The 144,179-nt window shown below is 34.9% G+C and overlaps 5 protein-coding genes, 1 long non-coding RNA gene and 1 pseudogene across 7 annotated transcripts in view; 5 read left to right on the top strand and 2 right to left on the bottom strand.

The window, feature by feature from the left end:
- Positions 1 to 46,800: 46,800 nt before the first annotated feature.
- LOC130230807 (uncharacterized) lies at positions 46,801 to 56,491 on the bottom strand. The gene is made up of 4 exons (XR_008837982.1): positions 55,554 to 56,491; positions 53,015 to 53,083; positions 49,482 to 49,524; positions 46,801 to 47,576 (listed from the first exon to the last, which is right to left on the bottom strand). It is a non-coding gene; the product is annotated as an uncharacterized LOC130230807 (long non-coding RNA).
- A 4,879-nt stretch (positions 56,492 to 61,370) lies between these two features.
- Positions 61,371 to 63,176, top strand: foxd3 (forkhead box D3). The gene has a single exon (XM_056460045.1). The coding sequence runs from the start codon at positions 61,603 to 61,605 to the stop codon at positions 62,716 to 62,718; it is 1,116 nt and encodes a 371-aa protein (XP_056316020.1). The 5' UTR covers positions 61,371 to 61,602; the 3' UTR covers positions 62,719 to 63,176.
- Positions 63,177 to 68,555: 5,379 nt separating this feature from the next.
- Positions 68,556 to 91,613, top strand: alg6 (ALG6 alpha-1,3-glucosyltransferase). The gene is made up of 14 exons (XM_056460044.1): positions 68,556 to 68,730; positions 68,999 to 69,083; positions 69,248 to 69,337; positions 69,421 to 69,509; positions 70,028 to 70,110; positions 70,211 to 70,275; positions 70,381 to 70,566; positions 73,801 to 73,936; positions 80,462 to 80,547; positions 82,258 to 82,342; positions 82,433 to 82,503; positions 84,512 to 84,580; positions 87,347 to 87,542; positions 91,086 to 91,613. The coding sequence occupies exons 1-14, from the start codon at positions 68,649 to 68,651 to the stop codon at positions 91,281 to 91,283; spliced, it is 1,521 nt and encodes a 506-aa protein (XP_056316019.1). The 5' UTR covers positions 68,556 to 68,648; the 3' UTR covers positions 91,284 to 91,613.
- Positions 91,614 to 96,695: 5,082 nt separating this feature from the next.
- On the bottom strand, positions 96,696 to 112,077 carry itgb3bp (integrin subunit beta 3 binding protein). 2 transcript variants are annotated; one of them, XM_056460046.1, is made up of 9 exons: positions 112,001 to 112,077; positions 111,649 to 111,685; positions 110,133 to 110,199; positions 109,751 to 109,823; positions 106,126 to 106,204; positions 105,829 to 105,916; positions 105,618 to 105,674; positions 100,415 to 100,463; positions 96,696 to 97,306 (listed from the first exon to the last, which is right to left on the bottom strand). In XM_056460046.1, the coding sequence occupies exons 1-9, from the start codon at positions 112,003 to 112,005 to the stop codon at positions 97,300 to 97,302; spliced, it is 462 nt and encodes a 153-aa protein (XP_056316021.1). In that variant the 5' UTR covers positions 112,006 to 112,077; the 3' UTR covers positions 96,696 to 97,299. The 2 variants fall into 2 exon arrangements, with proteins under 2 accessions (XP_056316021.1, XP_056316022.1); XM_056460047.1 differs by having other exon boundaries at positions 109,751 to 109,820.
- Positions 112,078 to 112,320: 243 nt separating this feature from the next.
- On the top strand, positions 112,321 to 127,745 carry LOC130230803 (EF-hand calcium-binding domain-containing protein 7-like). Its single transcript, XM_056460043.1, has 13 exons — positions 112,321 to 112,574; positions 113,459 to 113,670; positions 113,762 to 113,848; positions 114,513 to 114,705; positions 115,870 to 115,988; positions 118,855 to 118,996; positions 119,128 to 119,237; positions 120,816 to 120,973; positions 121,096 to 121,229; positions 122,440 to 122,588; positions 124,826 to 125,035; positions 127,149 to 127,256; positions 127,473 to 127,745. Exons 1-13 carry the CDS (start codon positions 112,466 to 112,468, stop codon positions 127,551 to 127,553), a joined length of 1,812 nt encoding a protein of 603 aa, XP_056316018.1. The 5' UTR covers positions 112,321 to 112,465; the 3' UTR covers positions 127,554 to 127,745.
- Positions 127,746 to 130,555: 2,810 nt separating this feature from the next.
- Positions 130,556 to 141,368, top strand: LOC130231241 (phosphoglucomutase-1-like; annotated as a pseudogene).
- Positions 141,369 to 142,665: 1,297 nt separating this feature from the next.
- Positions 142,666 to 144,179, top strand: part of LOC130231240 (EF-hand calcium-binding domain-containing protein 7-like) — a 9,029-nt gene continuing 7,515 nt past the window's right edge. The window contains exons 1-3 of the mRNA XM_056460730.1: positions 142,666 to 142,686; positions 142,935 to 143,076; positions 143,206 to 143,315. Of these exons, the coding sequence (XP_056316705.1) occupies positions 142,666 to 142,686; positions 142,935 to 143,076; positions 143,206 to 143,315 (273 nt within the window). The remainder of the gene's footprint in view (positions 142,687 to 142,934; positions 143,077 to 143,205; positions 143,316 to 144,179) is intronic.

The following is a 144,179-nucleotide window of genomic DNA, read 5'->3' as shown; positions in this document are numbered from 1 at the left end:
TAATACTTATGTTTAACATTTATCGAAGTGTTTTAATAAAGCTAGAAGGCCCTGTAAAATTGAAAGAATTAAGAGCTTTATTTGTTTTCTCGATCCTTTGAGATTCTCAGTGAGTCATTAAAGTAATTTCAGACAAAGTAATTAGAAAGTAATTGCGATTGCGAAATTATGTAATTAGTAATCCAATACTTTTATTGAAGTAACTAAGCCAAAACTGCTTATACTGTTATTATTATCACAAGCAGTGTTGCCCATGCAGGCTGCTGGAGAACACTCCCTGTCATTTACCGGAACTACAAATCCCATCATGTCCTGCAGTCACACACCAGTTTCAGTTCACCTGTCTTGTTTCAGAGTCTTGGTTCTCTGCTATTTCATTGTCTTGCCATGCTGTGTTTTTTGACCCTTTGTTTATTCACTGTTTATGATTGTTTTGCCACCTGTCTAGACCCTTTCACCTGTTGCACCGATTTTTCTCTGGATTATCTTCATGCTACTATCTGCTATTGAACCTTGCCTGTCTGACTACTCTAATAAAAGCTGCATTTGGATCCGCCCCCTGTTGTTAACCCCATCATTACATATATGGTATACACTGCTGGATTAGATATTTTAAAGGATAGTTTGTCGAAAAATTTAATTTTGCTGTGAGTTTGCTCAACCTAAGACCATTTCTTTTTTCAGCAGAACATTGAAGTTCCTTTTTTAGCTAAATCGGTAGTCCCTTGTGATTCATAAAATGCAAGTTAACAGCTAGATACACTTTTATAATGTGGAAAAAAAATAAAAGCACCTGTGGCTTCTAAAGCTACATTGAGGTCATATGAAGTAAAATATTTTGGTCAGTGCACAAAACTAACAATGTAATCCACAGCCCCGGCAAATGGACTTAAGGACCAATCTAAAAAAATGTTTTGCGTCACATGAACAGACTTGTTTCCCAAACATGATAATTAGTTTAGGTATGATGCCCATCGGTTTTGAAACCACTTCACGCCAGAACTGTGTGCTCTCTGATCACATTAACATAATACAGTAATGTTTCAACAAAAGTCCTTCTGTGAAGTGTATCTGCTGTGTACAACCACAGCTGCATCATGACACATACTGACCTGTTTAATCTCTCTTCAAAAGAACATTGTTTCTCTTTGTGCTTTTTTGGATACACTGACTGAAATAACTGAATTTTAACATTTATAAATTGAAATCACACGTTTTAGTGTGACCGGTCGTAAAAGAAATCAGCAATACTTTATATTTTGCTCAACAAATTTAATCAATTAAAAAAAAAACTTAAAACTGCATACTTTGCATGCTTTGAATGTTTGCTTTGGATGCTTGTGAAGCTAAAGAAACTTGACTAAAAATAAATGCATTTAATTAAATACAACACAAATAAACAAAATATATAAACATAAAAAATAAATATGCACTATGCAAATTACATTTTAATTCTGGGTTCTTTAAAAAGTATCCAGTTTTACATTTATAAACAGCCTAAAACATTCGTAATTCGTTCTTTTTGTGACTTTGTTTTCATCCCAACATGCTATCTACAGGCCTACATTGTATGTTTGTGTTTTTAAATTAATTGACTAATCTCAGCAACGCAATTGGCAGATTATGTTTCATGCTTGCACACTTCTGGTCAATCAGTAGCTTCAGCAAGATATAATGTTAGATTAGGTGTCAGGAATTAGAGTGTCATGAATAAGCAATATGTATTTTACAAATTTCTTAAGAACTTAACATTAGCAAAATAATTTTGTATCATTTTAAAGTTGCCTAAAGTAGTATTTTTATACCAAGATTAATAGTTCTTAAGGTTTTAAATACCCCATTAACTAATCTTAACAACATTTTTTATTTAAAAAATAACCTTCAGAAGATATTATAGACCCCCCACAACATACTTATGAAGCACTCTAGTATATTTCTTCTGCAATCCATAATAAATCAAAGACATGGTTTAAGCTGGACAATGTTAAACAGGGTCTGAAATCTTTTGAGCTTTCCCACTTTCAACCACTTTAGAAGGTGTTGTTAAAGATGGGATTTTAAACTTGGTTTGAGGGTGAAACTATGCAAAAAGTACAGTAATCACTTACTAGTCCTTATTAAACAACCCTAATAAGCATTTGATAAAAACGGTTGCTCTCCATATCATTTTCCATTGCCTCCTTTAATTCATTTAATTCTCTCCATCATCTGCTTGTGAAACAATCAACCAAAACGCATCTTAGTTCCAGGTATAAACAGGGCCATAGTCTTGTAGCAACAGAGTTCAGATCTCTTCCAAATTAAGTTCCACACATAACTTTAAAACAGGCTTGTTTTTTGTTTCATATTGCCGGCAGCTGCTGACAACCAATTAGAGACGAGACAAGGACACCACAGAAATTTTGTGAAACAATTTACACAACATGCCATGCTAAGAAAAGACCCGTGAAGAACACTATGTTTCAGGATTCAGGATTTCATACTTGTGACAAATACAGTTAACGTTGTTTATTGCCGGTCTGAGTCCGAGATAATTGCAAGAATTGATTGGATTGTGTGATTTCTTTTTATTATTATTAGTGGTAGTAGTAGTAGTAGTAGTAGTAGTAATATTATTACTATTAACCACATCATTTATTGGTCAAAAAAAATAATAATTCACAAAATTTAGGCCATACAAGGTACACATTTATGCTAACGTTCAGGTAATTTATTTATTTATTTGTTATTTACAGTTGTGGTTCTACACCACCCATAAAACACATTCATAAAATAGAGTTTCTTCAAAAGCACAGAAAACTTCCTTTACTAAAAATTAAATTATTTTTTCAGTCAAATACCTTTCGAGCACAAAGTGGTACTTGGACTAAAAGATCAGACGCATATATGTAGTCATATGAGTAGTTAATCAAATTGCTTGCCTATTTTCATAATCAACGTCAACACGCATCTGTGTGAATCCCCACATGACCGATATTCAATACTAATTCAGCTGAAATATTGCTCACAGATGTATGACACATGTGACACTGCGAGGTTCTTTCCTCTGGTATGTGACTGCTTTAAATGTGATCACAAACTTTGGCTCAATGAAGGCGACTCACTTAAGAGCAAATGTGCGATTGGCAGACAGTCGATAGACCAAACTATTTTTCACATCTTGATGGAGAGTGATTGAGGCTTTGCACTTTTGAGTTAAAGCATTTGCTTTATTGAATCAGAGGGTTGTTGCTCTTGATCTCTTTCTTATTACACTGCATTTCAACTAATAAACTGCCAGACATGGAGGGCAGCTGTTTTTGCAAAAAAACAAAACAAAAAAAACATTCTTTTATGGTTGACTTCAGTGGTCAACCATAGAGAGAAAGCAATTCTGATAAAGATGAAGAGAGTGGAATTAAAATACCAAAATTATTGCTAATTCTTTCCCAAAACTGTATAACTCCCAATTCTGACTTTTTTCTTAGATCTGTGAGCTTGTCTTGCAAATCTGAAAAAAATATGTAATAATTTTGACCTTGTATCTCATAACTCTGACTTCGTAACAAGTATTGGCAAGTTTTTTTCTCAATTAAAAAAAATTCAAAATTATGAAATGTTAACTTAAAACTGTTGGAAAGTAATTTATAATTGTGTCACAATTAGAGAATATTATTTATCATATACTCTTTATTATTTTTTTTTTTTTTCATTTGCTGGTAGAAACAAGCTTTCAAGCAGGCACAGGACGTCAACATGATGTCTGACTGACATTTAGCCTAATGTTGTGGGATGTTGGATTTGTTTGTAAATGAAAATTGGTTTGACGTCAGACACATGTCAAGTCGACGTCAATGTCCAACGTGGAACAGATGTTGCATTTTGGTTGCTTTCCAACACAACCTAAAAACAACAAAATATCAACGTCTAATAATGTTACAGCTTGACGTAGTGTGAACATTACCAATATGACATAGGGCAGGCCGATTTGGCCTTAAATCTAAATCTTGATTAATTGAAAATTTTAACTCAATTACGATTAATGAATGATTATTTTATTTAACACGTTTTGTAAAGTAAATGCGCTCATATTGCAAGTGAGAGATTTTTGAATGATTTTAAAATAATTGAAGGAAATTACTATTTACTATTTCTGTCTATCAGTATCACTATCAGTATCTCTTCTGAATAACTCTTGTATATCCTATAAATAATATTTTAACAGTACATTTCTTGAATCTTCTGTAAATATATATTTTAATGTAAATAATAATTTTATTTTAATAGAAAATATGCTATCTCTGGCGCAGCTTCCAATCATCATCAATGTAGTGCAAACTTGCGACGTGTAGTTAAATTTTTTGAGAGGTGCACAGGTCTGTGACCACATGAAGGCCTCACTAGACCATACTCGTGTGTTTGAGGCAGAAGTGCAAAGTAGCCTTAACTGAGCAGGGTCACGTCACTCCACACACGGTAGAGAGAGTAATAGAAAAAATTGACCAGGAAAAATAAGATTGATTACAGGTTCTGAATGATGATTTCGATTACTTTTTGATTAATTGCCCAGTCTTAATATGACGTCTATTAGACGTTGGATTTTGATTGCCATAACTGACGAATAAATGCCAGTATTTTATGCCAATATGACGTTGGTTTAAGATGCTGCTTCGACATTGGATTTTGGTCACTTTCCAACGTCATTTCACGTCATTATTGTATGTCAAAATAACATTGTCCTTTAACGCTGACGACCTAAATAAAATAAAAAAAATGTCTTATGACATTGTGTGTGGGCGACGCAGTGGCATAGTAGGTAGTGCTGTCGCCTCACAGCAAGAAGTTTGCTGGTCCGAGATTCGGCTGGGTCAGTTGGCGTTTCTGTGTGGAGTTTGCATGTTCTCCCTGCGTTCGCGTGGGTTTCCTCCGGGTGCTCCGGTTTCCCCCACAGTCCAAAGACATGCGGTACAGGTGAATTGGGTAGGCTAAATTGTTCGTAGTGTATGAGTGTGAATGAGTGTGTATGGATGTTTCCCAGTGATGGGTTGCAGCTGGAAGAGCATCCACTGCGTTAAACATATGCTGGATAAGCTGGTGGTTCATTCCGCTGTGGCGACCCCAGATTAATATAGGGACTAATACGAAAAAGAAAAATGAATGAAAGAATGATTGACATTGTGTGTCTGCTAAGATAACTGCAAGTTTTTTTTTTTTCAAATAATATAAGATGTGCTTTATTTGAACACCGCACGTAAAACAAGCCACAGAAAACCAAATTAACCAAATAAAATAATCCCAATTTAAGATGCATAGAAACGAAAACGTTTAAGCTGAATATTTCAAATGAAATGTGCAATTGCATTAGTATCCTTACAAAAATACTACTTCCAGAAAATAAAATCAAGGCAAAGAACACATCAATTACCCCCACAGAGGTTAAGACTGTGCATACAGAGCTTCTCATTAAACCAGCATTCACCTTTCTGGCCTGTCAGAACAAAGTCTCTATTTGCAGCCCACTGATTAAACCATTAGTGGGCTGCACATTTGCAATAACTCTGCTAATCTATTCAAACTTTCTTTAGCCTGTTGCTACTCCAAATGTCTGACAGCTCGTGCAAAGGCGTATGGTAAAACACACTTCACAAACTCCACAAAGAATAAATTCTCCTCCATAGCCTACAAAGCATTCCAAGTTTCTCCGTTCGAGCCCAGCTGCTGCGATTAGAAAACACTGGATCTTTTGTGAGGTGACTCAAAGTGCGTGGGTACAAATATATCAGTCGACAGAATTATCCTTCTTTTCCCTCCTTTTTTAAGGTACACGCTAACCATCTTATTTGTTAGAACATCCTTTCCCCAGAGTTGCCATAACAAGAGTATAATGGGCATCATTGTGACATGAATTATGCTTGGACCTGTGAGTGGGTGGGTTGAACTCACCATCAGGGTGTTTTTCTGTCCGCGACAAAGAGCTTCTTAATTGTGACCGAATACGTTTGAGTTCTGAGTCATGCCATTTAGTCTCTAGTGTGCACTGCAGACCTTTGGCCATTGTGTTTGTCCATTTTAATCAAATTCTAGGCGCGCTTATGGTTAGAGCCAATGTGAAGGATAAAAGAGTCCAGGCTTGAGATGAGGATGTGTGTTGTGAAGTCATGTTTTCCAGCACATAGAAGGCTGCTGTCTGATTTAGACCATCCTTTTGTCCCCTGTTATTCAAATGGGGTTTCGTTTTAAAACGCGAGCCTGTTGTACATAAAAGGCCAATAGAAATCTAAAAGGACAGAATATGTGACTGGTCAATAAATGTCTTGTCCTAAAACCCATGCAAAGAATGTGGGAAATGGCCCAAGAGGCAAAAGTCTGCCACACATATAGATAGAGTTCAAATGTCTGAGGAAATGGAGATTATTGTTATGAAGCGGACAGGAGACAGAGGTAAGGAAACGTTAGGGTGTTTATTGAATGACAACAAGGAGCACATGAAGGATAGCCAGGAGGATCAGGAATGATGTTGGGGTCTTTTCCTCCGTGGCTGGGTAACAGGAATACACGAGGATGGACAGCACACACCAGATACAGCTGACAGAGGATGACACAGACTTGGAAGGACTGGAAGACAGGACGATTCGGGAGGACCAGGAAGACTAGGAGGAATACAAAGAGAACAGGTAAGTAAATCGTTTGTTTAGCTGAGGATGACTACGCTGAGTGGTCGCTCAGTTGTCCGCTTTCGTCGAGACGAGCCCGGACAATGAGCGACTGGAGTGCTGTGCTTTTATCTGGTGCTCGTGAATGTGATGCAGCTGTGTGCTCATTAGAAGTCAGGTGATGGTGATCTTCGTGAGTGGGGGTCGTGAGAGCCTGACCAATCCATGACAGTACCCCCCTCCCCAGGGCCCGCTCCTGAGGGCCGACACCTCCGACGCCGTGGTGGTCTCCCTCTGCCTCTAGGCGCTGGGAACTCAGGGTGGCTCTCATGAAACTCCACCATGAGACTAGGATCGAGAATATCAGCTCTGGGAACCCATGTCCTTTCTTCGGGGCCGTACCCTTCCCAGTCCACCAGGTACTCCAACTGGCCACCACGACGTCGGGAACGCAAGATCTCCTTCACTGCGTAGACGGCTCCTTCTTCTAGGAGCAGTGGAGGAGGGGGTTCCTCTTCGTGGTCAGGCTCTGTGGAGGGAAGAACAGGATCGTGATAGGGTTTCAGGAGTGATACGTGGAATGTAGGGTGAATACGGTAGTGAGAGGGTAATTGTAGTTTGTAGGTGACGGGGTTAACCTGTTCCACGATGGTGAAGGGACCAACAAATCGGGGACTTAACTTGCGAGAGGGCAGTCGCATGCGTATGTCCCGGGTGGATAGCCACACCTTTTGTCCGGGTGTGTATCTGGGTTCTTCAGACCTTCTTCTATCGGCGGTTACCTTGCTTCGACGGACTGCCCTCTGCAGATGTTGATGAGCCTCGTCCCAGACTCTCTCGCTCTCCCGGAACCAGTGATCCACTGCGGGGACATCAGATGGTTCGCCATCCCAGGGAAAGAGCGGTGGTTGGAAGCCCAGGACGCACTGGAATGGCGTGAGTCCGGTGGAGGGTTGCCGCAGTGAATTTTGGGCATATTCTGCCCAGCCCAAATACTGGCTCCAGGAGCTCTGGTGACCACTGCAGAAGGTCCTCAGGAACCGTCCCACCTCCTGAATCTTCCTCTCTGTCTGCCCGTTGGTTTGGGGATGATATCCAGAAGAGAGGCTGACGGCCACACCTAGGAGCTTGAAGAAGGCTTTCCATAGACGTGAGATGAACTGTGGACCTCTGTCCGACACAATATCTTCTGGAATACCAAATGACCTGAAGACTTGATTAAAGATATTGTCGGCTGTTTCAAAGGCTGTGGGAAGACCTTTCAGAGGGATTAGTTTGACAAACTTTGAGAATCTATCTACTATGACTAGAATACAGGTATTACCTTCTGACGAAGGGAGATCAGTGATAAAGTCCACTCCTAGGTGTGACCAGGGACGGTTCGGAATCGGCAAGGGATGGAGCTTTCCAGCGGGTAGATGACGTGGGCTCTTGGATTGGGCACAGTCCTTACAGCCCTGAACATATTGCCTCACATCCCTTGCCATGTTTGGCCACCAGAATCGTTGGGATACTAGCGAGAGAGTATTGTTGATCCCTGGATGTCCAGTGCCTAGCGAGGTATGTAAGGAGTGGATCAGATCTACCCGGTGTTCAGGTGGTATGAACTGCCGATGAGGAGGGCATCCCGGCGGAGCAGGGGCTTCCGGAGTGGCAACGACTGGAGGAGCGTTCCAGGTGATCGGACAAATGGAGATGTGTTCGGGAAGAATCTTCGTTGGGAGTTCTTCATGATCGTGATGCTCGTGTAAACGAGAGAGAGCGTCTGCTCTTAGATTCTTGGGTCCTGGACGATAGGAAATGGAGAAATCAAAACGTGAGAAGAAAAGTGACCATCTGGCTTGACGTGGACATAGTCTCTTGGCCTCTTTGATATATTGGAGGTTTTTGTGATCTGTGATCACCTGGAACGGATGTTTGGCTCCCTCCAACCAGTGACGCCACTCCTCCAAGGCTAGCTTGATTGCTAGCAGCTCCCTGTCTCCTATGCTGTAATTCTGCTCCGCCGGGCTCAACTTCCGAGAGAAATAGGCACAGGGATGCAGTCGGGGCGGTGTATCATGATGTTGAGATAATACTGCCCCGACGCCGGTGGTGGATGCGTCCACTTCCACCACGAAAGGAAGATTTGGGTCAGGATGAGTCAGGAGTGGGGCCCTTGTGAACTCCTTCTTAAGAAGGCGGAAGGCTGCGGCTGCTTCTTTGGTCCACTCCAGTCCTTTGGGTTTACCCTTGAGGAGATTAGTGAGAGGTGATGTAATCCTGCTGTAGTCCTTGATAAACCGTCTATAAAAGTTAGCAAACCCAAGAAACCTCTGGAGCTCCTTAATGGAAGTGGGTTCTGACCAGGATAGAACAGCCTCAATTTTCTTCCCATCCATACGTATACCGGTTTGATCAATGATGTATCCCAAGAAATGAATCGACTTCTGGTGGAATGAGCATTTCTCCGCTTTGAGGTAGAGGTGATGTTCTCTCAATGTGTGTAGGACCTCCGCAACGTGTTGGCGATGTTCGGCCTCACTCCGGGAGTAAATGAGGATGTCATCTATGTACACTATTACAAAGTGGTGAAGAAACTCCCGGAGGACTTCATGAATGAAGTTTTGGAATACGGAGGGGGGCGTTGACCAGACCGTAAGGCATGACCTCATATTCATAGTGGCCAGTAGGGGTCACGAATGCTGTCTTCCATTGGTCCCCCTCACGTATTCTTATCAGATTATACGCGCTGCGGAGGTCCAATTTAGTGAAGACTTTAGCTTCTCGGAGCTGTTCCAAAGCGGCTGGTACCAGAGGAAGGGGATATCGGTATTTTACTGTACCGTTATTTAGGACCCTGTAGTCGATGCATGGACGCAGCCCTCCGTCCTTCTTGGCCACAAAGAAGAAGCTTGAGGCGGCTGGTGATTTTGAGTGACGTATGTACCCCTGACTCAGAGCCTCCCTTATGTAATCTTCCATTGCCTGATTCTCTGGAAGCGAGAGCGGGTAGATCCTACCTCTTGGCAACTGGGCATCTGGAACTAGGTCGATCGCGCAGTCCCATGGCCGATGCGGCGGTAGCTGGGAAGCTCTCTTGGGGCAGAAGACATCATGAAAGGAGCTGTACTCCTTAGGAATGTGGATAGACTGCTTCTCAGGAGGGCTCTCGACCGATGTTGCAAACAAAGAAATGGGGTTCCGACCTTGAAGAGGGAGATTTGGAAAACAGGTAGGTGGACATCCAGATCCCCATTTCTTTATCTCTCCTGTGCCCCAAGAGATGATGGGATCGTGCTTCACCAGCCACGGGCGCCCTAGAATGATGTCCATATTTGCACCCTCCAGAACCAGAAATTGAATCCTCTCTTGATGTAACAGCCCCACTTGAAGAAGGATGTCTTCGCATTGTCGATGGATACGGGTCGAAGATCGAGTGCACTGGGTTATCGGTTGTATCTGGTATATATGCGAGGACGCCTCAGTACGGAGGTGGAGTTGACGACAGAGGGATTGGGAGATGAAGTTCCCTGCTGACCCGGAGTCGATGAGGGCTGTGACAAGGAGAGAAATAGAGGCAGTAGTTATTTGTACGGTGGTAGTAAGTGGTTTACATTGTTCAATATTCGTACTGAATACACTCACTGAAGTCCGAATGGGACGAAGGGGACACTCCATACGGGTGTGTCCACTGACACCGCAGTATAGACACAGACCCCGGGTCAGCCTCCTCTGTCGTTCCGCTGATGTCAGTCTTCCAGACTCTATTATCATGGGTTCTGGTTCTGGAGAGGCTGTTGACTCAGGCGATTGGAGGAGTGCAGACGAGGGGGTGATGGTGTCCTGTTGATAGGAACGGAGACGATCGGAACATCGGAGAGAATGTTGGATGAATCTCTCCAGACCCATTGTATCATCTAATGTGGCCAGCTGGATTCGGAGAGTGGGTTCCAAGCCGAGCCGGTACGTGGTCAACAACGATCTCTCATTCCATCCACTTGCAGCTGCTAGAGTGCGAAACCGGAGAGCATATTCCTGTGTAGATAGAGTACCTTGCTTTAGATGATACAGCTGCTCTCCAGCGGCTACTTCCCCATCAGAACGTCCAAACACCTCTTTGAAATACTCCGTGAAGGTAGTGATGGAATTCATGACCGGCCCGGCTTGGTTCCAGATCGTCTCAGCCCATTTAAGTGCAGGTCCAGAGAGTAGTGATACGATGTAGGCGATCTTTGACTTATCTGTGGGATATAGAGAAGGTTGCATTTCGAATATGAGGGAACATTGTAACAGAAAACCATTGCACTCCCCCGCTCCGCCTGAGTAGGGCGCTGGTCGGGCCATGGGACTGGAAGGAAGGGCCGAAGAAGAAACTGTGGAGGCGGAAGTGCTCGGTGCTGGTGGTGCGTTGGAAAGTGGAGCTGGTGGCTGTAGAATCCGCTTCAACTGGTCCACCAGCTCTTGAAAGTGATCGAGGGTGCTCATGTTGTCGTCGTTATGGGTCCGGGCTTCTGTTATGAAGCGGACAGGAGACAGAGGTAAGGAAACGTTAGGGTGTTTATTGAATGACAACAAGGAGCACATGAAGGATAGCCAGGAGGATCAGGAATGATGTTGGGGTCTTTTCCTCCGTGGCTGGGTAACAGGAATACACGAGGATGGACAGCACACACCAGATACAGCTGACAGAGGATGACACAGACTTGGAAGGACTGGAAGACAGGACGATTCGGGAGGACCAGGAAGACTAGGAGGAATACAAAGAGAACAGGTAAGTAAATCGTTTGTTTAGCTGAGGATGACTACGCTGAGTGGTCGCTCAGTTGTCCGCTTTCGTCGAGACGAGCCCGGACAATGAGCGACTGGAGTGCTGTGCTTTTATCTGGTGCTCGTGAATGTGATGCAGCTGTGTGCTCATTAGAAGTCAGGTGATGGTGATCTTCGTGAGTGGGGGTCGTGAGAGCCTGACCAATCCATGACAATTATATTGCATTCAACACATTTTTCTAAAGGCAGAACGGCCTGGAATGAATGTCTTTATGTATTTTTTCAGACACAGCAGTCAAAATTAACCGTTTTCACAGTTTTACCTTGCACTACCCAGCCCAGCACACATGCAATTGCATCTTTAGACACACACAAGCACACACAGCTCCACTATCTTATTAACACTGACATCTGATGCCACGACTGGGCAAACGAAGCTCAACAATTGATGTCAGAGCCTTACAAATTAAATAAATGGGGAAACGCTATGGTGTATTACACACACTAAGTCTCCTTAATGAACAGTCACACGTTGGTGCACAAAGCATCCTGTGCCAGACAAATCAAACATGTGCTGGCTTGAAAACAGCCACTGAGCTGCACTGCGTAGTGAGAGAGACAGATCAATGAATACATTACCTCTTATAGATTACGCGCAGGCTAAAAAAGTGACAATTAAATAAATGACACTTCTTGAAAACAAGCTAGATAAAAATACACAGACATCTATTATAAAAATGTTTTATAGTAGCATTATTTTACCAGATGTAATGTATTTATTTTATTTTAATAAATCATTACAAAACAATGCATTGCAATTTTTAAAAATGGATATGTATTAAAAATGGATATGTAATAGCAAAGTGATTTTTAATAATACATATAAATAAGAAATGTATTATTATTATAATTATATTTCATTAGGGTCATTTTGGTGTCCTAGTCATATTGTTCAGCAAATAAAATGCCAAAATATGGGTGAAATCATCCATATTCAGCGGAAAACAGGAACCTTATAATGTTTAAGGGGATAGCATATATAATTAAAACTGGTTTACGCTTTAAATATATTTATGTCTTAACAAAGATAAAATATTCTAGCATATAAAAAAATGATGATTCACATTAATAAGAAATATTTTTCATGGTTAGATAATGATACCTATTGCATAAAATAATATTAACAACTTGTAAAATGGAGCAAATGCAGAGACACAGATGAATGTCATCTGCGGTTTGAGGTGTTTATAGCTTCCTCCTTTTGAATGCTTAAAATCATTTAGATACAATACAATACACTAGGCTGCCATTTTTGTTTTCACCTCTTGCAGCCCTTTGGTCTGAAGCCAAGCACCTTAAAGGTGTTCAGCGTGCTGGGACATTATTTTCAGATCACTTTACGATCACTTATTTTGCTGTCGGAAAATGTGGCATAATAGGTGTGGATACTACGGGCTGGCTGAATGCATAACTGTAGCCAGACATCTCTTATTCTCCAAGGTGGGCTGAGCTCAGCTCTGAAAGACAGGAGAGGAGAGAGATGGAATATCTAAAAGGGGTTAAGTGCCGAGGTTACCCATCCACGGAGCATAAAATGAAGGCTCTCACTTTGATGGACACCAGAACCCGGATCCCTGATGTCCCAAAATATTAGGTTTCTCTTCTAATAATGTTGGAAATATTGCCTACTGTCATGATTAATCTGGCCGGGTGCTGGCGCTGATTGCAGGTGACACGGTCACAGCGCAGTGCCCGTGTTAGTTTCCACACACCGTCAGCTTCACTCCCAGTTCCGGGAGAACCAGCCTGCGCAGTGATAGCAGCTCCTCGCCGCCTCTAATGGATTGTGACAGCCAAGAAGGAAACCTTTATTTTAATTCAAACAACAAAAGCCAAATAGCAAAACTTATGTACGTGCCCAACTTTTTCTACCGCACCTTTTCCATTCTTCGTTTCCATTTCTTTTCTTTTTTTTTTATTTTCTCTTCGGCGCATATGCAAGGGGGTGAGAAAACCTCCGAGCCACATTATTCTCAGACACAAAATGCGGAGGTATTTGCAGATGTGGAGGACGGCACAAAAACATTTGTCGAATCAAAGGCTTGAATTATTGCACAAAGTTCAGCAAGTTTCACATGGCACTTAGAAACGCCATTGTCCCAGACAGGAACAAGGAAGCCTATTCTTTAGAGGGGGTGAAAGACAACCTTGGCCATTCTCATAATCGAATCTGTAAGTCCCAGTGGACCATCGGGACAAGGCCTCGGGAATTCTTTGCATTGGCTATGGTCAGAATGCACTGTTTGGCCTAACAATGGCAACATTGATTTTAATGCTCAGAGAATTTTGGTTGAGCTGAGCAAACTGAGCAGGACCGAGGGGGAATACCGCTCCCCTGTCATTCCCATGAGGGCCAAAGAGGGTCATATCTGTCTCCGTCGCACCCACCCACCCCTTTTCCGTCCATCCGGCTATGATCTCATGCTGAAAGCCGTTCTCTCAAACAAACATATGTAGATGCCCAGAAAATAGCGCCACTTCCTCCTTTTGCCCATTGCCCCCTTGCTATATCGCTATCAGGGCTGATATTATTTGCACAATTGCTCCTTGTTGACAGTGTATCAAGTCTGTTTTGAGAACTGATGTTACATTGATGTCCGGTTGCCATGGGGTCTCGGTTGCGGCATGAAGTCATGACCTTCCTGTTTGGCCACATAGTAACTTATTGAGTCGATACAAATTACCCTGATTCTTTATCTACCAATTTAGCTGCTGGTAGTGGGCAGGGGTCACATAGCCCCATTCATGGGACAGCTTTTGAAGTTACTGCTACCACTGTGAGACTTTAACGCTTACCCCCATGCGGTGGGATGGGAGTTGGGAGGTGTGGGGGGGGAGATGTTCCCAGACAATGAACACCATTGCTTCCCGCCTTCAAAACACTTACTTCAAAAGGACCTCCCTCTGCCAATCCTGAGTTTGCTCTGGTCGCCAACACTGGACATGCTTTTCCCTGTGGATATAAATGTTTTATTAGAGGTGACACCTCGGGCTTCTTTTTCCATGCTTCAGTGCGAACCCTCAGACGGAGACACGACAGGACACACTCAAGCACAAAATATCAATTAGAAAAACACCAAAGCGTTCATTGACACACTGCGAATGCGTTGCTCCTTGACTGAACAACAAATATGTGAGGAAAGAGCATCTGGGCACCTAATCAAATCAGACCTCACATCAACATGACTCCACAGCGATGACAAAAATTTTATCGGGATATCCGCTCCAAATGTCATGCCAACCCTTTATTTTCATCTTTTGCCAAATGGTAACTTGATTCATGTGGTATGTAATATTCAAGCACTCCGAAAAATAAAATGATTTACAATAGGTATACATAATTGATTGCCTTTCAGTCTCTAATCAGCCTTCAATGAGACCACTGTGTTTCCCCAAGAAGACGGATGCTGAAAAAGCCATTGAAAAGCAGATGGTGGATCCCTAACAATAAGGTTTTTGCTTCCTTTGAAAAATGATCAACTTCCTGTGCAACACTGACAGATCATTATCAAACCTAATAATGCTCCCTAATAAAATAACTATAGACACATGAATCTATTCAAGTATAATAAGACGTTTCCTTCCTTTTAAGTAATCATAATAATAAATAATAACAACATTTCAATAAAAACGGCACACACAGAATTAGTTTTATTTTTCTCTAAATAATAGAAGTACTGTTTTAATTCTCCTAATATTATTTTCTGTCCAACAAAACAAAATTTCTTGAAACTACTGTGTCCATACTACAATAACGAGCAAATTAAACCACTTAATTAGCATGATTGTTGTTGGTGTGGAAAGCCAGCATTAAAACACTAATGAAATTTATATTGCAAAGCAGCAGATAAAAAAAAGGAATGGTCCTAATCATTCATGAGACCTTCCACAAAAGATGAATGTGTTTCCTTACATTTAGCCACCTTAACTGCATGGATTTAATTTGTTGACAATTGATACTGATCACCTTCAAATGGCTTTTAATTGATATTGGAGCGGAAGCAGTGAACTTTAAATAGACATTTCTAATTATTGGATTTAAAAAGTGGGGGCTTTTCGGGAAATGTTATGGCATTTGGAAAAGGATTCATGAGGCAATAAGGAGATGGCCACCCTGCAGCTAAATGACATTAAAGCCTGTTACTGCTTTTACCTGAAGGGAGCAATGCCACCAGTCTCAGGAGGCGAGAGTGGGGTGCAACCTCGGGGCTGGTACTTATCTGGAGAATACATTACTTTATCCTGATAGCAAGATATTTCTGTGTCACTCATCTTGCAATTGAAATGTAGCTCATGTCTTTGCAGGAGTCAAAAGGAGGTTGAGCTGTTGCTGAAGACAAATGGCGTCTGAATAAAAGGATTTACAGATTGAGTTGTATGCCAATGTTTGCCGTTTGCTCTTATCTTCTGTCTGAAGCCTTCTATTTTATCACTGAAAAAATTCATGAAGTCATCACTACTAATTTGTGGTGGGACATTTTGTTCCAAGGACGACTGATTATTTGTCAATTTAGCAATGGTGTTAAATAAAAATCTAGGATTGTTATGTTTTTTTTCTATGAGTTAGCGGAGGTTCTCAGCCCTGGCAGATTTTCTTTATATGCTTTTCTAAAGACCTCCAATTAATTTTTTTTCCACTTATGTTCAAGGGTATGAGGTGCTGTTTTTAGAACGTGAGTATGATTGTTATAACATGGTGTAGTTTTATTCTCTCTAGCCTTTTTTAATTTGATGGGTGCCAGAGTATTTAGTGTGTTAGTTAAGATAGCATCCATTCTGCTAGTTACTATTATCAAGGTCATTTGCATTTGTGGATGCATTTAAAAATTGAGAAAGATCAGGTAAGTTATTCGTAAATTTGTCTTTAGTGGACGGGACGATAGTTCCACCAGGTCAGTGCAGATCTGCTAATTTCAGGTAAACACAACTTATATAGTAAGAGGTAGTGATTTGTTATATCATCACTTTGTGGTTTAATGTCTACATTAATAACCCCAATTCCATGAGACAAAATTAGATCTAATGTATGCTTTAAGCAACGTGTTGGACCTACGACATTTTGCTTTATCCCATGTGATTATAATAAATCTCTGCACTGAGAAAATCTCTTAGACACGAGCGAAAGGGACAAAACAATCACACACGTATGTCTTGCTTTTTTTTACATTTTAACAAAGAAAAATTGCCTATTTTATTTACTATTTTTAATTCAAAGTGAAGATACTGTTTTAATACTTTATTTTATTGACCCTACAAGTTTAATTAAACAATCAAAACATTGGGAACATGCAATATTGAAAAGATGAAAACTTGATTAAACTATTTGGGGAAAAGGGCAAACTACAACTCACTAAAAATATTCTGCAATATAATAATTTCCCTGTGCATTCTTTAGTATGCATGTTTTATTTCATTACCACAAATGAAACCTTGGACCACATTAAAAACATGCACACACCACTTACACAATACATCGAAAATACATCACGTTTGAATAAGTGGTGATTTAATCAATTTTACTGATCCAGTCATCACTTCATCCCACTAATGTTAAAACATAATTACTCAAACAGTAAAACCTAAAAGCGTTCTAGATGTGCTATAAGAAATATCAAAGGACAAGAATGAACTTTTTTGGACTGAAGACTTTTAGCCCATGCACAAGTTGCAGCTATCTATGCTTGTCCAAAAACACTGATGGAATGAGATTGATGAGTGCATTGCAATTGGTTAGTTACTGTCATCATTAACTTCTGCTTAGTGTAATCCAGACACTGCTCTCCAAGCCCTCCCACGCCAATGATCTTCCATTAGAGAGCTTAAATCTCATTACCTCATTCATCCAAGCACCAACGTGCCTGCAGGGAGATAGCAAACAGCCGTGACAGTGCTCAGACGGTTCCAGACGGTGTCCCGCAAGGCTCTATCCTCAGTCCTGTGGCATTTCCAGCATGGAGCCCTGTAGGAGGAGAGGTAAACTGAATGGAAAGGGACATGGGTGGTTATGTATGGTTAAAAGGTTTGGAAGAAGTTTGGGGCACTCCTGGGGTCAGGCAGACATGGTGGGAGAAGGGTCAGAGTAGGCAATAAGCTCAGAGGTGCAAACACTGAGACCACTGTGTCTTTGGTCTTGTTCCCTCAGGTGAGGTTAGGGGCTCTGCATTTTGCCAGTGCAGCACAGGACTAAGGCTCCATGGAGAATGACTAGAGGAATGAACCTGGAGAGTTCAGAAGAGTGATAGGCACCCATGGGGATACCAGTTCTCTAATCTTGTCAGCTCTGATGAGACTTAAAGCATCACCAGCCTTTAGGCAAGAAAGACATGCTCACTGCTAGTGTACTGACAGTTCAAAAAGGCATGTTTTCACATTAACTTTAAATAATGAAAGCGAATAAAAGTTTGGGTTATTCATTTTCTTTTACTTGAGAAACATCGTTCAGTATGGCCTTCATTTTTACCTCTGACAGCAGTGAGAACAGTCCCCATGTAATGTCTGTCCAGCATGCTTCATTGGCTTATAATGGAGGATCAGTGTCAAAGCAGCCAACAAGATGATTACATGCCATCGAGGCACAGCCATTCTTTAGTATCGATCCACTTCAGCTGGGAAGACAGAGGATGTAAAAATTGAGCCAGGTGCAAGCGAGAGCCAGTGAGAAAAAGATCCCATATGTGTTAATTTCTACAATGGAGGTCACTGTGTAACATATATTGGATTAGAAAATGAAATGGTAAGTTCTCCTCAAAATAAAAATTCTGTCATGATTTACTGACACTCATGTCATTTCAAGGCATATGAGTTCTTTGGAACATATATTAAGATATTTGAATAAAATCAGATCTGTTCCTCCACTGAAAATACTGTATATTCACCCAAAACTGCTTATTCAAAACATACATTCACGCATTACAAAGCAGACTAACTTTACAGTGTATTGATGATGCTTTAAGCTATGAACAATATCAGTTCTTAAATCAGTAAAACTGCATGAAATAATTTATTTAGTGATTAGGAATGGATAAAATGTGTAAGGACAATATTAATTGAACATCAGCATTAATATGTGACTGTTTTTGTAGTTGACATTTATAAGTTATTTCTTTAGCAGCAAGATCCCATTCACCAATATTAGTCAAGAGCAACTGTGTGACATTAAGTCAATACAGGAAATGATTGAATTGATTCATACGGTCTGAGAACCAAAGATTAAGCACATTTAAAGTTCTTCCTCATTGTAGGTAAACACAAACCAGAGAACCGATCGTCTTTTAACCAGAACCAGCCTTAGAAGTAAACTGCATGTTTCCTATGTTAATTGCATCCCCGCCAGCATAAACATTATTATACACACTGCTGAATTGTACAATGTCTCAAAACAAAAAGCTGAGTGTCCATGTGAACCGACTGAATAGCCTATGTTGTTTACCATAAATCAATTATTTATGCCTATAGAGCTTCACAATATTTATCTTTGTGTAGCAGAAAGCTGGTGGAAAATAAATGATGTTTTTATCAAAGGCAACAAATGTTTAAACAGGGCTTTTGAATGATAGACTCCACTTTCCAAGGGAGGTGTTGGTACACACTGATTACTGTATGAAACATCAAACACAGACACTCACACACTAATGTCTTACAGCTGACAGGAAAGTTTGAAATATATTCCATATAGGCATGGTCGTGATTTTTTTCTGCCTTATGTCATCAAGAAATGAGACAATGAAAAATGTTTTGTTGGTTTTTTTTAATGAAAGTTTTTTTTCCCTCAAAGTTTTTCCTCAAATTCTTCAAAGAATTTATTCTGCTCCCAAGGATGCGTCGATATGGCCATCTCTTGAAATAAAGCACATAAGAACTACTAATCATCATCATTATCCTCTGCTCCTTGAACATTAAGTCCTCAAGGGGTGTTGTGTTATCCTCATCTGTTCAAGAGTGCAAGTTGGACAAAAGAAATTAGACTCGGAAGGCCTCTCAAAAGCAGTTGTCATGATAATGAAGTGCTTGAGATGCTGCCATCAATCGAAATCCAGCACTAGGGATCACACACAGCATAAGAAAAGCTGCAAAAAATCTGCACTTGTGGACTGAAAAGACCTACGATTCTTAAAAAAATGGCAGTACTGCCATGTTTATACAATGTTAAAAATACACATTAAACTCTCCCCCCTGTTAAAATGAATATTTTTAACCATTTACAAACTTTCAACTAAATTGTATATTTTTTATGTTTCTCTTGATTTTTTTATATATAATATTTTATTTTATATTTTACCCAAAATATTAATTTCGACATACTGATTTTGGATTGTGATCTTTTTTTTTTTTATTAGTTCCAGTTTTGGCTTTGGTACTAATCTAATGTATATGCACAAACATATTATTGTAAAGCATCCTTGAGAAAATATTAATTTAAAGGAGAGATCTGTGAGGACTGAAACAAAAAAATCCACAAAATAAAACAACTTTCAAAAATGACAGTTATAAAAAATAATACATTAATTATTAATAATACATAATATATATGGAGTGATGCATGATGTATTTGGGTTCAGTAATTTCATTTTAATGGCATAAAAAGGAACTTCAATAATTGACTAATAACTCTTTCATTTCATTAATGTAAAATTACTGAACATAAACATCCATAAGAGCCTGACAAAATGATAAAACTTCAGATATACAGTTGAAGTCAGAATCATTAGCCCCCCTTAGATTTTTTTTTCTTTTAAATTATTTCCCAAATGATGCTTAACAGAGCAAGGACATTTTCACAGTATGTCTGATAATATTTTTTCTTCTGGAGAAAGTTAGTTTTATTTCGGCTAGAATAAATGATAAAAAAAAATTCAAAAGAGGGCTAATAATTCTGATTTCGACTGTATATATATATATATATATATATATATATATATATATATATATATATATATATATGTATATATATACTGAATAATAAAGCCTGAATATTAACTAAATGTTGTTTTACCACCCAAACGAGGATTTTGCTTCACTATTCAAAAGCACTTGGAGAACAAAGATAATGAAAAAAAAAGCCTACAAAAATCTGATTGTGGAATGAAACCTCATCCCTGTCCACCAGTATATCAGTTTTTAGCACTCACACCACATGCCTCTCTCAGCCTAATGCTTAAAATGAGCATGTCTCCTCTTTTTTCCCGAGCATTTAAAAATGTCCATCCCCGACACAGCGTCTCGCCGGCTGACTGTTGCTCTGCGTGACACATGTCCTTATGCTGGTTCACATGTCGCCCATTAATAAACAAATGAGGGCTCGCCCAGGAGGTCGAGAAGCTCAGCTGGCCCATTTGTGACGGGACCAGGGGACAAGAGGACGAATCTGGGGAGGGGAGCATGTCTGTCATCCTCTCCTAACCTTGTCTTTGTCAGAAGCGGGACAGTCAGAACACGCTCTCATCCCTCACTCCAAACCCTCAGCGGCTGATTAGTGTGAGTGACAAAGTGGAGCAGCAAGTCCACTCAGCTCTTCATAATAAATCTATCAGCGGGGTAATAGAATTCCATCAATCCCCCCTTCCACTCGTCCGCCCCGCGGGGTCAGTCTCTCGAGCCTCTCCCTTGGGACTGTACAACTGTTATTATTCAATTACACTCTTTTCTTCCCAGTTAAAAGACCATGATATCATTATCACTTAATGAATATATATAATTGGATCTAGGGACGCTTGCCTTTCCAACTGATGAATAATGTCCACGATTCATTTTGTCCTGCTATGAGGCTCTTGTGAGCATCTATTACTTGACTTCTCGCTGAAAATGATGATGACAAAGGGAATTTGGAATTAGCTCCAGTGTTCATTCAATGCTTAGTTAAACACAAAGGATAATAAAAGTGGAATCTGAGGGCGAAAGCTCCGGGCTCACTGCCATCACACAGATTCACTCAAACGCTACTTTAGTGTGACGGTGATGTCACTGGAAATTGAAAACGGTGGGATGTTTTTGGGAATAAACTGGAAATGAGGTCTTTGGCTACGGAGAAATGCTATTTGAAAAACCTTAAATCTTGTTTTATTAACATATCATTGTAATGATTGCTCATTTAAGTATGTTTACATATAGCGTGTATTTATATATCTTATTCTACATTGATATAACTGATATATGATGCAACATTGACTAACATTATCTAATGATATTTTTCAAATTCCCAATTTATTTTAGTTAAAAGTTTAGCAAAAAAATTGTGTTTTTGTCATTTTTATTTATTTATTTATTTATTTATTTGTTTATCTGGTTGTTGATATTTAGCAACATTTATATATTTATTTAGTTATTTAGTTATTAAGTTAGTTTATTTGAGTTATATTAATTTAAATTCAATGAAAATAAGTTACATACATACATACATATATACATACATACATACATACATACATACATACATATATAATATACATACATACATACATATATACATACATACATACATACATACATACATACATACATACATACATACATACATACATACATACATACATACATACATACATACATACATACAGTGCTCAGCATATATGAGTACACCCCTCACAAACCTCTCTTTTAAATTCATATTTTAATAGGAAGCTATACAATATTATATTTGTGCATTTACTTTAGATTAGTCAGTACTGAAGCCAAATCAGGAGCTTAAGGAAAATCAAAGGAAAAAACAAGAGAAGCAAAAAACTGAAAAATTTTGTTGACATTTTGTAGGTTGCACTTTTTTTCTTTTGCAATATTTAGCTTGAATTTATTTGTATAATCTTTCAATTTCTAAATATGTTCTGTGACTAAAGTATTATTTTAATAAATATATCAGTTTATTAAATCTGTTTTGTTTCAATGCACCAAAATACATAGCCTATATTCACTGAGAAATGGATACAAATATTTATTTTCAAAATGGGGTGTACTCAATTATGCTGAGCACTGTACGTACACACATACACACATCCATAAACATTTATTTCAAGAAACAAAAATTATTTTTAGTTTTATGTTTTAAAACACAATATCTCTAATAAAATATGTTTTTTTCATCAATTCTCATGCAATCTTTTGACCCATGAAAAAATCTCACTAAATTGTTTTTTTTTTTTAAAAAGACAACATTAATAATTAGACTAGTTAAACAGTAAAAATGAATAATATATTTGTAAAAGTATATTGTAATTCTACAATTTCATAACTAATAAAACAATCATATAATAAATACACTGACTATATTCAGTTTGTTTTAGACATTTGAAGACATTTTTAATTCACATCCTTGATACATACATGAAATTGTGCTTACATAATGTAGATAAATTTTTAATTCAGATAATTTAGCATTTACATGATATTATGATGTTTCCTGAAACCTAAAGTTTTAAAATCACATATATATATTTTTATAGCCCATTAGTGTTTGTGACCTTAAAACACAAGTTGACCAGATTGCGTTCAAATTTCAATCAATGTAGTCCAAATGAGTCCACATTCATCTTCTGAACAAATAAAGGCAAACAATCTGGACAATCAGAGTCCAGCGGATACAACAAAGGCCTGTAATAGGAATAATGATGATGGCAATAAGCCGTACTGAAACATTGACTTAGCATTCACTCAGTTAATTTGTGAAGAAAAGGAGGAGGAAGAGTGACAGAGGAGAGCGAGGGACCTGGGAACAGAATAAAAGGGTGCGATTTGCCTCATAGCAGTAAAACATTGCTCTCCCATTGGTAACCAAATGCAACAGTCCCTCCCCTCCACATTGTGCGGGGTAAACGTTGCGTAGAAAGGGTTTGTGCGGATTAGCAAGCTGACCAACGTTATCAATCCTGGTTAAGGAGGCTCTGTTGACAGGCCAGGGAAACAAGGATCCAGCTGCTCCCAAAAGAGTCCATTGGGCCTCACTGAACCTTTTCTTCGCACATACACAACGCACGCCCATCCATACTGCCGGGACAAGGCCATCTCGCACCCCCCTCCCCCCATACATCACTCCAAATTAAATTTACATTAGGCCCTCCTCAATCAGGGGCCCGGCGGAAAAACCTGACATCATTAGACAGAGCGCGTGGCCGCCATCCATTACGGCCCTATTATACACATGTCTTTGGATTTTAGCAAAGTTCATGCATACCTAAGTGCAAGTTTGTGTTAAAAATTAAAGACTCTTTTAGGAGGACAAAGGAGTTTCTGAACTGTTGACTTTGAGAGAGTCTTCATTACCCCACCGCCGACGGGTCAGCACCAAAAGATCCCGTCTCATTACAATCTTTTTTTTGCCTCTGACTTTCTTCTAATTCAAAATACATACTCAATAAAAAGAAAGAAACATTTGAACTGTAGCAATAATGAAGCAGAAATGTACTTCAATTAATACTTCTACTTTGTTACTTATTTAATTATTTTTTACAATCTGTGCTGAAGTCATTTGTCTAATGTTCATGCATATAAAACTTTTTAAAAGTTTCTTCTTACACAGGTTGTGCACAATAAAACCACTAATAATTTGAAATGTTTTTTTTTCTATGTTAAAATATTTGATGATTTATTGATTGTTCTGGTCTTTAGTGTCACACAGTCTTTCAATAATCATGTGATGATTTCAAATAGTTATTAATGTTGAAAATATATATTAGCACTGTTGCCTTAAGAAGGTTGCTGGATCGAGTCCCAGCTGGGCCCGGTGGCATTTCTATGTGGAGTTTGCATGTTCAGTCCAAATGCATGCTGTATATGTGGATATATAGGGCTCTATTTTAAAGATCTAGGCGCAAAGTTTAAAGTGCATGGCGCAAAAAACATTAAGTCCATGTCCGAATCCACTTTTGCTATATTAAGGACGGAAAAATATGGTTTGAGCCATGGCGCATGGTCTAACAGGGTTTTGCTTATTCTCTTAATGAGTTATGGGTGTGTTTTGAACATACCGTGCATTAAACCAATCAGAGTCTCATCTCACATTCCCCTTAAGAGTAAATTGTGTTGTGACATGATGTATTTACTATTTACATGACAGAATTTGTAAGTGGAAAAACTGTATACTTTACTAGCGAGAAACAGTTAAACAGACTATCTGCAGCGCGAGGATAAAGAACAAGCCTCCTCCATTTGGCCTCTTTACTTTCTCTTTAGTGTAATTTTACTCTTCACTTTACTCCTTCAATTTCGTGTATAAGGAAATGGTGTTGTACGGTCTCAACTGAAGAAATTTATAAACCTACATTAGAGCTGCACGATTCTGGCTAAAATGCTTAAAATGGCTTGAAATAAAGATCACGATTTTCTCACGATTCTGTAGGTGTAAAGTAAAGGTTAATATGAGTCAGCAATTGTTATAGTTTTTTTCTCAAACATATTGTAAAACAACAATAATTATATTATGTGTAGGTCTACTTGTTTTTTTAATAAATAATTCTATTCTACTTATAATAATTCTGATGTTGAATTATGTTTGAGATATGCTTGCAATCTGTCATTGACAACATTATTAGACCATTTTATTCACTGGTAAAATCAACATTGTATATGTTACAGTAGTTATACTGACACTAATTTATTTTCATGCACAACTGTGTGTTCGAAAGAAAAACATATCAAATGCTTGTCACACTCATAACTCTAAAATGCGATATGATTATTTAAATGAAGAGCATGCTTTCGGTTTCAATTTCACTGCTAAGTGCTGTTCATACTTCGCGCGTGGCTCTCAAACGATCACTCTGTGCCACAAACTGAATATTATTTACAACTTTATTATCTGTTATTTACAGCTTATGCAGGTTCTGTTCACTAAAGTAGATGTGCGCGCGTCTATCATTAAGTAGGGCGAAAGCTATAGGTGACCTAATTTTTAAAAGCAGAATTTGTTACGTCTCCAAAGCTTGTGAAAACAAAAAGCATACGTTAATCCTTTTATTTTATAGTGGGTTATTTATTAAGTATCTGTACTGTATATGACATGGGCCTGTTGGTTAGAACTTTCTGCTGTGGTTTGCATGTGTCCAATTGTAGAAGTAGACTTTTCAAAAAAATTAAATATAAATAAACAATATCCTACTTAATAATAATCATCATCATCATCATCATTAATATTATTATTAAAGTATGATTTTTTTCATTTCTAATAAATATTAAATAATACATTTCATTTTATAATAAATAGCCTCATTATTTATTTATATGATTTATATATGACATTAGAATACTTAGTTTTTGTAAGTGATTTTATGTTTTAGAATAGAATATGTAATGTTCGACTTCTCAATAATATTAGTAAACAAACATAGGTCCTATATGTGCCATTTACATATATTTCTGTTAATATGGAAAGTGAGTGCATGTTTTTTCAAATCTAACATTGGATTTTATTTTAAATGCGTGTTTGTGTAAAACAATATAATTCGCACAAAGAAATTATGGGGTTCTTCTGTAAAGAAGTAGTTACTTCCACCCCTTTTAGAGCATAATTATGGGCGTTTTACGTTATAACTAAAGTGGTTTAAGCGATGGCTCTGCGACAGAGAAACTACACGTTTTGGTAAACACTCTGCCACTACATTGTTCTTTTACCAAACGATGCATCATACTATGATAGTTCAGCCGCGAGTTACGTCGTTGTTTGGGAAACACAGCCCAGAACTCGAACCAGCGATCTTCTCGCTGTGAGGTGACAGTGCTAACCACTGAGCCACCCATAAAGCATATTATTGATTATCACCTTTGAAATTGTAACAATTAATTATTTCTTAAAATAAGGCATATTCAAATGTTATTTATTGGGAGAAAGTCATATTCTGGCTACACAGACCAAACACGGGTACATGGCGTTGATTTCAATTTACCTCCAAATTAATGTTAATTTAAATGTACTTTTAATTTAAATACCGACATTGTAACAAATGAAACTGTTCATACAATAAAATGAATCTCTTACTTGCATTAAATCTGCACATTGCTGTTTTTGAAGAGAGAATTTTCGAGAGACTTCCGTCATTGAGGGGCACGCTTCATCATGACGCCAGTGTTTTCGGTGGTGACTCATCTAAAAATCTCTGATTGGCGGTGACGTTCATAAACACAACAGAAATGTTTCTGATTGGTTGTAAGGCCCGGCGCTGCAAGAAAAATGTGTCTGAGCAAGAAAACGTCAAATAATGCGAATTAATTTAATGATTAATAAATTACATTTAGATTTAATTTTAATAGCAATAGTCGTATTTTTTTTTTTTTGCTTAATTGCGCAAGAGCTATTTTTATCAATGTACCTTGCGTTTTTGTTCATTCTGACGGCATTATTGCCTTAAGACAATGCTGTAAAATCCGTGACTTTTTTACTCGGTGGACTGAGAAGGTGAAAAGTGGCTTCCTAATAGACACATTTAAACACATTTGTTTCCCCTAATTTCTCCATTAAAGCATATCTGTGAAGCAGGATCTGATATCAGGTGGTGAGAAAGACGGTGAGTGAATTGCTTTACTCTTTAATTGCTTCATTAGCATCAACACTAATCCTCCTCTAATTTCCACCCTCATTTCTCACACTCAATTCTTCCAGCTCCCTCTTCTTCACCCCCCCCCCCCCCCCCCCCACCCCTTCTCCATCGCGCAGCAGCCTATTTGCTTTCCTATGGAATAAAATCACTGTCATTAATATTTCGTGCGTAAATAAAATTCACGCATCCGTAATTATAAAATCGTAAAGGAAAACGGAGCGTACTCGTAATTTTACGAGGGTACAATTTCAAAATCTGCGATTAGAACAGACACAGATACGACATTTTGTTTTTCTGTTTGTTTATGACTGATAAATGTACGATGGGTGTACTTTACACACACGAATTACAGTTTCACCACGGACACGAAGTCCTGATTACGAGTACGAATCAAACAGCGAGACTTCACTGTCAAAATTACGTCACCGCTTCCACAGGCATTAATAAACAAGCGAGATTCATCGATCACAACGGCGCGCCTGCTGGACGTTCGAGCTTACACACACCGTTTCAGATAAGATTTCTGTTATTCCCTCTTTGAGAAATGTCCGTCATGAGCTGTAATAAAGGTTGAGGCTTAATGAGGTCCTATTTCGCTGTGTTTCTTGGACATTTTACTGAATCAAAATGAAGAACGGGCCGAGGATAGAGAGCTAGCATAATGTCAGTTACATTACAGGCAGCGAGCGCAGAGTCTCTCAGTGAATCACTGAACTATAACATGACATATGTTGATTGAGTCACCTTTAACTGTTTAAATAACTCTCAAATACTCTAAGATCACCAGAGAACACAAATTAAATTAGACAGATTTATCCAGTATAGGTAGATAAAACAAAGAAAAGTTTCACTCTTATTAATTAATTAACTTTAAATAAATCAGAATAAGCTAAATATAATGTGGTAATTAAACGATCACCAATATAGAACAAACACACACGGAAAGAGAGAAACACACCGAATAGTATACGGCTAAATGGTAATATAAATGTTTATGGTAATAGTTTATTAATTATAGTAATACAATATAATGTAACTAATAGTTTAATCAAGTAATATAACAAACAGATAATAACAAATAACATAACAAACATTTATATCAATAGTTACTAATACCTTACTTTGTACAAATTTAAAGATTATATATATATATATATATATATATATATATATATATATATATATATATATATATATATATATATATATATATATATATATATATGATCATATCATCTCCTCTCCATACATCAATGAGGAGCTTAATTATTCAGCTTTCAGATGACATACAGGTCTGTTTCAGATGATTGCCCCTCATGTCTGCTTTTGTGGTCCGGGGTCACATATTTAACATATTTATTATTTATTTATTTTGATTTATAGTCTCATAAATGTTTAACGTTACAAACTTCTGGTGATCACAAACCCTCAAATATTTAAACTGCCTTTTGCTGATATCTTCATTACATAATAGATCAATATTCGATCTGGCTTTAAAAAAGGTGACTTAATCAACAGATGTCCTGTTATAGTTGAACACCGTTCAGTGATTCACAGAGAGACTCTGCGCTCGCTGCCTGTAATGTAACTGACATTATGCTAGCTCTCTATCCTCGGCCCGTTCTTCATTTTGATTCAGTAAAATGTCCAAGAAACACAGCGAAATAGGACCTCATTAAGTCTCAACCTTTATTACAGCTCATGACGGACATTTCTCAAAGAGGGAATAACAGAAATCTTATCTGAAACGGTGTGTGTAAGCTCGAACGTCCAGCAGGCGCGCCGTTGTGATCGATGAATCTCGCTTGTTTATTAATGCCTGTGGAAGCGGTGACGTAATTTTGACAGTGAAGTCTCGCTGTTTGATTCGTACTCGTAATCAGAACTTCGTGTCCGTGGTGAAACTGTAATTCGTGTTTGTAAAGTACAGCCATCGTAAATTTATCAGTCATAAACAAACAGAAAAACAAAATGTCGTATCTGTGTCTGTTCTAATCGCAGATTTTGGAATTGTACCCTCGTAAAATTACGAGTACGCTCCGTTTTCCTTTACGATTTTATAATTACGGATGCGTGAATTTTATTTACGCACGAAATATTAATGACAGTGATTTTATTCCATACTTTCCAAGGTAATGATAACAATTCAGCACTCGGTAATGTTTATTTCATAAGCTCTGTTCCCCGGATAAACAAGAAGATGCAGAAGAACAGGCGGGCGTACTGAGGCTCATTGTGTCAGACGCTAATTTTTCTCCCTAATTATGGTTTAATTACAGTTGTGTATGCTAATACGCTAAACATTTGTACAAAACATGCCCAGCTTCCACCTTTTCCTTTCAAGGAGTTGTCGGCAATAATGTTTCATTCCAGAGTTTGCATGATTTGACTTCATAAGTGGAACAACAGAACAAAATAGTAACATTATTAACGTTATTATTATTATTATTAACCGTAGTTAATATATAGTTATAAATATATATATTTATAGTATGCCATAATTAGGCTATAATTACCTTAATTACTTAACAGTTATTATTATTTCCGAAACCTACGATATTGTTTTTCTAGTTTTTATTTGATAATGAAAATAATAATAACAATAATAGTTACTATTGCTTTTATTATCGTTGTCAGTATTATTATTATTATTATTATTATTATTATTATTATTATTATTTGTATTTTAAATTTTTAAACACATTTATCAATTTAGGGAGGTTTCATTTCTTTGCAAAACAACTAATATACAACTAATATACTAAGGAAATGATGCTCTATCTGCTTTTTATGCAAATATTTTATAATAATGAATTAATTTTTACTTTTTAGGCTATTTTAATCAAATTAAATTAAAATAGCAAAATAAATTTAAATAAATTAATATTTTCTTGAGTAAAAAATATCATCTCACAATAGTACAATGTTAGTCAAAAATATTGTACTATTTCCTACATAAGTGAGGAGAGTTAACACACACACACAGTCACTCACACACACAGGCACTCAATCACTCATGGACAGTCACTCATACACACCGACACAAAGACACAAAGACACGCACACAACAGTCGCTCACTCTTGCACACACAGACAGTCATGCACACACACGCAGACACATACAGAGAGACACTCACTCACTCACTCTCACACACAGAAACAAATACACATACATACACTCCCTCACTCACTTGCTGCAGCTATATCATCCTGAAGCCCAGGACCGGTTACTCACTGAAGCTTAGCAGGGCTGAGCCTGGTCAGTACCTGGATGGCAGACCATATGGGAAAACTAGGTTGTCGTTGGAAGTGGTGTTAGTGAGGCCAGCAGAGTGCGCTCAACCTGTGGTCTGTGAGTCCTAATGCCCCAGTAAAGTTAAGCGGACACTATATATCTTTCGGATGAGATGTTAAACCAAGGTCCTGACTCTCTGTGGTTATTTAAAAAATCCCATGGCACTTCTCGTAACGAGTAGGCATGTGACCCTGATGTCCTGGCCAAAATGTGTGGTAAGCGCATTGGCACCGTTGTCCTGTGGCTGCCGTCACATCATCCAAGTGGATGCTGCACACTGGTGGTGGTGTGGAGAGACCCCCTTTCATAATTGTGAAGCGCTTTGGGTGTATGGCCACACACGATAAATACACATTACATGACATTACATTACACTCTCATACACACACATAAAAACATACACACATAGAGACGATTACTCACTCAAACACACACAAACACACACACACACACACACATAAAGACATTCTCTCACACACTCTTTCTCTCTTTCTTTCTTTCTCTCACTCCTGCGGTCAATGACCCAGTGTGAAAGTCCCAACCGAGCTGCTCATCCACACACATCCGTGAACTGCATGCCACTGAACCATTAACATACAAATGGCTCCAACTTAACACGTGATTAAGATTTCAAATGCCATCAAATGTTAAAGAACTACCAACTAAAGAATAAATAACCTTAATGGAGACCTATAACATGCTGTCTCCAATTTCCTCCCTGAACCGCTTGGTTAAAATGTCCAGAATTTAATTTCTCATCATGCAACCTATCTTTCTCAAGAGGATCGTGAAGAGCTGTCCATGACATACAACCTGTTAAAAGTGTCCTATACAGCGAGGTGAAAGTCCAAAAAGCATAAATGGAATTAAATGGAAAATTATACGGAGACATAAGGAAACTTACTATACTGAAAAATAGTCAAACTTAATTAAAACTTAAATGCATCACATAAAAAGTAACATGTTCACACTTGACCAAGAATTTAAATCCAGGAAGGTGTAAATGGCTTAAAGCATTGTTTGACAGGGGGTCCCTTGGGGATTTTCAAAAGTCAAATAAATTTTATTAAACTATTAGCATTACCAGTGGTGTAGTCCTTGCTATACTCACGTATACTCAGTATTCCTACTTTTTTCCACAAGCTGTTTGGGTATTACGACTTCTGAGGATCATACCTTCGGTATACTCACTTGTTTTGGTGATTACACTTCCCTCATTTATGTGTATTCGCGTCTCTTTTAACGGTAAACGAAATGTTTTTTAACTCGCATCTTAATTTGTTGCAGTTGGTGCATTTTTGTTTAACTTGTGCCATTCCTCTCCCCCTGACGACCACAGCAACTGTGAGAACATTTCGTGAGTTTTTCGAAGACCACAACAAATCAGTTGAATGATGTATCATTGAAACATTCAAGTAAAATTATAAAACAGCATGGGCATTGCTTTAGCTATATTTCCATTCAGCTGCCATGAAACTTTTGTGATTACCTTATGAACTGTACATTACTAAATGATCCCCTCAGTCCCCTTTAAATTTGCTATACAACGGCGGCAGAATTCCGCTCCTCCATTTTCAACTTGTTTTTCATTTAGTCAGCAAACCACAGCTGTGCAGACTGTAATCACAAGGTGTGTGTTTATCAATAGATTGTTAGAATCACTATTACCTAAGCATGAATCATTGAAATGAGATTAAAATGAATAAATTTGTTTAAATATTTGTCCTTTTTAAATGGATAGTTCAACCCAAAACATAAAAATTGTCATCATTTACTCAACCTTTACTTGTTCCAAACCAGTTTGTCTTTTTTATTCTGTTGAACACAAAAGAAGATAATTCGAAGAAAGCTGGGAACCTTTAACCATTGACTTCCGTAGTATTTGTTTTTTTCTTTTTTTGGAAGTCAATAGTTACAGATAGCTGATGTTTAGTATATATATATATATATATATATATATATATATATATATATATATATATATATAGCTAATGAATCAAAGAAACATTGACATTCTTTGTTTCTTTGCCTACTTTTAAAATTTGGATTGGGTGGGTAATAGTACACCACCTTTTTTTTAGGACTACACCACTGAGCATTACCATATTTTATCCATAACCCACAAATAGATGTTAATAGTTACATAAAAAGCATCAACATGCAAATAAAAAGCCATCAGCCTTTCAATTATAATTTTTTTATTGGTGTGTTTACGTTAGATTAACAACACAGCAATAGTGTCAGCTGCAGCAGATTGATTTTATACCACCAGATTAAAACTTTCTGAAACCTTTATGGCAATCAAATACATTAAAAATAAATACAGGCCACAACTGTGCTGAAAACGTTGTGCCCACCAGCAGTCTCTTTAGGTTAGGTTAATATTAAATTAGGCAAATTAATCAATGACTATAAAATTATATGATTGTTAGACTGTTGCACTTTTTTGTGTTGTCAATAGGATTGTGTTTATATAGACCTGCTGTTGTGTGCCCAACGTTTGTATATTAATAACCGCCTCCAAGAAATGTGAGGGTTTTTTTGGGGGGTCGCGGGGGAACCCCTAGCTTAAAGAACTGCCCATATGGTCAACAATATTAAAACTTAAAACTGCAGGTGAATAGGATATAAAAATAAAATATTATGATAATGGTATTTCACCATACAAATGCAAATGAAAACAAGATATGTCATTACATATGAGCTCATTTGCATACATTTCTAGCATTTCTGGTTTGCTGATATGGAGAGGAAATGCATTTTGAGAAAACAGCTTTTACAGTATTGTAAGTGGAATCTACAAACACGAATGTATAGTTAGACCCAATCCCAATTCTATTTTTCTACCCCTACCCCTTCCCCTTGGCCCTTAAAAACGAGGGTTAAGGGGAAGGCCTTCAAAATTTACCCCTAAGAATTGGGACAGCACTACAACACCTGCACACGTCATCATATGCCATCGCAATCTCATGCTTCATATGAGATCACACAATGGCGACTGCTGTAGATAATCCAGTTGCGTTATTTTTTTGTTTTTCTTCAGGAAATCACTGAAGGCATATATCATGTTATCATAATGAGCTAATGTGGCAATAAGATCGTTACTGTACTGTGCATTTACACACTCATCTATGTAAACACACCAAAAACAACATTAACATTATAGCAGACACTGTAAAAAGCTCATTCCCAGCCACTAGACTTTTCTGACAGGGTATTTGAGCGTCATTGAGTGTCAGAATGTTGTGGGACTGCTATACAGGAGTTATTATTAGGGATTAGGGTGTTAAATTTAGCTGTTTTTATTTTAGCGTTTTTTTTTTAAAGCATGATGGTAAAACAAGAACACGGTTACGAATATATTAAAACATGTGCTTGTTTGTTGTAAAAATTCGTAGTTATGATAAAAAAATACTAATTTGTGGATCCCCTTACTTCCGGGTGCAGCTGTGGCTGGTGTATTCTAGGAATTTTTCTTACCTCTTGGAGTGTGGTCCTGAAAAATCTTTGTTCTAAGGGGTATCTACCTCTTGCCCTTCCTTAGCCTCACGCCTTCAAGCTAAAGAGAATTGGGAAACTCCTTCCCCTTGGCGGGAGCCCGCAAAACGAGGGGTAGGGGTAAGGGGAAGGGGTAGAATTGGGATTGGGCCTTAATGTGTGACAAAAATATTTTGTATGTTTTCTTTACATTAGACATGAAAAACACTTGATGAAAAGCCAGAAAGCCCAAAACCTGAAAATTGACAAGTCTATAATAACTATAAACATATTGTTTAGGAAATGACTCTGGACCAAAAAACATGGCTCAATTTTTTGGAAATTAACCCTTGTGCACTGTTCAACTGTCCTATCATTTTATTGTGCCAGGGATGAAAACACCCACTGAACCAACTGCTGTAAAAATGTATCAGATTTTTTTTTCTTTGTTTTGCAGAAATCTGTTAATCAACCTCAGTTCTGATCATAACTACTAAATTGTTTAGAACATTACAGGATTTTAACTCTTTAATTGGCAAGTTCACAAATGATGTCACTGATTTGGTGAACAAAACACACAAAAAAGTCTTGGACATGTGAAATATTAGTATCAACACTGGCTTTAATGCATTGTTAGATTAAAATTTTTCCTCCCTAATTTACTGTTGGTGGCTGTTTTTGCCCCATGGACTTCCATTATAACCACATTTGATGGTGCATAAATACAGTTTTTGTTTTTGTTTACTCTATTCTGAGAGCTGAGATGCATATTTTGATTTTCTCAGACACATCAACGTAAGTGTTTAAACGTCACTCTCACACACTCACAGACACACACACACACACTTTAATCTGCTGTTATACTCCATATAAAATCCAGAAACTAGGCTTTTTTTTTTTGCTCAGGCCATCTAAATGGTGCCAACTGATGATCAACAGTAAACATGACAAATTTTAACTCTTCCCAACAGGGAAAACCACCAACAATCAAAAATACATGATTATATGATGTCATGGTTTTGTAATAAAAAAATGGGGTTATAATGGAAGTCAATGGGATAAAAACAGCCAGCAACAGTAAATTAGGGAGAGATAATCATTGAAAATCAATCAAAAACAATGCTTCAAAGGCAATGTTGTTTCACATGTCCAAGACTGTGATAAAAGGTTTAAAAAATATAGAAAATATGTTATTTTGTGTTTTCTTTTCACCAAATCAGTGACATCATTTATAAATTTGGCAATTAAAGAGTTAAAATCCTGTCATTTTCTAAACAATTTAGTAGTTTTGATCAGGACTAAGGTTGATTAACAGATTTATGAAAATGTGTATCACTGAGTTTAAAAAAAATAAATAAAAGCATTTTCTCTAAATATTTGTCAAAATAAGATTTGTCATCAAAATCATTTTGCTATTTGAAACACAGAAGATGTAGCCAAATTAAGACTCAAAATCACCCCAGAGTGGATGAAAACATCCCCAACAGTACATATGGCTTAAAAGTTATACATCATCTGAAAACTGAATAAAAACATTTGCCATCAATGTATGGTTGTGATAGGATAATATTTGGTCAAGATACAACTATTTGAAAGTCTTGAATCTTCAAAAAAAAAAAAACGATTTAAAAAACGATTTAAAGCTGTTCGAAGTAAGTTCTTAGCAATGCATGTTACTAATCATAAATTAAGTTTTGATATACTTAAGGAAAGAAATGTACAAAATATCTTCATAGAATCTTTGCTTAATATTCCAATGATTCTGATATAAATAAAAAAAGATAATTTTTACTTATACAATATATTTTTGGCTATTCCCACTAATTGACCTGTGCAACATAAGACCAGGGTCACATATGCACTAAAAATAATAGCGGTCTCCACATCACAACTATTCCATAATAACACAGAGGAATGCTTTCATTAGAATGACGTTAATATAGAATCACATCTAAAGAGTGACAGTTTGCTGCCCACACTATATGATGGTAAACGGTTGTCATGTAACCATTGAACAGATGACATAATGGCTCTCTTTTCATTTGGACTTGATAAACACCAGCTCATAGTCACAAGAGCTGCCTGTTTAAGTGATGACTGAACAGTGCGGTGGATGGCTAATGTACTGATTCAGCTTCGAGGAGAAAAATACATCGCAATACAGTAGTAATTAAAATCAGATGGAAAATAACAGTATTAAAATTATTATTATTATTATTATTATTACTATTGTTATTATTATTATTATTATTATTGTTATTATTATTATTATTATTATTGTTGTTGTTGTTGTTGTTATTATTATTATTATTATTATTACTATTACTATTGTTATTACTACTATTATTATTATTAGTATTATTATTATTATTATTATTACTATTATTATTATTATTATTATTATTATTATTATTATTACTATTTGTGAATACTATAAGTTGTGAATAATATAACAATAATAATTCTTATTATCATTATTGTTCACTACATAATAAGAATAAGAATAAGAATAATTTGTTATTGGTTATTATTATTATTGTTGTTGTTGTTGTTGTTGTTATTATTATTATATTATTAAGTTGTAAATTATATAACAATAATAATTCTTATTATCATTTTTGTTCAATATATAATAATATATAATATTAATATTATTATTATTATTATTATTATTATTATTATTATTATTATTATTATTATTATTATTATTATTATTATTTTAGCTTTGGAAAAATAATAAATCACAAGCCAATAGTGAATTAAAACTGACAATAGTCATAATAATTTAAAATAACAGCTAAGCATTTTATAATAATATAAACAAACAAACGGGGTTATTATTATGATTATTATTAATAATAATAACAACAACAATACATTTTTGGTTAATAGGAATACTTAAGATGGTTAAAAGTAATATAAAATAGTAATATATCAAAATATAGATATAATAAAAAAATAAATATTATATTTACTATAAGAAATATAATATTAATATAATAGTATAAAGTAATAGTTTTGCATTTTTATATTAATAAATATTTTTAAAATTATATAATTTTTAAAAATGTTTTTGTAATTTGAATCAAGTGTAATGTGTCACTGTCTTAAAATAATAAGATAAGAACAGTTATTGTTGCTAAACCAAATATTAATTTCTCAACATCAATTTATTTTTGATTGCAAAGATATATTCCTATTTCCTCGTTCTCTTCGTCCCTGTGCAGGCCTTAGGCCGACTACAAGGGTCAAGTCAAGCCAGGGTGAGAGAAAAGATCAGCCTTCCCATCATTTATTTTTATCTTTCTCAGATGTCACACACAACAGCTTCTAGAGAAGTAGCTACATGGATCAATATCTATTTAGTGACCTAACCCCAGTGTATGTGTATGTCAAAGCAGGCAATCTAAAGCTGTTTGAAGTATTTCATCTGGCACAGTCCTGCCCCCTGACCTGTCCAAAACACGGACCTCTCCGTCCCGAAGGCATGCTGTTCTCCAGCAATAAACAAGGCTGGGAAGTTGTTGCACACTTGTCACAATGTTGGTGGCAACCGACCACCTCTGAATCGTGTGTCTCTTTTTCCACCAGGCTCTTGCTTTCTGTCCGTCTGTGCTTTTCTGAAAGCTGCAGTAACACAGGGACACAGAAATATGACTTCTTAAATAAAGGCGATCCAGTGGCCCAGCTTACTCCATGTTCAGGGAAAGTTGAGCCAGGTCATCTTAATATATTTAGATGCATTAAAACCATAATATTTTATCTTATGATAGAGAATAAGTCTTAAAACATACAGTTGAAGTCAGAATCATTAGCCTGCCTGAATTATTAGCCCCTGTATATTTTCCGTCAATATTTTTTTTTTAACACATTTCTATATAATAGTTTTAATAACTCATTTCTAATAACTGATTTCTTTTATCTTTGCCATGATGACTACATAATATTTTACTAGATATTTATCAAGATACTAGCTTAAAGTGACATTTAATGGCTTAACTTGGTGAAATTAGGGTAATTAAGCAAGAAAAAAAGAAAAAAAATATTGCTTAAGGGGGCTAACAATATTGACCTTAAAATGGCTTTAAAAATAAAATCTTCTTTTATTCTAGTCTGCATAAAACAAATAAGACTATTATAGGAAACTATATTAAAGGAATATTATAGGAAATGAAAAATTCCTCTGTAAACATAATTTGAGAAATATTTGAAATAGAAAAAAAATCAGAGGGCTTATCATTTTGATTTCATCTGTATGTACTCAATTAGAATTTTTGAAATATACAGTTGAAGTCAGAATTATTAGCCCCCCTTTAAATTTTTTTCTTTTTTAAATATTTCCCAAATGATGTTTAACAGAGCAAGGAAATTTTCACAGTATGTCTGATAATATTTTTTCTTCTGGAGAAAGTCTTATTTGTTTTATTTCGGCTAGAACAACCATCATTATACAATAACTTGCCTAATTACCCTAACCTGCCTAGTTAACCTAATTAACCTAGTTAAGCCTTTAAATGTCACTTTAAGCTGTATAGAAGTGTCTTGAAAAATATCTGGTAAAATATTATTTACTGTCATCATGGCAAAGATAAAATAAATCAGTTATTAGAAATCAGTTATTAAAACTATAGTGTTTAGAAATGTGTTGAAAAAATCTTCTTTGCGTTAAACAGAAATGGGAGAAAAAAAATAAACAGGGGGTTAATAATTCAGGCGGGATAATAATTCTGATTTCAACTGTACACAATTTTCAGTTCTTAATTTTTTAAACAACCATAAAACTTCCAGAAAAGGGTTAAATATTAAAATAAAGTCTGACTTTTTTTAGATAATACCCTTTAATGTAATGCATAACATAGCTCCAAAGGACCAAAGAGCACAATAAATGGAATTGTTGTCTCCCAAAAAGTAGGCATTTTTCTAAAAATAAATCAATTAATGTTATCAATTATCAAAGCTATTTTCAGTAACAGACCATAGTGTCATACAACAAGAAGACCCTGCTTTTTGCACTATGAGGCTAAGTCACATTTTTATTTGGACTATGATATTAACAGTCATAACTTTATATTTTTCATATAAAACTGCATTGAATACGATTTCTTTTTTATTATTATTATTAAGTGAATGTAAATAAATATATATATACTGTTTTTACAGCATTATTGTAAAAAAGTTTTTAAAAAATCTGAAATTGTTTCTAAGAAGTTACCAAAAACTATTTAGTCCTAAAACAATGTGTAAGATTCAGGAAAAAGCCTAAAGACGTTTTACAAAAGCTTTTTGGCACTAGTATATCTTAGATAATATTACATAAAGTGTTTTGACTCCATGCATATAGGTCAAATGGTTGTATTTCTTTGTATATATAAAAATAAGTATCTCAAAGCACTTACAAAGTTTCATTGCTTTATTTAAAAACAATACATTTTCTGCAGCCTGATCTCACAAGAAGACGTATTTTACGTTTTGTCAGTTTAGTGGCTAATTCAGTCGTACGAAATTGTACAATTTTAAAAAGGAGGCGTGGCACCTAACTCCACCCCTAATCCCAACCGCAATTGGGGGATGAGCAAATCGTACTAAATTTAAGGACGAATGAAGCTGCGGTCACACTTGGCTTTTCCTCCCATAGACTTCCATTCATACGCACGTGAATGCGTCAGACCGGAAACGCAGGGTCATGCGTCGAGTTTCGCAGGTTGCTGCGGTGCAAAGTTCAAGCTTGGTGAACTCTAACCTGCGAAATCGCATCATTTGACTGCAAACCAATCGAGGAACAAAACAGGACCCCTCTGGACAGAAATTTAAAACATGGAGCAATCGCTTGCTTTTTTAAATGTCTAATGATCTTGTTTAATCCCGCCCCTTTTCGCACCGCCGCACGACAGAATTTCGCACACACAAAGCCCGGTGTGACCGTAGCTTTAGATCGTACGAATTCATACGAATTAGCCACTAAATCAAAGTTACAAATTACCGTGAGATTGTGTTGATATTTCTGTAGTTTTTACAGACCAAACCAGACACCAATATGCTATAGAATATGAGGTAGAAGCAAATTAGTTTTCTTTTCACCTGATAATATCACGATATATTATGCTTTTAAAGGTGAGAAATGCTGAGATAGAAAAACAAAGTAAAACAACATAACGACAAACACGCAGTCCCTTCACTGGGTTTGTTTCTTTGACAGGCTAAGGTCTGAAAGAGTAAATAAGCAGACATCTACGCCAATCTTTCATTCAGCCTGCAGTCATCCATCCAGTGTGCACTTCTTAATCTGGTCCTGCTAGCACTGGGGAAACAAAGACCTTCACTAGATAAAACAAATGATCCCACTAGGAATAGGAAACAACTCACAGTCAACAGTCCCACTCGCAACACAAGTCAGTATCTTTGGGTGATTGAGCCATGTGTGTCCACACAAAATACACACACTGCACCACAAAAACAGAGACGAGGTAGGAAATATTTCTCAATTCACAGAACTTAAAAAGTGCTACCCGTTTGAAATCGCTGTTGTGTTGAGTTGTGAATGTAAAGTCACGATGATTACTCCGTATTAGCAGGACGTTTTGACTGAAAGACTGATAGCGCCATTAGACCTAGGTCAGAACTTTTTAATAGAAACTATTCTTTAAGTAATAAAGATTACAATTCTTTAATATTAATTAAGATAGAGACAGCAATATTGGTAAACAATACATTGCATATTAATAGAAAGATATGGTAAAAAGTACTAGTGTCATGGAAGTAGTCTTTACTTAAAATACAGTTTCTAAATAGTTTGTCAGGAAAAACTTTTGGGACAACATTATGTGTTTTACTTCAAACAAAATACCACAAAAAATGTAAACAGTTTCACTACACTTGGAATAGTTTAATTAATTTACGTTATTTGTAGTAAAAATGTGGTTATACAATCATACTGATCACCATTTGTATAACCACATTTTTACTACAAATGGTGATCAGTATGCCATGGTTACTACACTTTTACTCTAATAAAACCATGTTTAATTTTGATGAGGTTCAGATGGATAGCTACTAGCCTGTTTCCAGAATGATTTAGCACAATGCTAGCATTACTTGCAACGTTGAAATTATGTTTCTAACAAGTTTAAACAAATTACTGCTTAAAAAGAATAGTTCAGCCAAAAAAGAAAATTTACTCGTCATTACTCACCCTCAAGTGCTCCCAAAGCCTCATAAGTTTCTTTATTCTGATATACACTAAATGAGATACTTTGATGAAAGTTGAAACCCTGTAATCATTGACTTCCATTAGGAAAAACAACTATTAATGGAAGTCAATGGTTACAGGTTTCTGGCTTTCTTCAAAATATCTTGATTAGTGTTCAACAGAAGAAAGAAAATCAAACAGGTTTGGAACAAGTAAGGGTTTGTAAATAATGACAGAATTTTTAGTTTGGGTTGAGCTTTACGCAGTGCTAGAAAGCAAGTGGCTATATCATGAATAAACCAGCATGATCTCACAAGAAAACGTAAAAGTATTTTACGTTTTGTCAGTTTAGTGGCTGATTCGTATAAATTGTACGATTTTAAAAAGCAGGCATGGCACCTAACCCCACCCCTAAACCCAACCATCATTGGGGGATGAGCAAATCGTACGAATTAGATCGTACGAATTCATACGAATTAGCCACTAAATCAAAAAGTTTCGAATTGCCTTGTTTTACCACATAGCTAACTTGTATTAGCATGTCTATGTTATTGTTTTAAACAGCTTTTGATTAAAAGAATACGTAAATTAATGTACCATAGTCATTTAGAATTCAAATATAATGGGAAATTGAAATATACATATAAAGACCTGTACTTAAAAGAACAAGATATAATACTACAATTACTCGAAATGTTCTAAAAATACAATTCTGATGCATAAATGACAATTATATTAAATAATACTTTTAAATTATATTGTTAGCAAATAAAATGCATTGACTTGTTTCTGTTTAAAAATCCGAAATTTATAATCCATGACAATGTTAAATTTACTAAATCATTTTTTATTTAGGTTTTGTCAGTTTCAATGCACGTTGAAATTATATGTAATGTTGATTCAACTTCTATTAGATAACAGCCCTCCTGTTATTTGTTTTCTATTTTAAATATTTCCCAAATGATGTTTAACAGAGGAATTTTTCACAGTATTTCCGATAATATTTTTTCTTCTGAAAAAAGTCTTATGTTTTATTTAAGATCAAATAAAAGCAGTTTTTTATTTAAAAAAATAAATCATTTTAAGGTCTATATTAATAGTCCCATTAAAGGTGCATTATTGATTGTCTTCAGAAATATTTTTTGTTGTGCTGGTTGAAAGTCTCAATAGTAATGATTAAAGTAAATGATCTAAATGTATTTATATGTATTTTTATATTCTGTGTAAAGCATAAGACTAAAAAATGTTCATCCAATTAAAATTTGTCGAGCTGACAATTCCCATAATTCTGATAAGTAGCCCAAACTGTATGTCAACAGATTTGTACATCTGCCGTTTGCGCGTGAAATCTTCCGGTGAAAGATTGATGTGACTGATTTCAATTTCATGAAGTATGTTTTACAGCATTGATAATGTGGATTTTTATTTAGTTTAAAGCAAAACATTAGTAAATAAGTGATTTAATTGTGATCATACAAGGCTCCATGAACACTTTTGTACGGTGGCCGAGAGAGCTTAATGTGCTGCATTTAATCCATTTGACATCACACGTGCTGAAATTCCTTATAACCCAAACACATTTTTAAAAAACATGCTGCATTTTCTCACAACCCAAACACATTAATAAAACGCACTGCATTTTCTTACAACACTTTCAAACAACATGGAACACAATGAAAATGTTTCAAGAAGACCCTAAAATGTGTTGGACCAGGCTATTTATGTTATGGTTATTTAGGCTAATAAAATACAAAAGACAAGGGATCAAGGATGTTAAAATAAACAAACAAAAAACATCAGTAAATAGCACTATGAGGTGAAGTTGGTTTTATATTCATACTGGTTAATTTTTAAACAATGACAACCTGTGAAGCTGTCCCTATATAGAGAGAACTATGACATCAATTTGTACGCAAAAACCCAGAAGCGAGTTAGCATTTTAGCAGTTCTGGTTCCCTTGTCCCAAAGTCAATGGGTATTTTGAATGGGATTTCGATTAAATTGCTTAAATAAGGTTTGTGGCTAACACAAACTCAAGATACTTTCACGTTTTATTCTACGACATAAAACACATCAGTTGCATCACACTCTTAATTTTCAAAACTGGTTACTCTGTTTTAAAAAGACTGTTGCTATCAAGTTGCTAAATAGGACTACAGGCCGTGTTGGAGACATTATACGTCATCGAGCTGAGCTGGTCTGGAACACAGCCCGCTTGCGTTGGGCATTTGGATTTGTCTGTTATTTAAGTATTTTCATGAATAGTATTTTATAGTTTGTAGTATTTTTCTAATTGGGAATTCATATTGTGTGTAGAGAATGCCTACACTTGTAAAGACTGTCAGGACATTAATTTGTTGATCATTTATTTGAATAAAACTATATTATGAAGATACTGGTTACCAGTGCAGTCTGCCTCTTTCCTGCTCTCAGTAATGCAAATGTGTGAATAAATGTGTAAAAATACATAGATATTAACTGTCACTTTAACGTGATCAATTGATTTTTCATCGCTTTTTTCTTCATCTGAACACATTTAACTCTGTTGTAACTGCAGTATTTACACTCCTCAAAATGTATAGCATGTGTGACTTTATGGGCTGTTTTCGCTGTACTGTAAAATACTGAATGTTGTTCTGTCCATGATGGAACTTGCAGGCATATAGACATAAACTCCCTCACGCCTCATTACTGTCATCTATTAATAAGGTAAGCGGGCTTTATGCACGCGAGCAACACACTTAATTAGTCTTATGATAATACTGTAAGCACATTTATACATACAGTTTTAAAACTTTTACAACAATCGTGAAGCAAAACAAAAGGTATTTCCCACGTAAAAAAACTTCAAAAGGCACGTAGGTCTATGTGTTTTTGCGTATTTGTTTATAATATATAGTGTGAATTATAATATAATAAACTGAGAGAGTAAATCTTTGTCATTAGGTTAGATTAGACTCAACTTTATTGTCATTACACATGTACAAGTACAAAGCAACGAAATGCCGTTTAGGTCTAATAAATGCAGTTTAGGTCCAATTACAGTTGAAATCAGAATTATTAAACCTCCTTTTTTCTGTTTTAAATATTTCCCAAATAATGTTTAACAGAGCAAGGAAATTTTTACAGTATGTCTGATAATATTTTTTCTTCTGGAGAAAGTCTTATTTATTTTATTTCTTTATTTTAATAAAAGAAGTTTTAAATAAAAAAATTAAAAGTGCCTTTAAATGTCACTTTAAGCTGTATAGAAGTCTTTTGAAAAGTATCTAGTCAAATATTATTTACTGTCATCATGGCAAAGTTAAAATAAATCAGTTATCAGAAATGAGTTATTAAAACTATTATGTTTAGAATTATGTTAAAAAAATCTCTGTTAAACAGAAATTGGGGGAAAAAAATTAACAGGGGGATAATAATTCAGGGGCACTAATAATTCTGACTTCAACTGTACAATAGTTTAGGTCTAAATTATATATGATATGCATATTTAGAAAAACAATCATTTGATGACATTAAAAGACTCAAGACTTAGAATAGATATGTAATATACATCTAACTATGCAATAAGTATGTAATTTAAGTTGTGGAAACAAAAAATCTTTATAATTGAATTACTCATTTATTTCATCTCATCATGGACCATATTTCTAAAAAGCTTGAAAAGTGGTCTGTAGCTGAGTGCTGCTGACGTCACAGGCGAGCGCTCCGAAGGCTCTGCAGTCTGTTTATTGCCTAATGTTAGCTTTTAATTGTTGCATTTGTAACATCCAAAAGTGTTAAAATTTTTATTTTTATGTGAGGATTATCTGGCTGCTCAAAACATGCAAGTGTATTGAACAATGTTTTAACACAGAGCTTGTTATTTGCAATCTTAGAAAAGCCTATGGGAAAATCCTATAGGGATTTTATCGAGGGAACCATTTTATGCTAGCAGCCGATTAGCCTACAAGGTGACATCATAGTTCCTCCACTCTATTGTCTACCATGCTTCTTCAGTCCGAAATAGCATGTAAGTATGGTTTAGTAATAAGTGTAAATTCTGCACCCTGCTGACCAAGCATAGTCTAACCTTGGTCGCTTTAGGACAAAGCGCGTGAGAGAGTGAGACAAGCAATCTTTGCGACAAGTTTTGGTTGCTACACAACTGAAAACGTGTTAGATATAATACAGTTTTTCGTTCGGAATAGAAGTATTATAAAGTATTATGAAGTTTTCTAAATGGTGAATGACATGATCTAGTGGGCTGTCTACTGTCATCTTTAAGGTACGCGTTTAGGCGTGGCTTTGGGTGGCAGGGGAGGGACTGTGTTTTAAAAGCTATTATGCTAACGGTTAGTATTTTGGCATATATAATCATAACTTGCCAAGTTAACCTGGTTAAGTCTTTTAATTGCACTTGAAGCTGAATACTAATATCTTGAATAATATCTAGTAAAATATTATGTACTGTCATAATGGCAACGATAAAAGAAATCAGTTATTAGAAAAAGAGTTATTAAAACTATTTCTATTAAAACTAAATTCTTTCTATTGTTCTGTTGGATCTAATTTAGGGGGGGGGGGGGGGGGGGCTAATAATTCTGACTTCAACTGTATATAATATTATAAAACTATTCATAGACTACTCGGGTTTATGTCAGTTTAATGCCTGCAGTCGTCTGAGATGCTGTTCATGAATATTTGTGTTCCAGGTTTGCTATTCGTGGTATAGGAACCACTGTAACTTGTTTTCTGATCTCATCCTAATTTTAATGTGAAACTAGAGCTCAATGTCAGGCCCATGTGAGGGTGAGTAAGGGGCATGGAAATATGGAATAAAGAGGTGCGGCAACTTCCATGAAGAAACACAAACATCACTGACAGATCTGATAATGTATTCAAAGTGCATACAAATATTCTTAAGTTTTCAACAGCACAATTGGGTTAAGTAAAGCAAAGTCTTTATACGGATAGTTTACCCCAACATTAAAATTCTGTCATCATTTAACCTTCTCTCCTTCCAAATCTGTGAGAGATTCTTTCTTCTTTTGAACACAAATAATAATAATAATAATTATTATATATACAGTTAAAGTCAGAATTATTAGCCCCTCTTTGATTTTTTTTTAATAATATTTCCCAAATGTTGTTTAACAGAGCAAGGAAATTTTAACAGTATGTCTGATAATATTCGGCAAGAATAAAAGCAGTTTTAAATTTTTTAAAAGCCATTTTAAGGTCAAAATTATTAGCTCATTTAAGCTATGGATATATATATATATATATATATATATATATATATATATATATATATATATATATATATATATATATATATATATATATATATACACATATACACACATAAATGTATATACATATATGTATGTATATGTGTGTGTATATATATATATATATACATATATGTATATATATATATATATATATATATATATATATATATATATATATATATATATATATATATATATATATATGCATATATGTATACAGCTAATACATATATACATATATGTATATGTGTGTATATATATATATATATATATATATATATATATATATATATATATATATATATATATATATATATATATATACACATGTATGTGTATATATATGTGTGTGTGTATATATATATATATATATATATATATATATATATATATATATATATATATATATATATATATATATATATATATATATATATATATATATATATATATAAAGGAATGGTGGAAACTGGTATCCATAGGTCTTAGTGCCTACGAGCTTTCAAAATTCATCAAAATATCTTGTTTTGTGTTCAGGACTGAGAATAAAAAAACGTAAGAGTGAGCAAATTTAAGCATTTATTTATATTAAGAGAACTATGCCCATAAAGAGTATTCAAAGTAATACATAAACAAGATTTTGTTCTAAGTCTGAGTCTTTATGAAACATTGACTTCATACCCATGTTTAATTTGTTTTTCCCCAGAGATGTGGGTTGATGCACTTCAAAACAGAAGATGCTTCTTTCCTGCTTCTTTATTTAAAGGGGCAAATGCAGATGTTCAAGCCATGAAATTTGCTAAATATAGTTGCAAGGGAATTGTGAAAAGTCTCAGCATCAAACCCAACTGGTGACACGGTTTGGTGAGAAACAATGACACCTCTGTTGCTGTTTTTTCACACTCTGCTAATGAGCTTGACTCAGTGATGCTTACAATAAACACGTGTGCAATACTGCCTTCCCTTATTCACATGGTTAAGTGGTACTTTTCTATTTTAATAAATGCTTACAGTATAGTATATGTAACATTATATCAGAAACAAAACATTACAAAGTCAATTTATGAAGAAACACAACACTATTTTCAACATTAGTTTTCCTTAAATAGCTTGATTATATTACTATTTCTCTTAGGAAATAAAGGTCATTAAATTACTTACCCTCAAATCATTCCAATACCCTGAGACATTTATTAATTTTCTAAACACATATTAGGATATTTTAGATGAAATCGGTGAGCTCTCTCAATCCCAATGACAGAAACGATCACGAAACGAAGTCCAGAAAAGCAACCAAAAACATTGTCTTCGGTGGTTTATCATGGTGGTGATCATACAAGGCTCTGTGAACACTTTTGTCAGTGGCCGAGAGAGCTTAACGTGCTGCAATTTAAAAAAAAAAAAACAGGCAATTACAAAAAATGCCAGCAAATTAGGAAAAGATCTCCACCAGTTTGACAGCACATGTCCTGCAAATCCTCACATTGCATACACATTTTTAAAAGAAAGGTGCTGCATTTTTAAATTTACATTTATCACAGGATCATTTTTTGTTAGTGGTATACATGTGATCAGAAATAATTTTAATTCAACCCTAATATATTTGTTGAAACCTGAAATTCATAGAGAGAACACTCTTTTTTCATTACGCATAGACATTTAATTAAAAAAACATTTACATAAATATTTAATAAAAACGGTATATTTTATTTTACATTTTTTTCCATCACAATAAACACATCAATATCATAAAGACAAGGTCATAGACACATAATTGGGAGAGAAAAAAGAAAACATAGTTAGACAATATACAATTATCATTCTACTATGCAATGCCTTTTATTAAATACTACATATTAGCTGTGCATTTTTCTTGTGCGATACATATTTATTGTACATATTTAAGGTAATATGTTAATGATTAGTGAAGAGGCAATGAGTTTTTCTTATTTAGCAATTTCTTAAGATTTTAATCAGCATAGTGATGCCTCTACTCCATTGACATCTATAAAAATAAACACTGTGATTTCCTTCCTAGCATGCTACTGCATTGGCATTAGCCGTTAGTTATTTGGCTAATGTCACAGACTTGAATGAATTTCAATGGCTTTGTTTCTTACGAATAATGGCGAATTAAATAATTTCTTTAATATGTGACAATTGTTTCTTTACAATGTTGAAAACTTGTCATTTGTAAAACTGAACAGTTTCACTTAGTTTACTTAACCAAAATATACTCTCATAGGGCACTTTATTAGGTACACCTTACTAGGACCGGGTTGGACCCCCTTTTGCCTTCAGAACTTCCTTAATCCTTCGTGGCATAGATTCAACAAGGTACTAGAAATATTCCTCAGAGATTTTGGTCCATATTGACATGATAGCATCACACAGTTGCTGCAGATTTGTCGGCTGCACATCCATGATGCAAATCTCCCATTCCACCACATCCCAAAGATGCTTTATTGGATTGAGAACTGGTGACTGTGGAGGCCATTTGAGTACAGTGAACTCATTGTCATGTTCAAGAAACCAAGCTGAGATGATTTGCACTTTAATTCCAGCTGGAAGTAGCCATAAGAAGATTTGTACACTGTGGTCACAAAAAGATAGACATGGTCAGCAACAATACTCAGGTAGGCTGTGGTGTTGACATGATGCTCGAAAAGTACTAATGGGCCCAAAGCGTACAAAGAAAATACCACCACCAGCCTGAACTGTTGATACAAGGCAGGATGGATCCATGCTTTCATGTTGTTGAGACCAAATTCTGACCCTACCATCTGAATGTCGCAGCAGAAATCGAGACTCATCAGACCAGGCAATGATTTTTATAAATCTTCTATTGTCCAATTTTGGTGAGCCTGTGTGAATTGTAACCTCAGTTTCCTGTTCTTAGCTGACAGGAGTGGCACCTGATGTGGTCTTCTGCTGCTGTAGCCCATCCACCTCAAGGTTCAACGTGTTGTGCGTTCAAAGATGTTCTTCTGCATACCTCGGTTGTAATGAGTGGTTATTTGAGTTACTGTTGCCTTTCTATCAGCTCAAACCAGTCTGGCCATTCTCCTCTGACGTCTGGTATCAACAAGGCATTTGCACCCACAGAATTTCTCTTTTTGGGATGCCATGTGATTGGCTGATTACAATTTTGCATTAATGAGCACTTGTACCTAATTAAGTGGTCGGTGAGTGAAAGTACATTACAGTTGCATACATAAAACGTGTCAGATTTCTAGTTCCCAGCATGCATAGTGTCAGACTGTATAATGAGAAGTTTTGTAGAGTTACCATTGCGGAGAAGAGTGGAGTCTGTGGTTAGGTTGAGGATGATCTGAAAAGAAATTAAGATTGCCTATTAAGTGTAATGAAATTAGCACATGCTAGTCAGTTGATAATTACAATTTAATCACAAAGATTTGAGTTAATATAATGTTTATACGAGCAACTCTGAGAATTGATTTATTCTTTACTCTTAAGTTCTAATAATTAAAAGAAACACACACACACACACACACACACACACACACACACACACACACACACACACACACACACACACACACACACACACACACACACACACACACACACACACACACACACACACACACACACACACGCATTTGTGGTAACAAATTAACTTGAAAATATTTTAGTGTTCTAAAAAAACAACACAATCTCACAGCAATTCGTAACTTTTTGATTTAGTGGCTAATTCGTATGAATTCGTACGATCTAATTTGTACAGTTTAGTACGATTTGCTCATCCCCCAATGACGGTTGGGTATAGGGGTGGGGATAGGTGCCACGCCTCTTTTTTGAAATCGTACAATTTCGTACGACTTAACTCCTATGAATTTGTACGAATTAGCCACAAAACGTTTTCTCGTGAGATCAGGCTGGAAATGATCAGTTTCACCAGCCCGATCTTATGAGGAAACGTAAACATTTTACGTTTTGTCAGAAAAGTAGTTGATTCATATGAATTCATAAAAGTTATTTTGATTGAAAATGTAACATTTTTAAAAGCAGGCGTGCCCCAAACCAACGCAACTTTTTCATTTTGTGGCTAATTCATATGAAATTGCACGGTCTTATTCATACAATTTAATGCGATTTGCTTATCCCCCAATGACTGTTGGGTTTAAGGGTGGGGTTGGGTGCCATGCCTCCTTTTAAAAATGGTACATTTTTGTACGAATTCGTAAAAATAATTCCTTGTGAGATCAGGCTGCCCACACCCCACTCCTAAACTGTCATTTATTAAAATGAACGAATGAGATCGTACTAGTAAATATGAATTAGTCACTAATGTAAAAAGATATGAATTGCAGTAAAATTGGCTTGGCTTAACACAAAACTTAAAAAAACAAAAAACAAAGCAGTCATCACCGACAGCAGCATTGTAAAAATAATTCTAGCTGCCTTCAATTTGTTTAGTTGAATCAACTTAACTTTTGTAGTTATCTCAACTTCAACATCATTCATTCATTTTCTTTTCGGCCTAGTCCCCTATTAATCTGGGGTCACCACAGCGAAATGAATCGTCAACTTATCCAGGATATGTTTTATGCAGCGGATGCCCTTCCAGCTGCAAGCCATGGGAACAACATACATCAATCAAACTGAATAAAAATATTAAGTTAAGCTTTGTATAACTTAAAAGATTTAGTTAAAGTAACAAAATATTTGTTGTCATAAAATTGTCATATTTTTTTTCAAAGTTTGAGTTCTCCTCTCTACGACTTTGCTTTCTATAGCTTACTCTCATAATAAAGCCAAAAATAACAACAACAAAAAAATTGCGAAGGAGAAGAATTTGCATAGATTATGCCAGAAACATACCATAAATTCTATTGATAATTCCGAAGCTAATAGCATAAGGAGTTTATGAGGTCACCAGTGATGCATGAGGCATCAAGCACTAAGAAACAAGAAAAAAAAAAACACATCCGGCACATATATCAAGAGAAGGCCATTTAGACAGTATTCCTAACAACTGCTTCCATTCTACGCTTAAGTATGACAACACAGCAGAACCATACCACCCCCTTTTCTATAAGTCACTAAATTAAGTGGAACAAAACAGCATGACACCGCCAACAAAGACTGAAATGTATGTAACTTCCTCAATATTATGCTTCACTAGCTTTCTTTGTGTGAGATGTGTGTCCATACTTTGTACATGGATGAATGGCCCAGTGAGGAATTTAGCTGAGCGCTAAATGAAGTGACTTGTGCCAGGCAAATTTAATATGTGGTTTTCACAGACTAAAGTGGCAGCAGAAGGGGGGCACTATACACTGTTGCCCCAAGGCAGGGTGATAAAGAAGAGCAACAGTGGGAGAAGAAGGAAAACCTTGTGCAGCAAAAATTAAGAAGACCAAAAAAAAAAAAATGGCAGACATCACAATAAAGGTAGAAAAGTACAAAAGGACACCTTAAGGATTTTAAAATGGTACAATCTGGAACACACATACTGATGCTCTACATGACACCATTTTTTTTTACACTTTAGCCTTTAATTTAAACAGCAATGGCAAAATGCATTGCAAAAAAAAAAAAAAAAAAAACCTTGGGAAAACAACTGCATTTTTGTCTTGTGTAAACAAAGATATACTGTACATATACATTTCATGTGCAGTTTATGGGTATATGTATATATATATGGGGATATGACTGATTTGATAAAAACAACATTTGTAGGCTACAGGACAGTGTGTGTGCATATTTGCAGGGTTTCTTTACTAAGTTACAACGCCAACTACTGGCCTGATGTGCATAACAGAGCATTTTTAGTTTTCATGGATCATCGGAATCCTTCTGCACTGTAATAAATTCCCAGAATTTCACAACATGTTACTGTAGTTTTTCACAGTAAATTACATTAGTGTCACTTTACATAATTTAACTGTTAAATTTTAGTATTTAGAATTTTGTTGTGAAATTAAGGCTGGCATCATAATCACAGCAAATTACTGTAAAAATGGTTTTATCTTTTGCACATTAGTTATAGGAATTCAAACACTATTAATATTTTATTCAACATAGAAATGAATACACATGAACTTTTATGCTAGTACAGGCACTTTTTTGATATTTAAAAATCTTTACAGAATTATTGTTATTATGAAGTACTGTACCTCACAGTAATTTACTGTGAATTTACCAGGGTTTCTGCAGGTTTCACCAAGTTACATTTAAGACTTTTTAAGACATTTTAAGAACATTATGAATGAAATTTTAGACTTATACAGGGCTAAACGCTATGGATTTTTAAAAATATTACGGCAACTGAAAAATCTTTTCCAACTTTTTCAAAAATTTATTATAATTGAGTACATTTAATAATACAATAATAATAATAACGATAATTTAATCATTAATATATAGAGAGAGAGGTCAGGTCAGTATGCTCAGCAGTACATACAGGGAGAACTTTTAAACAAATGTTATTGTAAGGAAAATAAATAAATCATGGTAAATAGAGTTGAAAATTAAAGTTTCATTGAGATGGATCTTTGGTGATTGGGTGTTGGCTAGATTGGGTTGGGTAGCTATAAATGAACAAAGGAAAATTAAAAACTGTTAAAATAAGATTTAAGACCTACAACACAATATTTCAGTGAATTTAAGACTTTTTAAGGCCTAAAATTTAGTTTTTGAGATTTAAGACTTTTTAAGAGCCTGCAGACATCCTGATTTACATACAGTACCTTACTGTGAAAGTACTGCAATTATTAAACAGTAATTTACTGTATATTTAAGATAAAATATTTTACAGTGTGGCAATAAATCATAAATAGATGTTTTTAATGTACCTTTAATGGTACATTGTGGTACTCTGTGGCGCATCCATTATTTTCAAGCAGGCAGGAAACAGCACTCACCTGTGGGTGAAAAAAGTAATGTGATGATGCTAAAAAAAATAAAAATGAAAATACACACAGAAGATAAGCACATAAGCTACTTCGGAAATAAATACACATAAAATAAAGATTATTTATTGCCACCAACATTTTCATTGGGAAACATTCTCGGAACTTGAAATAAATACATACACGAATAAATCCTTTATTATTATTATTATCATTATTATTATTGTAAGTCTTTTTACATTTCTTTCAACTGTGTGTTTTTTGTTTTATTTATTTATTTTTTGGGTGGGCGGGGGGGGGGGGGGGGGGGGGGGGGGGTAAATAAGGCAAATCCCCCATTTGAAACCTTTATTTATAATAGTATAGAACTATTATAAATAATACAGAGAGAGAGAGAAAAACATTTTTTTTTTATTTCTGAAAGCCAGATGTCCCCATCCACACATGTATTGATCTGTATTTTTGTGCCTTTCATAAAGATCAAGGCATCGGAGCGGTGAATCCTGGGTGCTGACGCCGGCACACAATTACTGCAGGCCTCACTGATTGCATTTACCAGATTAAGCACTTTGTAAACATTTGATAACATTCAAAGAAGGGGATCAGTTGTTCCAAATAGAATTACTCGCAGATGCAAGTCATCTGACAGGAATAGTTCTAATTTCTAGTATAGATTGTTTTCATGCAGAATTCTAACATGATAATTAAATTTGCTGTTCTGAGGGCCTTCTCAAGTCAAGTCACATGGTCCCATTAGTCATTTAGCAAGTCCTTTGCTGGGCTATTGAGAGCCGCGGGATTCCAGGGCAAGTTTCTTGACTGCCAAATGACAATTTGCCACAGTGCTTTGATGATTTTATTATGTGTTTAAATAATACAAATAGCCTGATTCCCTACAAGTTCCTGCACTTAATAGAAGACCACTCAACTGGGAACAACATGAAAAACACTGCACATGGCCATTAGCAGCCATTCACAAAGTTACACCACAAGACTTTTTTTTCATACTGAGGCTTGAAAGTGGAGTAAAAGTTGCTTTGAGAGGCAAGTGTTTACAAGAAATGGGTGCAGAATTAAACTAGAACCCTGCCCAATGAAATGTCTTCATCTGCAAACATAACACCAGAAAGACTTTTAACTAAAGTCTTAAAATTGTTTTGTATAATATATATTATTTTTCCATTTTTGACCAACAGATGGCATAAAGTAAATGAGCGGTGTAATTAATGGTCCATGAGGTAAATGCCTATAACAACTTATATATGTGTGTGAGCAAATTCAAAACTTGCCATAGGTTTGCTGTCAGGGTTGAGGTTAGGGGTTAGGGTAAAGCAATATACTGTAATAGCATTTTTAACAGTATAAAATACATCTCACCTATGGAGAGACAAATAAACGTGTGTAGATCAAGAACAAAATGTGGATGATTTTTCTCAAGTTTTCCAATCGAATACACAAACTGAAGGTGTTGGGAACAATCATAAGGATGTCTGTTAGATGAAAATACATCTTTGAATTTTACACTTGCTATAAAGTGAACTGATGTGACTGTACCACAAAACCAGTCTACAGTGTCAATTTTTGGAATAGATATATAAATTACACTAGGGAATGTACAAATATTTTAATAGAACATGTCCATTACGTCCATTGCTTAATATCCTGATGATTTTTAAATGAATTATCAATCATTTTGATCAATGCTGGATTTGTTGTCCAGGGTGACATATAGGCCACTAAAACTGAAAACAAAGACAAAACCTGCAATTACCTTAATTTATGAAGGTTAATGCGGTTAATTGCACAGTTCATTCCTCACTATCATTTAATCACAATATCATCCAACAAATAATATTAACAATTGTCATAATCATTGCACTTAATCTAAAAACACATGTCAATTGTTGTCAAATAAATTTTGTGTGTGCAGAAAATATATACACAGCACATTGTTTTCATTGTTGATCTTTATAATATACTCTTCTCAATGGATGAATGGTTTACAGTGTATCAAATAATGCCACACAAGATCATTAGGAGCGTCTTATGGAAGACAGTCTGTAAACGCATAGTCAATCAACAACTCATGTATAGCGTTTTTCAAGGAAAATTACAACGGTTGCGTTTCATTGCATGTAGACTGACTGGATGGAAAGAAAAACACATCTTTCAGTTAATACATTTAATACAGACAGTCATGAACCACGCATGAAAACAATAATACGCAGGTATTTAGATTTAAGAGCAAATCGTTTGCTATCGATAGGTCCTCACACATTCGAATATTTGGATATGAATATATAAAAAATAAACGTGATCCTTAATCTCAAAAGCACTAAACGTATAAATATGCGTCATATACATGACAAAGAACATAAAGCACGTCCTCGTTTCAACGCAGACCCTTTGCGAGCCAGTCATAATTACATTCGCAGGCGACTTGTGATCTTTTTAATTATTCTGCACTTCATTTCTGTCTCACCATTCAAAATGCTCGAAACCCCATCTTTATAACCCAAGAAGGCTATAAATTATCCAACTTTGTGATGAGGGCGACAAGCAAATCTCTTTCATTTGCTGACAAGAGTTGTGCAGGGGATAATTGAATGGACCGCTCTCTGGTGAGGAAAAAAATAAGAGAGTACACTTGTTATCTTGTGAACTTCAACATATAAGATAAAAATCTAGTGAATGTCAGCATGAAAGATGGAATTAACAAGAGATCTTTTTATTGTTCTGGAAGGTCATTAGGCTGCCAATTGGGTAATTATGGAAATGCTCTGAATGTTTTCCCCCTTCCGTTATAGGATCTGAGACCCTTCAATCAGCCCATCTCGTGGGAAAGTTCAACCATAACTGCAAGTATACCAGTAAAATCAAATTAGCCAAAGATATTTCATTAGTGTTTATAGCCGGAGGCATTTGTTGAAGAGAAGAAGTTGTGAGACTCTCAAATGGATGAATTATTAGCTAATGACAAGGGCCATAGCCCACCTAAGAGATACACTTGAGCAGACCTAATGAATTGAAGCCATTGATTGCATTGACTCTAGACGTTTATTCGTGCTGGACACACAGCGTTCAGTGAACATCATAATACACAACAACGCTGCGGTTTGCAATAGCTGTTCACCAATCTGGATAAAGAAAGCATGATGCAGTCATGGCTTGCCGTTTGAATTATTAAAGAATATCAGTGTGGAAACAATTGTAGTAAGTTTTATGATTGTTAAAATAATGAAATAAAAATAATTTAAAAGCTTCCAATTTTTATTTATTTTTATTTGTTAGGGTCTCTATGGCTGCATTGTATAAGTAAAAGAAATACAAATAAATTGAAAATTTGAGTTTAATCTCATTGAAAAACCTATAATCAAAGTAATGTCATGGACAGTCATCAGTGATAAGTTCACTGCGTTTTTAGACTAATTTGAATTCAATCGACGCAGAATAAAACCAATTCGAACTCATTCAAACTCAAGTAGAAATGGTAAAGGTTTTCTTAAATTCTGAGATATATATATATATATATTGCAGTATGCATTTGACGTAAAAAATTTGCTTACTTAGACAAAAATATTAAAACGGGGACGGAAGAAATGCGTTAACCTAAAACTTCGATTAACAGCTAATTATATCGAACTACTCACGCAAAATTATAGGACAACCGAGGTCCCAATAGTTATCAATATGTCTTGGAAGGGTCCCATGTGACACCGCACTCACTAACTGAGACCATTTCACGTGGTGGCGGTGATTTTCTCAACCTGAGATTCCAACCTGGATAACATACATTAAAGGTAATTAGCTCTAAAGCAGCAATGGGTAAAGTGAGCGAGGTAACACTACTGGAAAACATCACTGACTGACGGGTCAGGAACATAACACGTGTATAACAAATAAATCATTAAAAAACTTCCAAGTTCACAGTTGTTGACCTAAAGACTTCACATAATTGGCCTAATATTTTATGCTTTTGTTACATGACAAAACAATTTACCTTTTTGGTCAAATAATACATTAAGCCAGCTTTATTTTGCCATATGATAAATATGTTAGAAATTTGAAATGCTGCTACTTCTGATTATGGTTGTAAATGTTTAAGATGTAAATTTAACATCTGCGTTTTCCAGAAAGCACAAGGTGTAGTTTTAATAATAAATTGCGTTAAGCAGGAAGTTCATGCTAGTAAGCCAAACCCCAAATAACACCCTCTCGTCGTGCTAATGTGCTACTTCAGTCTTCATCTGAATAACAAAGAAACGTACAAACCGAGTAACATCACACATGCTTAACTACGCGCATTGGCATGTTAATCTGGATGAAGGTGTCGTTTTTGCAACCATCCTCGACATCTTGCGCTAAATACAACCACATTAAACAATTTTTATTTGCCAATTAAAATACAAGAAAACAATATTAAGAATGCATTATAGATTATCACATTTTATACAACAAAAAAAAAAAAAAACGAGCAGAAATGCAGTTTGCCATTGCCGTTTTATTACGTTTGAGTATTGTGTTAACAGCTACTAATACAATTTAGCCACACTAAAACAAATTCATTGTTTAAGCCATTGAGGAAATAGTTTAGGAAAATTGTCACAGTTACTTACGTGCAGCCAGTTTTTTTGTACTTCCAGAGAAAATGGCAATCTTCATGACAATCATCATTTATTAGACTATACATATAAATTAAAATAAAGACATTTAATTATATTAAAGACATTTAATGGGACTGTGTGTTTTGTGTGCTGCTCAGAAACTGTATTTAACTTTAAATTAATACTAAAATGGTTAGCAGGGCTTTATTTTTTCACTCAAAACCAAACTAATAAAGCAATAAATAAAATACAATAAAATGCTGCATTTCAACAGACTGTCAGTAACGTTAATTTTCACATGCAAAACCATGGTGGACATATTTTAAAGTTCTGATAAATTCATTCAGGATTTAATTGCTTAAAAATCTCCTATATTCGTGTTCATTCTTTTCAACTAAACGTTGTATTTTTGTGTAGATTATATTTTGACGTGCGGATGTCATACACTATTTTGTATACCTACAGAATTACGGTATGTTCAACTGAATTTGCCGAGCAAAACACTGATTTCCCGGTTTGGCTGTAATGGTGGGAGCCTGCAGGATGATACTACAAAGGGGACTGTTAAAAATGAGCTGGATCATATTGTTTGACAGAAAGTTGCAGGTTGATAGAGTGGATTCTTCAAGAGGGTGAAAATGGTGAATTCAGAGAGAAAAACGGGAGATCCTGCCTTCTGGTGGGTATAGCCTTGGGGAATCACGGTGTCGACCGTAGAAAATCCAATTAAGGATTGCATTTAAATGAAAAGTCATTTTTTAACCAGAGTATGACGTGGACACTTCCCTCTCTAGATGAGAAGAACAGTTTTCCTGCAAATGGCTCCTTTTTATTAAATCTGACATGCTGATAATGCGGAGTTGATGTAAAATAATTGGCACAATAAGCGTAATTAAAAGCGCGCTAACAAAGCCATTAATTTATTACAGTTGTACAAGCTTGCCCCCAAATGTGCTTGCATAATATATAATAAAATTAAACAACCAGTTTTATAAAAGATAAGCCACGTATACAAATACATTCGAGAACAACCGGCAATATTTTGGTGCATTTAGATTTTTATTTTATTAAAGCATAGGTTTTCAACTAAACAGTATAATTTGATGTCGGGCAGCATGTCAAAATCAAACATCATTTAGAAAAATAATAAAAAGACAACAGCAGCTTAGAAAAAAACATTCATTAAGTTTAAGCAATATTGACTAAAGAATTATTAAGATCTTGCCATGTCGTTTTTATTCATGTATTGCGCACACAATTTAACTGCAGCATTAATATACCCTTCAAATACAGTTGCATTAATGCAAGCAATCCTCTCAGTTCAAGTTCAGTTTCCATCTAGGTTAGCATCCTTTCCTCCCCTGCTCTGCGAATCCCCCTTTTCCTGAATGGACACATTTCCCATTACGCCCTTCAATTTTCCTTTCTATCTCTTTTATTTCAGCGATTTAATTAGGCATAAATTCGATCCTGCTTTGCTATTTGTGAGCTATTTGTTTCTGACCTTGCTGGGTAATCACATTCAGCCACTGTATCCGCGCCGTCACCTGCTATGCCTCCGTCTCCTAATAGGTTCATGCTGGAAAGAGTTAGCTTATTATTCTAAAAGGTTTTGTCGGGTTAAGCCGTGCATGTGTGCTTAAATGTACATTTCATTAACAAACTGCGAAGGTATAAAGCCGGATTTATGGAGCTTCAAAAGATCACAGAGAGGACGAATTTGATCTCCTTTTGGGCGATATCATCCACGATGTCTTTCAGTGCGCACTGACTCGAGATATATGGTCTTTTCCATTTTAAGCTGCTGACAAAACCCTTCATCATTCTACAAAAACCGGCTCTAAAACGCAAGCGAATAACCATATGCATTTTATTAGCATTAATAATTAATTAACCTAATCACAATGCGCATCTACAGCAATAAATAAGTAAATCTCTGTAGTTTGTAGAATATTTGGCTAAAACGAAATCTTAAAATGTTCTTTGAAATATTAACGTTACATGCACATCAACTATTAAACAATTACGTAATGAGCAGAAGAACAATTTTCCAAAGCAAATATTGGCTTTAGGCAGCGTTGATGCTTCCTCGACTTCATCCTCTAAGTAGCCCGTATTGATAAACGGGACATCACACGGGCCACTGTGCGCGCCCGAGCTCTTCAATACCATTAATAACAACGTGATTCAATTAATCTCATTCATTTGCCATGCAAAAACAGCTTCAAAGATTGTAACACAAGCATGCGTTCCTCTGAGATTTGAAAGGATGGTAAGCAGGCTAAAGGTAAAGGTCGAGGTGAAAGGTGCTGGCCTATTTGCAGATTAAATGTCATCCAACAAAAACAAGTGCTGAAAATATAACATAACCACTATTTGATTAGCTTCCTAAAATGGACAAAAAGTTCATTATTTGTTTCCTAATTATAATTATCGGCTGTTATTATTATTAATAATATAATGCTAATAATAATAATGGTTTTTATTATTATATATTTCTATTTTAATAATTACAAAATCACGTGTTACAATGTTTAATAATTCGTTTTGGTAATAGGCAACACATATGCTATTTGAGAGCAGTGCAGCAAAGCCTGCATTAAAATACAGAGATGAGCGATTCACTGAAAAATTATCGAGCATTACAGTTTGCTTCTCACAGTTGAGAAATTTATACAGCCTATTTTGTAAACTCTAATTGAATGGTAGTGAAAATAATTGATTCGAGCGTTTACATCAATTACACCATCCTTTATTTTCATTACAGCAGAAGCAGAAGCCTATTCCAAGCTGAAGATCAATAACACGTAATATTACTTGTGGTTAAATAAGTGACGAATCCAACCACGGAACATTTTTTTTTCTGCGCATCGACAAAAAAACGATACAATTAAATTAATATTTAATCTCACAAAAATCAGAGCATCCAAGTGAAACCCCACAAATAAAACAGTATAATTAAACCTGCAGCTCCCGAGAAAAACCTTTTTTTTCTCACACGATTCAGGAAACGTTAAGAGTTTACATATTCTCTCCGCTTTCATTTTCTTGAGAATATCCCACATGCGTCGCTCACCTGTGCGCGCGTGAATGGCTCCTATGCATTTGACCGCGCGCTCATTTCCTACTTAATTCATATGTTAACAAGAGCTATGATGAGGGTCGTTAGCACCTCTACAAAGATCTTTATAGAGATTTCCATTGTTTTTGTATTTATTTCACACGTAACAAAATCAGTCCTGCGCCTACTGAGACGGACGATTGCAAGTTATTTGGTTCCAAATGCATTTTTCCAACGTCTATAAAGCACAATATTTGAAAAGCGCTGCTTTAATCATGCATTATTCGAGCACACAATATAAATGACAAGAGATTCAATTAACTTAGCTGTAGACGTTTTCGTTCAGCAGCTTTCATATAATTGGCCTAAGAAAAGTTTAAGTTTGCGTTTAGCGCGGGCGAGTGAATGCACGTCAGCTCTGGAGATGATTTCAATCATGCAGGCCGATTTTCTCCCCTCCGCCACCGCTAAATGGTCTATGACGGACGAACAGAGGCGATGTTACTGTTGTTCCCTTTGTTGACAAATCCATGAAACAACTTCAGCTTAGCAGTATAACAGCGCGACCTCTGACGTCGGCGGGTCACGTGACGCGGCTGATAGTATATCTTTAAGTGAAAAGTAATCTATCAGACAGTCCTTAAAGCCTGCTTTTCAAAGCATGTGTCATCTTGACTCTTCGATCCAAAGCCACGCGTAAGTTTCGAGGAAGTACAGTGGGAAAGGAGACCCAAGCAACCCTTCGGACTGGAGAAATATTTTCTAAAGTTGAAGTTTTCCTGACAGGCCGGGACCGACCTGCATTTATAGCCACCGGTCGTCATCTGATCTTACCTTGGGTTGCTCCAGCAGCAAAGTGCGCGGTGATGACCCTGTCTGGAGGCACCAGTGCCAGCAACATGTCCGGTCAGACCGTGCTTACAGCTGACGATGTGGATATCGACGTGGTCGGGGAGGGTGACGAGGGGATGGAGCAGGACAGTGACTGCGAAAGCCAGTGCATGCAGGACCGGGGAGACGAGGTGGAGGAGATCGATGTGAAGGAGCGCAGCGACAGTCCCTGCGAGAGCACCGCTGACGGAGAGACCAAGGGGGATGCACAGGAGAGCTCCACCGGTCCCATGCAAAACAAGCCCAAGAGCAGCCTGGTAAAGCCGCCCTACTCGTACATCGCCCTCATCACCATGGCCATCCTCCAGAGCCCGCAGAAGAAGTTGACGCTCAGTGGAATCTGCGAGTTCATCAGCAACCGCTTCCCTTACTACCGGGAGAAGTTTCCGGCCTGGCAAAACTCCATTCGCCATAACTTGTCGCTCAACGACTGCTTCGTCAAGATCCCACGGGAACCGGGCAACCCGGGCAAAGGCAACTACTGGACCCTCGACCCCCAGTCGGAAGATATGTTCGACAACGGCAGCTTCCTGAGGAGGAGGAAACGCTTCAAGAGGCATCAACCGGACATTCTCAGGGACCAGACCGCCCTCATGATGCAGAGTTTTGGGGCATACGGCATTGGGAATCCATATGGACGCCACTATGGAATTCACCCGGCTGCATACACGCACCCTGCCGCTCTGCAATACCCGTACATTCCCCCTGTGGGTCCGATGCTCCCTCCGGCGGTGCCTCTCTTACCCTCCGCCGAACTGAACAGAAAAGCGTTTAACTCTCAACTAAGTCCAAGTCTCCAGTTACAGCTAAACAGCCTGAGCACCGCGTCGATTATCAAATCTGAGCCGTCCAGTCGACCATCGTTCAGCATAGAAAACATCATCGGGGTCTCCAGCAGCTCTACGAGCGCACAGACTTTCCTGCGGCCGCCCGTGACGGTGCAGTCCGCCTTACTGAGCGCACAGTCCCTGTCCTTAACCCGGACATCAGCTGCCATCGCGCCCATCCTCAGCGTCCCGTCAAATATCATCTCCGGACAATTTTTACCGACAGCGTCCACAGCAGCGGTATCGAAATGGCCTTCTCAATGATAATCAAAATATTTTTTAAACATATATATATATTTTAAAGACGATACAGCACGAACTATAGGCAGCACTGGACAATTCGTCCGCCCCAATGTAGCCATGTAAAGACTTTTGAGAAAAAAAAGAAAATTCATAATCAAAAAGGAATGCTTTCAGTACAGGTAATGTTTGTAAATATTTGTACAAAGAAATTAATTTACATGTATTTCTTTCTATTTCATTTCGTTGTTTAAACTTATAGTTGAGTGAACCTTATTTTTTCATATTTTGTTTTCATCTTGAAAGATGTGATGTTTCCCCCTGTTTTCCAATATGAAATATTAAACTGTTCTTATTGAAAGAAGACTGAAAAAAGTATGTTTATAAAATTTTAAATCTATGTATTCTATGTAGCTATATTGTGTTGTAAATCAACTTCATTTGTTAATAAATGAAAACAATCCAATGCATCTCAAACACAATCGATTTTTATTAAATCAAAGATGATTTCTAAAATTAAGCATATGTAATATGGTATATGATATTGATTTGTAACACCATAACAGCATAATGTCAACAGTATTTAATTAAAAAATATTATTTCAAAATCATTTCAATACATTGCTTAGCGTGGTTTTAATAAATGCGCAAATGCAAACTACGTTTTTAACGCGATTAAAATAGATTTGGCCTTATAGTATTTTAGCTTTCATCATCAAAAGAAATGTTTAAGTAATTTTTGCTTTATGTGCATACAAAACTAAAATAAAATATAATCGAGGCTTGATATAGCCTACACAATGAAGCTTGCTAGTAAAGTATATTTTATTTATATTACAGCCGTTATTTTAAATATATGTTTTATCTAAAATTATAAACCCATATACACCACAAGAACATTTTAATTTGACTTAAATTTTCCTTTGCGAATATAACAGCTTTAATTTCAGAACAGCATCTCCGTCTCAGGAGAATAACGATTTAACAACAAAAGATTTTTATTTAGCTGTCTTAAACTTGCATGCTAGGCATTTAAAAACTACTAAAATCCGATCATAATTATATACATAATTATACATTTAAAGAACCAACCCTAATTTTACATTTTTAACAAAACATGTTATAAAGTAGCAACTTTCTTTTGTAAATAAAAGAGATCAGTATTGCCATCGAGAAACCCCGTGTCCGTTTACAAGTGAAGATAAAGGCGACCTAAAATGTTTGGGAAGTTGTTCCAATTAAAGCAACACTCGTTCACAGTTGTGTCAAGCTAATCACTTCTACTCAAACAGCAAATGGTTGGCGGTGTGTGGCAGACAAGAGTTGGGGCTATATTTAAGTGATACCCATGGGAAAAGAAAAAGAGCCCTCTTCTTGACTTCACTTTCAGGCTAAAGACGCTGCTGATTGACCTCCTGAAAGCCAAACAGGGGGCCTATAATCCACAACCGTCCCATTTCAATTCTGAAATTGGTATAAACGTTAAGCACATTGTTCTGACGGCTTTCTGTCACAGTGGACTTGACTGCTCGTTTCTATACAGTGATTTATTTCTGGATTCTCGGTCAAAATATACCCTCTTTCAAATGAGGCCAAAATATGTTGCTGCTGTTCTATTTTCACTTTTACGATATTTGCAAAAAAAAAAAAAAAAAAAAAAAACACTGGTAATCACGATCATCTTATTTCAGGTAGCCTAAGTATTGATAGGACTAAGTCTGAATTCCCTTGCCAGAAATATTGTAGAAATTATTTAAAAGGGGTAGCGAAAATAAATACCCTACATTAAAAACAAGTTTGTAATAATAACAATATATTTAAATAACCATTTTTAATTAATTATATTAATAAAAAAATATTTCAAATACGGCATACGAATGTAAGTTTAGAATAACACGCTGAGGATGACTGCGAAAATAAAACACAACAAATTAAACGTGCTAGAAATGACCTAATGACAGCACATAAAATTATGACGATAATGACGTTGATATCTTTAGTGTATCAGATGGCGTACAGGAATAAATGGCATTTAAAAAGAAAGCTTTGGCTAATGAGATCACATATCTCGATGCATCAACAGTAGGAATAACCCTGGTCACATCTCTAAAATAAACGTGTTTCTTTGCATCTGTTACGGGGATAACGATCGCGCACGTGGAGCAGTTATTTGTTATTTATCTTGGACTTGAGATACTGTGAAATTGTTCAGATTCAACGGGTTTTAATAAGGGATCTATTTCGAGGCCGGCTGGTGGGAAAGAGCTGACTCTTTAACGAGTGCAAGGTTATTATAACACATCCCGCTTTATGCCTGAAGTCACGAGACAGAAGTAGGCCCATTATCTACTAACAAAAAAAAAAATAAATAAATAAATAAAAATAAATAAGTAAATAAAATGAATAAATACATTTGAGTCATTTCACTATATATATATATATTTATACACACACACACACGATGGCTATAATGTCAGGGATCGTCACAGTTCAATAAGAACCGTCAAGGTTTTATGTTTTCAGCAATTGTCGGAATTTTGCTTTGCATTGTGTTCTGTCGCGTATCTAGACGTTTAAAAACAACTGTCTCGCAACTTTCTATTTCTCTTGGCCTGTGAAATACAATGGAAAAGCCCTTGCTGAGCATTTTGAAAGTGACAAGTGTTCGGATGTATTTCTGTGTAAACTAAACAACGCTCTGACCTTTGTGGATCCACCTGCTCTCCGCGCTACACAGGTGTAGAAACACTATGTTCCCACCGCCTGTCCCATTGTCTTATACGTCACAGTCTTGCTTTTGTATTAAATGTTACATTAAGACTCTAATGAAACTGAAATCAGTCATGCAGACTGCGAAATTGAGAATAACCTCTCTCGCAGTAGTTTTACCAATAATTTGGCTGAATTTAAAGAAACAAATTAAGTCGAACATTAAATTTAATTTGTTTGTTTAAATTGAACACATAAATTGTTCGCAACAATTTTGCAGACATAATTTTTTCTGTGCATATGAAACATACTATGGTAATTTTTAGTAAATATTTTTGAACCACACTATAGCAACATGTATTATACTGTAATACAGTAGTACTATAACGAACTAATAAACTATAATAAATACTACAGTATTTATACTTCAGTAAACTGTAATGTATATAACATAACTGTAGAAAAAAATGGGGTATTGAGTAGTTTGTTTATATCACTATTGTTGTATTGTCATATCAACTATATTACTACAGCATATTAATTCAATTATATGGTTTAAAACACTATTATTTAATATAAAAGGCTATGGTATTTTTGATGTGGGAGCATTTTTTAAAGTAGCAATTAGTAAATGTGGAGAAACATGCAAGCAAGGACATTGCTAAGAAGCAGTGATAAGCCCAGGTATCTCACAGAGCACACATATAGTAAATGTGGATACAGTGGTTACTAAATATTTAAAGGGTGCAGAGACGAAGCAGTAAATGACAAAGATGGCAAACAGGGACATTAACATGTCATTGAGCGGAATGTGACTAATAGGTTCCTTACTGTAATGAAAGTGTCATTGCAAATCAGCACTTGTCCGTGGTTATTATTTATAAATATTTGATGTCCCTACCACAAAGAAGCTGTCATATCCAGCAGCTCTAAAAGTGAAAGAAATGCTTTGATTACACCACTGTTCAGATAAGGCTTATTATCACAAAGGGAGCAACATCTACAATTCACTCACTGGCAACGATGCAGATAATGCTCTTTGACCTTTACAAATCACAACTGGGACTGAATGAATGAATGTGAATGATGCTACAGAATCAGTTGATTTGAGTAAATGAACAGGCCATTTATAAACAGACCAAAGGATTAATAAACTAACGAACAAACTAGTTTTCCATTTTTATAAACCGTGTCTAATCTAACTTTATTTTCTTTTTTTCCCTTTTCTGCCCGGAATATCAAAAGGATCTAATGTTTATGCATGCTCCCTCTCCAACCCTCTCATCTCTCTGTGGCACAGGGAATACATTTTTTATACAATGGCTTTATTTAATACTGAAAAAGCAATATGTATTGTAACTACAATGTGTCATGCAAATATAAAGTAGTAATTCAGACTATTGGCATTGTACAGTGTAATTGTAATTACTTCACATTGACATGATTGCAGAGCTTGTGCAAACATTTCCATATTAGATGCTTTCTTAATGAATGTTTTCTCACAGCTGCCATTTTGTTGTTTTCTGTTATTAAAAGAAATGCCAGCAGTACTTCTTTCACATCTTAGCAGGTGTCTGAATATTTTTAACCCTCGACTAAGGTATAACAAATCCTGCTAAAATACAAATGAAATAAAATGCTAAATACATTTTGTAACTGTAAGGCTTAATAAAAAGATATTTTAAAAATGGAAAATATGTTTTATTATTTCAACCTTTATATTCCTAAATGCAGCGTGGTTGCGCAGTGGGTAGCGTTGTCACCTCCCAGCAAGAAGGTTGCTGAGCCCTGGCTGGGTCAGTTGGTATTTCTGTGTGGAGTTTGCATGTTCTCCCTGTGTTGCGTTGGTTTCCTCCGGTTTCCCCCACAGACATGCACTATAAGGGAATTGGGTAGGCTAAATTGTCTGTAGTGAATGTGTGTGAATGAGTGTGTATAGGTGTTTCTCAGTAATGGGTTGCATTTGCAAAGGCATCTGCTGCGAATAAGTTGGCGGTTCATTCTGCTGTGGAGACCCCTGATTAATAAAGGCACTAAGCCGAAAAAGAAAATGAATGAATGAATATTCCTGATATTTCAAGGTAAAAAAACATTATTAATAGAAGTATCCAATATTTAAAATAAAACATTATTTGGAAGAATTGCATTTGTAGAGTAGTATGCACAGCTATACAAAAACAAGTCATACAAATCTTCCTTGCATTTTTCCTCCAATGTTATGCTAATGACATTTATTAGAAAATCATTAGGCATTGTAAATATTGTAAATGTTTTTTTTCCATAAATATAAACAGTTATTTAGAAAATGCTTTTGTAAATACATTTAGGTATTTTTTGGCCATTTCTGTATAGATTTTTAAAATAGCTATATTTGTAATACATTTGAATATATACACATGAATAAAATACATTGAAATATATTTCTTCCTATCTTATTTCTGTAAAAGTAACTAGGTAAATATATTTAAAATACTTTAATAGATTAAAAAAAAAACGTTATTTGTTATTTTAAAGTAAATGGCGATTTATGAATAACCTGGTGTAATATTTTTTTAAATATATTTTAAATTGCATTTTTTTAATATAAATGCATATATATATATATATATATATATATATATATATATATATATATATATATATATATATATATATATATACATACACACACACACACACACACAAATAAAACAATAGCTATTTATAAATGAAAAACAGCTTGTTATTGGAACCATTTATGAAGTTCCCCGTCAAGTTGAACTTTTTAGTGAATTATTGTTTTTTACAGGGCTATATTTGAACAGATTAAACAGCGTTGTCCTACTTCTTTGAAATCTGTTTCATATAATTCATAATTAGTCAAAACGCAGTTTAGGCTATTCAGCGTATTTACCTTGTGATGGTCCATGAACAAGTCCTTTAATTTATCATCTCATTCAGGATATAATCTGGCAAAACCTTTGCTTACTGCACTTCGGTGTTCCTTCTGACCCAGAATGACTTATTACAACAATGTTTTTATGTTTCAATAAGACCTATATTTAAAATTGCTACTCAAACACGGGGATACAAATAATCACCAATCAATTCAACAGCCGTGCTAACGTCTGATGTCATCACGAAGCGCCACTCCGCTGACGCAATGTTTCAGGAAGTGAATCTCAGCCGCAGCGGGTCTGCACGAAAGCATGAGAGATGTTACAGATTTATGAGTTTTAAATGAAAGGTCTTGAAGGCTACCAGACATGGAGAACTGGAGCCTTATTTCTCTCTGCGTGTTGTTGGGCTTAACGTCGAGATGGGCAGTGTCTTTTCACTCTTACTCAGGTTGGTTTTCAATAATCCACCGGTTTCTACGCGATGAACAGTGATGACACGTCAGTCAGTGGCGGGTGTTGTGAAAACGAATTGTTTATATAGAGTTGTTAAATTGCTAATTGTTTACTTGTAAAGAAGCAGCATGAAAATGTAAAACAATGTGGTCTAAACATTATCCGTTTGAGTTATATACCTTTATACTTACGGAAGATGCGATTTAATAAATTAAACTATTCATAATATGCTCATGCTAAATATATTTTATGTTCTGCAATAGGTGCAGGTAAATCCCCAATGTTTGGGGATTATGAAGCACAAAGACACTGGCAAGAATTGACTTACAATCTCCCCGTTCATGAATGGTTAGTCTCATTCCTCAATGATAAAGTAAACCAACGTTGTTGAAGCTAATTTTATTTATTAACTTATTGTTAAAAACAAACAAACAATAATATTTTATCTATTGGACTAGTTCCATTTATGAATGTGGCCTGACAGTCTTTTTTTTTTCTTTTTCTGAAAAAAGGTACTTCAATACTACAGATAATGACTTGAATTACTGGGGACTTGATTACCCTCCTCTAACAGCCTATCACAGTTTGGTGTGTGCATATGTGTAAGTGTTGTTTTCTCTAGTACATAGTCTAATCCATAAAAAACAGTGGCAGGTCTTTCACTGTGTGGTGTATATTTCTATAGAGCAAAGCTGTTCAATCCTGACTGGGTGGAGTTGCATACATCTCGAGGCTATGAAAGTCACTCTCATAAGTTGTTCATGAGGGCAACGGGTAGGTATTGTAGTAATGTTAGTTGGCAATTTCTACATTCACTTAACAGAACTTGTCATGTTTTGAATAACTTTGTTGTAAATGCATGGGGGAAATGATCCCAATTAACATTCACTTAACCAATATACTTCTACCTCTACTTCCTAAAATATATTTTAAAAATGTGATTTGTTTTTTGTGTATTTTACATGATTGTTCATGTAGTTGTTAGGTAGGGATTGCTGCAAAGTTTATGATGTTTATAATATATAAAAATGTGTATGTAAAAGGTTTATTAGATTATTTAGAAATATAATGAATATATCTATAGATTTATTTACATTTTAAGAAAATTGAGTTTTTTTTCTCATGAAGTTTTAAAGTGAACGCTATATATTTCATTTTGCATTTTACAGAGTTAAAAATTAATAAATGGTTAAATTTAATTTAGCTAAGATTATAATTCATTGTGAACACAGCATAATAAAACATAATAATATTAATATTTTGTGTATATTAATCTTCATCATCTTTACTAGTTCTTTTTGCAGATGTTTTGATCTACATTCCAGCAGTTTTGCTCTTCTGCTTCTATTTTTGTGATGGGTCTCCTAAACAAAAGGTAACTACATGGCTTGATATTCATTATTAAATTGTATTAAATGGATTTCATATTTAATGAGATGCTTTGATTTGGTAAACTATACCATTTGTTCTCATAGGTTGCCACAGCTTTCTGCATCCTCATGTATCCAGGACTAATGCTGATCGACTATGGTCATTTTCAGTATCCTTTACCTTTTTGTTTTTGTCTATGTTTATTGTATTTCATTTCACCTATTCGCAATCATGTCAAGAACAGCACTTACCTCGTCTTTAACTTCATGTTCAGATATAACGGTGTGAGCCTGGGTCTGGCTCTGTGGGGGGTTTTAGGACTAGGTTTTGGCTGTGACCTGTTTGGTTCTGTGGCCTTTGTCTTGGCTCTCAATTATAAGCAAATGGAATTGTACCATGCGCTGCCTTTCTTTTGCTACCTAATGGGGAAATGTGTCAAACACGGCTTGAATGGACGAGGGTGAGTTTATTGGGTAGTTGAATAAACACTGCATTTTAAAAAAATTAAATATTGATTTAAAAGAACAGTTTGCCCAAAAATGAACATGTTGTCATCAATTACGCTCAAAGTGTGCCAAAATTATATAACTTTCTGTCTTCTGTTGAACACAAAAGAAGATATTTTAATAATGAATGTTAAAAACCAATAGCCACTGACTTCCATAGTATTTCCCCTACTATGGATTTCAGTGACTTCTGCCTGTCAGCATTCTTCAAAATATTTAGTTTTGCACTCAACAGAATAAGAAAATCACAAAGGTTTTAATTTACATATTTAAATGGAGCAAATGTAGTTAACTCTGACCTCAAGACAATTCTGTACAAGGTAATTAAGGTAGGCCTGGTGCAGAGACATTGGAAGGGAAACGTATAGAACTGCGATATAGACCTGTCATTTCTCATTCTGTTTTAACACACAAATATTTAGACAACGTCTTTAAAGAAGAAGAATATGGAAGGTAAATCCTGCCAATTTTAAATAAATCAAATAAACATTGGAAATTAAATTGAAAACCAGATTAACAATTTCATTATAAAACACTTCGCAAAATATCTGCCAAAATTGAAAATGAAATGAAATTTGTATCTAATCTTACTGCATATAAATCATTAAAACATAGCTTATTCTAATAAAGGGATGGTTGACCCAAAAATTATAATGATGTCACGCTTGCTCCAAATCTGCTGGAGTTTCTTTCTTCTGTTGAACACCAAGGAAGCTAAACTGAAAAAAATGTTGGGAAAAAGCAGCCTTTTGACTTTCATGGTATTTTTATTCCTACTATAGACATCAATGGCTACTTATTTTCCCAACATTTTTCAGAATATCTTGTTTTGTGTTCAACAGATAAAAAACACTAATAGCAGTTTAGAATCACTTGAGTAAATAGTGATGAAATGTACATTTGTGAGTGAACTATACTCTGTAGAACTATAAAAGATCAAAGTTAACTTACACTTCATTAGTTGAATCAGAAATTAAAATTGCATTATTATTTACTTGTCTTCATGGTCATCTTCAGAACACAAAATTTACAAATACTTACAAATCATTGTATTAAACAGTAATTAATAATTTAATTTTCATTTTTGGGGTGAATTAACCCTTTAATTATGTATATACAGGCTAGTAGATAAGCTAACAGTGTCTTACATTAAGCAATGTTTTATTATTATTATTAAAGGAGTAATACTTATTTTTTTAATTATTAATATTATAATTTTTTTCAATTAAAATCTAAAAAACATAAATTATTACTTGGAAATGAAAAGCCCCCTTAATTAAAAACTGCCCATTGTTATTTTAAAAATATATAAAAATATGTTTGTATACCTAATTCTTAAGTTAAGGGTACAGTTCAGTTGATAGTGTCATTATCTATCTGCCTGATCTATGTTAATTAATGACAATACAACAAACGGTTTATCTATTTGGCATCTGTTATTATTCAATTGTATTATTTTGTTACATTTTTCACCAGCCCCTGCAGCCATTCACAGTGCAAGTGCTCTGCATTTTGCTGTCTTGCATTTGTTGATTTAGTAACAATGTACCAAGGGCATTTGGAGGCAAATGCATTGGTGGATTAGTTTGCCTGGGAAGAGACATGTCCAGATGACTCTCTGGCCATGCCTGACCCTCCCTGCTATGCCTGAGTGTGCAACTGTATATCTACAGCTGAGAGGCGTTAGCGACTCCTATACTGTACTGTAAACTGACTAAACTCTTGCCTCTACTCATGAAGTCAAGAGACCTGATTTATGACCTATATTTACATTGACATTTATTCCTTTATCAGATGGATTTATCCAAAGCAACTTACAAATGAGAATAAGTGTTTCAAATCAGAGAGAACAGAGAGAAGCAACATGCCATAGTTAGAGTAGCAGTAGTATATATTTTTTCTGATATTCATACATTATTTTTTTTTGGCTTTGTCCCTTATTTATCAGGAGTCGCAACAGCGGAATGAACCGCCAACTATTCCGACAAATGTTTTACACAGCGAATGCCCTTTGAGCCACAACCCAGCACTGGGAAACATCCAAACATTCTTGCATTCACACATACACTCAGTCCAATTTGTTTACCAATTCACCTATAGCACATGTCTTTGGACTGTGGGGGAAACCGGAGCACCCCGAGGATAACCACGCAAACACAGGGAGAACATGCAGACTCCACACAGAAATGCCAACTGGTCCAGCCGGTAATTGAACCAGTGACTTTCTTGGAGTGAGGCCACAGTGCTAAGCACTGAGCCACTGTACCGCCTTTATAATATTATTAGGTTATTAATATTATTAGAGCGAGAGAGAGCAAAGAGCGGCAGAACATATACAGTAGATGCACTAGTTAGTTCAGCAGTTTATTAATATTTTATATTTGAGTCCTTGTAATGAATTGTTTGCAGGAAAGTGTCTGGTGTATATGGAGAGGAAAGAATGTGTCACCTACAGGCCCCTCACATGTGTGAAGCACACTCAGAATTGCACATTTCCTAGAAACATAGTGTTTTTAAGAGTCTGGTGCAAATAAACAGGCAGTGTTATCGCTGGACAATAAAATGATTAAGAAACAGTTGCCTTTGATATAATCAGGATGGAACATTATAAGTAAAGATCTTTGTGATTGATTTTTTTTTGTTGTTGCAGGATTTATTTATTTTAAGAATGGTACTGTAAGTGACATTCGGTAGCAGACCACGGGATCCTGCTGTTCAATTAAGCTTGAAACAGTATGCTCAAGTAAATATGTGCAGAGCCAGCAGTTTTATAGGCGAACAAAAAAAACTATGGATTATTGACTATTGATAAATAGTCCAAAAAACATATTTTTATTATTTATGAAAATTAATAGGATTTCAAGACTAATATAAAATTATGTGCACACACAGACGACCAAGATTATTGTATTAGTTATCCAAAAATAATCATAAACATATATTTTTTAAAAACATTAAAATCAAACAGAGCTAATTTAATTCAACGTTTTAGGACAAAAGACAGTGTCATGACAGGATGAATATTTTAAAATATAAAGTTATATATTTAATATATAGTTACATTTTTAATGTATTTTTTTAAAATATGTATTATGTGGATATTTTAATATTTAATGTATTTATTTTCACAATCAAAATTAAGAAAAATAAAATGGTTTTTTTTTGTGTTTGTGTGTGTGTGTACCCAGATTTTTTCATTTGGTCAAGATCTCACTGACTGTACTGGTGACCTTTGCCATTTGCTGGATGCCCTTTTTGTCAGACCCCAAACAACCTCTGCAAGTTCTTCATCGCCTTTTTCCTGTTGGTCGGGGCTTGTTTGAGGTAATTCACAGAAACCATTTGTATCATCTTAAAACATCAGTGCACAAAATCTAAATCGCCTACAAACAGCATTTTAAAATAATTTGATTCTCCTTAAACCAAGCTTGCATAACGAATTAACTTGCAGATGATGAAAATTGAGAAATAAATGATTACTATTTGCTCAATCACAGCAGTATTACACAATTGGGTCCCAAACTTTAAACTTTGCTTTAGTAAAACATATGTAAAAATATGTAAATCAGTCATATTTACTGCTTAAGAAGTGGGTTTTCAACACATCATTACTACATGAAGCTTGTTTGGCTCTGTGCTTTCCCTGTTATAAAATTTCAGGGTCGACATGGAAATGCCCTTGAAATCCTTGTCCTCATGCATAAAATTTTTTTTTCTGCATGAATGCATAAACACACTATTGCCTGAATCATGTAGATATAAACCGTGTTCTGGATCTGTGATACTAATGCTAAAAGAGATGATACAATCTTAATTCACAATCATTCTATATTTGTAGATTACCTCAATAAGACCCCTCGTGTCTAGAGCAGGATTTATCCTGTAGATCTGATTAGCAAACAAAGGTCTCGCATTGAGTTTATTGGAAAACCGGAGCTGTGTCCAGTTCATTGTCTAAAGCCACGTCGGATTTCTTTTGTAAGTCAATACCAAAATACAGGGTGTAGATTTACTGCGGCTTGCTTTTGAAATGTACCCAAAAAACCCTGTTGTCAGAGTAGCTGTGTTGTGAGAAGTAATTGAAAATTCTGCAGGGCTCAGGGCCCAGAATATATCATGCGTTTGCCTGACATGAGGCTAACATAATACACAAGGTGTGAGTAATTCTAACCTAAAGCCTTGAGCATTTGTGACGGAGGAAGCGCTAAAGCGAGTCTTGGCTCAAGCTATCATGTGTACATCAGGACGATAAAGCTGGCCGATATTTAGGCGATAGATATAGCAGTGCAGTTTAGCTTGAAATGTAAAAATCTACAGTTCGGTGTTTATTTACTTCTGTCATGTCATTTTAAATCGGTGGCTCTTTTGTGTGTGTGTGTGTGTGTGTGTGTGTGTGTGTGTGTGTGTGTGTGTGTGTAAAACTGCAGGTCTGAGATATTCGCCAAACAATAAATTAATAAATAATATAAAATAGAATTTTTGTGGGATTTGTCTGATAAATAATCTAATGATGTACTGACCTTGATATTTTTTCATGGCTTGTTATTAATGTTATTATTTTTTTTAAAGATTTATTTTTGCCTTTATGTGGATAGGACAGTTGATATTGACAGGAGGTGAGGCAAGAGAGAGGGGGAATGGGATTGGGAAATTCCTGTCAGTCAGAACTCAAACTCGAGATGCCATATACAGTCTAATAGGTTGGCGGCACTTTATAACTAATTCTAATTGTTATTTATAATTTGCGGATTCCAATACCAACTGCAGAATTGTCAATTTATTTCATTACTTATTGCATTAAAAAGCTTAATTTTAATTTATATCAGGCTATCTGAAGTGATTTAACATTAGCACCTATTGCACTGTAATCACAATCCAAAGATTGCACATACGTAAGCATGAGCAGTTACAGATTTAAAGGGGTAGTTCATCCAAAAATAAAACTCCTGTTCTCATTTACTCACCCTTTACTTTTCAGAAAGCTGTATGAGTTTCTTTCTCCTCTTAACCATTAAAGCCCTGCTCACACTGATATTTAATCCACGATTGATCGGTCATCTCAGACAAATTGGAGAAATCCTAAAAGATTCCTGAAATCCTAGGGTAAAATCGGTGATCTTTGATCGTTGGTTTGATATGTTCACTGACAGCCGCTCAGTGCCCTTTGCAATCAGATTTTTCCTCTGATGAAGTTAGGCAGTGTCAGAAGATTTCAGACACTTTCCTGCAGTGTGACAACAGCTGCGATGAGCATCAATCCAAGAACCAATAGGACCTCCGAATTTGATGACGGGATTCATGCGACAATTCAAATGGCCGCGGGGAAATGTCAAAACAGTTTTTTCTTTCTGGTTTTATTATTGAGACACGCCGTGTGCAAAATCACACAGCGTATTCTTTCGTGTTTGGCGCATCTTCATTGTCATTTAGTCTGACTTTATGACAGCTGAGATCTTACAGTGTGACATGGGAGACAAGTTCGTGCAGTCTGACATGTTATAATCGTTCAGGATTATAAAAAAAAAAAAATCGCACAGTGTGAGCCGGCCTTTACTTAACATATACCATTGTATTTGTTTTTTCTAGTATGAAAGTAGATGGTTACAGGCTTGTAGTGATGTTTTATAAACAAATTTCGGGAGGAGCACGCGCAGAAGTTTCAGTATCAAATACGTCATTGACAATTATTCTATTATCCAATCAGTTCTTGACCAAACCCCTATATATACCAAAGCTGTCTTACCTGCAGCATCTTACGACTTTAGCATCCCTCCACCACCCCGTCACCTCACCTCTTAAGCATTACAATCCTGGGGGGAGCGTTCTGGGGCCGGGGTAGATACTTCGCTCGAATCTCTATTCCTCTCTGTTTCCTGATAAGAGGAATAACTCGAGTTTGGGTGTCTTCCCCGAGCTCAGAGCCCTCTCCCCGGACAGCACGCCAAATACGCTTTATTCTGAAACTATTGCAAGTGTGAACTCATGAAACAGTCTTCAAAATATATTCTAGTGTGTTCAACAGAAAAATGAAACTAATAAAGGTTTGGAAGCACTTGAAGGAGAAATATTCATTTTTGGGTGAACTACAGTATCCCTTTAAAATACAGCCCAATGATTTCTGACACATCCGCTGTTCTTATTAATGGGTCATTGAATCACAGACTCAAATGATTTGTTCAAAAACAACTATTTTAGGAACAAAACACTGCAATGTTGCTCTGAGATGCATGCTTTTTTTGCTCTGGAGTAGTTTTAAGCTATTGTCATCGGTAAAAAATAAGTCCTGTCTCTTTAAAATGTAACTCACTCAAAATGAACTTGAACCGTTTTAGAAATTCATCTAATATTAGATCTTCGACAGTGCTAATCTGCTGATATTCAATAAAACAGCATTCTTGCTACCATGTGACGTTATGTAAGCATCAGATAAATATAAAAATGATCCTATCGATGCATATTTTTTTTTTCTTTCATAATAACTTGATTTGTATGGCTCTTCTAACTGCATTCGAAGTGTTTTTGTTTTCAGTGACATATTACAACTTGCAATTAAAATTACAATTCGTATTATCATAAGACAATAAATATTGCACACCCTAATGTAGAACACAAAAGGACTCAAATTCTTTCTGCTCATACAGTGAAATTCAACACTAGACCTAACACGGACTTTCATTACACGGAGAGGGGGGAAGCACCGAAGACATTTTTGTGGTCTCGTCTTCAGCTGTAGTGTCCACTGGTCTCTCTCCACACAACTGTGAAAGACAGCAGCTGTGTTTTCTAGCACTGTACAGAGAGTTTCTCAGAAGCAGAGCTGCAACTTTCATAACATTTACTAATTCTGTTGTTGCACAACTGCTAAAGGCCAGCAGTCTTTGAGGAATCACATGTCGGTACCCCAGCAGAAAGGTCAATGGGCGCTCGTAACGGATCGGTTTCCTAAAGAGTGCAGTTCGGTCTTCTGTGCGCACCACAGTCATCACAACCTGGGTGGTTATTAATGTCCTGGGTGTGCATTAAGACAGTCATTTAACCGCGTGTCCATAAGTTTACAAATAAGTGCATAGCTTTTTTTGACATCACGGTTACTTGACAGGAAAACGAATGAGAGTGTAATACTTCACCCTTGCCCTTTGCACCAGTGCACCCCAAGAATGCCCACAGGAATTTTTATTGCACTTTCAGTTGGGAAATGATTACGCTGAGTAATGCCACTTATGTGCTTTCCCTTCAAAACGCAGCATACCATTTAAAGACGCTCGCCGTATATGTCAATGCTAATTTTGTAAGTGTGATGATCAATGGGCATTTTAAAAAAGGGTATTGTTGGAGGTTTAGAAAAACGAAGAAGAACAAAAATGTACACATTGAAGTAAACTTAAAGTATGGGCTGATATAAAAAAGAATTTTAGTTTACTTAAATAAAGGAAATATAAATATTAAATAAATAAAAATCATTTAAAGGGCACCTATGGTGAAAAATCTACTTTTCAAGCTGTTTGGACAGACATATGTGCATGTATGGTGTATAGACCGTCATATTGGGGTGATATAAACACACCCAGTCCCTTTTTTTGCAATTTAGCAACATAAAAACAGTGGACCAATTGGAGCTGTGTTTAGACCGACCGCAACTTTACATAGGAGTGCGGTCCCCCCGCCCACGGAATTGATTGACAGCTGCGCATATTAACATGTCCTGCTAGTCACGTGTATAATCATATCAACAAGACCAGATGTGCGCAAAGCAACCGGGAATAAAAGGTCTGTTCAGTTCGCTAGGATCATCAATCATCATTAAATGTAATCAAGAGTGAGTTTCACATGTTTAAAATGTTTTAAAACAGAACATGTGTGGAATGAAGTACAGCGATTTAGCTTAGCTTTACTTCATCAGCACAGCCGCGTGTAAAAACAATTATAAAGGAAGATGCTTCAATCCTGTATTCTCACAAACGCTACGTGAGATCTGCTTCCTTTAAGTCTGTCTGTTGTCTGACGCAGCCGAGGGAGGATATTAAGGCACGCAGAAAGGCACGTAGAAATAGTGGGCGGGGAGGACTATACTTAAAGGCGCATTACGACAAAACAGCCCCCTAGTGAAAAAATTTATAAAATAGAATCTTGCAAAAGGTATAATGAAAAATCTGATGGGTGTTTTGAGCTGAAACTTTACAGACACATTCTGGAGACGCAAAACACTTATATTAAATCTGAAAAAAGGGCTAACCTAGGTGCCCTTTAAAAGTAATGTTGCCTTTGTAATAAAAGTTTTTTAAAAATATTACAGCAACAACTAAATTAAGAAATTAATAAAAGCTATATATTTTAATTTATTTATGTTTTTTAAAATCATGATGATAATACAACCAAAACCTAAAAAAAAAAAAAAAACGGATATATACAAATTAAAGCTACATTTAAAGTTACTTTAGAGTGGTCAACAATTTTTATGAAAATTGTCAAATTATTGAACATTCATTCTTTTCTTTAGACAATTTTGATAGACCTTTTTTTATTAATCTATTTCAAATGTTGACTACTGCATTGTAATGAAACAAAATCCAGTGTAAATTTCTATTTTTTGTGTGGTGCTCAAAATGGCATCAAACGTTTTGAAATAAAGTCGATTACCATTTTGACATGTTTTTGATGTTCATTTTAACACCAGGTTATTTACAGTAGTCAACATTTGAAGTGGATCAAAAACATTTATCAAAATTATTTATAACTATTAAACATCCATCAGGAGCAGATTTAACCAATAAGCAAGGTAAGCGTCCCCCTAGGGCCCCCAAATAAGTACCTAGAAGTATAAGTTATACCTATAAATTATATATAACATCGTTTTCTATTTTGTACAGTGAGGGTATAAAAATTGAATTTGAATTTAACTATTGCATCTGTGCAAATGTCTCCCCCACCCTCAATCATGGAGCAGCCAAGCAATCAATATGTAAAGATTTAATTTAAAAAAAAAGGAGATTGAGTGATTTAAAAAACAAAAAAACAAAAAAAAATCGGCAAAATAAATTGTACAAATGGTGCATTTCAGGACTTTTCGGCCCCTTTGGCTAGAATTGCTTATAGCCCCTAAATAACTAAAAACACCCCTAATTCTTGTCTCAGGACAATTTTGAAGATCTTTATTGATCCATTTCAAATGTTGAATACTGTAATGTTATGTAAATACTACCAAAATATCTTTTTGATTTTCTTATATCAACATTCTATTTCTAGTTAATTTATATTCTAAGACTAACAATCCCTTTTCTATTACAACTTCTTCCTGTAAAAAAATTACTGCATAATTGGGAATTGTAATAATTGTAATAGTATGATGTTTAATAGTACATTATGTTTAATGTGATCATTTTATTTAAATATTGCTCATTTTATTTTGTAGCCTAATATAACTTGCTATATAAAAAAATAAACATGTAAACCTTTATCATTTCTATATTGTAATTTTAACAACATTGAGTTAATTATTACTATTCGAATAAACTTTTGTTTCATATTATTATATTTATGTAGCGTATTAAATTGATAAATTGTAGTTTCTTTTAATTGTTAAAATCGTTGTTGTCTTAATATTGCATATATTTGTAATCTAAAGACCTCCAACCAAATTAAACATAATTATTTTACCCCAATATAAATTATTAAAGCATAAAGTTAGTAAAGATGAAGTTTTGTTCAGCCTATAGCCCTTAACTGAAACCGAATCGACGCCCCTAAATTGACACCAACTGTTCATAACAGTCTAGTGCTCAGTTTCTCATTGTGTGATTCTGTCCGGAGCGCATTAGTTTACTGACTTTGACAGCATGTGTTTGTTGACAGGATAAAGTGGCAAACACATGGTGCAGCTTGAATGTGCTGATAAAGATCAAGACCCTGCTGTCCAGAGAGACTCAGCTGTTCCTCAGGTAATCCTTCACCATCTATTTACCCGCCACCCTTTCTCTTTTTGCCTTTGTCTCTCTGTCTCTCCTCCTGGAAATCTCTCTCGGCATATTCCCCCTAACTAAGTTTGTGAAACGCATCTCATTATAATAGAGGGCACGGGAGGATTATGGGTAGTTAATGATATCTGAGAGATTGTGTGAAACTGATATGTGGACTAATCTGCAGGTGCAAGGGCTTGGTCAAGATTATTTCTTTGACTTGTCGCGTCACAATTTTAACTGTTTATATTTCTGTGTTTGGTTTATTTATGCAGACTCTGTAATTAAGAACTCAATCATGTTGGAAATGTTTTACTTAATTTTTTTTTAAATGTGTACAATTGTAAAATATACATAAGCGTTCAGTAATGTTTTAGATTATCACAAAATATATAGAATTTAAATTTTAAATGTGTTAATTTATGTTCGGAAGATGAACAAAGGACTCAGGGGATTGCAACAACATGAGGATGAGTAATTAATAACAGAATACATTTTTAGGTGAACTAACCCTTTCAGATATTTAAGTGGTGATTCAAGCTATATTTGATATGTGGTGACGTTATTGTCAAACCTCTTAAAGTAAACTGATATCTTTCTCTTAGAGTTGCACTGACATGGAAATTATGGCTTGTACCTTGTATTTGGAAGCTGATAATCAATATATAGGCCAATAAATATAAATACTGATATTATTTGCATACTATTGGACAAAGGATTTTATTTGAAAACCTTAACTGCATAAATAAGGAAACTGCAAGAAAACATCTAGCTTTTTGTAATTTTCCTTTTTGTTTTGTTGTGAGAAACTCTCCTATAGTGAAGATCTTGTCTTTAGTAAAAACTTTTCCAAGGTGTGACAATCAAAACTCTCATAAAGTCGTTCAACAGGCAGAAATAATCCATCAATTATCACATTTTTGGCCTATAATGCTAATATTTAAAAGCAAGTACTTATTAGCCAATACTAAAATGGCCACCAATATATCATGGATCCATTCTTGCTCATTTTATGATGTACTGACAAAAGAGTTTACAACTGAAGCGATGAAGGTTGAGTCCAATGTAGACCCAGTGCAACTGATGATGGACCAGATTCTTGTCCCACTATGGTCATTCACATCTGATAGGGTCCTTTTCTTCCAAAAGAGAGGAGATTGAGGGGTTTTAGTAATTCTGGCAAGAATAATCCATCAATGATCACATTTGTGGGCCTATAATGCTAATATTTAAAAGTTAGCACTTATTAGCCAATACCAAAATGGCCATCAATATATTGTACATCCATTCTTGCTCATTTTATGGTACATTGACAAAATGGTTTACAACTTAAGTGATGAGGGTTGAGCCCAATGTAGACCCAGAGCAAGTCATGATGGACCAGATTCTTGTCCCACTATGGTCATTCACCTCTGATAGAGTCCTTTTCTTCCAAGAGAGAGGTGATTGAGGGGTTCAAGTAGTTCTGTCAGTACGCTCAGCAGGCCAGCTCTGAATCTCGTGCATTTCTTGAACGCTGGGATCTTTCTTGTTGACTGTGAGGATGTATAAAAAGATCAGGCAGCCGCCGCGGGATAGATTACAGCCTTTGGCAACAGGAACTCTTGATCGTATTTCTCCACTCTGTTTGTGTGTGTAGTAAATCTGTCATTATTGAATCAATGTATTTAATTATGGCTTTTTTCCTCACAGTTTTGCTCTTACTGTGTTGTTTGTCCTGCCTTCATCTCTAAAACTGTTGTCCAAACCGACTCTCTGGCAGTTCAAGCTGGCTTTGGTAGGTGGTGTCATGAATATGTATTTATCTTTGACAGTTCACCAACTTGTATTTTTGACCACTGACTCTGGTGATCTGCTTGTACTGTAGGTGAACTCCTCCCTGGCTTTTTTCCTCTTCTCCTTCCAAGTCCATGAGAAATCCATCCTTCTAGCAGCCTTGTAAGCAGTGGAATATGATTCATAGTACTTGATCCTGTTGCTGTGAACAGTACTTTTGCTTCACTTACACGAATGTTAAGACCCAATGCATATTGTCGTCTACACGCCAATATTTTCAGACAAAAACAAGAAAACTTTTATATGTTTTGCTTGTGCGTTAACACAACGGCATCATTGTTGGCACTAAAAAGCCATAAATAAATAAAAATAGTGTTTCAAAGTGGAAGTTTTTGAAAACCCTGCTGTTCCGTGTTCATGTAAACACCCAAAAATGAAAGTCTTAGAAAACGATGATGTCATGTGTTTCCATAACTCTTTAGTGGAGTGTAGTTTAACATGCAATGGCAAACACACGCAACAATGGCACTGTATGTGTTAGTGCTGCTGCTCAAGTGTTCCCTAACGCTTCATCAGCAGAGTATTTTTACTTCACATTACAACCAAAAGCGGCAACACATTTTACACACACAGCAAATTATACATGGACACGAGTGGCAAGCCACTGGTGCCATGTCGTCAATTCCTTGCAGGTACTGTTTCCTAACAAAAATAATACAGTGTTTTTGGACGTTTTCATGGATAACCATAGATCAAAACTTTTTTTTAAATGCAAGGCAAAAACTTTTTGGTTTTGGATATATCATTGTGTTAAAACAGCCTATATACAGTGCTCAGCATATATAAGTACACCCCTCACTCTTTTAAATTCATAGTTTTAATAGGAAGCTATACAATATTATATATGTGCATATACATCAGATTAGTCAGTACTGAAGGAAGCCAAATCTGGAGCTTATCTAACAAAATAACTTACGATAACGGTCCAAAAACTAGTACACACAAATTCATATGTTATAGAAAAATATGAAATACAAATTTAAAAGGAGAAAAAAATCAAGAGAAGCAAAAAAAGTTTGAATTTTTTTTTGCAAAATTTAGCTTGAATTTAATTGTATTATTTTTCAATTTCTAAATATGTTTGGTGACTAAAATATTTTAATAAATATATCGATTCACTGAGAAATGGATACAAATATACATTTTCAAAATTAGGTGTACTTAATTATGCTGAGGACTAACTACATCATGTGGTGAAGTATGCCATTTCATAACATCATTTATTTTTTGGTTCCACTTTTTTCAGTCTACCAAATTAGTGATGGGTTTAAGGAAGTTTGTGAAATTATTATTATTTTATTATTTAATATAACTTTTTTTTTTGGTCATTAAACCATTATTATGACTTTTGTGTTAATTGAAACTACTTGAGATTTCACTACAACTTAAATTTAATTTCAAAAAGTTTGTAACATACTTTTACTTATTATAAACATGTTTGTAAATAAATCAGCCAAAAAGAGCTTTTACAATTGTTTTCACTACACAAATGTGTTAATTTTACCACATCCCAAAAAGAATAACACCTTTAAACTAAAATAAAATTGAAAAAATATATATGGACATGTAAGAAAACAAATACATTTAGCTACAAATGAACTAAAATCTCGACTGAAGCTAAACATACAAAATCTAAAAGTAAGAATTATTAATAATAAAAAACAGCAGTACCTATAGTTACTCAGTGAAACTAAAACCCAATGCTGAGACATTAATTATGTTAATGCATTTTAGTTTAGTAGTCACAAAAAACCTACCATGAAGCAAAACTATGCGATTGCTTAGTGCTATACAGTAATTTCTACCAGCATTTTTGTATGTTTTTTTTTTATTATTATTTTCCTTAATCCATGATATGATGATACAACATTTCACCATATAGCAATGCATCTGAATTGTCATTGTATCCTGCATGTGTAGCCAATCAGTAAGGAATGTTTCTGGATTACGGCTCTCTATTGGGTGTTAGAAGTTTGCTGACCGAGGAAGTACCAGTGACACTGATACCCAATCCTTGCCCTCTCGGCTGCATAATTATAGCTTTGGCATCATAGAAACATATCTGCGATGTAGTAAATATAGTCTTAAAAGTCAAATATGTCTTTTACAGGCCAGTTTGCCTTTTCATCAACGAAATGCCTCTCATCGTCGTTTGGTTTCTGCTAACATCCACTTTCAGGTAAGATACTTAGGAATAAATGTTACTAAGTTTAAAATCGCAGTACTATAAATAAGTGAATCCCCATGGATAAGAGCAAAACAAAGTCAGCAGATGACTAAAGAGTGAGAAGAAGAGAAGTAGCTGATGGGGGAGTCCCAGCTGTCCGTGCTAATTGTTGTGTGCATGGTTTAGTGTAAGGATATCACTGGATTACATGACATAGTCCACATACCATTAAACTAAGACCTCTTTGTGTAAACACAACCCGGCATTCTCGGCAGGCTTGCACAAAACAGTTTTAATGCACCATATTTATGTTTTTAGCCGAAGACATGATGTTCTTTGTTATGGAAGATAATTGGATTATATTCTGTGATTGAGTAATTGTCGCACTGTTAGGGGGGAAACATCCACAAGAGTGTACAGAGACAATGCATTGGCTTAGTTGTCTGTGGGCCAAACATACAACGTTAATTTGCAGACTTTTTGCAGATTATGGGGAAATGCGGTGGCATCGAAATTCACAGCTTGTATTGTTGTTTTTGCGTCATGACCTGTTCTGCTAACACAAAGATTGTTTTATTTCGTCAACACAGGCTCAATGGAAGTATTATTTGCCACAGGGATGGCGCGCATGTTGTTGTTTTTTAGAAGAATGGCTATGGAAACTGTTGAACTAGTTAGCTGAAAGTTTACTTGCATGTCTGATAAGCTTATTTGGGAGAAATGGTAACCTTTTCAGTGATGATGAAGAAAATGTGCATACTGAAAATTCTATAGAAAATCATGATTATAATAAAACACTGTGGTTACAGTGGTGTATTTATTGTTATTGTCTGGTAAAATAGTTTTCATGTGGTTTCTGTGAAATGTTGATACTTTTTAATTTAATCTATAAAATAGTGGAGTATTTATTTTAATGTTATTATCTGTTTTGGCCATAAGTAAAGCAAGGATTACCTTTAATTTTAAGTGATTTAAAAACAGTTACTTATGATATTCATTTAACAGATCTATATAAATCAATTCAGAGGAGAAGAGTATTATATATTTTGCAGAATAACTATTTTCCAACATTTCTAGAACATTCGACAACTGTATATGCTTAAGAAAACGATTTTCTGAGAATTTGGTTCATAATAATATAACGTTTACATTCAAAGAAGCAGATGAAATGTATAAACATATTTTTGCTATTTTAAATATTTAGCATAATAATTGTTTTGTTTTGATGCATATATCTTTCCAATTTAAGTGCTAGTGGTTTTAAAACAAAACCAAAAGGCTCTGTTTTTCAGATTTGAGGAATTGCTTTAGTTTCTGTTGTGTTGAGATTTATGTGGATTTTTTGTTACTAGAAACCACTTGAGATTTTACTCCAACTCAAGTGATATTCTTAAGTTCAGTGTACTTTTTACTCACTATAAACGTGTCTGTAAATAAATAGCCAAAAATAGCTTTCACTATATTTTTCACTTCAAGTGAGAAATGTGCCCCGTCCCAAAAAAGTTAACGTAATAAAACTTAAGACTAAAATAAAACTGAGTAAATAGTAAACACGCATATAAAAATAAATAAAATGGCAACCAAATAACTAAAATGTCGACTGAAGCTAAAATTGACACAGAAAATCTAAAAATAAAAACAAATTCAAATGATTAATAAAAAAAAAAACAGTAGTACTTATTACTTATAGTGAAACTAAATCCAAATGGCGAGACATGAATGGAGAAAAAAATGAATGTATTTTAGTTAAGTAGTCACAAAAATAACCTACCATAAAGCAAAAGTAGTTTAAATTCTATTGTCTATGTGTTGAGATTTATGTGGATTTGTAGTATGAAGTGAATTGTTATTTTTCAGACAAAGTAATAAAATAATTTAAATACAATTTTTGTGATGCAATTAATTTTTAAAACTACTTTACAAATAAACTACTTATTGAACCTTTTTTTACTTGCCTAAAACTGCTTATTATCTGGTAGAACTGTTTTCACATGCTTGTTGTTAAATTTTGAAACTTATATAAAATCTTTAATGCTGTAGTTCACGGAAAACTGGAGAATTAAACCCAAATATTTTTGTCTAAAATTGTGTTTTAGAATAGAACTGACTGAAGGAATGAATATGAGATGACAAAATATTGAATGAAATCAAGATTGTTTTAAATGTCTTTAAAATGAAAGCTACATGTCTTGATAACATCACTATTATCAAACAGTTTTATTAGCACAATAAATGAATCATGGGTAACTGCAAATTATGGCTGCCATTTTGAAGTTATGGCACAGCTGAGAACTGCACTTTATCTTAATCACTCATTTATTTACACACAGTTAGTCATGACATCCACCTCCACACCACTAGGTGTCAGTGTGTATATATCTCAATACAATTGCTATTTCACCCATTTTCAAGTAAAAAACAAAACAAAAAAAAAAGTTCAGTTTAAAAGAAATTTTAGTCAAAATGACAAAATATTGAGTAAACTGAGAGCAAATTGTAACACTGAGCAGGTCTCCACCTGCATTTTAAAATGTAGCATATAGTGAAAGAAAATAAAGCCTGAATTGTCACAAATGGAAAAAGTCATCCATTTTTTGTTTCTTCGATTAATAGAGCAGCCGACTTCCATTTCCCAAATTTAGACCAATGTTGGGAACCATTTTACACTCTTTAATTCCAAGAGACGAGCCCTTCATGATTAAACAAGGCCAAATAATCAATAATTGTACAAATGTTGGATTTTGTCTGTTCGTAACACTTTACTTTTGTTTTCTGCAGCATGCTGCCCTTGCTGCTTAAGGATGGTTTGCTGTTGCCGTACGTGGTGACCTCACTGGCGTTCCTCTTTCTGAGTCTGTATCTGCTCTCGGCTTTAGAGAGAAGTACGGATGAAGAGCTCAGGCTTGCCCCCTATCGCAAACTCACACAACACTTCCTGCCAAAGCTCAACCTCAGTCGGATCGTTAAATGGAAAGTAAGTTAACACTGACGTCACGGCCCGTTACCACTGACGTTAATGAAATCGATGCTTACAAAGTCAGTTAAGTGCACCGGCCCACCTGAACGGCCCATAACATTCACATTAGCTTGACCCCCGAACGCTTTTGAAGACTTAACGTTTCAACAGCTCCTTGCGTGAATGTTCGAGACCAGGATGCTTGCTATTTGTGTAGCGTGAGTCATTAACACAGGTTTGCCTAGATATATTTATTTACACAAGAGGCATAAATAAGGGGGCCCTACGATGGTGGTAGAGTTTCATTGGGGGCTCGTGTTGCTCACACCAGCACTTCCACTGATCCTTCACTCCATCTGTCGTAAATAGACATGTTAATGTTTATACCTCGACTCACTGTCCCGAAAAAGGCTGGAAAATAAACATCAAGTTACAAGGATCTGTGTCGTGCCGTTGGAGCGACTGATTGGGACTAACATCACGATGCTTCATGACAAGCGTTGTTCATTTTGTGTTAGGCTTATGACTATATCGAATTTTCTTGTTGCAATTAATTGTTGAAGCTTCTATCACGGTATGTGATATCACGATAGTGACCTAAGCTGCAAAAAAGTTACGGTGTAACAATTCATGCTATTAACTACTGGCTTATTACCTGGCTATTATTAAAGGTGCAGTAGGTGATTGTCTTCAGAAATATTTTTTGTTGTGCAGGTTGATAGTCTCTTCACATTCCAATGGTAATGATTAAAGTAAATGATCTAAATGTATTTATATGTATTTCTATATTCTTTGTAAAGCATAAGACTAAAAAAATGTTCATCCACTTAAAACTTGTCAGGTCAACAATTTTCATAATTCTTATAAGTCCCAAACTGTCTGTCAGCAAAGGTAGATTTGTATTTCTGCGCACCCGTTCACGCAGATGCAACGTTTGTGCATGCACGCATGCCGAGTTCATGTGCACACAAAAGAGAGACAACGGTAAAAACAAATGCTGAATCAAAACTTTTTAAAATCCTGAATCAATATTGGAGTTACTTTTGCAGACTGGAGGAAGGATGACACCATGACTGAAGTATTTCTATTAGATGGGCAATGTTCTGTTTTAAAACTATTTCAGTCACACAAAGCTGATGTAGATTTTGATGTTTTACGAATGGGTTATATGCACGGAAGTGTTGTTCCGCCACTGAAATCTTCCGGTGAATGATTGATGTGACTATTTTCATAAGGTACATTTTACAGCATTGATAATGTAGATTTTTATTTAGTTTAACAACAAAACATCAGTAAATAGTTTTATTCCGCCTAGCCTGCTTTACTGAGGTGAAATTGGTTTTATTTTCACATTGGTTTATTTTTGAAAATGACAACCTGTGACATGCTCTCTATATTGTTTACCATGCTTCTTTGAATATTCGGTCTAAAATAGCATGCAAGTATGGCTTCGTAATAAGTGTAATTCCTGCACCTCATCAGCCAACCACTAGGCACACAGTAGTCGCTTTAGAACAAAGCACGTGAAGGAGAGAGACCAGCGACCCTTGCATGCATGAAATATTGCACATTATTATGTTTTTCTTGCTAACTACACAACTAAAAACGTGCTAGATATAATACAGATTTTATTATAGAGTACTATAAAGTTTTCTGATTGGTGAATGTCATGATCTAGTGGGTCTTTGTCATCTTTATGGTGCATGTTCGTGATTTCAGGAGGTGTGGCTTTAGACGGCAGGGGAGGAACTGTGTTTTTTAAGATATACTAACGGAAGGCATTTAGGCAGATCACCTACTGCACCTTTAAGATCACTGTTCATTAGTAGTTATAAAGTATAATCTTATTCTGCATCCCTATTCATAAACCCAACTTCTACCTTACTAACTATTAATGAACAGCTTTTTAGTAGTTTATTAAGCTGGTAGTGTTGGTTAATGGTTTGGTAATACTGTTAATTGTGACCTAAATTTTTTTGGACTTGTGAGGGAAACCGGAGGACCCGGAGGAAACCCACATGAACATGCATACTCCACACAAAAATGCCAACTGACCCAGCCGAGACTCAAACCAGCGACCTTCCTGCATTAATGCGACTGTGCTAACCACTGAGCCACCAAGTTGCCCGTATCTTATCATACCATGGGCCCTATCATACACCCGGCACTATAAGCGGCAAGACGTATTTCTATGACATGTTGCTATTTTCAGACCATCGCAACACTAATTTTCCTGTTTTTCCGCCACATTGTTTAAATAGTAAATCCATTTGCTTTTGTATATTATTATTATTATTAGTAGTAGTATTATTTATTATATGCATATTAATATTTGTTTTATTAAAAACAAGCTTAGATTTGCCCACCTGTCAGGTTTTGGACCATATGGGGCATAGCATGTGTATTTGGATATAACTTAGTTTTTTGACCACACTTCGTTATTATTGTTCATTTATTCATTTGCTGGAAATTAGAACTGAATTTAGAAATAGTTTTGAAACAAGTCTTTGGGCTTAACAAACAAAATTAATTTTATAGGCAAATGAATGTCTGTGCATACAACACGTTTCCTTATCCACGAAAGAGAGTAAAAGTAAAAAATGAGAAGGCTCATTCTCTCTTTCTCGCGCTGCAGATGGTCTGTTTAACTGTTTTCTTGCTAGTGAAGTGTTCAGTTTTTACACTTACAAATCTGCCATGTAAATAGCAAATGCACCATGGCGTGACGCAACTGACTCTTAAAGGAAATGGGAGATGAGACTCTGATTGGTTTATTCTCAAAACACACCCATAACTTATTAAGAGAATAAACACAACTCTGTTAAACCATGCGCCGTGGTGCAAAGCCTCCATCCTTAAAATAGCAAAAGTGGATTCGGACATGCCCTAAATGCTTTTGCGCCATGCACTTTGGTCCTAGAATGTTAAAATAGAGCCCTATATCTTAAAACAAGACAATATTTTTGCTTGTCTAAAAAATGGATCTTGAATTAAGATTTTTTTTTATATTTAGACTAGAAACGAGACAAAAAAATCTAAGTAAGAAAAGCATCTTTTGTAGTGCAGCTTTGTGTTTAATTAAATTAATTAAACATTGTTCTGAGCCATAATAGTTTGTCTAATTTTTATGTTTTAGTGGCAAGTAGCTGTGTAATAAGTGGCATAAAATACATCCAGGATGGTTGTTTTCGCAGAATAAAGCCCTTCAGTCTTATACAACAACAATTTCAATTAATTTAGTTAATTTAACTAATGATTCCTATTGGACCCTTATTGCACAGTGTAGTGATAATGTACAAAAGCCCTAAAAAAAGTCAATCAATCAATATTTCAGTATTTAGCAGGCCAGATTAACGTGAATATTTAAACTATTAAGATAACCAGTTAAGTCTCAAAGTATTTTTGGTATTTTATTTTATTTTTTTGGTATTTTTCTTAAAAAGCATGTTAAAATGTCAAATGTATTCATGGTATTATAAGTGCACATGATGATATCAATATTACGCATGTTCATCATCACTATATATTTAATATTGGCTTATGTTTACTTTGTTCTTACAGTTCTGGTTGTCACTGGTGGCCATGGCTGCTTTGAGCTTTACAAGTGTTTGGCTGGAGCCTCCGGCCAAGCTGCCAGATCTGTTTCCAGTGCTGGTTTCCATCTTCTCCTTTCTACACTTCCTGGGCTTCGTAATTTATTTCAACCTAGTCCAGCTGATGGAGCCACAGAGAAGAAAGAATCAGAAGAAAACTAACTGAAACGTGCCTTTTACATCTGTTGTCAAAGGAAAAACTGCGGCCAAAATGATGGCGAAGGGAGAGGAGGACAATCGCTTTGATTTGAATAGAACAGGATGGGAATAGTTTGGGAAAATTCAATTTCCTGTTAATGAGGTTTAGGGAACTTGCTTGATTTGGGAAGAGTGAGTCCAGGGAAAGGGGATGCAGTTCTGCCAGGATTTCTCTCACCTATATGCCTTTAGAGACCAAATGAGTTAGTGGGATATTGGTTTTGTGTAAATGACCAAGCTGTCAAGCCATTGTTTTCAGGAACAATTTTGATACGTCATTAAATGGTTTTGTATCAAATCTAAATGTCTCCCAGATTTTGATTTCCTAACCATAAACCATTTTTCAAAGCTGAAAACATGTTATTTATGTAAAAGCAATGCTCCAAATGACAATTTTTCTACTTTACATTGGGAACAATAGTTTACAGATTAAAGCTAAATATATTTTACTCAAACACTGTGTAAACACATATATATTTATTCAATATACACATATTATAATCGCCAAGTTACTATTTAATATAAGAACAATGAAAACATCTTTTTTGCAATTTGTTTATTTATTTATATAGTAAATATATGGAATAAAAAAGCAATTATTAATATTATTAATTTTAAACATATTTTACAGTTAATGCTAAAATTGAGCATTTATGAATAATCATAATTTTATTTTTTTTATTTTGTCATGATGGCAACTATAAAATTAAAACACTAAACAAAGCAAAAAAACAACAAAAAAAAACTAATACCGGTCACACTTTACAATAAGGTTTCATAAGTTAATGTATTTACTAACATGAACCAAGTATGAAAAACTTGTAGAGCATTTATTGATATTTCAACAATTGCTAATGTCTTAAAATGCAAATTAATGCTTGTTAACATTAGATAATCCACCATGAGTTAACATGAACTAACAATGAACAGCTGTATTTTCATTAACTGAAGTTAACTAGCATGACAAATACCGTAATAAATGTATTGTTCATTGTTTCTTCATATGAGTAAATGCATTAACTAATACACCCTTATTGTAAAGTGTTCCCCTAATATCACTAAAATATTATTAATCTTGCAGACAGCTAGCTCTCTGCGATTCTAACATGGTCGCCTACTGAAGCTAAGCAGGACTGCGCCACAAGGGAATGCTAGGTTACTGCCAGAAATGGTGTTAGTGAGACCAGCAGGGGGTGCTCAACCTGTGCTCTGTGTGGGTCCTAATGCCCCAGTATATTGATGGGGACTCTATACTGCTCAGTATGCGCCGTCTTTTGGATGAGACGTTAAACTGAGGTCCTGACTCTCTGTGGTCATTAAAAATCCCAGGATGTCCTTTGAAAAAGAGCATCATGGCCAAACTTGCCCACTGGCCTCTGTTTATCATGGCCTCCTAACCATCCTCATATCATAACTGGCTTTATCACTCTCCTCTCCACCAATCAGCTGGTGTGCGGTCTGGCACAATATGGCTGCCATCGCATCATCCAGGTGGATGCTGCACACTGGTGGTGGATGAGATTTCCCCCAAAAAATGTGTTAAGCGCCTTGAGCGTACAGAAATGTGCTATATTAATGCAAGGAATTATTATTAGTAATGGTTATTTACAAAAATGATCTTCACTGTAAAATAATAAAACTGCAAAACTAAAATGTTTATGAAATATTTATCAAACAGCAGAAATATTTAATTAAGCTGCATACAAGTACATTTTGATACTGTGATGGCTTAAATTAATCACGTAGCTCTAAGCAAAAGGCACTTCTCCTTCAAGTATTCAATGAAAGAAAAGAATCATTAATACAGTGGAATCATCTCACCACTGACTGAAGACATGAGGCTAATACTAAAGCTTCGCATTAAAATGCTTCGACTTCATGAGCTGTAAAACAAAAATGATGGAAGCAGACATATCAGAACATAATGCTGTAAAGCTGAAATACCAAGGGGAAAAAAGTACAAGCAATCTTTTTCACCCCTCTTTGTGCGAGTTAATGACGGCCATTAAAAAAAATCCATTACAACTATAAATGTTATCAGGTCACAAAGGGGCTAGTGTGTTACAGCCCGAGCGTGTCCAGAGACACACACACACACACACACACGCACACAGACATTCACTGAAATAGGAGAAAATGAAACGGTTGGGGATGTCTGTCTTAGAAGATACACTATCTACATTTTTCTGCATGTTGAACTTAAAAAATCTGAAACAAATCACTATCACTTCAAATAATAAGGCTACACTATAAATAATCAATATAGTGAAAATGGAGTGAGATGTTCTTTGGCTTTCTGATTTTTATCCATCATGAAAATAATGTTATTTGTATTTTAAAGTGACATCAGCATCACAAGCATATCTGTGGCCAAAGCACTTTGAGTTCACTTTATCTTTGTTCTTATTACAGTCTAGAATTTAATGTACTATTTAATGTATCTGTATTATTTCTAAAGAAAAACACATCTTGAGTTTCTTGGGGTTTTTCATTGTCTACTGAAAATAATTCTAATAATTTACATTATGCATGCGTTAGGCAGTGTGAGAAAAAATGCTGTATCATTTAATACATTATGACATCTTGTGTCTTGATAATGATATACACTCACCAGCCACTTTATTAGGTACACCTGTCAAACTGCCCAATAACGCAAATGTCTAATCAGCCAATTACATGGCAGCAACTCTATGCATTTAAGCATGTAGACATGGTCAATACGATCTGCTGCTGTTCAAACCGAGCATAAGAATGGGGAAGAAAGGTGATTTAAGTGGCTTTGAATGTGGTTGTTGGTGCCAGACAGGCTGGTCTGAGTATTTCAGAAATTGCTGATCTACAGGGATTTTCATGCACCATTTCAAGGGTTTACAGAGAATGGTCTGAAAAAGAGAAAATATCCAACGAGCGGCAGTTGTGTGGCCGCAAATGCCTTGTTGATACCAGAGGTCAGAGGAGAATGGCCAGACTGGTTCAAGCTGATTGAAAGGCAACAGTACCTCAAATAACCACTCGTTACAACCGAGGTATGCAGAAGAGCATCTCTGAATGCGCAACACATCGAACCTTGAGGCGGATGGGCTACAGTAGCAGAAGACCACACCATGCCATTCCTGTCAGCTAAGAACAGAAAAACTGAGGCTACAATTCACACAGGCTCACCGAAATTGGACAATAGAAGATTGGAAAAACGTTGCCTGATCTGATGAGTCTCAATTTCTGCTGCGACATTCGAATGGTAGGGTCAGAATTTGGCATCAAAAACATGAAAGCATGGATCCATCCTGACCCATCAATGCCACAGCCTATCTGAGTATTGTTGCTGACCATGTCCATCCCTTTATTCTTTTATATTCCGGCCGGATAACGCAACATGTCAAAGTGTGAATCATCTCAGACTGGTTTCTTGAACATGACAATGAATTCACTGTACTTAAATGGCCTCCACAGTCACCAGATCTCAATCCAATAAAGCACCTTTGGGATGTGGTGGAACGGGAGATTTGCATCGTGGATGTGCAGCCGACAAATCTGCAGCGACTGAGTAATGCTATCATGTCAATATGGACCAAAATCTCTGAGGAACATTTCGAGTACCTTGTTGAATCTATTCCACAAAGGTTTAAGGCAGTTCTACAGGGTCCAACCTGGTACTAGTATCATGATAGTATATTTTTTATAAATTCAAATAGTTTTTTTAATTTCAATTTGTTAAATCTATTAAAACTATTTCTTTTTTTTATTTCATACTATATACTTAGTGTACTTATTTAAATATGATTATTTTTCTCACTTTATTTATAACTTAAGGGCAACTGTTTGAAACACTAAATGATTATAAGCCCAACATCCAATATTGTTAAATAAAATGCAAAGTATACTTTTAAGCTTGCAAATGTCTTGCTGTGCTGTTATTCACATTTCTCCTTGCATCATTGTGGTGGAAGGTAAGATTGATATCTTTCAATGAAAAAAAAAAAGTGTTACCATAAACAACGTACTTTGTGACACCCCAAAATAAACAGTAGAGCATAATATTAAAGTCTGCATGAACCAGAGGTTGTTGAGTTTTAATTTAGTAGGCTAGTTTACTTCCAAACGAAATAAAACACTGTGTAGGGGCGGGGCTTTCTTTTTCTGCATTATTCACTTCATAACAAACTAACGGTAAGAGGTAGGACTGCACCATATTGGAAAAAATGAATATTGCGAGATTTTATTTTTCTGCAATATATTTTGTGATAAATACGATTTCACCAGTTGACTTAAATGGCTTTTTTTTACGGGGGAAAGAATTCCTACTTTTAGGTTGATAAGAACTATTCTATATAACACATACTAATCAAATTACAAGCGTAGATAAATGCAAAAGAGCAAATGAAATAAACAGTGCTTTTCTGATTTTCTTAGATGTTATATAGTATTCAGACGCAGAACTTGAATAATTAAATGCAAATTATCATTGTACAGACTTCATCATGTATATATAATAATTAAATGGAAATAATCTTTGTAATCTAATCCTACAAATGTTAGAATCATTATAGCTTTTAAGCTCTCTTGAAATGCTTAATAATAAATCACAGGTCTAAAAACATGCGAATTATAAACTTTCACAACATTATGGATAAACTTTGCAACTGTTGTACCTGCTTAACTATCAGGGTTTCTGCAGGTTTCACCAGGTTAAATTTAAGACATTTTTAAGACCATTATGAACGAACGTTGAAACTTATACAGGGCTAAATGCTATGGATTTTATTCTGATATTACAGTTAGAAACGATTTTTACTTGCTCTATCAAAATGATTATAAATTAATACATTTAAAAATACAATAATAATAATAATGAAAAGTCTAGGTCAGGAAAGTATCATCAGTGGTAAATAAATGGAGAACTTTTAAACAAATGACTGTAAGGAAAGTTAAATGCTATTTTTTAAAATAAAAAGTACTGAATTGTTGGTGATTGGGTGTTATTGGCCAGATTGGGTAAAAGGAAAAATAAGAACTGTTAAAAAAACATTCAAGGCCTAACATTTAGCTTTTGAGATTTAAGACATTTTAAGTCTTTTTTAGACCCCACGGGTACCCTGACTATAATCATGTGACTATGTGACTAATAGTCACTACGTGCTACAATGTGACTATTGCGGACGTGTACATTGTGATATTGATGCTGAAACAATATATTGGGCAGCCCTAGTAAGAGGGGCATGGTTAAGAAGAATATTATGGCTAAAACCATCAAACTGACATCAACAGAAAAAGACCATCACTCCAAACATGGAAGCAAATGGTCAGACTTTGACTGAAGATTACCAAAACAAAACTTTTTAATGAGTGGATAAACTTGCACGAATTATTTGTTCACCTAAAAAATAACAATGTGCACTAGCAAAATAAACATAATAAATTTAGATTTCACATGGGCTTTAAAGAATAGACTGCTTATATCATCTATACAATATATAATGATCATGATCAAAGTTTAAGGAGAATATTGACACCTCATTGTACCCAGTTTTTAAAAAACATTTCACTGATTGCTAACTGTCTAATAGTTACTCCAATAAATCACGGAAAGCATAATAGGGCGTAGGAAAAAGGTTGATAAAAAACCCTAAACATTCCTGTAAAATTCACACCACCGGAATGCATGACACAATTTTATTAGACAGTGCTAATATGAAATAACCATATCTAACATGCTTGGTTACAGATTGAAACTCTTTTGAACTCCTTTTCTAAACCCTTTTGAACCCAAAGTTAATGGACTAAAGAGTGCTGACTGCTAAAAAAAATGTTTTACTTGTTGTTCTCAACTGTAGCAGTGCGAAGTGTGTGACAAGTGTGTGTTTTGTTTTGGTCAGCTTAAGCTTTTGTCCTTCAGACAGCCTTTAAAGTGATAAAGAGAGAGTTACGTGATCCACCTTGAGCGAAACGCCAGCTGCCGTCCGTGTCGTACATCGAGAAATGATCGCTTAGCGGCTGCCAAAATAAAGAGACAGACTATCAATGAATGCCTTCTGTACATTTGTGCATGTGTAGGTTTTCATCGTCTTTTGTTGCTATCTGAAATACATTTATCCATTGTGTTTTTGTGTATATAATATGTGTGTTTAAAGTTTTGTGTGTGTATATGCATACATTGCTCTAATGGGACTGTATGCCAGCAGTAAGAACACTATTTTGGCAGCGACGCAGCACACCGTGTATTGTAGAATCAACATTTTGTCAGATTTACCGCGAAGGGGGTAAAAGCTTTCAGAGAATGGATTCAATGTAAATGCGTCTGATGGGATGGCAAGGTGTCGGCGGCGCTGTCTCATTTTGACTACGGTGAAAAGACTGACAGCCTCCTCAGAACATCTCTGCGCTTTCAGACTGACAGGATGTTCAGTGTACATCAAACACGCTGTCAGAGAGCTGCGCCGCTGTCAAAAGCAGGCCCGTTCTGTTTGCAACTCTGCACGGAATTATATGCAAATCAGAAAGGCTTAGTGCGTATAAAAATATCTGTCTAAGCCTTTGGTGTATTTCAATAAGGTGTCAATTATTTTAATTTTTAATAAGTTGAATAAAGTACTATCTAATTAATAAGTAATTACTAACTGTCAGAGGTTTTGGGTTAGTAATTGTCTATTATGCAATTAAAAAATGGTAAAAAACAAAAAAAGTATATTGCGAGAAAGGTTTTTTAGATATACATATACATATGCTGAGAAAAATATTAGCAGTTTTTCTGGATTAATTAGTTATGGGTTGAAGTAAAATGTTTATATCTGTTCATATCAGTTCTATCTGTTTAAAAATTGCACATATTCATCACACTACAATGCATTGATTCATTTAATTCATTTTAAATTGTACATACCCACTGTACATACATTTGAAAACAGAATTATTAAACCCTCTTTTAATTTTATTATTATTTTTAAATATTTCCCAAATGATGTTTGACCAATTTATGGTCAAATTTATTAGCCCCTTTGGGCTATATATTTTTTTCGATAGTCTACAGAACAAACCATCATTATACAATAACTTGCCTAATTACCCTAACCTGCCTAGTTAACCTAATTAACCTAGTCAAGCCTTTTATTGTCACTTTAAGCTGTATAGAAGTGTTTTGAAAAATATCTAGTCAAATATTATTTACTGTCATCATGGCAAAGATAAAATAAAATTGTCAAAATTGTCAAAAAAGCTCAACAGAGGCTGTACTTTCTTCGTCAGCTGAGTAAGTTCAACCTCCCAAAGGAGCTGCTGAAACAGTTCTACACCTTCATCATTAAAGCAGTCATCTGCACATCAATAACTGTCTGGTTCAGCTCAGCTGCTAAATACGACCTCCAAAGACTACGTCGAAGAGTTCGGACTGCTGAGCGAATCACTGGTACAACCCTTCCTACTCTTCAAGAACTGTGTGCTTATCCAGATCGAGCAAAAGGGCTGCCAAAATCACTCTGGACCCCTCACACCCAGCACACTGCCTCTTTGACTTTTACCTTCTGGTCGATGCTACAGAGCACTGCGCACCAGAACAGCCCGACACAGAAACAGTTTCTTCCCTCAGGCAATCCATCTCATGAACACTTGATGATAATAATTGTGAAACCAACATCACTACTTGCTATACACTATTTATACACTTTACATGCCAATTTGCACATAACAGCTGCACATATAACGTTGTATATAGTAATATACCTGTACATACACTTGTCAATTTGTATATTTGCTTTCACTTCTTACTTGTATTTTTAAAAATATATTTATTATCTGTTTTTTGTCCTGTCTCTGTAATGCTGTTGCACTGTAGAAGCTCTGTCACGAAAACAAATTCCTCATATGTGTAAACATACCTGGCAATAAAGCTCTTTCTGATTCTGAAATACATTATTAGAAATGAGTTCTTAAAACTATTATGTTTAGAAATGTGCTGAAAAAAATCTCTCCATTAAACAAAAAAAATGGGGAAAAAATAAAAAGAAGGGCTAATAATTTAAAGGGTTTTATAATTTCAACTGTACACATTTGAAATTATGTTCATATCTATCTGCACACTTATGATTATTAATTGCAACCACATATATTCATCTATTGTCAATCTTTGTTCATAGCTAATACAACCTGTATATAATGTTCACAGTACATCCATCTGTAAATATTACCCATAGATTTTCTATAATTACACTTTAACACTTATACCTATATCCTGCACTTGCTGCTATTGCACTCCTGGTTAGACCTAAACTGCATTTCATCTCCTTGTACTTGTACATGTGTAATGACAATAACGTTGAATCTAATCTAAATCTAACCATTTAAAAGGCCGTTTCTTTCTTTTTTTTAAGCTATACATACTATGCTGAGAAAAATATTTTACTTTTTTCTGGGTTTATTAGTTTTGGGTTGAAATAAAATGTTATGTCAAATCTGTTTCATCATATGAAGACCTGACAGTTCTTCCAAGTTTCAAATAAAACATTGTAATTTACAACATTTGTTCCTTCCTAAAAAATTGACTAATGACCAGAATAATAAATGTTTTCATTTGTTTTGTCTGAATATCAGAATTATTCCACCAAATACTGATTTAATAATTTAGAATGTAAACTTGTGTATGGTGTTGTCTAAAATGGATCATAAATTTATTTGTTATTTTATGTATAAACATTGCTCAAAGTCAACATTTCTATTTTAAATAGGGAAGTAATGTCGTCAGTACTATACAGAATTGAACAAAATATGACTTACTCAAACACTTTTACTCACTATACACATATTATAGTCACATATTATACACATACTATACACATATTATAGTCACATATTATATTAACGCTGTCATTTAATATAAGAGCGAAAATTATACACTACAAATATTTTAGTCACATATTATATTAAAACTGTCATTTAATACAAGCGGGAAAATATATTAAACATTTTAAAAGAAATATGTTATGTCTATTTATAAAAAACGAGTCAAAACAACTGCAATCCACTCCATAAAACACCATTGATTAATGTTAACTGTAAGATTGAATGCATCTGTGTACTGTGACAACCTTTAAAGTTCGAAATAATAATTACCTTAAGATTGCCTTCAGATATTCAGAAGAACTGCCAGTCTGTTTCAACCCTGTAAAAGCAACATAGATAAATTAACATAGTTTTTGAAGCTTAAAAGATGTAAAAGTGCTGTTAACTTATTCACATTCAGGACATCCAAGACTTAGATGACCTTATATTTCAGTAGAACATTAAAGTAGATTTTTAGCTGAAAATGTGGTCTTTGGTAATTTATAAAATGCAAATCATTGGCTAACAGCTCTTTAAGAGTCAATAAAGCATATGCAGGCAAAACAAAATAAATACATGTGGCTCCTGGCAGAACATTGAAGTTTTATTCAAGACAATCAGTCCCTCCAGGATTTTGCGGGGAAGTTTTTTGCAACCTAAAATGACTGACTTTGTGATGGCTTTGCTCAAACTTATAACATTATTTGCTTAATTTATTATTATTTTTTTTAAGAAAATGTACAAATATCTTGAAATTAAAATTTTTAAAACCCCTGGACTTGTAAGATCCTGGATAGACTGGAAAATGGCTGTGCAACTTTATTTACAACAGTTTTAACTGGTAGCCACTGGTATTAATGTTGTCTTGCCTTTTTTTAATTCTCAGTGCCATTCATTTGCATTTTATGAAACAACAAGGATCAAGGTTTCATGAAAAAATGTCACCTACACCTTGAGCAAATTTTAATATTTAGGCGAACTACTCCTTTAGGAGACTACATCATATTATAAATACACAAGCGAGATCAGAGCACATGTAGCTTATCAAGTAAATCAAACCATCAGTTCTAGATTTTGTAGACTCTGCTACAGCTGTCACGGCTAGATGATCTAAATGCAAATGACCTGAAATGCATCTCATCCTCCTGCAGGATGTGTATGTGGACATAACCAGTATTCATATTAAAGCCTGAAACACATGCTGAGAGTTGCTCAACTCTGCCCTCCCCACCAAAAGCCCTCTAATATACAGCAGCCCTTTAATTGTGCTGGTGTTTTCCATCAAAAAAAAGAGTCAAATGTTCCCCAAACAGAGCCCATTTATCCTTCAGCAGCCCAGGATTGATGCGGTATTAGTAGGGTCTGTGACCCCGGTCCCGGCCAAGAACCAAAAACCTATTTGTTTTATTACATTTTAAGGAATTTTTAATACAGTCTATTAAGGCTGTCTTACAAATCTCCCCCAGCTCGACCCCATCTGCGGACTGATCAATTTTTATACTGCTGATCCGTTCCCTTCCTTCTCATTTTGTCACCTCAAAATTCATATTATATAGGATTTTCGTATGGAAAACGTGCCATAAAAATCCTTGCTGATGTGTACAGGAGGCAGAGCGCGCAAAGACGGAGAGGGCTTTGGTGAAGATAAAATTTGTTTCAGCGGTAAGCAGAACTGTTTAAATGTTATTTATTTTCATGCTCCAAAGAAAATATATTGTGAAGTGCAACATTGATTTAGAACATAACAATGTCTCCGTAGAAGAGGTGGAGGCAGGGGCCGATTTATGAATCCTTTGCTCAGCTCCTTTAATTGAATTTTCCAAATCTCTCGCCACACAGAAATAATCAATACCCTCGGCCCAGGCGACAAACTTGCCTCAGAATTATTGCGCTCTTTCTTTTTCCATTTTGCGCTCATCAGCAACATGTACGACGTGTAAGGCGCTGGACTTGGTAATGCCTGAATAAGCTGGAAAATTTACAGTCGGTCTGATTGTTTAGGAGGGATGGCCTCTTTATATATATATATATATATATATATATATATATATATATATATATATATATATATATATATATAAAGCTTGAGGGAAAACTTTTGTCATAAACATCTTGCTTGTGAGTTTGTCCTTTGGCCCCAAGGTTAGGATTTTGGTAAGCCATTAGATGATAGCCGGGGCTTCCGTTAGAGACATGGATTCAGCGCATTGCCTGTCAAAGTTAAAATATCCTTGAGGATTTTCTCAGCTGTCTTGGCGGTATCAGGCTGCCTGGTGCTCAGCTTGCTTTTACACGAGTAGTGTCATATCCTCGCCGTCATATGTCATCCGCACCAGCTCCTGTACAGCTCAAGTGACACTGAGTGTTTGAGAACTCTAATAGCAATGATGTGTCTCTATGAAATCCAGGGTATTAGTGATCCGTGCCAGAATCCAATGGAGTCCCAGGAGAGCTTCGGCTAACATCTTTAACATCTACAGCTACTAATGCATTTATTTAGTGTCCATGTTATTTGTCTTTGAGTATCATCTATTTAAAGCTTAATTATGTTGCTGCAGTAAATAGATCTCGTCTAGATCATATGAGAGTAGAAAATATTCAATGATGCAAATGAAGAAGGTGATTTTAGATGTTGAATTCAAACCCTACTAAAATGTCACAAGAAAAGCAAAACCTCACTGTAATGAAATGTGTTATTTGGACAGGACGTACTCTCATACTCCGTTTGATAAATGAAGCCTGCTTACTGAAGCGATTCATACTTAACTGAATTTGGGTGATAATGTTTGTTTTAGTGGACAATCGCAATCTCTTCCTGCGGGCAAATAATTAGATTTTGTCACACCAATCACGAGTTTACAATTCCAACACATTCCAACAAAATTATTGTTAGATATACACTCAACGGCCACTTTATTAGGTACACCTTTCTAGTACCGGGTTGGACTCCCTTTTGCCTTCAAAACTGCCTTAATCATTTGTGGCATTGATTCAACAAGGTACTGGAAATATTCCTCAGAGATATTGGTCCATATTGACATGATAGCATCTCTTAGTTTTTGCAGATTTGTTGGCTGCACATCTATGATGCGAATCTCCCGTTCCACCACATCGCAAAGGTGCTCTATTGGGTTGATGTCTGGTGACTGTGGAGGCCATTTGAGTAAAATGAACTCATTGTCATGTTCAAGAAATAAGTCTGAGATGATTCGCCCTTTATGATATCCTGCTGGAAGTAGGCATCAGAAGATGGGTATACCGAGGTCATAAAAGGATAGACATGATCAGCAACAATAATATAGGCTGTGGAGTTGACACGATGCTCAGTTGGAAGCAATGGGCCCAAAGTGTGCAAAGTAAATATCTCCCACACCATTATACCACCATCAGTCTGAACTGTTGATACAAGGCAGAATAGAGCCATGTTTTTATGTTGTTGACGGCAAATTCAAACCCCACCATCTGAATGTTGCAGCAGAAATCGAGACTCATCAGACCAGGCAACGTTTTCTAACGTAAAAATTGATTTTTCTATCGTCCAATTTTGGTCAACCAGTGTGAATACTTCTTGCCATTGAGTTGCTGCCATGTGAATGGCTGATTAGAAATTTGCGTTAATGAGCAGTATGTCAGGCATACCTAATAAACTGGCCATTGAGTGTGAAAAAAGTTACTTTTAATTCTTCAGTTTAAAATTTTTTTTTTTTTAATTCACTTTAAAATGCTAATAAATGTCAATTTTCAGAAGAAACAACATTTATTTGAACCACCAGTGTGCGGCATCCACCTGGATGACGCGACGGCAGCCATTTTGAACCAGACTGCACACCACACACCAGCTGAATGGTGGAGAGGAGACAGAGTGATGAAGCCAATTATAATATGGGATTGGTTAGGAGGCCATGATGGACAGAGGGCAGTGGGCAGATTTGGCCAGGATGCCTGGGTTAAACCCCTACTCTTTTTCGAAGGACATCCTGGGATTTTTAATGACCACAGAGAGTCAGGACCACGGTTTATCGTCTCATCCGAATGACGGCGCTCACTGAGCAGTATAGAGTCCCCGTCACTATACTGGGGCATTAGGACCCACACAGACCGCAGGTTGAGCGCCCCCTGCTGGCTTCACTAACACCACTTCCGGCAACAACCCAGCTTTCCCATGTGGTCTCCCATCCAGGTACTGACCGGGCGCAGCCCAGCTTAGCTTCAGTGGGCGACCATGTGAGAGTTGCAGAGAGCTCTCACATGGTCATTAAAGCCAAAAAACATTTTGCTATACTTTTCAAATCACTGTTGATCAATTAAAATGCATCCTTGTAGAATAAAGGTAATCATTTCTTAAACCTATATGAAAACTATATACATTACAATATAATACAAAATAAATGATATCATTTATAATAGTTACATTTGTTTAAACTATCCATATTTTACCTATCAGCAAGCAATTTAACTCTACGTGGCTGAATAATGTGCTAATTGTACATATTGGTAAAAAATTGGAGACTAATAAAAGTACTAACAAAAAAAGTGGTTCAATCTGCCCTTATTTCTTATATTGGCAAACAAACAAGCTCCTATCCTATTCCGGGCCTGGAATAATAGTTTGTTCATCTTCAACGTAAGTTTTAATATCTTAAAACAACAAAGAGTCAATTCTCTTCCTAGGGACGTAAATGTGAAAACACTCTTGTACAGTTGTTGTTGTTCTCGATGTTGATAAATTTCATGCTCCCCCATGTGATCAAGATTGTGACATTCCTTTGGTGTCGAGCTTCAAGCAACATGTACGCAGAGGTCCACGAGTGTGACTAATTAAAACAATTTCAGGCGACCTTATCTTAAAAACATGCTGAACTTCGTCACAATCCGGCCATTGACTTACAACAAATCGCCATTGTGCGACTGAATCACAAGTGCAGCTTTGCTGGGGGCTGAATGTGTGCTTGAAATAATCTAATTAATTCTGTCCCACGAAGAGGAGTTCTGGCTTGTTTGTGTTAGCAAAATGATATATTTTTCTTAGAAAAAGAGGAGCTTTTATTTGCGCTGAGGTCGAGACAAATGTCTATGAACACGCCACATTGACAAACCAAATCTGGTAAACGGCTATTCAAAAGCCCCATGTGACCAAGACGCAGAACTTCAGTGCTTGAAATCAATCTCCACTCACGTATAAGTGGAACACAAAATGTTTTCTTTCTCTTGCTCTTTTAAGCAAAGCAATGGGGTCACAATCATCATACTGTAATTTGAATCAATTCAATATGGGACATAACTTATCCTTATGTCACAGTCTAACAAAGGCCGTGTTGTGATGGGGAGACGTCCGGGACACATAACCAAACATAACTAATTGTGTGCTGGTTGCTATCTGATCTGACGGAATTACTAAGACTGGATATCCACTTAAGATAAGTGTTATCGTTCATGCTTTTATATGGTAAATAATTCAATTCTAAACATTTGGTTGATTCCCAGATTCACTCACCTTGTAGAGGACCCTTGTTTGTGTCAGCTCGATGTGCACTAGAGGCAATTTTAGCAGCTGCAAATCAAAGGAATTCAGTTTTATGTTTTGCACACAGACAGAAGTTGTTTTGTGAACTTTTAATAGCGAATAAATCAATGTCTATTGTATGAGCTTGGGATGTGAGTTATTTGCATTATGTGTTTTATGTATATACAGTAGACACTCTTACACAGAATCTCATGTCTCTTGAGTTCGGTTTGCAGATCAGCAGGACTCATCAGCAAGAGACTCCTCAGCTCACTACTGCCCTCTACTGGCTACATTCAAACATTCATATCAGGACAATCTGCTATTAATATTGCATTCTTTGGTACTGCGACATCAATTAGAGAGCCTAAAAGAGATAGTTCCCTTTAGGTGATGCATATGATTTAAACAATTTAAATTATGGGTGGGGGAGTTGTCCTGGTTAATGTCTTTTTAGTTTATTAGTTTATAGACTTGTTGTTATATTTGAACCACATACCACTAGTGTTTCCAGTTGTTGTCTGTATTTCATGAGGTCCTTTAGAGATTTTTGCACCTTAGACCTGAGGAACACCATTCTGATGGGGAAAAAAAACAAAAAACAATTTGGTAAAACTATACAATAGTTCTATTTTTTATATTGGCACATTACTACCACACTTTAAGAATTATTAATGCAAAATAATGTGGATTTAGTTAATTAATAATAAGTTATTCAAATCAAAATTCAAGTAAAAGAACTTTTAATTTCAAATAAAAAGATATAATCATAATTGTTAACAATAATATAAATGTTTTCATTTTTATATTTTAATAATAATTGTTGAAAAATAATATAATTGTTTTAATTATTTTCATTAAGAAAATGTTTACAGCATTTATTCATCTTCGTCAATGCTGTTAAAAATCTAAAGTTATTAGTTAACATTACTTAAATCGAACCATGATTTAAAAAAGACAATAAAGGCTTAAAAATATATTGTTCATAGTTTGTTTATGATAGCTAATGCATTAACTGATGTTTACAAATCAGACATTATTGTAAATTGTCACCTTTTTTAACTAAAAATCCAGATTTTACTAATATTAATGAAGATTAATATATACTGTATCAAATCTGTTCCTCATGGTTAAATAATGTTTACATTTATTGAGTTAGCAAAGGGTTATACATTGACCAAATAAGCACTTTAGATAACCAGAGAGAGGCAAAATATACACAATTGCCATGACATATCAAAGTTACTCACTCACATTCCTTTAGCTTACTCCCTGGTTTAATAGGGATCGCTACAGCAGAATGAACCACCTATTACTCTGCTAATGGTTTTGCACAGCTAATGCCCTTCCTAACACAACCCAAGACTGAAACACCCACACAATGCCCAATCTTGTCCGATTTACCCATACTTCATGTCTTTGGACTGTGGAGCAACCGGATAACTCAGAGGAAGCCCACACAGACATGGGGAGAACATGCAAATTCCACACAGAAAGGTCTCCTGGCCCAGACAGGAAAAAGCAACCTTCCTGCTGTGAAGCAACCATGCTAACCACATAGCCACCATGCCACCAAATCTAAGTTAATTTAGCAGTTTTATTATGTCCTTATCACAGTGTTTGTAGGAAAGTGTCTGTATATAAAAGGTAAAAGAGGTACAGGTGGTTTGTCCAGCCCTCTCACCTGTGTGAAGCACATTCAAAATTGCACAATGTTTTCCCAGAAACTTGAATTGTTAATAAGTGTCTGGTGCAAATAGGGAGTCCTATTGTTGTTAGACAATAAAACAATTAAGTACTGATGAAACATCTTCAGATGTTTCTTAAAAATGGCCAGAGGCTCAACTGCTTGCGTAGAGTTTGGCAAGGATGTTTGAGGTGCACAGCTAGAGACATTGGGAACAAAGTTGAAGGTGGTGGTCAGTCATTCATTATCAAAACTTCTGGTTGTAATGAGAGGTATTGAGTGTTATCAGCATAGCAATGGTAGGAAAAAACATGTTTCTGAATGACAGATCCAAGTGATGCCATGTACAGGGAGAAGAGAAGCGGTCCAAAAACAGAGCGCAGTGGCACCCCAGTAGCAAGATGATGTGGCTTGAATACTTCACCCCTCCAGGAAACCTTGAATGATCTACCTGAGAGGTAAAAGCTGATTGTCTTGAGGATCGCTATAAGTAGCAGTAGCAGACAAATTCAGAAAGATGGACACTGAGGATTTAGATGCAGCCCTTGTGAGTCTCAGGGTTTCCACAACAGGGCAGTCTCAGTGAGGTGTCCAGGAGATTGCTCTGACTTTGTTGAAGACAACATGTTCAAGTGTGTTTTAAATAAATGGCGAGAGGTAATATTGGTCTGTAACTGCTAATGATAGATGGGTTTGATGTTATTTTTTTGTTTTTATCAATTATCTGAGCCTGCTTAAATGAATCCGGAAAATGAACCAGAGTGAAAGGATGTGAAAATAATTTAAGTAAGCGCAAGGACAGCCGAAGGTATAAAAGCTTGAAGAAGATAAGACGAAACTGGGTCCAGTTGAAATGTCTGACTGGATAGGACAGGTTTTGACACTTTAGCGCATTAGCAATTGTGTGATAGTTAATGTGGTGTGTTTGTCCATCGGTCTAGAGAACTTTTTGTGAAAAATGTTGATCTAAAAATGCAGTCATTAGCTAAAATTAGCTGATAATGTTAGCAAATGCATTAGCTAATTTTAAATAATAACTGTTACCATTAATTGTAAAATATTGTTACAATGATTTTTATTTATTATTATTATTGTTTTTAATAATAATAATAATAATAATAATAATAATGATAATATATAATAAGGCATAATATTATAAGCCATCTTCCACTGCAAGAAATAACTTATATATATATATATATATATATATATATATATATATATATATTACATTATTATTACATATAATTACATTACATTATTAGATTCTTGGAGAATATTTGCTATGTAATGGCATAGGAATATATCATATCCATATTCCTAGCGAAGTCTGTGAAGAGAGGACAAGCTGACTAAGAATAAGATATTCATTTATTTTTAATTCACATTTAAAAATATTGGGAGACATATTAACGAGGCAAGATTTTATACAAGGCCTCTCATCCAATCACACTCCAGATCTCCTCTACATTTTGCAGGAGAAGTTCTCTTGCGTTTGACTCCCCAAATGAATACTTTCTTAAATGAATCATAAGGCCGCTCTCTTTATTGATGTTTTTATATATATTTAACTAGCTTCCTCTTAAATGACTGCACTATAAAATTCAAAACTAATGCTTGTCTTGATGGATCGCATGGAGCTCTGTGTTAGTATGCGCTGGAAAGGAAATAGGTCTTTTCTTAAACTCTCCTTATCCAACTATTTTTAGTGCTATGTAAATCAACGAGGCTTTTGGCTGGTGATGAAACTCCCTCCATGTCCTGTCATTAAATTCTGATCAGTCATAATGGCTATCAGCCAAGTGGGACAAAGGAAATATCCAGTAATGAGGAGAAATTTCTGTCTGTTCTCCAATGCTCCATTTATACCATTGTTAGTAGCTTCATAAGAACTGACTTTGATGGCACTCTGGGATTTGTAGAATACAATAAATCACAAATCTTAGGATAGTAACAAAAACAAAATTCAAATATTCAGAAGTTAGATCAAATCAAAAACAAAAAGCAATTACTTTATCAAAAAATAGAGATTTTTTTATTGTACTTTTAATTTAAACGACCATGTTATTAAATTATAGAAATTATTAAAAATGTTTAAAATGGCATTCCTATATCCATTGTAATGAATTAATGTTGATCTATTTGTTTATTTTAATCAAATCTTGAGTAATTTATGAGTAATTTGAGTAATTTATTCATTCATTTTTAAGTAATTACATCATATTTATTATAATTATTAAATAATTAAAATTTTTATGTATTTGTTGTTTCTTTCATATTAATATATGCTGATTTATATTGATAAAGTGTTCATTTTAAGTTTTTTTAATTGTAACTTTATTTATATTATATATTTATTCTAATAACCTTAAATTTTGTTATTATTAAATGTATAAAAATTGTTAACATGTTTAAAAAGAGATATCTACATCCTTACCTCTCAGCATCTGTCAAGGGTTCTTTTGTTTCTGGAGGATTCGTTTTCTTCCCTACTGCTTTAAAATTACCTGCTGATGAAGCACTAAATGTCAGCGATTTATCAAATCAGCATGAGCAAAGATATTATTAATGGCTACAAAGACAGCTAATCTAAATGCAATGTCACTGGATTACGAGAGACCCCTACTGTACAGGATTCAAGCAACAACATGACATGAGCTGGGGATTGTTTATGCTGATTATCGAAAGAAGAAAGGAACACACACATACACACCTTAGTCTGATCACTACAAAAATGAAAAAGCAATCTTCTGGTGGTTAAAATATGAGATTTATAGGGCTTTAAGAGCACAGTAGGATTGTGGTTTTTGATACTGTACCTTTAGGTTTCGTCGTTCCTGTCATGGGAGAATAGTTCCTGTTTGCCACATGTCTCTTAGCTGGGCTCTAAAATAAATGAATATGAAGCATTTACATCCTTTAAATTATTGAGGTATACAATTCTTTATGTTATTTTATCACAAGTAAACAAGCATGGTTTATGATAATGTACACTAGTTAACATTAGTTAACAGGGAAAATATAATTAATTGAAAATATTTGTTATTATATAATAAATTAGTGCATAATATTATTAGCAAATATTTACTTTCTACACTTAATTTATTGTTATTTACTTTCCTTTTTTATTTTATTTATTAACATTATTAATTTTAATCACTTTTGTATACATTTCGTTCTTGTTATCTGCTTATTTTGTTCTTTATTTATCTATTATTAGAATTGGAATCATACATCTGAATCCTATTCATTATTTGCATATATTTTTAAGAATCAAATATTACTAATTATTTAACTTTTTTTATTATATACAGTTGAAGTCAGAAATATTAGCTCCCCTTTGCATTTTTTCTTTCTTTTTTAAATATTTCCTAAATTATGTTTAACAGAGCAAGGAAATTTTCACAGTATTTCTGATAATATTTTCATCTTCTGGAGAAAGTCTTATTTGTTTTATTTTGGCTAGAATAAAAGCAGTTTTTTATTTTTTAAAAAACATTTTAAGGTCAAAATTATTAGCCCCTTTAAGCTATAATTTTTTTTTTAGACTGCCTACAGAACAAACCATCGTTATACAATAACTTGCCTAATTACCCTAACCTGCCTAGTTAACCTAATTAACCTAGTTAAGCCTTTAAATGTCACTTTAAGCTGTATAGAAGTGTCTTGAAATATATCTGGTAAAATATTATTTACTGTCATCATGGCAAAGATAAAATAAATCAGTTATTAGAAATTAGTTATTAAAACTATTATGTTTAGAAAGGTGTTGAAAAATAATCTCATCGTTAAACAGAAATTAGGGGGGGGGTAAACAGGGTGGCTAATAATTCTGACTTTAACTATATATATATATATATATATATATATAGATATATATATATATATATATATATATATATCTATATATATATATATATATATATATATATATATATATATATATATATATATATATATATATATAAAATTTTAACATTACAATTGACCCCAGTTTGCGAATCCATAATTCATTGACTAATATTTACTGACAAACAATGTTACTATTTTTAACAATCTTTGTTAAAACTAGTTTCTAACTTTAGATTTTTAGTTCATGTTAGCTCACTTCCATTAAATAATAACTAGAATACACTAACAAAATCAAAAGTTGAAGCTACCATGTAAAAATTAGCTAAAACTTAAATGCATTAGAAGTATTTTTTCATGTCAACTAATGTTAACATCACTGTTGCCAAGATACTGTTGTCACCTTGAAATAGACCATTTAGTAAGCATAAATAGAAGATGAAAAAGCCATTTCTTATCTCAAATCAAAAATGTTTATGAACTCACGTTTTCTTTGTCTTCTAAATGAAGAGCTCTCTTCACACTGTGGAAAATTTGTTTATTAGGGCTCTCAAAATATTAACTTGATTATCATGAACAATATAAGTGCAAATATAGGAAGACAGCACATATTCAGCACATATAAAGTTATATTAACAATATTTAACTTTAAAACATTACCTGGATATGTTAATAATTATTATATTACTTTAGCAAACATCAGTGAAAGCTAACTATTGTTGTATTACATTAAGAGCACTTTTTCGAAATGCAGGCTTGTCATTGTATATAAATCGCAATGTTGAAAGGTTTGTAATAATTCTAAGACAGCATGATACAACTAAATTGATAAACTTACGGCATTGTATCTATTTATCTCTTTCTTCTTGTGGCGTTATAATTAACCGTCGTCTATTTGTAGTTTGGCGCGGTGCGGCAGCAATTTAGTTCCCCGGAAACACCCTTCTGTGCTTCTCTACATACTACAAAAATATTTTATATAACGATGACTAAATTCACATAGCGTGGTTTCAAATATTGTTTGAGTAAAATTAAGCTTATCTGCCACACCTATTGCACAACTATTGGAGCAAAATATCTCATTCATAAATATTGTATGAGAACCAATGAGAGCAGTTGTTTCCAGTCCTCTCTATTGAACTGCGCACAGCTGGGGAGGGTTTGTTTACACAACAGCCATGGCAATCAGACTCAATAGTCAACTTCACCGATGATAAAATAAATAGGCTACAGCTTCGACTCTCTAGCTCACTGTTACCATTACAGTATGACGTTTCGATAGCATATTGACTATATTTCCATAATGCCGCGCTCGGAGGAGGAAAGGTTTTATATGACATGCAGGGCTGCTTATCTGTCTGTGTTCAGATCCAGCCTGGTTAATATGACTTCAAAAGATCAGCTGTGCACGGGTGAGCATAAAGCATCTCAGCATATTTATACCTGCACTTTGATCATTAATATAAAGGCTTACTATGACAGACAAGATCAGTAGCACTTGGTTATTAATTACGTTACTTTGTTAATCATAATTCAAGATTCAACATTTAATAGATAATGTGCTTTTAAATATTAGTGTAATGCATTCTTATATGTGGCCACCAAACTTTTTTGGAATTTTGGAAATTGAGATTTATACGTCACCTGAAAGCTGAATAAATAAGCTTTCTATTGATGTTTACTTTGTTTGAATAGGACAATATTTGGTGAGATACAACTATTTGAAATTCTGCAATCTGAGGGTTAAAAAATCTAAATACTGAACCGATCACCATTTAAATTATCTAAATAAAGTGCTTAGCAATGCACATTGCTAATAAAAAATGATATATGTACAGTAGGTGTTCCTTATGCATATGACTTTTACAATAATTATCATAATTATTATTTTATTGCCCCATGCAATGCTTTTTTTGCACATTGTCAAAAACATACCTATGCAACAGGACTGAATAAGAAAAATGAATATTTACTCACCCTTTAGTGGTTCCAAACCTTTATGAGTTTCTTTATTCTGTTGAACACAAAAGAAGATATTTTAAAGAAAGTGTAAAACCTGCATGCATATTAGGAAAAAAACAAATACTATGGAGGTCAATGATTACAGGTTTCCCTTCAAAATATTTTCTTTTGAGTTCAACAGAAGATGGAAAAAAAGTCAAACATGTTTGGATCAAGTAAATAATGAATAAACGATGACAGAATTTGAGAGTTTTGGGCGAACTGCCCCTTTAATAATAACTACACATAATAAGTCGGTAAATAATATGTATGATGTTCATTTATTATTGCTCAGTTCTTCAGCAAGCAGGTAGAAACCCCTCACAGAAAGCTTTAGACAAATACTGGCCACCAGGAACCAAGAAGCTGAATTTTGATGATTTCTGTGAGATACTGAAAAGGGAAAAACCCGCAGAACCAGACCAGCTCATGACGATTTTCAAGAAATTTGACACAAATGGTGATGGGTATATTTCACACGATGAGCTTAGCAGAATCCTTACTTCAGTAAGTGATAAATATTCAATTCTCTTTTTAAAAACATGCATTTATTATGCTTTAATCAATTCAGGCTTTTATTTTGATTTGTTTGTTTTAGTCTGGCGAAAAAATGTCACATAAAGAAGTGGATGAAATCTTTACTTTAGCAGATGTCAACAAAGATGGAAAATTAGACTACGCAGAGGTATGGGTTACACTTTTTTTTCTCCATGAGTAGGGGTGGTTTGTAATAAAAATACCACAATCTGAAATAGAGCAGTTCCATGCAAATGTCAATCTTGCAATGAAAAACAAAAAGTTTTCACTAAATAATGAAACCCTTTCTAAGTTTATACAATTATACAATTATAGTTGATTTACCAAAATTACAAAAGTGCCATTTTCACATGTGACATCCATATCGCAGATGTGTCATTTAAAATGAATCTTTTTCCTCATAAATGCAAAAATGTGAAATAAAATAAAATCAATCATTTTGTTCTGTTATGAACCAACTCTTATCCTTTTGATTAGCATTATTTCTTTGGGGTTGTGCTGTTTAATTCACAGAATTTCTACAAAGTATGTTGCATGCTGTAAACTTGCAGACTTTTTTGTTCACATTCAAAACGCATGCTTTTATTCCTCAAATTCTTTAAAATATGAAAAGAATAATTACAGATTGATATTTTTCTGATCCCATAACTCTGTGGTTGTTTTGGAAAATATAAACAGATGTTTCAATATAATGTTAACATGTACTTTATGTGTAATTGTTCATGTATGTTTTGAGATTTAACTTCAAATGTCACATCCATAATGCTGAAATTGCCCAATAGTCGAGAAGAATTAGACAGGCTGCTGTTCAGTTTTGCAGGCTGCTTGGGTCCACAGTAGAGAAATGTCAGGCTGCAGCGCTGGAGAAGCTCGAGGCTGATGTCAAACTGAAGAGGCAGAACTTTGGCAGCCAGCTGAACACTCCACAGAGCTTAGAGTCTCAACCTGAGCCTTCATCTTTAGAAGTGCAGCACAGAACAGAGATGGAGCCCATGCAGAAGAAAGGTACAATGTAGATTTTTTTTAAAAATGTCAACGCACTTCTTTTTCATTATTGTTTCCCTATATTACCAAAGTCCAGACTAAATGTTTATTGCATGTTATTGTTGTATTAAAATAAGGTCTCCTTATAATGGCATTTCTTTACATTAACATGTTTAAGCGATTTTTATTTTTATTTTTTATTATTTTTTTTATTTTATCTATTTATTATTTAATCATCATCTATTTCAGTGTTTCTCAACCATGTACCTATATGTATATATATACACAGAGGCGTAGCGGACGTTTTAAAAGTGTGTGTGTGTGACATAAATTCATATAATTATTAATCACCTGTTTCTAAATGGTCTGTCTCTAAAAGTGAGGGGACGTATCTCCCCCGTCCCCCACGGTTGCTATGCCCCTGTATATATATATATATATATATATATATATATATATATATATATATATATATATATATATATATATATATATATATATATATATATATATATATATATATATATTCTAATAGTTGTAAAATATTGATGGCTGAGAACATGTAACAAATAAAAAATACAGATTTTTTTTAAGAGCATTGACAGTGACACTAACAGATAATTCACTACTATGAATTTTAGCTTGGTTGTTAGCCTGCACTTTTTTATTTAATTTAGCCTGCTTTTGTGCAACTGAAGGCTAAATTAAGCCAGGATAGTTAAAAAGTCCCAACTTAATCCCTTGTCTTGCTTTACCCCTCAGGTTGGGTTTTATCTTAAAATATGAGGGTACTGTCAGCTCTCACTTATAGGTCAGTTTGCACATATGTGTTTGTTTACAAAGGCAAATAAATAAACACAGTTCAGTTTACATTCTTCAAACTGCGGTCTGTTATATAGTAACTAATGGTTTAGCTATTGATCTCTCCTCATGTGAGATGACAAATGGACTCATTTAGTTTTGTGCCATACATCATAATGTGAGCTCAATAGTGGATTTGTGTGGGGAGGAGGTTTGAAAACCTTTTCATTAAGACAGTCATTTGTCATTATTATTAGTAAGCGCAGGACAAGTAAAGATTTATCAGAAGATTTGCTTTTACTTGGTGGATTTCATATTTAAACTATATATATAAACAATTTTGTCTTTATTGTGTGTTATGTGTATTTTCATTGTATTTGGCAGATCGCTCATTATCCAGACCATCATCAGCTCGCAGTCGACGGTCATCTTCATCCACAGCTATCACCATGGGCACTGGCGGCATTAAGACTGGCAGACTGACAGAACCCAAATCTCTACAGGTACCAAATGCATTGTGGGAGTGCCGTTTATTTTACTACTTAAAATCTGAAGAAGTTCTCGATAAGATTATGCTTGTATTCAATTATATCACATTTTAAATAATAATATTATTAAACAAATCATTTTAAACCATTTGTCTACAAAATGTACTGTAACTGGCTTAGCTTTGTTTAAGTATATTATAATTCTAAAAAATGTTACAGGTTCCTGAAGTGTCTTGAAGCATTAAGATTCACAAATGTTTTTTTTTTTCTTTTCTGGAAATGACATTGGGTCAGAATAACAAATATTTCTATGTGCTGATCTTGAAAATCAGACTTATTCCATGCACCAAATATTGAACAAATTAAAATATTACTATTATGCTGTCTAAAATTATTATAACAATTGCATTTAAAAAAAGTGATAGAAATTGCATGTTTTGTTATTCTGAAAATGCTTCTATATGTATTTTAAATTTAGAAGAAATGTCATCAGTAGTTTGCCGGACAAAAAAGAAAGAATTTTTACAAGGTAACACTTTATTTTGATGATTCATTTGAGTAGTAGACTGTCTACTTAATATAATATACGTTTAACTGACTATAAGAAACTTTGCAAGTACATGTCAACTTACACTAACCCCAATCTAATGAGAATTAGTTGGCATGTTGATGCAATGTAACCTCAATTCCACAAACGGACCATCAAAATAAAGTGTGACCTTTTACACAAATCCATAAGTAATTGTAAAGCAAGAGAAACATCTTAAATGGTTTCACAATTTCTTTTACATATACAGTAGATATTATTAAACAAGTGTGTATTTCAAAATGACATTTTATATTAATAATATATCATTTTATAAATAATATACTTCTTTAATTAAAATTAATTGTGTTTTTAAAGAAGGAAACTTCTGTATGTGAAATGTATTTGTTTAATGAACTCTGCCCTTGATGCATAAATGAGTACAATATTATTTACAGTACATTTGGGATGCAACCTGTCTGAAACTAAACCGTCTGAACAGCTTCCCATCTAGGAATATCCATTTTGCCTACAAGCTAAACTTTGTCCAAGCTCAAGTGCCTTACGGGCAGCTATACATTTGCTGTGTTTTTGTTGTATCGAAGCCTTTTGGTAGCAAATTTTCACCTGGTCGATACGAGTGCAGCTCTGCTATTGATCTCCTTCCCTTTGTTTGCACTCTTTTTGACTTTAACCTCAGCTGGTTTGCTTTACAACTGAAAAATAATGACCGAACTCGTCAAAGCAAAGAGATTGGAAAAAAACTAGATGCTCTTGGGTGAGGAAAGTTCTATCGCCTGCTGCATTACCTGAGCCAGGAGCTTGATAATTGGGTGTAGGGATTGGAAAGGGTCAGGCTGTGCGTTTTTATGGTGGCTCGCGGTCTCTGTGTGAGACTTTAAATTACTGAGGTTTCTGGGAGGTGACAGGGCAGTGTATTAGTCCAGCCGAGTGACCCATCTCCTTGGGACACTACATCAGGGCCTTTTAAAGTAGACATTCGCCTCGGGCGCTTTTCTTCATTTTGATTCGGGGTGGACAAACCACCCAAGTGTTATGATTTGATCCTTAACACGTTTCACAACCCAGCATAAATTCTGGAAGGAAATTGCTTTTGTTGAAGAAGTGTCATTTCAGGAACATGTTTTTAGCACTCGGAAAAGAAGCATAAACCAATTCTAAACATTAAAAGGCCTCTGAGGCACCCGAGGACAAGGTTTATTTCCCAAAACTACTCTCTGATAGGGCTGTTTGTCTCAGATTTTTGATTACTTGGTGATTTAAAGTGTGTTTGATGCAACATTTTAGCTGGACCTTAACAACAGCAGTTAAAAAGAGAACAAAGACTTGTTTTAGACAAGGATTTATGGCCTTCCTCTGGGTTTACTTTTAATTATATTATTAGTGTGTGTGTGTGTGTGTGTGTGTTATGAATTTTGATGATCTGTGTTAAAATGCTGCGTGATACATTTATTATTTATATGCTAAAAACAATCTGTTACCGTTTTGTTCCTCACATGTCTTTGAATGGCTTTGTTTTAGCTAAGATGTGACTATAACGCCACCTTGTGGTTGTATGTTTCTTCTCATGGATTGATTGCCGTTTTTATGATCGTTTTTAAAACGTAGCATGAATTGCAGGCCCGGATTAAGAATTCAGAGGCCCCTGTGCACAATGTCTTGTAAGCCCCCTACCTGGCCACACTCCTATAGTTGAATTAAAAAAATAAGATAACATAATATATTTTTTTAATAAAAATAATCTATAATGTATTGCCCACGTTTTTAGAATTAATGATAAACAGTACATTTCTAGTTTACAAAGATTTAACTTATTTTTAAAGCATTTAAAGCATACTTTAATAAAATACTAATACAACTAGTAAAAATTAATGGATTTTAATATACTTGTTCAAGTTTACTGAAGTAGTACTAAAAATTATATTTATGTTTATTTTTAATGTATAACTTCTATAAATTTATAATGCAAATGATTTGGATATAACACCTCTACAAACCAGTTCCATGAATCTGAGTCCTCCATAATACACACACTTATTAATGATTCCTACTTGTCTGCCTCGTGATGAAGAGTCGGCCAAATTGGGTATGTAGTGAGGGGAAAAAAGAAGAACGTGTTCATCAGACGCTAGGTTTGAACCGGGTTCATGATGCTTATTCCAACGAGGTGTGCTATTTGCACTTAGTCTAAATAGACACTCCAAAATCGACATTTTTCCCCCCTTGCAGGGGCCCCAAGTGTGCATGGGCCCCTGGGCCTGTGCTCATAATGCCCATTGGTTAATCCGGCCCTAATGAATTGTGATGTTTTCTACTATGTTTTGTCACGGATAGGATTGGCATCATACTTTTATGAGAGGCTGTTTTTATCTGGAAGACGATGGAGCGATTGTTTCTCTCCAGTATCGCCTCCATGTCCCACAAACTACCAGTGTCTACCTGACCATACGACCCCTCAACCTTAGCCCGATTCCTGGTAAGTTTATTGCACCAACACATACAGCTAAAGACCAAAGTTGTCAAACGTACAATTATTTGTTATTTAAAATACCTAAATAATATTGATTGTTATAGTATATTTAAATTTGTGTGTATTGCACGCTGCAGACAACCCTTCACCCTGGATGTGTGTGGACACAGCTCTATATGTGCTGACAGGAAATGAGACAAAAGAAGATTCAAACATGGTTTGCTTTACTGAGTTAAGGGATAAGGAGGTAAGTTAACGTATTACTGTATATCTCCTTCCTGTCTGAATTTGAAATGATGTGAATGTTTCTGCTTGTGTTTAATGAGTTTTTTCTATCCATGACATATTGTAAGAGGGTAATATTGAAAGAATATATATATATATATATATATATATATATAATTGTGTTGAAATGTAATATAAATGTAATTCCAACACAGATTTCTTGCTAAAATACACAAATATACATACATTTCACACACTTTCCATTCCTGCTGTCAACTAATTCATTATCTAAAGGGGTAGTTTACCCAAAAGTGAAAATTTATTGTTAAATTCCTTTATGTTGGTGACTTCTTTTTCTCCAGTTGAACATTTAAAGAAGACTTTTCAATAAAGTAATAAATAAATATTCATTTTTAATAAATACACAGTAAACAGCTACTGGCACTTTGAAAGTTAAAAAAAATGTATACAGGTACCACAACTTGGAGATACACAAACCAAACACAAAGCATGTGCAAGAAACAATATTTACATTATTATTACCTTTAATAGCTTAAAAGATGTTTTTGTGTCAGTATCAATTTAAATTAAGAGCAGTCAATTTATGTGTAAAGAAAGTATATTTAGTATTTCCTTTTTTACACTTATTTATGTGTTGTCATTACTCTATTGGAGTTGAGTATGCACCCTATACGTACACTTGCTGTTCATTTGTGTGACACTTGAATACTTTAATGTTTGCAGACTGTTTAGGCATGGTATAAGATTCTGAATGTATGATAACCTTGAATGAAAATATTACGGTTTCACGGTATTGTGATTACTGCTCTAAAATGTATTCTTTTTAAATGTCTGGTAAAAAGCTAAAACCTTTTTCACCTTTGAACACAATAAATTTTATTTTGAGAAACATTTAAAATATTTTGGAACAGTAAACACGTCAGGATAAATAATTAAAATCATTCATTGACTTCTGCTGTCTTCATTAATTTAAAAAACAGATTTCTTTACAATTTAAAACGGCATCTTTGGATATTTTTTTCTGCTGGAGATGCTGTTGTCCTAAAAAAACAAAAAAAATTAAATAAAAAAAAACATAGAAATACCTTAGGAACGGTATTGCAGAAAATTCTGACTGTTTTAAAATCTTGACTTTTCCCTTGAAAACGATTATCGTCAGATGCCTAAGACTGTTAGCTATGTTTCTCTTCTGTTAAAGCCACAAAAAGAAAATTAGCATTGGGGATGTTTGCTTGTGTGTTTGTTTTTGTTGTTGACTGTTGTTTTTCTGTTTTGTGCAAATTTATAAAAAAAAAATTCCCATGAATAACGTGTTTTAAAAAAAAGGAAGGTATATTAAATGCAAACAAAACATCGACTTTAATGTTTCAAATATATTTTATGAAAATAAAATAACAATATCTGGGTGAAAATAAATAAAGTCGCTGAACATAAATTGAAAATACAAAAATATTTTTAAACACAAATACATGCGCATACAGTGGCAAAAACGTTTGACGTAAAATGTTGGCTCATTTAAATTGTAATCATATTATCATATTTTAAAACAGCAAATATGATATGTGTCCTGTGCGAATAGAGGTTTCTGTGGAGGGGAGAGCTCAGCGCTGGTTCATATCTGCTTATGCCCTTCACCACCGGCTGCAGACTGAAGAGGACGCGGAAGAACAGCACTAAAACTGCTCAACTAGTCAACCGCATGCAGTCTGGAGAGCTGGAGCTAACCAAACAGTTCAAGTTAGTCAATTCTAATCTTAAACCCTGACATATTTAGAGTGAGGTTTAGGTCGGGGGCCCAATAAAAGTTCACTTTGTTTAATACTACATGTGCAAAGATGCTGTACTGTTTTGTTCCACAGGGCGGTGTTGTCTGACATCTTTGAAGTGATTGATTTGGATGGCAGTGGTCTGCTGAGTCTAGAAGAATACAATTTCTTTGAGCAGAGAACCAGTGGAGAGAAATGTGACGAGGATGCGTGGGCCATCTGTAAAGGTGCTTGTGTAAATACACTCTGGATATAAAGTTAACACAGTAGAGTCAGACTTTTTTTTACAACCGCAACAATCAAATAACGCAACAAATTCATTGTCTGTTTCTGAAAGGGGTAGTTTACCCAAAAATGAAAGTTGCTGTTAATTTATTTTATGTTGGTGACTTTTTTCTTCATCTTTAGTTGAACATTTAAAGAAGACATTTAGCTTAAACTAAAAAAAGTCAAAAGCTACCGGTACTTTAAGATTAAAATAAAATGTGTACAGACAAAACAGACCTAATACTTGCAGATCTTGGAGATATATAAAGCAAAAATTTGGTATTATTATATTGTTATTATTTAATTTTAATTATTTAACTTTAATACACAGACTTAACAAAAAATTCTGAAATATTTTGTTAAATGTTCTACGAAAGAAGAAAGTCCCCTACAAAGAAAGTCTTTACTTCCTGGCAATGAGTAAATTAAGAGAATATTTGGGTGGGTATACAAAGATACCTATCACAAATACTGCTGTAAAACAGTTACAGTGTATTTCTAATTGAATTAACTTAAACTGAACTGTAAAAATAAAACCAACAGTGAGTACTGAAATTTAAGAAATAGTCTATTTAATTAAGCCCTAAATGGGGGGTTTGCTTCCCAAAAAAAGTCCTTTTCCAGATTTTTTAAGTGTTTTTATATTGTTGTCCAAAAAAATCACTCGCTTATTCTAAAGTGATTTACTCTTTCCAAATATGCCCAATAATTTAGTTTTTCTTGAAGACGTAAATATTCGGAATGTTGGATTCTTTTCTAATACCATGCAGTCCTACAGTAATATTTCTGAAAAAGCATGAACCTGACCTTTATCTGCTTACTCAAATCTCAGATGACCCAGACAGTGATTCATTTTTTTATGAATCGTAAAAATACTGAGTCTGGGCCATGAGCCCAGAGACTGTAGTGTACACTGTGCATTTTTAAAAGATTATCTAAAATGTATAATAAAATGAGAAAATACCACTACAGTCTGTTAAAAGAGTTTTCTTAATTTAAATGAGTAGAGGCCTGTATCCTGAAGCAGTTTTCCGTACATCACGACACAATTGATTTATTTGGCTATTCTTAAAACAGCATTGCATCTTTAATAGCATTGCTTCAATCCAAATTAAATAAGTCACTTCCAATCCAGCAGTTGTTTTCATAACATTATTTCTTGTCATACAGAAAACTTTGACACTAAGAAAAATGAATTAACTAGACAAGGTTTCTTGGAGCTTAACCTTATGGAGGCGAATGATCGCGAGGGAGACCCCAGTGACTTGTGGCTCACCCTGGAGGCCATGGGCTACAACCACAGCTTGGAGATGGTGGAGGTAAGAAAGTCTTCAAGCTTTTATTCTTGAGAAACAACTTGTGATTTCAGCTAATTAAAACAAGGGTTTTTAACCATATAAAACTTTTTGGCAAGGATTTGGAGAACACATTTACTATTACTATTACACACATACTATTGACATTACATCACATATCTTTTTAAATAACTTCTCTGTGTCATTAGACTGATTTTGTTTTGGAAGGTCTTCTAGAAAACATTGCTGCAGCCTCTCTTTTTAAACAGTGTTTGAAATCATTCGTTCAGGGCTCTGGGTTTTATAAGCCCCTGCTTTCTGAGCATCTTCTCTGCTTTGATTGGTCAGATGGCCTACCTGTTGTGATGGATCTATTGCTTACAGCATGTGCCAGAAATAGAAATTAAAAGCACTTAAGATTATTTCATTTTCAGCTGCAGAGGCTTCCTATAGATTTGTATACACTCCAAAAATTATTTAGGTATAACAAATAAGATTTATGTATTCAGCTTACCTATCAAATGTCCATCCATTTGGATTAAACACATTTAACATAACTGAACTAATAAGCTTTATGTGATTTGATATTTGTCAGTTAAACATAAATAAAACAAATAAGAACAAGATTTATGTATTTATATCAATAATTCCAATGTGTTTTAAATGCTTCTTATCAATTCATCTATTGTGTGGAGTATGGAGCTGCATCAATTTGGCCCCCGAATATTAAGTAAACCAATCTCATAGAATTTACTAACTGGGTTTTTACAGCTAGATATATTTATACCATATTCATTGCTTTGAACCGATTAAATAGTATTCGATTTTAACAGATTAAGATTCATTCTAAGGAATCTTACAACATACAGTTGAAGTCAGAATTATTAGCCCCCCTGAATTATTAGCACCCCTGTTTATTTTTTTCCCCAATTTCTGTTTAACGGAGAGAAACAGTTTTCAACACATTTCTAAACATAATAGTTTTTAAAACTCATTTCTAATAAACAATTTATTTTATCTTTGCCATGATGACAGTAAATAATATTTGAGTAGATATTTTTCAAGACACTTGTATATAGCTTAAAGTGACATTTAAAGGCTTAACTTGGTTAATTAGGTTAACTTGGCAAGTTAGGGTAGTTAGACATGTTATTGTATTATGATGTATTGTTCTGTGTAGACTATCGTAAAAAAAAAATTAGCTTAAAGGGGCTAATAATTTTGAACTTAAAATGGATTTAAAAAAATTAAAAACTGCTTTCATTCTAGCCGAAATAAATAAATCAGACTTTCTCCAAAAGAAAAAATATTATCAGATATACTGTGAAAATTTTCTTGCTCTGTTAAACATCATTTGGGAAATATTAAAAAAAGAAAAAAATCAAAGGGGGGCTAATAATTGTGACTCAACTGTATGTGACTTCAACTCAAATGACAAATTAAAATAAAACCAAAAGCTTACAAACAGTTAATGATCAACTTGATCATGATTATTTTCTTTTTTTGAGTGATACAAACAGAAGCAAGGGTGTTGGTTTTAGTGTAACAGTTGAGTCCTCGTGCAACTGTAAATGCTTGTCAAGTTGATATGCTGTAGCTTAACAGAAAACAGTGTAATTTTCAACAACAGAAGCCAAACTCTTTCAGGCTTCGGCAACAACTATAGTCTTTGATGTTCAAAGCTGATTTTGTTTTTGGGCATCCAATAAAAGCCAAAACTATATAACTGTGCAGGAGTTAAATCTGGAAATGCTGATGAATCCTATTCAGGTAAAGTTGGTTTTATAATCACACATTTATTCAGTTTTGAACAGTGACAATTTCTCTTTTATCATATTGGCCCTATATTATATGCTACTGTAAATATTCAGTCTTCAATCACATGTAAGTATGACTTTATAAACAAACAAACAACATAACATCAAACAACATAAGGACTATTTAATTGACTGTTAATAATGTTGTACTTTTTAGTCATTAGCTGCTAATATGACTTCCCTATTTAGAATTTGCAAACAATACTTTTCTGAAATGATATTGTTAAAGAGAAAGTCAGAATGTGCGAATATAAAACCAACTTTACCCCAACATAAATCATTTCAAAAAGTTCAGACTCATAGTTAACTCGATTGTTTCTGGATTTTGATCTTCAAGTCTTTTTGGAAACCACCGCATTACACACTACATAAAAGATAATATCAGTAAAAGCGTAATAGGAGCGCTTTCATCTTGATGTGTGTGTTCTTCTTTTCCCCCGACAGTCCTGCCCATTTGTCATTGACGTCTACTGTGAGGATGTCAAAGCAACTCTTCAGGCAGTTCATTTGGATTCTGGGATCAAGATGTTGAATTCTGCTGTACAGAGATCCATCACATCTAAAGCAGAGGCTAGAGCTCTGAAGGGCCATGAGAATGTGCTGGTTTACACATACAAAGGAGAGAGCAGGATTTCATCGGTCATTGCTAATAAGGTTGGTTGGTTAATGTATTTATTTTTTTGTTTGTTTTTTTATGTGAATAATTAATTTGGGTTGAAAATCAATGCATGAGATCTGTTTCTCAGTTAAAAAGCCTTTAAGAAGTATCAGTAGGCCTCACATTTGTGCTTTTTGCACTTAACATTCACTGAAAATAGCACAAATAAGTAAACCTCCTGTTGTTTGGAAAGCTTTATAAAGAAAGGAGGATGAACATGAGTCGAATTTCAATGTCCTGATCTGCCATTATATAGACAAAGTCAGTTCAAAGACACGTTCAGCAGATGGAAGGAAATTGAAACTGCAGTATTTAGTGGTCCTAATTCCGAGATTAGTTCTGGTAAAAGTTTGATTTTTTTTTCATTGAATTTACTTCAAGGCTGCATATGTTTATAAAGAGACCGCAGGGGAGGGGGTGGGGGTAGTTGAATTGATATATGCCATTATATTGTTAATTCAGCCTGTATTCTTTGTTAATTTAAAAAATGTACTGGCAGTTTATTACAAGGTTTTTATACCATAATATACAGCACCAACCTAAACAATATATCACTTTAAGCTATTAAAAATGTTCATAAAAGTCCCTTCTTTGAGAAAAAAGGCTGCATACAGTATGTTTGATTGACAAAAATACAAATATGTGAATTATTATTGCAGTTTATAATAATTATTTTCCATTTTAAATACATATTTAAATGAATTTTGCCTTAAAGTCAGTGTCTGTCATGTGATTCTTCAGAAATCATTTTAATATACTGATTTGATGCTCAATCAATACACAGCGTGATACATTTAAAGAATGTTAAAAAAGACCATTTTTTATCAATCATTTTATCAATTTAAAGCATCCTCACAGAATAATAGATTTGTTTGGTACTTTTGTGTATATTTTACTGTGCATATACAGTCAGGTCCATAAATATTAGGACATTGACACAATTCTAACATTTTTGGCTCTATACACCAACACAATAGATTTGAAATTAAATTTATTTTGAAGCTTCAAATGAAGATGTGCTTTAACTGCAGACTGTCAGCTTCAATTTGAGGGTATTTACATCCAAATCAGGTGATAGGTGTAGGAATTACAACAGTTTGCATATGGCCTCCCACTTTTTAAGGGTCCAAAAGTAACTGGACAGAACAATAATCATAAATCAAACTTTCACTTTTTAATACTTGGTTGTAAATTTTTTGCAGTCAATTACAGCCTGAAGTCTGGAATGCATAGACATCACCAGACGCTGGGTTTCATCCCTGGTGATTCTCTGCCAGGCCTTTACTGCAACTGTCTTTAGTTCCTGCTTATTCTTTTTTTCCCTTCAGTTTTGTCTTGAGCAAGTGAAATGCATACTCAATCAGATTCAGCTCAGGTGATTGACTTGGCCATTGCATAACATTCCACCCTTTCCCTTCAAAAACGCTTTCTGGATCATTCTCCATCTGCTCTGTGAAGCGCTTTCCAATAAGTTCTGAAGTATTTGGCTGAATATGAGCAGAAAATATTGCCCGAAACACTTCAGAATTCATCCACGCCTAATGTTTTTGCTGTCTCTCTGTTTATTTTGTTTTGTTTTGTTCAGCCTAATTATGGCTTGCTTGACCAATAGTGACAGCTCTTTGGATCTCATGTTAAGAGTTGACAGCAACAGATTCCAAATGCAAATAGCACACTTGAAATGAACTCTGGACATTTTATCTGCTCATTGTAATTGGGATAATGAGGGAATAACACACACCTGACCATGGAACAGCTGAGAAGCCAATTGTCCCATTACTTTTGGTCCCTTAACAAGTGGGAGGCACATACGCAACTTATTGTAATTCCTACACCGTTCAACTGATTTGGATGCAAATACGCTCAAATTAAAGCTGACAGTCTGCAGTTAAAGCACATCTTGGTTGTTTCGTTTCAAATCCATTGTGTTGGAGTATAGAGCCAAAAATGTTAGAATTGTGTCGATGTGCCAATATTCACAGACCTGACTGTATGTCACATTTCCTATACTTTTGTTAAGTAATGATTATAAAACTTTACATCTGCAGTGTTTTCACTGATTTTGATGTTTTTTTTTCATTTATATATCCATCTCTCTTGCTACTATAGTCCAATCAGAAGGTGACGGTGCACATCAACAATGAGCAAAGCAAAAACTCTGTGAGCAGCAGAGGCATGAGTGTGTTTGCAGTGGAAGTTCCTGCTAGAACTAAAATGGTAAGAGTTTTACCTCAACACCACTTCACTCTCAAAATGAAAACATTCAGCTTGTTTTGTTTTTCATGATAGGGTGCGTTTCATGCTGTTTCACATTCTCAATTAGAACAAATAAAAACCAAACTAAAGTGTGGCTTGTTAAATAGACAGACACTTAAATGTGTATATAAACTGAATATATTTAATGCTTTGTGTCTTGTTTTGGTCTCTGTTCAGGTTTGTCAGCACGTCATGGCATTAAATGATCAACAGGAATGGACTTACAACTGCACTGAGAGCATTATACCAAGTTTGTAAATGCTGCAGTAGTGACATTTATTATGAGGCAACAAAGAAAGTAGTAACATAATATGGGTTGCTTGTTATGATTATTGCAAACATTTTTTATAATAATTTTTAGAAGCCGTCTTTGTTTATTGTTCCTTTCAGCAAAATGCAATCATGATTTTCATTTGTTTTTGTAAATAAAGCGTTTATATTTTCTTTTTATTTGTTATGCATTTTTATTATTTGTTATTTTTTTAATGTAATTATTTATTTGCTTTCTGTTAGCATTGTGCAAGTTGCTTCAAGAGATTGTGTGCTCTCCTCTAATGAATTTGCGTAAGTTTCAAGCCAGGTGATTTTTAAACTATGCTGTCACAGTAGTCTGAATTTGATCTAGTTTTACCTCGAGGGCTGAAACTGTATTTATAAAGTCGGCTGAGTCCTCATAGGAGTTTGGCAATGGCCGTCATGCTAAATTCCTTGCCTTTGTCTCCCTTCGATTCTGTTCTCTGCTCCTTTTTGCTCAGTTTAGCAGATTTTTTGCCATAATTCGCAGTTCAGTTTTGTACTATAAAGATATTGTCCACTTGAAAGCAACGGTAGAATAGAACATAGGTTTAAAGTAAATAAAAAGTGAAAAGGTATGAGAGTAAACGTGTGTCTACTCTATCACTCTTCCCCCGGAAGTCCTGTAATTATTTATTTAAATTGGATAGAAGGAATTTCAGACTATCTTTTTATTTGTGTTGACAGCTTGGTTGCATATATAAACATACTCAAATGGGAATCTGTAAACTAAATGGTTATATTAAATTCAAAGATGTTATTAAATGTGGCTGAATCAACCTAAATACATATATATCTTTATGATTGATTATATTTTTTTATTATTTATAACCTAGTTCATGTTGACATTACAAGTTGTGTAAGTTTGTGTAAATAAATGCATTATACTGGCAGAGAGTACAGTCCAAATTCCAGAGTGTTATACACACAGACCTAAATTTTATTCGCCCTTGGCCTTTAGCACCACTTGTAGGTTTAAGCTTCTATTTTTAACTTTCAGTCAATTATTTTGCCCTTTGACTTTCATTACTGTAACTGTAGAACAAGGCACTAAAGGTCACATGACATGTGAGGAGTATTTAAACTGCGTTGCTTTTCTCTTCATCTCACTCACCAACAAACTTGACTTCACTCCGAACATTGAGATTCATATGTTATTTAATTGTGATACAATCTCTTTATCTTGCATTTGAGACATTAATTTTCAGCATGGCTTTTAACCTCTATTTGTCAAAGAAACCTGCAACATCATGATAGCATGCAGACTTTGCATCATTGTAAACTTTGTTCTCCTTTGAATGGATTCTGGGCGAAACTTTGATGCAATGTACAAACAAAACTCTGACCCAGAGCTCTAGCTTTCCAAACTAAACTTTCATCGGACCCCTACATTTTTTTCACAACAGGCCAAAACAGTAGGTGCTTGAATGTAGTCTGTGTGTGTGTGAAATGTGTTTTATATGATGCTAAAATCATTTAGAAAACGTTATATTTAGGTCAGTTGGCATTTCTGTGTGGAGTTTGCATGTTCTCCCCGTGTTCATGTGGGTTTCCTCCAGGAGCTCTTGTTTCCCCCACAGTCCAAAGACATGCGCTGTAGGTGAATTGGGTAAGCTAAATTGTCCATAGTGTATGTGTGTAAATGAGAGTGTATGGGTGTTTCCCAGTGATGGGTTGCAGCTGGACGGGCATCTGCTGCATAAAATATATGCTGAATAAGTTGGCAGTTTCTGTTTTATAAAGGGACTAAGCTGAAAAGAAAATCAGTGAATGAACATCATTTTTATATTGATTTGCTTTTGGCCAGGTCTGTTGAACACAAAAGAAGATATTTTAAAGAATGTTGTAAACCGGAAACCATTGACCTCTATAGCATTTGTTTTTCCTAATATGAATGTCAATCCTTAGTGGTTTCCAACATAATTCAAATTATTTTTAGTTTTTTAACAAAAAAAAAAAAACTATTTTGGATCCACTCAATGGGAGTAATTAGTCAGTATTATTTATTTATGCATGAATTAGCACTTTAACACATAATACCAACAGCCTATTTTTGTGAATTAAAATATTAAATAGAAACAGGTTTTTGAAGTGATACTTGCTTAAAAAACTAATCAAAAAAGGATTATATAAGATTCAGATAAATCGGTTGTCCTTAACTTAAAAACAAAAACATTACAATAAATACAATTTAGAATAAAATGAATGATCAACATTTAATCAATGATTTTATTTTCGGCTTAGTCTTTCAATGGTCGCCACAGTGGAATGAACCACCAACTTATCCAGCATATGTTTTTACGCATTAGATGCAATTCCAACCACAACCCAGCACTGGGAAACACCCATACACTCTTGCATTCACACTTATACACTACGGACAATTGAGCTTATTCAGTTCACTTATACCAATGTCTTTGGACTGTGGGGGAAACCGGAGCACCCGGAGGAAACCCTCACCGACATGGGAAAAACATGCAAGCTCCACACAGAAATGCCAACTGACCCTGCCGGGACACGAACCGGCAACCTTCTTGCTGTAAGGCAGCTGTGCTACCCACTGCGCCACTGACTAGAAATATACAATAATGGAATCTTAATAGAAACTAAATATTTAAGACCCATTTATAAGATTTCCACAAGAAACCATACAGAGAGCCCAAAATATAGCCCTTATTTCATTCAAGACGGGGGTCCCTTGCATTATCATATTTGTTCATATCATATTCTATCACGATCATTTGGCCTATGCCCTGATTTATAACAGGTCGCCACAGCGGAATGAACTGCTAATTTCTCTGGCATATGTTTTGTGGAGGATCATATCATGTTCTCATATAATAAAAGCTCTTTATTTTGTTATTTAGACTAGGTTATAATTATTGCACATGGTTTTACTGTCCCTTTAAATGTGGGCGTGTCAGTTGAAGCTATGAAAGGCGTGAGTATATCGAGTCTACGTGGAGATCAGTGAACACACACACACACAATCCGCTGGGCTCCCGGATAGTGACACTGACACATACACTTGACCGCTGCTGCACCATGGTGAAAATCACGGTTATCAAGACCAAACCGTACACCGACCAAAAACCCGGAACCAGCGGCTTGAGAAAGCGAGTAACGGTCTTCCAGCAGAACCAGCATTACGCGGAGAACTTCATCCAGAGTATCATTTCCACGGTTGACCCTGCACAGAGGCAGGAGGGCGCGCTGGTGGTGGGAGGAGATGGACGCTTTTTCATGAAAGACGCGATTCAGCTCATCATCCAGATCGCTGCTGCTAATGGGGTTAGTAGGCTATGGGCCCAATTTAACGAGTCGTTTGAACGCAAAACAAACGTCTTGCAAGTGCTATTTCCTTGAATGGGAAGGGGAGGCTATGACTAGTTCGTGACACTTTCAAGTTCATTGCAAAAGAGGCACTTGCAACATTAGCAAACATTAGCTTTGCTCCAGAAATGCATGAATAATCAGGACACTTGCTGTCATTTCTTCCGCAGAATTTATCATGGTGCTTACAAATAACATTGTATGCACATGTAGGAATTGCATAATAATGGTCCCTGGGGAATAATTTTGATCACTGCGATGTTCTGTTCGGAACGACTCTTTTATATGAGTCGGATCTTTTATATGGTTCACTAACCCTTTCTGAATCATTCATTAGAGAGCTGCTCGGCTGTTCTCAGTTAGTACGAGCATTTCTCAAATTAGCAGCTTTTTAATATTGTCAGATTAGTAATTTTATTCATATATAAACTCGTAAATTATTTTGAATGAAGCTTAAGTGGGTATATTGAGGACTTAATAATGAATAATTTAGTCGACAATATTTTTATTGGTAATTGAACTTTACAATGAGTTTTAACAAAATGCACAAAGCATGTCACAAAAACATAAATACATGGAAAAAACTGAAAATAAATAACTATATAGATCAATAAATAACTTATTAGATCAATAAATCATCCTCCATCGTCAGTGATTATCCACAACGGGGAAATTATAAAAAAAACACCTTCTCAAAGTCTAATATTTTATACGCATTGTTGACTTTTACAATAAATATCGCGCAACCAATAATAATTTGTCTTTTTGCCAAGGACGACTGTATGACGTAACTGCGGCATGACGTAAAATAATCCGGTTCTACGAAACAGGCTGTTCAAAAGAACCGATTCGATGAAACGATTCGGACATAATACAAACAAACTGTGCTCTGTCAAGTCGAGGCACCTTTGATATTTCACGCGCTGCCAAAAGCTCGTGTGTCGTGACGTCACAACGTTCCCCCCTCATCTTGTTGCAGATCTCATTTTATTTTAGAAAATTGCAATGGTGCTTTGTGTAGGCGTGAGGATTTCCTTTACAGTCCTGCTTGTGCGGCGACCATGATGTGAAGGAGGCGTGCCTGCAGTCACGTCCCTAAATAAACACATTGCTTTAACGGCAGAGCACAATATTTACAATGTTTTATAATGTAAAAATGTTTCATTGTCACTTGTCTTTTTAGTAAAATGGAAAGAAAACATCTAAAATCACCTTTGTTTCTTTTGTAGCACTTGGTGTCATTATATCATGTCAGTAGCCAGGGGCTCGAAAGACCTATGTCTATATTCTAAAAGTTTTCACAAAGGGATTCGTTCATAATTTGGCTTATTTATATTCTACATTCTACACAATAAATTTAAAAAAATCATAGTATTGTATTAATTATGGATGGATATGCTGAGATTTTGCCCAAATTTGCCAAAGTTTCCAATTATTTTGAACCTGACTTCATCCAATGTTATTTTGTTGTTGTTTGTTTGTTTTGCTAGAAATATATGAAAAGTTACTTAATTAAGTAGTGTCTTATTTGTTTATTTAAATTTAACATTTTAGAGTTTTCAGCTTCAGCATGAGTTGACCCTTCATTTCTTGCCCATAATCTTCCAGATCAGCAGGCTAGTTATTGGTCAGGATGGGATTATGTCAACACCTGCTGTTTCCTGTGTGATCCGTAAAATCAAAGCCATCGGCGGGATCATCCTGACAGCCAGTCACAATCCTGGTGGCCCAAATGGAGACTTTGGCATCAAGTTCAACATATCCAGTGGAGGTTAGAATTGCATGCATGACTTGCTAATTAGAATGCCATTGATGCAATGGTAAAGGGATAAAGCTTTAGGCCGTCCATGTTGGTTATTTAATTATTTCCAAGTTTTTGGAGTTTAAGGGGCCGCGTGGTTCTTTCCACTGTGGCAGTCCCTAATGAATCAGGGACTAAGCTGAAGGATAGTGAGTGACTGAATTTAGAAGAAAGTTAAAGTCTGGAGGAAGCTGAAGGTGCTGCCCCCTATTTCAGTATGATGATGTATGTCATAGGTCTCAAACTTGATTCCTATAGGGCCGCAGCTCTGCACAGTCCAACACTAATCAAACACACCTGATCCAACTAATCAAGGTGTTTAAGACTACTAGGCTGTTTCTCAATATTAAGAACGCAGAGAACGGACTTGCGTTCTTGTGGCGAGCGGTCTTGCCAGGTCACCTCGTAAGATTGAACTCAGAAGACCGCGAAAACCGAGAATGTGTGCTGCGTTCTTCCTGATGGTCACATGACCTTCACGCATTTTTAATAGAAAATTATTTAAACATTACAGCATTCATATAACGATTTATTGTTTTCCCCTTTTCACAATATATACTATGGTTAAAGGCTTAACAAAATATACGTTGCACAATACAAATTAAACAGATTTTAATACGAATTTCAACAAACAAACACCCTTAATGTGTTTATGCCTTTATAAAGATTTTCATGGTAATGTTTACTTTCACCGTCTCATTTAGGAAAACTCCTGAGATAAATAAGTGATATCTCTGAACTTCGATAATAAATCTATATAAAATGCTGCGCTTCCACCTCCAGTCGCAATGACTTCTGGGACTTCTAGAGTGAGTTCGCTGCTCAAGTCTGCATCGGTGCATCCTTGATACCAAGAACGCATCCGGGAACTTTTACACATCCTCCGTTCTTGCGGTCTTGGAACTGAACTTTGGTAGTTGATGATGAGGTTACACGAGGACGGAAGATCGCTGAAGAAGGCACATTGAGGAACAGTCCTAGAGACTATTAAGCAGGTGTGAGTTGGAGGTGGTTTGAGCTAAACTATGCAGAGTTGTGGCCCTCCAGGAATTGAGTTTGAGACCACTGATGTACGTTCAACTGAAATATCGAGCAGTGCCTTTTTTATTTTTGCACATCATTTACTTGTAGTATACTAATGGTAAGAGGGGTATGGTTAAAAATATAGTAGCTCAACCCATGAAACAGATGTCAACAGAGATGTACCCTCACTCCAAACGCAGAAGGAAATGGTCTGATTTTGATTGAAGATTACTGAAGCAAACCTTTTTTTTCAGTGGATTAATTTGCAAGGATTATTTGTTCATCTAAAGAGTAACAAAGTGCGCTTGTAAACTAAAACATTGATCATTTAATTTCACATAAACTTTAAAAACATAGCATAAACTGCACCTCTGGCGATTTAAATACGTCAATGGCTACTGACTTGAGAGTCAAAAACTTGTACAGACCCAATCTAATTCTGATGATTAATGGGCATTTTGAGGCAAAATGATTGACCTGTACATGATTGCCATCTTGGATGGCCTGAAGATGAGTACATTAGAAGTAGTTTTTTGTAAACTATTCCTTTAAAACACTTGTGCTGGGAATAAATCGTCTTTCGGATCGTCTTTCCCAGGTCCTGCACCAGAGGGCATCACAGACAAAATCTTTCAAATCAGCAAGAGCCTCCAGGAATATCACATCTGTCCTGAGCTCAAGGTGGACCTCTCCACAAATGGGAAACAAACCTTTGAGGTGGACACCTTCAAGCCCTTTACTGGTACCATTTTCCTGTCTAACCATTTACTAGTTCTACAGTTTTCAGTGTAAACTATTGTTGATTATCGAGTAATTTTTTTCAGTTGAAATCGTGGACTCTGTGGAATCCTATGCAGAAATGCTTAGAGATATCTTTGATTTTGCTGCTCTGAAGGAATTGCTCTCAGGACCCAATCATATCAATGTGCGACTTGATGCAATGCATGGAGGTAAGAGTTCATTCCTGTCAGACAAAAATAAAGTTCAGTGTTTTAGAAATGTTCACACTGGGCAGGATTGCTTTGTTTAAAACAAACTGTGGTGCGAATTATTATTATTATTTTTATTATTATTATTATTATTATTATTATTATTATTGTTGTTTTATTTTATTATTATTATTATTATTATTATTTTTTTTTTTAAGCACAGTCCATTTGAATAAGTGGGAATGTTGCAAACCCAAATCTCACCAAACCAGAAGACCAAGTTTGCTAAAATATGGGCACTGGCCCCACTTTAAAAAATGAATTACTGTGCAGTTTGACTGCAATATAAACACAACACAAATGAAACATCTAATTGAATCAAATAGATGAAATGGTGTCACAAAATGTGACCATAAAAAAACTGAATTCTCAATTATGCCTTTTTTTTTTTTAAACAATGTTGCTTAGTAGTTCAATGCACCCTTGTCTCCTTGCAGCAGATCTTTGTATGTGATGGAAACATTCCTACTGTTTTGATTCTTTTATATACTTTGTAAGTTCCTTGTTTGCAACTGATAAATATGTTATTGTACACAAGAAGTAAGCCAGGCACAGAATAGTTTTGGTTATTTGCTAAGTTCAGTTGCAAAATATACCTAAAACATTGAGAAACATCGAAAACATTTTTGTTTTTTCATCATTGACAGTGTGAATGCAAAGCATACCAGAACCAAGTGTTTTTTTCCCAAACCAAAAGATCTGGATTACTAGTGTGAACCCTTGGTAAGCCATAATGAGTCTTCTGTAAGACTTTGAACAAAATCACAAAAAAAATGTGCTTTTAATGTTTTGATTGTTATAAATAAAAAAAAAAAAAATACAAATAATATTACCAGTATTACCAAATATTAATGTTATTTACAGATACTTTAGAAATTGATCCCAATTTCAAGCCTAACATTTAAAAAAACAATCAAGTGAAATTAAGAAGCATAAGAGAGTTAGTTACTCCAAAGACATGCACTATATGTGCATTGGGTAAGCTAAATTGTCTAGTGTATGTCCTGGTCCTCCAGTTTGGGGGTTGAGCGTGGGCTAATGTTACGAAACACCAACATGGTGCGGCTAAATATCAACTTCGATATAACGGCCCTGGGAGTGAGTGAATAAGTAAGTAAGAGAGTTACCAGCAAAAATCGTTCTTTAATTTGTGCATGAGCATTTCGCCTATGTGCAAACAGAAAACCCATCTCTTTTAAAATATCTTGAATGTTTGAATTGGCACAGCAGTGCAAGTGACAAAATTCATGAGGATGCATGAATGGCCCAATTGTGTTCTGATGAACTAGATTTTGCAGATAGACCTTATTTTCATATTTTATACCTTAACTTCTGGATTGTTGTCTGAAACTGAAAACATTGTTTTTTGTGTTCTTCACACTAGTGGTGGGTCCATATGTGAAGAAGATTGTGTGTGAAGAGCTTGGTTCTCCTGCTAACTCTGCTGTGAATTGCGTCCACTTCTGAGGATTTTGGGGGCCACCATCCAGACCCCAATTTAACATATGCTGCTGACCTGGTCAACGCCATGAAGGGAGGGGAATATGACTTTGGAGCAGCATTTGATGGTGATGGTGTAAGTATAGAAGTTTGACGTGTAACGCATAGTGTTAAAAAGTTTAGGGTTGTTATGTTTGCTTTTAAAGATAAAGGCTGCCATTATTTAATTAATCTATAGTAATATTGTGAAATATTATTACAATTTAAAATGCCTGTCTTCTATCTTACTATATCTTTAAAATATAATTAATCCCTTTAATGTCAAGCTAAATGTTCAGCATGATTTACACCTGTCTTCTGTGTAGGAATGTAATTTTTAATATTATGATTTGGTGGTCAAGTAAACTTTTTAATATTAATGTTATAAAACTCTTGTTGTATATAATAGAAATAGTTAGAAATAGTAACTTCAAATATTGGAACAGTAATTTATGCAATTATTAGTTATTCTCAGGCAAAGCTTCATCAATAATTTCCCTCTTTCTGTTCTGTTTGCAGGATCGTAACATGGTTTTGGGTAAGCATGGGTTCTTTGTAAACCCCTCTGACTCTGTGGCAGTCATTGGTGCCAACATTACATCCATCCCGTACTTCCAGAAGACTGGCGTGAAGGGTCTGGCTCGCAGTATGCCCACCAGCGGGGCTTTGGACAAGTATGAGCATCTAAGCACATTACAATTTGTGATTTGGCACTACATTTCACCTTTAGTCATGTAATTCTCACAATAAACTTTTGAGCAATGTATTTATTCCCTCTCTTTCTCCATATAGTGTGGCCAAAGCTCTGAAGATGCCGCTTTATGAAACCCCACAGGCTGGAAATTCTTTGGAAACTTGATGGATGCTGGCAAGTTATCGCTGTGCGGTGAAGAAAGTTTTGGTACTGGTAAGTAGCCAGTTTTTGAAAATGTTGGTGATGTTCTGCCAATAAAGACATTTTATCTTGATATTAAGTTGCTATAAGGGATTTGGGCTGATGACATTAAATTAATATATGGTCAAAAATAGGGTATCATTAAATATCTATTTAAAAAAAAAATTATTTAACATCCACAAGTAGAGTTTCCTATTAGCCCTACTGTAGATTTCAGCTTGATGTTCATTTCTAAAATAACAGTGACCAATGATCTGTATTTTAACTGTACTGTTTTCTACTGTGAAATATTTTATCATCTAATTCATTACATTTGTTTACTTATAACTTTTATGATTGTATTTATTATTTATATTATATATTTGTTTCTAAAAATGTAGATTAAAATGTATTTGTTGTAAAATGCGTATGTGTATTTTTATACACAGCAAAATTATTTAAAAACATGATGTCATGCATGGTCATAAACTATATGTAATTCATAGTTTTTACCTGCAAAACTAGATTTCATAGAATTTAATGTAAAGTTATAAATAATGTGATGTTTTAATGTCATGTACAGTATGGTATTTTAAATGTACCTTTGATTTAGAAGGTGTTTTTTACCTATACTATTTGTTTATGTTCAAAAAGACTTAATATTTTTGTTGTTGTTCTATTGTAGTCCACTCATCATTTCTTTATATAAATTTTTTTGTCCAAAATATTTATAATAGTATATAAATAGTATATAAAATAAAGTTATAATAGTAGTTATAAATTTTTCACTATATACTACTTTTTAGACTATTTTTTTGTTTAGTTTTCTTTATTTTCTTTTTAGTTTATTTATTTTTTTGTGTGTTTTTAGTTTTTTTTTAATTTTCCCACAAATACCCCCCAGTACATTTCCAAATATGTTTAAAATGTTCCACTATAGTCCACTCATTGTATTTTTTTTGTTGTTTTTTTTGCAACCAAATAGTTCATTTGTTAAAACACTTAAAGTATGTTTTCATAGAGAATCAGCTTTGTTTTTCATTATAAAAACAAAATAAAGATTGATTTCTCATGATGCAATCCTTTAACATGCTTTTTTTGGTAGGTTCTGATCACATCCGGGAGAAAGACGTCTTGGGGCAGTTCTTGCGTGGCTCTCAATACTGGCTACCCGCAAACAGAGTGTAAGGATATTATGAAGACCACTGGCAGAAGTTTGGACGCAACTTTTCACAAGGTAACTGCAATAACGCGACTATGATCACTTGTATTTTGTTGTGTTTTTGTATGCTTTGAGATGTACAACTACTGGTCAAAAAGTTTGAGGTTTGGTTTTTTTTTTCTTTTCATGTTTTTTTGTTTTTAAAGAAAGTTATTCCTGTTCATCAAGACACATTTATTAAATGTAAAAAAAAAAATTATATTGTTAAATGTTTATTACAATTTTAAATAACTGCTTTCCTATTGTATGTAGTATTTAAATGAAATGATTAACTCCAGTTATTATTAATTTTATTACTAAAACCATTATATAATAATAATAATATAATAATAATAATAGTAATAATAATGATTAATATTAGAGTGATTTCTGAAGGATCATGTGACTCTGAGGACTGGATTAATGAAGCTGAAAATGCATCTTTAAAAATCACTGGAATAAATTATTGAATTAAATTATAAACTACTTTTAAACAGTTATTTATAGTGCAATAACATTTCACAATTGTACAATTTGTACTGTATTTTTATGAAATTAATGCAGCCTTGGTGAGCAGGATCAGCTTATTTTAAAACTTAAAAATCTCACTGACCCCAAACTTTTGACCGGTAGTGTATAACATTGCCCTATGTTTGCTTTCTGCTCGTGTGTGATGTAAAAAGTTAAGGAAAAACTTGTATAGTACATGCAGGTAGACATGCTTATCTGTATATCTCTACTGCCCTCTGTTGGTAGATTTGTGGAAAACACCAGAAAAGCTGTTTAATATTTCCCACATCTGTGACTAGGTATGACTATGAAGAGGTGGACTCTGATGCTGCCAATAAGATGATTGATCACTTACAGACCACAATGTTCGATAAAGCCTTTGTAGGGCAGACATTCACCTCGGGGGATAAAACGTATCAAGTGGAGAAGGCTGATAACTTTGAGTACACAGACCCTGTGGACGGCAGTGTTTCTAAAGGACAGGTAAGTCCTGTGAATGTGATGAGACTCTGAGAAATGTAGCAAGTGCTGAAATGATCCCTGTTCATAAATGATGAAGTAGTCATGTGGTCATATGTCTGTCTGGTCCATCTATCTAATTTGTACAAGAATTAGGTTTTTAAACATTTAACCATAATTTCATTATTTAACAATGATGCTTTGTTTAATAAACAACCACCTTTCATTGGTTTTACAATTGTATTTTCATTATTAAAATTACTTATAAACCTATATACACAGATGGATCAAAAAGGACAGTCATGTTTCAGCAGTAGTAATGGCTCAATTACACTAAAGCATTTGTATTCCAGATCAAAGCTCAATTTGGCTCCGGAACACATTGAAAATGCTGAAGAGCACAATTTTATTATTTTTTTCTGGCTCAAAATCTTGTCTACAAACATTGAATTCTTTTAAACTGGAGCATCCCATTATTTTTTATTAGAGCGAATGAACTACAGAGGAAAATGTTATAATAAATTTTTCTGCTGGATCCCAGGACATGTTGGACTGTTTGGAAATGAACAAGTTGACAAAAGCTGCCGAAACAGCCCTGAAAGGAAAGATAAAGAAAGATAAGAGTGTAAAATCTTCAGATTTAAAGGCACTAATAAAAGGTTACATTCTTAACAAGTGGCAAGCAGAATGGGATTCGTGCTTAAAAATAAAACGAATTCAAAACATGATGAGATTGTTTACAGAAGATTCCGTATCGGACACACAAGACTCACACATGAACAATGTCAATATTGCAACACAAACCAAACTGTTAAACATATTCTTGTGGAATACCCTATTTTTAATGTTATCAGACAACATCTTTATCTGGAGAGACTTTAAATGAAATATTTTTAATTGTCAATCCTTGTATTATGAAGGATTCACAATTAAATTGTGAATAATTGTGAAATTGTACTTTTTTTTCAAAAGTAAACCTTAAACGGTTTTAGATTTTTATCTTCTATATTATCATTATTATTATTTATGTATTTTATCATGTGTATTATTTATTGCTGTTGATGAATTTTAATTGTTAGAATATTTTTAGTTATCGAAAAGTGTTATTCATAAAATTAGGTAAACTTGATCTTTTTTTTGACATAGCCATAGAAGCTGATATGGCAATAAACTCAAAATTCTCTCTCATTCTCATTATAAAAATCTTTTAATTTATTTGACTCATTTCTTTCTTGAAATTGCATGTTTTGTTATTCTGAAAATGCTTCTATATGTATTTTAAATTTAGAAGAAATGTCATCAGTAGTTTGCCGGACAAAAAGAAAGAATTTTTACAAGGTAACACTTTATTTTGATGATTCATTTGAGTAGTAGACTGTCTACTTAATATAAATACGTTTAACTGACTATAAGAAACTTTGCAAGTACATGTCAACTTACACTAACCCCAATCTAATGAGAATTAGTTGGCATGTTGATGCAATGTAACCTCAATTCCACAAACGGACCATCAAAATAAAGTGTGACCTTTTACACAAATCCATAAGTAATTGTAAAGCAAGAGAAACATCTTAAATGGTTTCACAATTTCTTTTACATATACAGTAGATATTATAAACAAGTGTGTATTTCAAAATGACATTTTATATTAATAATATCATTTTATAAATATACTTCTTTAATTAAAATTAATTGTGTTTTTAAAGAAGGAAACTTCTGTATGTGAAATGTATTTGTTTAATGAACTCTGCCCTTGATGCATAAATGAGTACAATATTATTTACAGTACATTTGGGATGCAACCTGTCTGAAACTAAACCGTCTGAACTGCTTCCCATCTAGGAATATCCATTTTGCCTACAAGCTAAACTTTGTCCAAGCTCAAGTGCCTTACGGGCAGCTATACATTTGCTGTGTTTTTGTTGTATCGAAGCCTTTTGGTAGCAAATTTTCACCTGGTCGATACGAGTGCAGCTCTGCTATTGATCTCCTTCCCTTTGTTTGCACTCTTTTTGACTTTAACCTCAGCTGGTTTGCTTTACAACTGAAAAATAATGACCGAACTCGTCAAAGCAAAGAGATTGGAAAAAAACTAGATGCTCTTGGGTGAGGAAAGTTCTATCGCCTGCTGCATTACCTGAGCCAGGAGCTTGATAATTGGGTGTAGGGATTGGAAAGGGTCAGGCTGTGCGTTTTTATGGTGGCTCGCGGTCTCTGTGTGAGACTTTAAATTACTGAGGTTTCTGGGAGGTGACAGGGCAGTGTATTAGTCCAGCCGAGTGACCCATCTCCTTGGGACACTACATCAGGGCCTTTTAAAGTAGACATTCGCCTCGGGCGCTTTTCTTCATTTTGATTCGGGGTGGACAAACCACCCAAGTGTTATGATTTGATCCTTAACACGTTTCACAACCCAGCATAAATTCTGGAAGGAAATTGCTTTGTTGAAGAAGTGTCATTTCAGGAACATGTTTTTAGCACTCGGAAAAGAAGCATAAACCAATTCTAAACATTAAAAGGCCTCTGAGGCACCCGAGGACAAGGTTTATTTCCCAAAACTACTCTCTGATAGGGCTGTTTGTCTCAGATTTTTGATTACTTGGTGATTTAAAGTGTGTTTGATGCAACATTTTAGCTGGACCTTAACAACAGCAGTTAAAAAGAGAACAAAGACTTGTTTTAGACAAGGATTTATGGCCTTCCTCTGGGTTTACTTTTAATTATATATTAGTGTGTGTGTGGTGTGTGTGTGTTATGAATTTTGATGATCTGTGTTAAAATGCTGCGTGATACATTTATTATATGCTAAAAACAATCTGTTACCGTTTTGTTCCTCACATGTCTTTGAATGGCTTTGTTTTAGCTAAGATGTGACTATAACGCCACCTTGTGGTTGTATGTTTCTTCTCATGGATTGATTGCCGTTTTTATGATCGTTTTTAAAACGTAGCATGAATTGCAGGCCCGGATTAAGAATTCAGAGGCCCCTGTGCACAATGTCTTGTAAGCCCCCTACCTGGCCACACTCCTATAGTTGAATTAAAAAAATAAGATAACATAATATATTTTTTTAATAAAAATAATCTATAATGTATTGCCCACGTTTTTAGAATTAATGATAAACAGTACATTTCTAGTTTACAAAGATTTAACTTATTTTTAAAGCATTTAAAGCATACTTTAATAAAATACTAATACAACTAGTAAAAATTAATGGATTTTAATATACTTGTTCAAGTTTACTGAAGTAGTACTAAAAATTATATTTATGTTTATTTTTAATGTATAACTTCTATAAATTTATAATGCAAATGATTTGGATATAACACCTCTACAAACCAGTTCCATGAATCTGAGTCCTCCATAATACACACACTTATTAATGATTCCTACTTGTCTGCCTCGTGATGAAGAGTCGGCCAAATTGGGTATGTAGTGAGGGGAAAAAAGAAGAACGTGTTCATCAGACGCTAGGTTTGAACCGGGTTCATGATGCTTATTCCAACGAGGTGTGCTATTTGCACTTAGTCTAAATAGACACTCCAAAATCGACATTTTTCCCCCCTTGCAGGGGCCCCAAGTGTGCATGGGCCCCTGGGCCTGTGCTCATAATGCCCATTGGTTAATCCGGCCCTAATGAATTGTGATGTTTTCTACTATGTTTTGTCACGGATAGGATTGGCATCATACTTTTATGAGAGGCTGTTTTTATCTGGAAGACGATGGAGCGATTGTTTCTCTCCAGTATCGCCTCCATGTCCCACAAACTACCAGTGTCTACCTGACCATACGACCCCTCAACCTTAGCCCGATTCCTGGTAAGTTTATTGCACCAACACATACAGCTAAAGACCAAAGTTGTCAAACGTACAATTATTTGTTATTTAAAACCTAAATAATATTGATTGTTATAGTATATTTAAATTTGTGTGTATTGCACGCTGCAGACAACCCTTCACCCTGGATGTGTGTGGACACAGCTCTATATGTGCTGACAGGAAATGAGACAAAAGAAGATTCAAACATGGTTTGCTTTACTGAGTTAAGGGATAAGGAGGTAAGTTAACGTATTACTGTATATCTCCTTCCTGTCTGAATTTGAAATGATGTGAATGTTTCTGCTTGTGTTTAATGAGTTTTTTCTATCCATGACATATTGTAAGAGGGTAATATTGAAAGAATATATATATATATATATATATATATAATTGTGTTGAAATGTAATATAAATGTAATTCCAACACAGATTTCTTGCTAAAATACACAAATATACATACATTTCACACACTTTCCATTCCTGCTGTCAACTAATTCATTATCTAAAGGGGTAGTTTACCCAAAAGTGAAAATTTATTGTTAAATTCCTTTATGTTGGTGACTTCTTTTTCTCCAGTTGAACATTTAAAGAAGACTTTTCAATAAAGTAATAAATAAATATTCATTTTTAATAAATACACAGTAAACAGCTACTGGCACTTTGAAAGTTAAAAAAAATGTATACAGGTACCACAACTTGGAGATACACAAACCAAACACAAAGCATGTGCAAGAAACAATATTTACATTATTATTACCTTTAATAGCTTAAAAGATGTTTTGTGTCAGTATCAATTTAAATTAAGAGCAGTCAATTTATGTGTAAAGAAAGTATATTTAGTATTTCCTTTTTTACACTTATTTATGTGTTGTCATTACTCTATTGGAGTTGAGTATGCACCCTATACGTACACTTGCTGTTCATTTGTGTGACACTTGAATACTTTAATGTTTGCAGACTGTTTAGGCATGGTATAAGATTCTGAATGTATGATAACCTTGAATGAAAATATTACGGTTTCACGGTATTGTGATTACTGCTCTAAAATGTATTCTTTTTAAATGTCGGTAAAAAGCTAAAACCTTTTTCACCTTTGAACACAAT

This window comes from Danio aesculapii, chromosome 6, assembly GCF_903798145.1.
Source record: "Danio aesculapii chromosome 6, fDanAes4.1, whole genome shotgun sequence".
NCBI classification, from domain to species: domain Eukaryota; kingdom Metazoa; phylum Chordata; class Actinopteri; order Cypriniformes; family Danionidae; genus Danio; species Danio aesculapii.
This window is presented reverse-complemented; position numbering and strand designations above follow the sequence as displayed.

Bases quoted from the DNA above. Each gene is read 5' to 3' on its own strand.
- alg6 (XM_056460044.1), top strand. From the start codon at position 68,649: ATGGAGAACTGGAGCCTTATTTCTCTCTGCGTGTTGTTGGGCTTAACG. The intron at 70,111-70,210 runs GTAACTACATGG...TTGTTCTCATAG, and splicing joins ATGGGTCTCCTAAACAAAAG to GTTGCCACAGCTTTCTGCAT. The intron at 87,543-91,085 runs GTAAGTTAACAC...TTGTTCTTACAG, and splicing joins GTCGGATCGTTAAATGGAAA to TTCTGGTTGTCACTGGTGGC.
- itgb3bp (XM_056460046.1), bottom strand. The intron at 109,824-110,132 runs GTACAGTATCAA...GTGCTTCATCAG, and splicing joins AGGAACGACGAAACCTAAAG to CAGGTAATTTTAAAGCAGTA. The intron at 105,917-106,125 runs GTATGTGGTTCA...GTTTGAATGTAG, and splicing joins AACAACTGGAAACACTAGTG to CCAGTAGAGGGCAGTAGTGA.
- LOC130230803 (XM_056460043.1), top strand. From the start codon at position 112,466: ATGCCGCGCTCGGAGGAGGAAAGGTTTTATATGACATGCAGGGCTGCT. The intron at 118,997-119,127 runs GTAAGTTTATTG...TGCACGCTGCAG, and splicing joins CAACCTTAGCCCGATTCCTG to ACAACCCTTCACCCTGGATG. The intron at 125,036-127,148 runs GTTGGTTGGTTA...TTGCTACTATAG, and splicing joins CATCGGTCATTGCTAATAAG to TCCAATCAGAAGGTGACGGT.
- foxd3 (XM_056460045.1), top strand. From the start codon at position 61,603: ATGACCCTGTCTGGAGGCACCAGTGCCAGCAACATGTCCGGTCAGACC.